The following is a 104,197-nucleotide window of genomic DNA, read 5'->3' on the forward strand; positions in this document are numbered from 1 at the left end:
GTCATGATCCCGGGATCCTGGGATCAAGTCCCACATCGGGCTCCCTGCTCAGTGGGGAGCCTGCTTCTCCCTCTCCCTCTGCCTGCCACTCTCCCTGCTTGTGCTCTCTCTGTCAAATAAATAAGTAAAATCTTAAAAAAAAAAAAAAAAAAAAAGAAGACTATGTAAGTCAGTCCAACAAATACTGGAAAATGTTTTGATGATACCTATTTTCTCTGAACACATTGCATCTCCTATACCAGAAATTTCACCCCGAAGTGTATATGCAACAAAGATTCTTACATAAGTCACCAAAAACCATGCACTAGAATTTTCATGGCAGTGCTATTTGTAATAGCCCCCAGCTGGAAGTAATCCAAAAGCCTGTCAACAGTAAAATGAAAAAACAAACTGTGATATGTTTACACAGTAGACAACCATACAGCGCTAAAAAAGATGAATCACTCACATACCTTTTCTCAGGAGGCTACCAGACAATGTGGCTCTAATGAAGGGAGTAAACCAAGATAAAGATATGGCTCCAAGAAAACAAGGATCCAAAGCAATGGACAGATGAAAGGATTCTCCAGAAAAATGTTGACGAGACATCCCGGAGCAAGGGCCGGTCGGCAGACATGGAGAGCCCCCTGCCCTGACTGGAGCCCACTGGGATAGTCCAGGAGGTAGTGCTACACAGAGGACGGACTGAATACCTCATATATCTGAACTTATTGAGAAAAGAATTTCAAAACTGAGGGAAAGTTTAGGGTTTGCTGTGACCTGAATATGTGTGTTCCCCCCCCCCCCGCACCCCGAGTTTGAAATTTCCTTGTTGAAATCCTAACTCCCAAAGGTGATGGTATCATTAGGCTCGGGCTTTGGAAGTGATTAGGTTATGAAGGTGGAACCCTCACGAATGGGATTAGTGCCTTTATGAGAGACCCCACAGAGCTTCCCAGCTTCTTCACCATGAGAGGATGCGATGAGAAGTCTACAGTCCAGAAGGGGGCCCCACCAGGCTGGTGCTCCGGTCTCGGACTTCCAGTCTCCAGAACTATGAGAAATACGTATCTGTGGTTTATAAGCTGCCCAGTCTGTGGTATTTTGTGATAGCAGCCTAAATGCACTGAGACCGGGTTGAACTAGTAAGAAGCTCTACACAGAGAAGATTGAGCAAATGGGGGGGTAAGTAATTATTAAATCTAGGTAGGGTAGGGAAATAGAGATGAGGCAGGGAGATATGATATACAGAAAAGAGGGAATATTTAAGTATACCACGTGGCTAGCGTTTACATAGTCATAACAAGGAAGTACTGGATATTTAAGTACTTTTTTATTTTTATTTTTTTTAAAGATTTTATTTATTTATTTGAGAGAGAGAGAATGAGAGACAGAGCGCATGAGAGGGGCGAGGGTCAGAGGGAGAAGCAGACTCCCTGCCAAGCAGGGAGCCCGATGCGGGACTCCATCCAGGGACTCCAGGATCATGACCTGAGCCGAAGGCAGTCGCTCAACCAACTGAGCCACCCAGGCGCCCTAAGTACTTTTTTAAAAAGGATTTTATTTATTTGAGAGAGAGAGCGCGCACACAAGAGAGCACAGGCAGGGGGAGGGGCAGAGGGAGAAGCAGGCTCCTCGCTGAGCAGCGAGCCCGATGCAGGGCTCAATCTCAGGACCCTGGGATCATGACCTGAGCTGAAGGCAGATGCTTAGCCAACTGAGCTACCCAGGTGTCCCTTAAGTACTTTTATAATATAACTCTATTTGGAGTCAAGGGGATGAGAAGTATGCTTATTGCCAAGAGCAGTGTATATGGGGTTTGTGTGTGTGTGTGTGTGTGTGTGTGTGTGTGTGTAAGAGAGAGGATAGACAAACTGACAGACTTACCAAATCCATATTAATTCCTCATCACCCATAGCGTGAAATCAGTAGATAGTGTCTAAAATGGGAAATTCAAGAAGAGGTGTTATATGCACATTAGAGACTTGGAGCTCAGTATCAAAAGAATGAGCAAAAATAGTTCAAAGCTCTGGGAAATGGGAAATGGAAGCAGTATATGAGTGGGGTGACAGGTTGGGAGGTAGGCAGAGCAGGGGTTGAAAAAAAAATTTTTAATTTGAATTCATTTAGCCAACATATATGCCTCATTAGTTTCAGATGTAGAGTTCAATAATTCATAAGTTGCATATAACACCCAGTGCTCATCACATCACGCGCCCTCCTTAATGCCCATCACCCGATTAGCCCATCCCCCCACCCACCTCCCCTGAAAAAAATTTAATTTAACTTTAAAAATAAACCTTATGGAATCATTTGACTCTTTATACCATGTATATATCATTTTTGGTAAAAAACAAAACAAAACGTGTGGTCAACTGTGTTGAATGCCCCCTTACGCACACAGAAAACAGAAAAGAAGTGATTTTTTGGCAACATGGGTTCATTGATGACCCCTGGAAAGAACAATTTAATTTTACTGCGGAAGTTAAGGACAGATCTGAGTGCCTGTCTGGCTCAGTCAGTGAGCATGTGGCTCCTGATCTCAGGGTTGTGAGTTTGAGCCCCACGCTGGGGGTAGAGGTTACTTAAAAATAAAATCTTTTAGGGGCGCCTGGGTGGCTCAGTCGTTAAGCGTCTGCCTTCAGCTCAGGTCATGATCCCAGGATCCGGGGATGGAGCCCCACATCGGGTTCCCTGCTCAGCAGGAAGCCTGCTTCTCCCTCTCCCACTTCCCCTGCTTGTATTTCCTCTCTCACTGTGTCTCTCTATCAAATAAATAAATAAAATCTTAAAAAAAATAAAATAAAATAAGAAAATAAAATCTTTTAAACCGTAGGTAAAGATAAACACTGAAAATACTTAGCCAACATTACTTTTCCGAAGAATGGCACATATTCTCATTAAGGATGTTATTTTTATTTTTATGGGTTTTCTCTCATCTCACTTACGTGCAGAACCTAGAGGAATTACCCACATAAACTACCCACATACTTTTAGTTTGTTATTAATTACAGGTTATCCATTGCCTTTCTCTCTAAAGTCATTTGGTTGTAGAAAACTTCAAAGGATAAATCATGTGTAACCTTCACGTCTTCCCGCCCACCCCGTGCTCACCATGATGCTTTCCTTGCACCTGAGGGCTTCTCCCAGGTGAACTAGTTATGAGTCATTCTTTGCTTTCCGGGATGGGTTCCACTATTGGCCTGTGGAAGTTATGAAGCCACCGGTCTAGGTGAAGGCTGAATAATTAAGATACACAGTTACGGTTTCCCGCCCTCTTCTCTGCACCAACCCCTTCTTACCTTCCAACCAAGTTAGAATTCCACTGGAGAAGAGGAGAGAAGGAGGGGAGAGACCACACAGGAAGAAGTGGGTGGAAAAAGGCCTCGGTGTTCAGTCTGAGCAAGGAGGGCCAGTGTCTTGGCAGGTCGGCTCCTAGAGGCCCTCCAGGCTCCAGCCAAGTGAGGATGCTTCACTGCTCTGCTGCGTGGTTCACAGGGCACCATCTAAATGCAATCTCCACCTCTGGAAATTCCATCCAGAGCCCTGGACTCTGGGGATGGTGGAGAGGGAGGGCCAGTCCTGAAGGTAACTTTGTCCATCTGCACGCCGGGGAGTAAAACACTTACCTTTTTGTAGGGTGACTACATTAATGTCAATAGTTTTATTCTTTTATTCAGCATTTTTTCAGTGAGTTTGCAAATGAAACCCATTATTTTTCTCTGCTTTTAGAAAAATGACATATTTCCAGAATATCAACACCAACGTTCGCCAAAAATATTTCGTACTCTTCTCTTTACGGCATTACACGTTGGATAAGGTCGTGAATGGAAGGAGGCCAAATGTGATTTAAAATACATACAATTCCAAGGAATGATGAAGTATGAAGTAATTTATTTTGAACTAATAAACTAGTTTCAGCTGAAGTATTTGTAAGATTTTTTTTAAAATGACCCAAATACTGTTTTTGAAAAACCTGGAAATGCGCATACTTATAAAGAACTTGGCAAACTCCACGTGCTCGGCTAGACAGATATGAAGACCTGGCAGTTCCAAGCACCGTAATCTTGCTCTGACACTCTGCTTGTGTAAAAATGATTTCTGAGGTTTTAAGTACTTACCTAAGCTAACCGTAGATAAAAGGGGCAACAATCTTGTGTTGAAAAATCCTGTAAGGTTTCCTAAATATTGCTAACACTGACTTTCATTTTAATCTTTTTTCTAACCCTTGGAGAGACTAAAAAGTGAATTCTCATTTTACATTTCAAAGAGTTGGGCTTTATGATGATAAAAGTCGCCATTTCCCTGACAGTCTGAAAGATGGGTCTCTAAGCTTCATCCAAACGCTAGTACATTTTCCTAAGACTCCATTGTTTCAGAACTGAAAGAGTAAAGATATTTCTAAATTAAACCTACATTTTATCTGGAACCAAAAAATGCCTATCATCCTTAGGCCGTTTCCACATTTGCATAGCGAAGCATAATGGCTAAAACATTAGGGAATCAGGCACCCTCTCCGGCATTTTAAAAGATGCTAAATCACTTTTTTAGAGGAAGATACGAAATGTGACTGAATGCATGAGATTGTCTTGCATCTGGAAACACAGATTTAGTAATAATGGATGGACTCTTCCTTCTGTTGCTGGAACATACCCCTGAGGGCATTTGAGTGTCCCAAGAGTACAGCAGTTGCCTTCAGCAAAGCAAAAGCAGGGTTTAGAAACAACTCATGAGAGCATGATTTAGGGATTGTGGGCAGCAGTTATATCAATTTCCACCCATTTTGAGGTTTCCACCAAAAAAAAGAAGAAGAAGAAGAAGAAGAAGAAGAAGCCGGCATGCTCTTGGTCTGCATTAATAGCAGAGCATAGTGGACAGTTGCTCCCTACTTCAGAAACGTGACATTTAATTCTGGATGTTGTGTTTTGGAAGAACAAGAGACAACTGCCAACTCCTCGTGCAGAGAGATCAGGAGCATGAAGTGCCTGGACCCGAGTCACACAAGGAACAGTGAAACAAATTAACCTGAGCGTGGTTAGCTTTGAAAAATGTTATCTCCCTTATGTTGGCTGCCTTCACGTTTTTGAAAGGTGTTTTGTGGGAGATTGATTAGACCTAGCCCATATTGCCTCCGGGTGTAGAACCCAGACCAAAGAATGAATGTTACAGGGAGACGGATTTTGGCAAAATTTTCAAAAGACCATTTTTATTAATGTTTTCCAAACACGGGAGGAGGTGCTTCAAAAAATACTGAATTGCAGTCTTGAGATCTGTCGAAATAGGCCGGACAACTCTTGGCAAGGAGATTCAAATATTGGGGGAGGTTGCTAATGAGGCCATCTTTAAAGCCAATGCCAGTGCCCAATATAAGATTTCAGAACTTGGAGCAACAGTGCAGATGTTCTGTTCTCTTCAAGACGTAACTGCGGTATCCCGTGTGATAATTTGCAGCGCAATGTTTCCTCTGTGCACATCCTCAGATGATCCCACACCCCCTCACCTGATGTGACTAGGACTCTCTCAAGGTGCTTCTTCATTCCAAGGAGTGGTCCTCGTTCGTGTCTCACCACTGGAGCCAAAAATCAGAGGCGCAACCTCCACCCTTCTCACTCCTGCCTTAGGGACATCCACGTCTAAAGACGTGGCTCTAGATTAGAAGGAACTTCCATACTGTTATTGCTGCAGCCAGAAGGAGGGAGTCTGGGATCCAGATGAAACCGGGAAAATCAAAGCAGTTCTCGACTCACATCTGTTGCTGTCACGTGGCTTTGCTCATCCTGTCCAAGGCTCCGAGGCTGAAACTGTATCACTAACACAGACCCATCGCTCACTCTGGGCAGTTCTGCAAGACGTTTCAAAGAGCCATGAAGAGCAGTACCTGTCCTGGTCAGTCACAGGGCCTGGACTCCCAGTGGGACAACCTTTCAGACTCAGTCACGCAGCCAGCCCCCCAGGATGCAGGCTAAGCTCTTGTCTATTGTCCCCAGAGCTTACCCTCTATGCAGTACACTGGGTAGCCAGGAGAGAGAGAGAGAGTTCGGAAATGTGGGAAGACTTGATGCATCCCCATGAAGTTCGGCCAGTAAAAAGGACAAGGATTTCCATAACATATTACCAAACCAAGTTAGGAGAATGGGAGCCACTTTGACCCAAATAACTAGTTTTTAAGTGTCCTCTAGATTTCCTAGCCAACTGGGATATTGCCACTTAGTGGTTAGGGGGGTGGGGGCTTCTGGTTCCTGTCTGCCTGGATTCACATCCCAGTCATGACTTCTTGAAGCCTCTGCTCCTCATCTTCCTATTCAGGATCATAGGAGCATCTGTCTCATTGGGCAGTTGTGCAAATTAAATCAAGTGATCCACATGATTAAAAGATTTTAGAAAATAATGAGCATTCAGTAAATTCTGGCTATAAGCCGGATGCCTCTCACCAAGGTCCAGGGTGCTAAAAACCCTAAGATTCCCGGTGCAATGGGAAACACCTGCACAGAGGGCTTTATGCTAAAATCACATAATAAGTTAGTATAAGTTAGTATAAATCCAGTGATTTAGGGGCTAGTTTTCCATAGCATCTAGTTATCTCCTTTTTCTTTCTTTTTTTTAAGATTTTACTTTTTTATTTGAGAGAGAGAGAAATCACAAGGAAGGGGGAAGGAGCAGAGGAAGAGGGAGAAGCAGGCTTCCCGCTGAGCAGGGAGCCCGATGCGGGGCTCGATCCCAGGACCCTGGGATCATGACCTGAGCTGAAGGCAGACGCTTAACCAACTGAGCCACCCAGGTGCCCCTCCTTTTTCTTTATAAATATCTTTAGGATTCTTTTTTTTTTTTTTCTCGTACTTCAGTGTATCTGTCCTCAGAAGCATTAAGCCTCCTTTTTTTTTTTCCAACCTACTCCTTTCGACTGGCCCAGTACCTTCTCTCTTATGACTGAGAGGCACATGAAGGTATGAGGAAGTTAAGGAGAGACAGAAAGGAGGAAAGGGAGGAGGAAGAGGAAAAAGAACTGGAGGGGTCAGAGGGCGAAGGTGGAGGAGAAGAAAGTAGAAAGGAGGGAAAGAGGAGTGAGGAGGGGAAGAAGAAAAAGAAAGCAGTTTCCTACTTAAAAAAGAGACTGCTTGTCATCTGTCGTGGCCAGGTGCAAATTTTCTGCCTTCACACACAAGTCTTTGTTCCCAGCCCTGATTATTTTCTTAGGCTGAATCCCCAGAAGTAAACTGCTGAGAGAGTGAATGAACACGTTAAGCTTTTTCGGACATATTATCAAGTTCCCCTGCCGCAACTCCTTTGGCCTGGCTTCTGGAAATCTCTCCTTGACTGACTGGATTTAGGCATTCTACTGGCCACTCAGCTCGCCTTGCCCACACTTGTGTTTGCAAGGTTTGGGTGGTATAAAAGTTGTTCCCTGCCACCCACTACTTAAACTTGAAAAAAATCTAGAGACTTCTACGGTGGATGATCATAGAGATCACATTTGCTTATTGCTGGCGTGCAGGGGTTTCTGGTGTTTCACCATTAAATATAATGTTGGCATTTGGCTTAAGGTAGACACTCTTAAAATCAGGTCAAGAAAATATTCATCTTGCACTAGTCAAAATTCTTGGTTTCAAGGTTCTTTCCCATCAGAAACAGAATCTGGATGACTTACTGGAAGAAAATTTCACAAGGCTATTTGATCACTCATGGACTCTCTGGGAAGACTGAAGATCCAAACTCAACCTATAAAAACAAGAAAGGCTGGGAATCATGAAATTGGGGATTCCCTTGAAGTTTGGGAGTTTTGCTTATTCCTTGAATATCCTATGGGAAGTGTCCATTAATAAATATCAGGCTTGCAAATCAAATCACCTGAAATCATCTAGTTTAAGGACGCATCTGATATTTGCACTTGATCTTAGCCAAAAGGCCGAGAAGCGATGACGCATCTGATATTTGAGTCTTTGATGCAACATTCTTACCAAGTGGTGACCCATCATCTCTGCAAATGCCAGTCATGGTCTTGCCAAGTTTCTTTGACTTCCTGTAGCATTTACCCATTGTTTCTCTTTTTATCCCTTAGGTCATCAGAAAAAATCTAATACATTCTGTTTCCTCTGCCTACAATGCTTTTTTACTGCTTTTAGGAGATGCAATCTTACTGATCTTTTAAAAGTAAATTCAAATTTTATCTCTTATAAAAGATAAAAAGCTGGGAAGCTTGATTGCAGCCAAAATCGTTCCCCAAAACTAGTTAGGTTTAGATGCCTCTGCCACCCCTTTGCAGATTCTACCATCTCTGCTGTCCCCAGAGGAAGTTCTAACTCACCCCTGCTTCTTTGCATTACCCACTCCTGACTCAGAGTCCTGGGTGAGGGTCTCTGGTTGATCAGGTTTGGTTGGTGTTTGTCCTGTGGATCCCAGGGTCAGGAAAACAAGTGACTGGCTTTTTAAGTGGTTCCCCTTATCCCACCAAGATTCACGAAACTCCATACCCCATAATAGGATGCTGACGCCGGATAGTCAAAAACAGAAATGTCAAAGTCTGCTACCCATCTATTCTGACTTTACTAAACTATTTTACCGGGAGTCAATAATGATTAGCCTTCCAGCATTTGAAATGACCATATGATTTTTTGCTTCAGACCTATTGCTGCAGTAACTATATTTGTAGATTTAGTTGAATCATCTTCCCATTCTTGGAATAAAAGCCACTTGGTTTTGACATTGTATTCTTTGAATGTACAGCTGGATTCTATTTGCTACTATTTTATTTAGGGTTTTCGTGGTTGGTTAATTCATCGGTGACATAGGTGTGCATGATCCTTTTTAGGGTTTGATACTGATATTTTGATTCCATTATAAAATACTTTGGATGATTTCCCTCTCTATTTCTTGGAGCAGTTTAAACACTTGCAAACACTTCTATATTGTATATTATGTACTTCTAAGTGTAAGGTAGTGTATGTATGCAGTGTAGTGTATTTATGTATATTAATTAACTCATTTGATCTCTGCAACAACCGTATGAAGTTAGTACCATTATTTTCCATTTTACACAAGAAAAAATTGGCAAAGTGGTTAAGTAACTTGCCCAAGGCCACAGTGTTAATCAGCATCAGAATGATATGTTCCTGAACATTAGAAAACTTACCTGTGAAATATATCCAGGAATGGTATTTATTTGGATAAGATGCTCTTTGACAATTAAAAAATAAAATCCCAGAACAGTGGTTCTCAAAGTATGGTCTTCCGACCAGCAGCAGCAGCATCACTTGGAAAAAGACCTAGTGAATCAGAAACTCTGGGGTGGGTCCCAACGATCTGTGTTTTAGATGTTTCTGATGCTAGCTGAAGTTGAAGAACCACGAAGCCAGAAATATAACCATATTAGTCAAACATGCAATGGAACACTGCTGAACCAAGAGGTAAGGGCAGATTCAAAGTTTAGGACTGGAATCTTCAAGAATGTCTTTTGATGTTGTTTGCATAGCTCATCTTCCTTTGGGGAACTGGCTCTCCCCTACAGCAATGCAATTGTGTGATTTTTGGTGGGGTTGCTCAACCAGGACTCTGCTCCGTGGGCACAGAACATTCCAGACATTCCTAATATCCTATTTATCTGGTTTTGGTAGGCAAAGGCATGCAACCCAAGTCAGGCCAACGAAAATCCCTTCTGGGCTTTACGTTTAGAGCTATTTTGCTTTTTGCATTATGGAGGGGAGGGCAGATGATAACTGGGGGATATTGTCTGATGATTTCCCTGTCATGTGGAGAAGGTCCACCTGCATAGAAAAGAATAGCTTCAGAACAGTGGGAAAAAAAAAAAGTTGAGAGAGAAACCTGACAAGCTTATCTGAGACCCTGGATGTGTCATCCTGAAACCAGCCCTACCCTGCATTTACCAGTTACAGAAGCCAATAAACTCTCATACGCTCGGGCTACTTTGAGTTGGGTTTCTGTCACTTGCAACAAACGGAAAGCTTGCTGGCACTAGAAGTTAGGAAGTAGAGAGAGAGTGTTAACCTATTTCATCATGGCAATATGTTAACTTTCAAATCGACTAGGCTTTTGACAACACCAAAGGGCTTACCGAAATTATACTTTTGTACTCCTTCGTACCTTACGCATTGTATAGCCGGTTGAAGTAATTTGGCCTTTTTACGCTGTTGGCCCATAGACTTGCATTTTGTTTGAACCCAAACCATTGCTTCCGTCTGTCCCCAAACATCTATGACACTTTTGTTCCCCCCACAGTGGGTAGCTGCCACAGAAAATATCAATTCTAACCTGCAGACTCCTTTGGGAGTTTGCTCACTTGGGAAAAAACTCAAAAGGGCAAACCTTGGCGGCTCTCTTTCCTCTGTTTGGCTTAACCGTAAGGGAAACCCTAACACATAGGAAGCACTCAAGAAATATTTGTTGAGGGCGCCTGGGTGGCTCAGTCGGTTAAGCGACTGCCTTCGGCTCAGGTCATGATCCTGGAGTCCCGGGATCGAGTCCCGCATCGGGCTCCCTGCTCGGCGGGGAGCCTGCTTCTCCCTCTGACCCTCCCCCCTCTCATGTACTCTCTCTCATTCTCGCTCTCTCAAATGAATAAATAAATCTTAAAAAAAAAAAAAAGAAGGATATGTTTTAGGGGCGCCTGGGTGGCTCAGTTGGTTAAGCGACTGCCTTCGGCTCAGGTCATGATCCCGGAGTCCCGGGATCGAGTCCCGCATCGGGCTCCCTGCTCGGCGGGGAGCCCGCTTCTCCCTCTGACCCTCCTCCCTCTCATGCTCTCTGTCTCCCATTCTCTCTCTCTCAAATAAATAAATAAAATCTTTAAAAAATAAATAAATAAAAATAAAATAAAATAAAATAAAAGTCCTGGGTGCCTGGGTGGCTCAGTTGGTTAAGCGACTGCCTTCGGCTCAGGTCATGATCCCGGAGTCCCGGGATCGAGTCCCGCATCGGGCTCCCGGCTCGGCGGGGAGCCTGCTTCTCCCTCTGACCCTATCCCCTCTCATGCTGTTTCTCTCTCTCTCTCTCTCAAAGAAATAAATAAATAAAATCTTTAAAAAAAAAAAAAAGAAATATTTGTTGAATACATGAAATGAAACCCAGGAGCAAATTTTATTAAAATAGTAACTTCTAGAAAATCGAGGATTTTATTTCAGCAGCTCAATTCAGCCTCCATGCATCAACGTGGGGAATGTATTCACTTTGGCAAATCTTAAGTATTTTTGCACTCGGGGCCGAGTGCAATTACGGTAACGGAGGCTGGATCACGGAGCATTTAAGCCTTAGGCCCACACAACCAGGGCACCTGCGCCTCATGGCCCTGGGCCTGTGGGCTTTGTCAGGTGGTAGGTGAGCTGAGAGCCTTCAGCCAGGCTACTTATCTCTGACCCAACCTTACCTCCTCAGCTGTCCAAGTGGATTACTGTATTGTCTTGGCTCCTAGCCAAAGCTGGCTTAGATGTGTATTTCTGAAATGTTTATGGCCAGTGAGATTCCTGCCTGAGTTGTGCTCAGCAGGTTATTCTGCTGAGATATCCCTAATGGGATGTAAATTCCAATGAAAAATAACCTCAGGGAGACCTGTTCATTCCAGTTGGAGTACTGGAAGAATCCCTGCAAACATTGTTGTTGTTTTCTTTGTGATTCTGGCTTTTTTTTTTTTTTTTAATTGGCCTTGTTAAGAAGAAAACAATTAGGTCTCCCGGTAGATCATTTTTATTTTTTTTTTCCAAAAGCAAATTTGTTTAACCTCCAAACGTAAGTATCCTTTGGCTACCCGAGTCCAAAAAGTATATACTTTAAAGAATGAACTCGATGGTTTTTTAATTTTTTTTTATCATTTTAAAAAAGATTTTATTTATTTATTTGAGAGAGAGAGAGCACAAGCAGGAGGGGCAGCAGAGGGAGAGGGAGAAACAGGCTTCTCACTGAACGGGGAGCCCGACGTGGGGCTCGATCCCAGGACCCCAGGATCATGGGCAGAAGGCAGACACCCAACCGACTGAGCCACCTAGGTGCCCCCAGAATGAATTCTTTGGAAAAAAATCCATAGAATTGCAAATTTCATATATTCCAGCTATAGTTCACTAATCCTTTCTGGGTATTCTCGACATTCATAGAACAGAAAAATACGTCTCATGTTTAAAATCAATAGTCTAGGGGCGCCTGGGTGGCTCAGATGGTTAAGCATCTGCCTTTGGCTCAGGTCGTGATCCCAGGGTCCGGGGATGGAGCCCCGCATCGGGCTCCTGGCTCAGTGGAGAGCCTGCTTCTGCCTCTCCCCCTACTCATGCTCTCTCTCTGTATCTCTCTGTCTCAAATGAATACAATCTTCAAAAAAAAAAAGAGTCTGTTTTAAAAAAAAATCAATAGTCTATTTTTTAAAAGATTTATTTGAGAGAGAGCATGTGAGTGGGGGGAGGGGCAGAGGGAGAGAGAGAAGGGCACAATCCCCACCGAACGTGGAATCTGATGAGGGGCTGGATCTCACAACCTTGAGATCTTGACCTGAGCTGAAATCAAGAGTCCAGTGCTTAACTGACTGAGCCACCCAGGCTCCCCTTTGTTTGAGTTTTGAAAGGACACAATTCCACCTCCCTTGAGTGGTTGAGAAATAAACAGAATCACATTGTTTAATACGGAAATATACAAGTTCCATTTTGCCAAAACAAAGTGTCTGACACATACCTGGGAGGTTTTGGCATGCCCTAAAGATGCGGTATCTCTTGTCATTATACATTTACCAAATGATTGTGGGTTTTGATTAATGCAGCAGACACTCCCATTTGGGCATGGAAAGCTTTGAGAATGTAAACTAAAAAAATTAAAACAGCACCTTCTCTTAGTATTTTATACGGGTATGGACTTTTACAAAATAGAAGTCAGTTCCTTTAAAAAGCCAAGTCACATAATACCAAGGATGATGATGATGAAAAAAGTTCAAAGATGTTTAAGAGCAAAAAAATATATACTTTAAATACAAACATCCCAATATCCTTACTTCTTTACTCCTGTAAACCAGCTGTCAAGCAAAGTTCAAGAGTTTAAAACCACATAAACAGTATTTTCCAAAACTTGCTGACCCAATTAGCTCTCCCAAGTAGTTGAATCTAATTTGGGGGGTGGGGGATTGTCAGAGCCACCTGGGTCCCTCTGCTCAATCATATCCTATGTTTTGTGACATTGACCTAAACCCTCGTTTAAACTTTCTTGTTCCTTCCATGCGCTCCATTCTGGAAGAGTCCAAAGCATCCAGCCTGATGAAGCAACATTCTATTAATAAAATGTAAAGCTCAACTTTAGGCAATAACTAAAACCTCCGAAATTGCTGTTCTTCTGCTCTCTTGGACGTTCTTTATTCTTATCTTCTCTGGCTCTGCACCTTCTCCTATTATCTGCCTCGGGACACTTGCACACTCTGATCATTCATTTTGGACACACCTCCCTGGTTGATGCTCTCTAGGAGAGATTGGATCTGTGCACTCTCTCTGAGGATGAAAGATGCTCCAGTCCCCATCCTGACCCCAGGAACCCGCAGAACCAGAAAGCCAACCACTCCCGGTCAGCAGGCCAGCCCTGCCCAGCTCTTTCGGGGGCTCCACCTCTGCTCTTAGTCATGTCTAATTAACCTTTTCAGGCTTTCCATGAGTGACAGACTCCGATCCTCCCCTTTAAAAAGTAAGGCTGAGGCGCCTGGATGGCGTAGTCAGTTAAGAGTCTGACTCTTGGTTTTGGCTCAGGTGTAATCTCGGGGTTGTGATCTCAGGGTCTTGGGATTGAGCCCCATGTGGGGCTCTGCGCTCATGGTGGATTCTGCTTGGGTTTCTCCCTCTCCCTCTGTCCCCCCCCCCACACCATGTGTGTGCGTGGGTCTCTCTCTCTCAAATAAATAAATCTTAAAAACAAAAACAAGGCCAAAGAATCACTGTATTTAACGCAAAAAATAACAATTTAAATATAGATTTCTTTAAAATACTTTTTACTGTGTCAAAAAGAGCTAAACGCTATTCCAAAAGGTGTTTAGTGTATGTTGATGACACTAACGTAAAAAAATTTTAATCTCTGAATTTCTTCAGATTTTTTTTATTCACCAGGCTCTTATAGAGCACCAAATGGCAAAAGGGACTCTCTGTCCTGTGCACACACATCTCCATTATGCCTCTCCCCCAATTTTTTAACATGATATGACCCTAGAAGTTATGTCATCAAAAGCAAACCATTTTAGCAAGAGAAAAGGTAGTTTTCTGCTTGGGGAGGCATCTGCAAGCCAAGGAGAGAGGTCTCAGAAGAAACCAAACTTGCCAACACCTTGATTTTGGCCTCCTAGTCTCCAACACTATGAGAAAATAAATTTCTGTTGGTTAAGCCACTGGATCTCTGGTATTTTGCTATGGCAACAGTTGCAAGCTAATACAGTATGTGTTCCAGCAGTTTCACTCCTAGTCATGTCGCCAAGAGAATTAAAAGCATATGACCACACAAAAAATTTGTAAATAAATGTTCACAACAACATTATTCATAATCATCCAAACCCCAAATATCCATCAAATGATGAATAGATAAAATGTGGCATATCCATACAGTGAAATATTATTCAGTAATTAAACAGAATGAATTACTGATAAATGTTACAACACAGGGGAATCTTAAAAATATTAGGCTAAATGAAAGCAGCCAGACACAAAAGGCTACCTATTACATGATTCCATTTATTTTTTATTTTTTTAATTAAAAAAAATTTTTTTTTTTTTATTAGAGGGAGAGACAGAGAGAGGGAGGCAGATGGAAAGGAAAGAGAATCTTAAGCAGGTTCCATGCCCAGCCTGGAGCCAGACCTGGGGCTCAATCTCATGACCCTGAGATCCTGACCTGAGCTAAAACCAAGAGTGGGATGCTCAAGTGACTGAGTGACCCAGGTGTCCCTATATAATTCCATTTAAATGCAATGTCCAGAATAGGCACATTTATAGTGACAGAAAGTCATTGCCAAGGGGCACCTGGATGGCTCAGTCGGTTAAGCATCTGACTCTTGATTTTGACTAAGATGATGATCTCAGGGTCTTGAGATCAAGCCTTGTGTTGGTCTCTGCACTGGCTGTGGAGCCTGCTTAAGATTGTCTCTCTTCCTCTCCTTCTGCCTCTCCCCTGCCACACATGTACTCTCTCTCTAAAATTAAAAAAAAAAAAAAGCCCTTGCCAAAGATTGGAGATAGGAGGGAATGGTGGCTGATGAGTAGGTTTCTTTCTTTTTTTTTTTTTAAAGATTTTATTTATTTATTTGAGAGAGAGAGAGAATGAGAGAGAGCACATGAGAGGGGGGAGGGTCAGAGGGAGAAGCAGACTCCCTGCTGAGCAGGGAGCCCGATGCGGGACTCGATGCCGGGACTCCAGGATCATGACCTGAGCCGAAGGCAGTCGCTTAACCAACTGAGCCACCCAGGCGCCCGAGTAGGTTTCTTTTAGGGGGGATGAAAATGTTTTGGAATTAGTGGTGATGGTTGCATAACTAAAAACCACTGAATTGTACATTTAAAAAGACAATTTTATAGTATGTAAGTTATACTCAGTAAGAAATCCAATCTGTCCCATCTTACTATAAATATTATTTATTATTCATCCAATATGTCACCTAGAGAGGAGGTAAATAGCCAATGGTCAAACACATGGTCAGACAAATTTGGGTTTGTATTTTAGCATCAGGAGGCTCAAATTATTATTTTTTTTTCCCACTATTTATGTTGGTATAAAATCAGAATTACAAGTAAGTTTCAGCAATAGCACACAGAATTCCCAAATATATTTCACCCAGATTTCACAAATGTTAACATTTTTATCACATTTGTTTAATCCCTTTTTCTTTGCATTTGTGTATGTACTAGTATAACATAATACATAATATAGATAAAAATATAACATAATATGGATATACACACACTTTCTAAATTTTTTGAGAATAAGTTGCAGATATGATGCCCCTTTATTCTTTTTTTTTTTTTTAAAGATTTTATTCATTTGAGACACAGATACAGAAAGAGAGAGAGAGCATGAGCAGGGGGAGAGGCAGAGGGAGAGGGAGAAGCAGACTCCCCGCCGAGCAGGGAGCCTGACGCGGGCCTCGATCCCAGGACCCCGGGATCATGACCCGAGCTGAAGGCAGACACCCAACCATCTGAGCCACCCAGGTGCCCTGATGCCCCTTTATTCTTAAGTACTCCAGTGTCTACTTCCTAAAAATAAGAGCATTCCTTTACATAACCACAAAATCAGGAAATTGTCATTGATACAATACTACTATTTAACCTGCAGATCTTATTCAGATCTTTCCAGTTATCTGCATAATGTCCTTTATAGCAAGAGAAGATCCTAGAACAAATGCTACATTCAGTTTTCTGTCTCTTTAGTCTCAGTCGGTGGGGAACAGTTCCTCTGTCTTTTTGGTTTCCTTATGGTTAAAGTGAGATTAGGCATTTTTGGCAGAAATTCCACAGAATTCTCAGTGCATTATATCAAGAAGCACTTTATATCAATTCGTTATTTATCTGGTGACTTTGGCTTTGACCCTTGGATGAGGAGGTCTACCCATTTCCTCCCTAGGAGGGTAACTATTTTTCTCTTGGTAGTTAAGAACACTGTGGGGAGCTGCATGTCAAAAGCCGCCTCATCTGCCCGGTGATGGTAAGGGTGCCAAGGGACTGTTCCCGCCAGTGCCAGCTCACCTTCTCATCTACCGTGCCCCAGGCTTTGCCTGAGCTCTCTGCCCGGCTGGTGGGTCTGCCGCACTTGCCCCATCCTCTGGATCCAGTTCCTTCCTAGTCCTGATCACTAGGGACACTTTCTGGGCTGTGTTGTGATTTGCCCTTTAGTAAATGCTTACCTAATGGTCAGTAGACTGCATACTTCTTGGGGGCAAGATTGGGTTTCATTCACAGTTGTGTCTTGGAAGGTGGTAAATTGTGGGTTTTTTCAATGAATAAGTTCTGGGTAAGGAGACACCCAGTGAAAATGATTTGCTTGGGGTTTCATGTTTTGTCCCTTCCCTGGGCCTTTAGACTTAACTCATATGGAAAAAAGCCCTTTTGAAAGATAAAGATGTAAATCCCTCTTGCTTCAAAATCAAACAGTTTGCTTTGGGAAGAGACCTGGGTGACCACATATTCCAATCTTGGTAATTTATAAAAGAAATTGTAAAGATTCCCCGAGATGAACCCGAGCTGGGACCAAAATTCAGGTCCCTGTCCAGGATTTCTTCACAGGGCTAAATTACCTTTAGTCTTGGTCCAGTGCTTATATACACAAAGTAGCGTGGACAAATTTCATGACCTTGGCAAATTAAAGTGGCAAAGTAAGTTTGCTCCATTCTTTTTTTTTTTAAATCGAGGTAAAATTCATGTAACATAAAATTAACTGTTAACCATTTTAAAGTGTACAATTCAATGGCATTTGTTGCATTAGATTTTTATTTCTTCCTTCCTTGTTAAAAAAATGTTTTAATCTCACATGTGATGTTCCACTAGACCCTTGTTCCACTTAAACTCCAGATAAAGTTATTTTCAGAGGCAGGATGGGCGAAAGTTTGAGCAAAGAAGGGATGAAATCAGTCCTTCTCCCCAACCCCCACTTCCTACCCCATATACTCCAGCAAGGGAGATGCTTAGTTAACCTTTTAGTGGACACTTATAAAGAAAATAAATAAGTCTCTCCTTCAAGTGCACTATTTTATTTATTATAGGTTTTTGTTGTCTTTTTATTTTCCCTCTTATGCTTTGGGTACAAAAAAACAAACAAACAAAAAAAAATGGGGGGGGGAAGGCCTAGCTGCTTTGATGACAACATTGGTTTGACTCATCATCCAACTGAAAAGAGTGGGGTGGTGACTATTTAGGAACCCCTGAGGAGGTGGGAGTGGTGGCTTTGTCTCTTTGTCTCTCACCCAGTCTTTACAGCCCAAATGGGCTCCACCTCTCACATGAGTCTTTCCCCCAATTTCCAGCCCACTGTGGTTCCCCCACTCTGGAGCTTGCTTTTGGGGCTACTCATCTGCTTCCAAGAGCAAAGCCCTGAGTTTTTTGAGTGGTCTTTCGATATATCTTGCTCAGTCTCTACAATTTGACTGAAGACTCTTTATATTTGAAATCTCTTTGTATTTACTGCTTTGCTTTAATTGGATAAATATGTATTAAGATATAACTGAAGTTCTTTGTCTGCGCATGCAATTTGTCAGACTTGTGTGGCACCTAAAGTTTAAATCCACATGGCTCTTACTCTCTCTGAGAACTAAATTCGAATAGGAAAGATAAATAAGATATGCTTATTTGACAAAGGTTTTTGGAGCTTGCATGATGGTAGGTGCTGAGGATGCAAAGATGAATTGGACAAGGTTTTGGCACTCAGGGACTTACGGTGTCGTGAGAATTGTTACTGTGGGCTCACATGAACACTCATTCACTGAATTCCACCGAGAGACCCCTAGGAAATGTTTTAAATTCTCATTTAGATCAGGGGAAGTTGGTCTTATAAGACATCCTTAGGAAAAGGTAAGCCTATGAATTCTTTTTTTCTTTTTTTTTTTAATTTATTTTTGAGAGAGAGAGAGAGAGAGAGCACAAGCAGGGGGAGAGGCAGAGGGAGAAGCAGGCTTCCCGCTGAGCAGGGAGCCAATTCGGACTCAATCCCAGGACCCTGGGATCATGACCTGAGCCAAAGGCAGATGCTTAACCAACTGAGCCACCCAGGCGCCCCCTATGAATTCTTTTAATATCTTCTCTTGTAAATAATTCCTTGAAGGATAAAGAACACTAATTAATTGGTGGGAGGGGGTAAGAATCAATAAAAGGATGTTCTAGTTTGGTACAGATTGGAACTCCAACCAAGTCAACACATTTAATCTTCCCCAACACTGCCCCCGGTTTTAGGCCATTTCTTTTGGGGCACAGAAAAGATCAGACACGGGACACCTGGGTGGCTCAGGTGGTTAAGCGACTGCCTTCGGCTCAGGTCATGATCCTGGAGTCCCGGGATCGAGTCCCGCATCGGGCTCCCTGCTCAGCGGGGGGTCTGCTTCTCCCTCTGACCCTCCCCCCTCTCATGCTCTCTCTATCTCATTCTCTCTCAAATAAGTAAATAAAATCTTAAAAAAAAAAAAAAAGAAAAGATCAGACACATTCTACCTGTGCCCTGGATGGAGATTTTCAGGTACAGCTAGATATTGCTGTTTCCAGAAGAAAAGGAGGGGCAAAACCTTCAATTCATTTTCATGAGAGAGATCGTGAAGAAAACACTGCAGGTGCTTACTAGGATTTTAGTTTAATGGGAAACACACCCTGAGTGTTAGACAAAAACAAGATTGCTGCTTTCATCTGAACTTAAGAAGCTGGAGAGTCTCTGGGTATAATGACGCTGCCCTTCCTCACACTAGACAATATGCACCTGTTAAGTTCTTCCAGCGGTAACTGGGTCTGTGAGACAACATCAGCCAGCCCAGTGAAGGTGATACAACAGGATACCGCATACTCTCTGGCTTCTACTGCAGTCTGCATGTGTTGCTGAGAGTTCTGCTCCATTTCCTGCTGTCTACATTTTTTTGAAATCTCACTACCATCTAATGACTTAGGACTTTTACATCCTGAGTAGGTCAGCATGAGCATTTGTATCTGGTGCTCAACTGGAGAGAAGTCTCTCATTTGGTTATGAGAAACTGAATGGTAACTTTTAGGGACAGTTCACAGTCTCCTGTGTGATGTTGGGATTCTGAAAGGAAGTCGAACAGACATTCTTTTTTTTTTTTTTCAGCCATTCTTTACTCAAAAAAAAAAAAAAGTTTAGTGTTTAAGTTAACAGGCCCCACATTTTCCTGCAAATTCCTTAAATCATTTTCTAACAGACAGCTTTAACTTACCTTCAAATTCCAAGCACATCAGTTGTGGCTATTTAGAGTTCTTGTACTCCAGCAAGGACACAATTAGCCAGAACATTGACCCTGTGATCTTCAGTTAACCAGAAACCATAAATTCCATGTTAGCACTGAAGTAACATCCTATTAGACATGTGTATCCTTTTATGTTAAATTGAGTTTCCTCTGGTTACAGGTGACAAAAAAAAGGGGGGGGAGAAAAAGAATAAAAAGAAGATGTATATATATAGAGAGAGTTTAAGCCAAAAACCAAGGGGTTGAGGCACTGTGGGAGAACTTTGGAGCATCTCCTCGGTACAGGGAAGAGAGGCCCCAGGCCTTGAGAGGGCAGAAGCAGGGCGTCTCTGTTGACCTCGCTGAGCATGAACACATTCAGAGACTTTCTCCATAAAGTGCTTGCTGCCTCAAACATTTCTAGATCAAAATGTCTGCTTCCTCGGAGAGAGACACTGACTGTTCTTTGCTCAGGGCTCAGCTCTGGACCAGTCAGTCTTGATGATAGGGTAGAACCAGACAAAAGAAGCAAGACTTAGAAGAATCAAGAATCCACTCTTGTGGGCTCCGTGGAAGCTCTCAGAGAGAAGGGGCAGTTCACTGCCATCCACACGCCGACTTTAATACTATAACCACATATTACGGTTTAAAGGCAAACTTTGGTTATTTTCCATTGTAGAGTGATGAATGCATTAAATGATACATCCTTTCCTAATATTTTATTTTTGTGACTTTTTTTTTTTTTTTGCATTAAATGAGGACTGGTGCGGTAATAAGAGGCAGAGGTGTGACCAGTGGAAAATCCAGGATGAATCTGGCATCTCGGTATGCAATGGGAGATAGGTGAGAGGCAAAAAACTGGCAGTTATTATGAACATACAGTCAAGGACAAATCTCTTATTTAGTTAGCTTTTTAAGTAGAATTTAACTTTTGGGGCACCTGGGCAGCTTAACTGACTGACTCTTTGTTTTGGCTCAGATTGTGATCTCAGGGTCATGGGATCGAGGCCTGTGTTGGGCTCCGTGCTCAGCGGGGAGTTTGCTTGAGATTCTCTCTCTCCCTCCCCTCCCCCCGCTTGCACATGCCCTCTCTCTCTTTCTAAAATAAAAATAAAGAAAGAAAATCTTAAATAGAATTTAACTTTTAAAAAAGGTCCAAAAATATATCATTATTGTGATGGGTCACAGGTGTTAATTGGCTTCTAGTCTTAAATATGTGTATAAACACAGGCACAGATTTGTTTGATATCATCATACTTCATCCCATCCAAACGTTATGCTCTACAGTCTTTCTAAATATGTAGATGGAAAACCATAATTAACTATGTCTAAGTTATGTACATGTAATTATAACTGTTGGAGTCACTATTTTGATAGTCTGTCTTTATTTGAAGTCCCATTTCTTTGTCTCCTACTAATGTCCTAAGTCTCTTCCCCATGATATATTGGAGCTCCTACAGCTAATGCAAGACCCAAGCTGGAAAGATGGTGGAAATGCTTTTCTGGAAGTCCATAGGACAACTCAGTATGCCCGTGGTTACCCCAGAGTGGACAAACACCCCATTACCAGGAAGGGGCTTATGTCAGTCCCTCCCTGTCCTCAGCTCACGGTGTTGTCGGAAAACTACGAAATGCAGACCAAGCATGCACAGATCAGTTTTCTGCCTGGTTAATATATTATGTTCATCTCTAGAGAAGCATATGAGCAAATGTTTCTTCCTCTTCCAGAACTTGATATATATGGAAATCCTGAAAATTCTCATTCTAGACTGCAGGAAACATTGACATTTCCTATGAATCAATGAAGATGTCATCTCTTGAATTATTTATCTCCTTATCATCCCATAAGCTGTTTTTTTTTTTTTTTAACAGTTCTCTAAAAAATAAACTCTTGGGGATATTTTCCTTCTTTTCATTATTCAGGAATGGAAAGGATGCCTATTTTACTCCCTCTGTCAACCTCAGCCCACAGACTGTGAAAACACATTAGTCACTCAATTTACACTTCTGAAGGAAAACAAAACAGCAAAAAAAACCCCACAACACAAAAAAACAAACCCTAACAAAGCAAGCTCTATGGTTCTCAGATCATCAGATGTTTCCAAATAAAGTTTATCAGTTTGCATCTCAACTGCCACACTGAAATTCTTAAAAACCCAAGGTAACAAAGCAAAAGAAACGGACTTCTGCTCCCATTGGAATCCTGGTGACGTTCCTGGGGGCAGCCTGGGCGTGCAGCCCTTAGCTCAGCTCTTCTGAGTTCCCCCAAGGAAGCAAGGCTAGTATCTTGTGCAGCCTTTCTTTCTGCCCCTTGTTCTTGAAATACTTTCCGGGAAAGCATAGAAGGAGATCATGGTTTGCAGTCAAGCCGTCCCGGATTCCACTTACTCCTCAGACCCTCGGTTGTGAGGCCTTGACCAGTTCTGTCCTCATTTGCTTCTTCCTTAAGTGGAAAGAAGCAGTATTTGCTCCCAGGACTGTGGCAGAATGGTCAGCAATAAGCTACTGTTCCTGGTGGAAGAGAGATTACAAAAGGGACACCCTGCGAAATTGACCGGTACTCTCCCTGGTTCCACACACACCTGAGACTTGAGTCGTTTTTTCAGAGGATAGTAGCCATGGGGAGGGGGTCCTACTCCGGCATTCCTTCTCTGTGTTGTGACACGGAGAAATGCCTTGGGATGTGAGCTTACATTCTGCCTCTGGGAGGCTGGAGGACCTGAGGCTGCCAGAATCCAGGGCCTGCTTTCCTTATCTTTTCACCCTGATGTGCTGTACAAATATTCTCATCTCCATGCCAAGTGTGAGGGTGGTTGTCGGCTTGTCGGAAAACTTATCCACAGCGTTTAGACTAGTGTAGGCAGCAGTCCGGGGAGCAGTGGCTGGTACTTCTTCACGATAAATGTCTGTATCTCCTATGATCTAACAGATCCTTCCCAGGTCCACCACTGGGTGGGTGCCAGACACGGTGTCCACCATGAAGTCCTGCGTAATAGACTAGATGTAGACACAGCAAGACCTTGCTCAGGGAATAAAGGAAGAAAGTGAATGAGATCTACAACATGATATCACTTATACAAGTGTATCAGTGTATACAAAATGTTTACATTTTATAATTACACAGTAGACCAAATAATATACATTAAATATTCAAAATGGTTGCCTGTGGGAACTGGAAATAAGAGTGGAGAATGGAAGTTACAAGGAATGGATGAATGGGTAGATAGATAAATGAATGAAAACAAACGAATGAATGGATGAATGAGTGAATGAATGAATGAGCTGGGGATATGCTACAGAGGAATTGGGGTTATGATTGACTTAGCCCAGGGGCGCCTGGGTGGTTCAGTCGATTAAGCATCCGATTCTTGATTTCGGCTCAGATCATGATCTCGGGATCGTGAGATTGAGCCCCACGGACGGCTCTGCACTCAGCACAGAGTCTGCTTGGGGTTCTCCCTCCCTCTCTCTCTTGCCCTTCCCCCCACTCAGGCATGCACGGACTCTCTCTCTCTCAGATAAATAAATGAAATCTTTTAAAAAAATGATTCACTTAGCCCGTTGCTTCTGTATTCCTAAATGAAAAATAATTATCATTTTTTTCTGTGTGTGACTTTTAAAAAATTGGGAGGCAACTGTTCCGGGCAATGCAAACATTTCCTTGGAAGCCACCGAAAGTGGGAACGAATAGCAATTTAACAAAAGTTAAATGTCAAACCAGGAGAGAAAAAATATGTATGTAGCCTGTTTTTCCCATAATAATTATAGAAGGCTGATTTTTGTAAAGAGAGACCATTACTTTGAATTAAGATGTTAAAATCACTAGGTGTATTACATTAATAGTTTTAAAGAAATGCGTTCTTCCATATTGTAAGAAGATCACTGGGTGATCTAGGAGGTCTAAACTTGTAGTTTCCACATGGATTCGTGAGAATGGTAGGGGTTAGTAGGGAGGATATTTTCCCTTAGCCAGTTCTGTTTTGCTTGCCTTACCCCTGCCAACAATGAGAGCCTGTTAGACCCTTCTGATTTCCATCCCCTATTCTCTTCCTGGTCAAAAATATCCGAGAATGGTGTCTACAGTCATTCTGATAACAGTTTGGCTTGTCTTGAAGGTGGCTCTCCAGCGGGGCACTAGGAACCTTGAGGGCTAGGTGGGATTCCGACATGTGCTAACAAGTGGAAAGGACATTGCAGGTGGAGGGAGCAGCATGACTGACGGCCTGGGGATAGAAATGTGTGGGACAAATTCAGGCACCTGTCTAGAAATGAAGAGACCGTACCCTGCCCAGCTGCGGGCTTGACCAGGCTCCCAGGACAGCTCAGATCCTGAGGCTGCTGGTGATGGAGTGCGGGGAGGGCGCTGTCTTACATGGGGAGGGCCCGGAGCCCGCAGCTTCTCATTGAAATCGCATAGATTAAAACAAAAAGCCCATTATAGCCAAGCACGGTTTTCATTTTCACTAGATAATTCTTAACTTCCTTCTGGCAGGGCTGCCAATTTCTAGGTGAGGGTGTCCATCTCTGCCAGGTTCTTCTTACTTGTTCCCTTCTGTTTCTTTTCAATGATGAACCTCTGATGGATTTCAAAACCGGGGGGTGTTTCTGTTTCTATTGTCCCTGATATACCTGTCTAATGTGCTATGAAAGGAAGTGGCTAGTTATCCATTAGACAAGAGGAACAATTTCTCGGTTCCCAAAAGGTTGTATTGTTTAGCACCAAGTGCCAAATTCTTAAAAGCAAAAATCCTAAATGCTTTGAAAAATTTGTAACAGTTTTGTTGAAATATCAGTCACATACAATTCACCCATCCAAAGTGTATACACTTCCAAAGGGTTTTGGTATATTACATTCTTAATATTTTTTTTTTTAAAGATTTTATTCATTTATTTGACAGAGAGAGACACAGCGAGAGAGGGAACACAAGCAGGGGGAGTGGGAGAGGGAGAAGCAGACTCCCTGCGGAGCAGGGAGCCCGATGCAGGGCTCGATCTCAGGATCCTGAGATCATGACCTGAGCCGAAGGCAGACGCTTAATGACTGAGCCACCCAGGCGCCCCAACATTCTTAATATTTTTTAATTGTGATAAAATATATATAAAAAACCTTGGCATTTTCCCCCATTTTTATTAAAATTCAAGTTAGTTAACATACACTGTAATATTAGTTTCAGGTGTAGAATTTAGTGATTCAACACTTACATATAACACCAGTGCTCATCACAAGTGCCCTCCTTACTACCCATCACCTATTTAACCCTTGCCCCCACCTACCTCCCCTCTGGTAACCATCAGCTTGTTCTCTACAGTTAAGTATCTGTTTCTTGGTTTGCCTCTCCCCCCCGCCATATTCATTTATTTTGTTTCTTAAATTCTACATAGGAGTGGGATGTCTGGGGGCCTCAGTCGGTTAAATGTCCAACTCTTGATCTCAGCTCAGGTCTTGACCTCAGCTCAGGTCTTGATTTCAGGGTCGTAAGTTCAAGCCCCTCACTGGGCTCCATGTTGGGCATGGAGCCTACTTAAAAAAAAAAATTCCACATATGAGTGAAATAATATGCTATTTGTCTTTCTCTGACTGACTTATTTTGCTTAGCATAATACTCTCTAGCTCCATCTACATCATTGCAAATGGCAAGATTTCATTCTTATGGCTGAGTAATATTCCATTGTGTATACATGTGTATACACACACACACACACACACACACATACCATATCTTCTTTATTCATTCATCAGTCATGGACATTTGGGCTCTTTCCATAATTTGGCTATTGTTGATAATGCTGCTATAAATATCGGGGTGCATGCGTCCTTTGGAATCAATCTTTTCGTATCCTCTGTTAGGTAAATACCTAGTAGTGCAATTGCTAGATCATAGGATAGTTCTATTTTTAACTTTTTGAGGAACTGCCATGCTGACAAACCTTGGCATTTTATGTGTACAATTCAGTGCTGTTAGTTACTTTCATGATGTTGTGCAATCATCACCACAATCTATTACCAACTCTTTCATCACCCCCAAACATGACGCTGAGAATGTGGTTATGCTATAATTAGGCCTAGATGGAGAGAGTTTTGTTTATAAAAGAGGGTGTTTAACATCATCATCCTCTGCCCATGGATCCCCATTGCAGGTAATCTGCCAACCCCCTGCTGCCTATCTACACCTGGGCTGGGGGCAGCATCCTGGGGGGTCAGTCCCTACCTGCAGGCTGCTTTCTGCTTTGCTCATCTCCACGCCTGAAGGTTGGACAGCTGGAGAGTTTCTTTCTCTTCTGGAGATCACAGGGGTGGAGGAAACGTCACCAGGCACAAGGGCCAGAGGCCTTAAGATACAAGCCCTGCATTTTGCACCCGAGTTGGGGCAACCATTCCCTCCATCTCTGTCCCCCCGTTCCTATTCCCAACTCCCCCACTTACCCATTTTCATGTGTTTAATGTACTTTATTTTGTTTTATCTATTTTGTCTTACATAATTGTGAGATGCATCAGTTAATTTGTACTCCTGCCATTTTAACTATATAAGTCATCTTTACCTGGACCCAGATAAAAGGATAGGGTTTCCCTTCCTTGTTTCTAGATTATCACTGAAACTGGCCTTTTCCCCATATATCCCCCTGGATACACCTCTCTGACTTACCTTAAGGAAAAATACACACATGGCTTTTTACTAATGCTCTTCCCTTCAACTACATGTCTTCTGTGAGCAGTATGTAGTTTATAAGAGAAACTGTATTCCCTGGTTCCTCTCTTTTTAATTCTAAGTCACTTTTCCAGAGGCTCTGTATCCCTTAGGGTTCCTGGTTGCAAGTACAGAGGCCGATTCTGACTTACGTAGAAAAGGAAGGGACTGACGACTACCAGGTAGCTCACAGGATCATGGGACGGCTAGAGCCCTAGATCAAAAGAAGCTACCTGCCGAGGGTCCCAGAACGTCTCTGGGACGGTCATTGTTGCTGCCAAGGAAGGGAAGATTCTGTAGCTGCCACCCCCACCAACACTGCATCTAGGCTGGTGCTCTGTCCCAGCTGCCTTTGGAAACTGGATGTAGCTACAGGAACAAATCTGCTACTCTTCCATGGCTTTGAGTCGAGTTCTGGGGCTGGTGCCTCTGCTTGGCCAAACTTGGCCTACAAAAGAAATGGCTGGTTGGTTGGCTTTTTTGGCATCTAGAGCAGGAGGCAGACCCTGTCTCTTTGCTAAGACTCCTAGGGTGAGGAATTCCCCAAACGGAGGAAGACAGTTCAGAGGATGAGCAGCCAAAAAAGTCACAAGTGTCCCCTATAGGTAGGAAGCATCTGGAGTTCTGTACGGGTCTGAGTCATAGCTTAATTTTATCTACTTCGGGAGAATTCTCTAAACCAAAGTTTGTTGGTCTCCCTTTCCTCCGGTTAGGAAAATGAAAAGATACACTTGGGTAATTTCTTTCAGCAAGTTTGTTTAGTAAGGCAAAAATTTTGACATCGAAACCTCACGGTATTTTTTTTTTTCAAATTTACACTGCTGTGTTTGAAATACAGTTCTGGAGCAAGTCTTTTTCATAGTAAGCTTAACTGAAGCTTATCTCCAATATTCTAATCATCTTCTTATTCTGAGCCAGTGTTCACAGTTTTATAATTTTCAGTTTGTTTTCTACCGCCTTTCATCCTTTAAGCGGGCACTGTTAGATTTTCTTTAAAAAAGTATATTGCTTATATTACTATAAGGTAGGAAGAAAGAAAAAATAAGTCAGAGCAAGAACAAAATACAGAAAAAAGTACTGTTGTATTTGTAACCAAATCCAAGTAACCTAGTAACAAAGATTTTTGTTAGTGAAACATCAGTTTATCCACATTGCATTATTTTTCAGGTACATAGGAAAATCATAATTCTTGTCTGTTAATAGCTGGTCTATATTTGTTTACTAGTTAGAAGTTTCACTCTTTTTATTCCATGAAGTCTCAAAATCTTAATCTGCTTCACTGATGTCCTATTTTTCTGACATCTTTAGTAAGTGACGACATCTGAGTTGTCATTGCTGCCTCGTATCAAAGGTACTTCTCACCATTTCCTGTGGCTTTATGCTGAAATGTACTATATTTACTTAATGATCTTATATCCCACTGCTGTCCCCAAAACCCCAGTCAAAGTGGTGGCAGAGACTCAGTGCAGGAACTAGGTGCTTGCCTATCCTTAGACAATTGTCAATTACAAAACAAATTGGATTCCAGACCTAACGATTTTCCTGGGCAGAGATGTTTCCAGTAAGATAACAGGCACCAGTGACAGAGAGCATTGCTGGTGGGAGGGGAGGGGAAGTGATTTGTGCAATTTCCTTCAAAATTTTAGAAATTCGTGGTCCAGGCTGCTGCTGAAGCCTGTTCTTATCTCCTGCTAGGAGAGGCAAAGGATTCTGACCTCCCCAAGCCATAGGATGCAGAAAGAAGCTGGTGCAGTAGAGGAAAGGGAGGCCAGCCAGATGGTGGAGGCATGGAGAGCGGGGAGGAGTTAAGGGTGAGGGTTGGGGTGCTAATTAGCTTTTCTTGTCTCACCAGCCGTCTATGGCAAGCAGATGGCTACACCCTTAATACTACCCTTTTCCTGGCCAGCAGGCAGTAGTGGTTGATCCTGTGGTCATGCAGAGAGTGTGCATTTTTTTTTTCCCCTCTTCAAAACGTGGAAGTGGTAGAGGGACACAAAAAGCCAAAATCTAGGTTTAAGCATTATATGATCTAAGAAAAATAGATCTTATCTCCTTCTATCTTTTGCAAGATGCCCATTACTAGGTGCCAATTGATGTTCTGATAACATTAGCTGAAAAACATGTATTCTTTCTGTTATAAAAATCAATCCAAACCAATCAAACTATGCCTGAATATCTAAACAATAATCAATAAAATGATGAAAGCCGGCTAAGAAGTCTAAACTCAACAGAAATAGCATGTTGTGTTTGGGGAGAGGTTGGCTTAGAGATAATTATAAAAAGATTCAGGAGCGCACATGTCAGAGGGCCTAACATTGGCTTTTCCTTACATAGTCTGTCACTTTCTGTGGGGTGGGAACTGTGTCTTGATTACTTCGTAATTTCTCTAGAGCTGGCCATACTGGTACTCACTGAAAGTTTGTGAAATGGAATCAAATTCTAGTAAGTCGATCGCTACACGTACTATGCAATATTTGTATAGATATTGACGCTCTACCAAGATAAACATTAGTGAGCATGACAAAGTAAAACAGTTAACATTTTGAAAATGCAGTAAGAGGCACCGATTTTTCTCAGTACTGGTATAATGTTCTAATATGCTAAGCAGAATAGAAGCTTTTAAAATTGGGAAGTAAAAATTCTAATATCTCTTTTTGTAGAGGAAAGGAATAAGTACTTACTTAGCCCTGAATAGGTACCACATACACTGTGTGTACGTTAATGTTTTCAATCCTATCAACATCCCTGTGAGGCAGTTCTTCCTCTGGTTTTTACAAATGAGGAAATGGAGCTTCACAGATGTTAAGTAACTTGCTAGGGGTCACACAGCGTGTGACTATGCAAGGTTCACACTTGGATATTCCTGATTCTAAAGCTTGTACTGTCCTTCCTTTATGCTACCTGAACCCTAACATATCTCCATTGGTTTCCCCAAATATTCTCAGTTTTCTTTGTCTAGCGATCGGTCAAATCAGCCTCTGAAGCGTTCTCGGTGTTCTTTCTCTTTGCCTGTCCCAATGGCAGAAAGAGATCGGGCATCCAGCTCTTCGACTGCTTAATCTCCTAACTCAAATCATTTGGGCAGTTTAAGAGACAAATGGGAGGAGAGATAGTGTATTTCTGGTGATCCAGAACAGAGCACTAATTCTGATCCTAACATGCAATTCTGTAACTCCCTTCCACCGAATTTCCAAGCTTTCACATTCACTTATGCTTGCTAATACATGATACATGTATCTTATTGTTGTATGTGATATGTATCCTATTGGCTGAACATCTTTTAGATGTCCCAGCATATCTGATGTTAACCAGATTCCATTTGGGGTGGATGATATATCTATGGTTTGCTTTCTCATTGCTTTAGCATGCACATTCAATTTTTAAAATATGCATTTTTTTAAAAAATATGCATTTTTAAACAAGTGGTTCATTTCCTGAAATTTCTTCATCAACAATCGTGACCAAATTTGGAAGAAGCATGTGAGATGACATAGTAAACCTGAAACTGAAATAGGCTATTTGTATTTAAGGAGGAAAACCTTTCCATTATATCTTATTATTTATGACTCTTAGTACTATTTTATCAATAATAGGGACTAAAATAAATGTTACAGATCACATTCTTACTTTCAGACAAGAATAATAAAAAAATAAGTTTTCCAAATGGAATTCTTACAAAGTCTTTAAATCATTGTTTTGAGACATTTTAAGTGTATCTCTTGACTCATGACTACCAGAGTCCTTTGCTCAAAGGAAGTATGCAGAAGTATCGCTTAGATAAGGCAGACTCATGAAAAATGAGAGATTGGTGAAGGCCAGGGTACTTAGATCATCCCTTGTTGTATATTGCTCTACTCAAATAAGGGGGCCCATGAACAGAAAAGTAACTGTATTTCATCATCTGCAGTGTCTCCCAAGGACATTATCTGCCTTATAGAGTCTTATGATTTGGTTGAAATGACAGACCCAAAAGCAATATGCTAGGTTCCAAATGACTGCTCTAGATGGTAATGCCATAGGAGTTCATAGGAGGAATGACATTTTAAATATTTGGGGGTGAAGCCCACATTTTGGATCCCTTTTACTTTTGAAAAGAAGAACTGGGCTCACTCCTGTGACTTCCCTATGACAATTGAGACCTCTTTTCTCCATTGCTCACTGTGAGTTCAGCCCAATTTAAATCTCTTTCAGGAAGTATATAGTAAATGACAAAAAACTCAGAGGTTGAGCTTAGAGAAATGAAACCAGTTTCTTTTAAATGACAAAGGGTTTCTGAAAACCTCGTGAAGGAGGGGATTCAAGTCACCGCAGGGTGATTTTTCCAAGGGGATGTCACCGCGGAACTTTTCTGCAGTCACGGCTGACATGGTGGGCTGTCTGACCCAGTTACTTCTGGTAGGTAATTGTATACTCGCTTATATGGTTCTGGCTGTAACTCAAGAGCCCCAGCGAGACCAAGGGCAGGAGCCGTGTGCTCTACTTCCTGTCTGTTCTCCACGGCCGTGTCTCCTAACGTTGTCATCCCGTGAGCTCCTGTGATAAACACAAAATTCTCATCTGCCCCCTCAAATCGAAAAAAGCCCCTTAGAGGCAGGAGGATTTCTGTCTTCCCCCACCACAGCCAGTTTAAAAAAAAAACAATTATTTTCAAACAAAGCCTGTTTGGCTGAGAAAATTTAGTCAAAGATTTAAAATAGGTATTATTGAAATGACAGGTACTTTTTTGGCTTTTTAAATATAAAATATAAAATTATAATATTAAATATCCTTTATAAGTCTCCCTTCTCCTCATCCCCCTCTTAAAAAGTACTTTTTCACTCTTACTGAATTAAACTTACAGTGTGCCTTCAGTTGTTTAGAAAGCTTTGTTATTAAAAGAATTCAGGTTCCTGGATTACTAGAGATCAGTATTTGTATGTGATCAATAGAATGATCAGTGTCCAAATATGTAATCTTACAAAGTAAAATGAATATAATAGTGAAAAGCAGAATTTCATAGGTAGAAACTGCTTTTTTAGATTTCTTTCTTTTTTCTTTATGAAGTTCTCAGTTTTGTAGTATTCATATTCCCACATATTCCAATCTTTCCAAGACCAAAATGGGAAAGTATTAGAGTCCACAGAATATTTAGAACTCAAGCAACAAGTAAAGTGGAAACTTGGCTATTTACAAAAAATTTACAAAGTACATCTCAGGAGTTTTACAATCTAATCTGTAAGAGACCAGAATATGTTTCTTTTTACTGTGGTAAAATTTACATATAATGAAATGCACATGTTAAGTGTATAATCTAGTGAGCTCTGATAATTTTGTCCATATACCCATGAGCTTATCATTCCAGAAAGTTCTTTAATGCCCCCTTCCAATCAATTCTCCCCCCCTTGGACATCCACTGTTCTGATTTCTTTTACAAAGATTATACTTATTTGTTCTTGAATTTCATGTAAATGAATCATATAAAATGTACTTTTTCTATTGCTCAATATAATGTTCATGAGATTTATCCACATTGTTGAAGTTATCTGTAACTCATTCTTTTTAATTGCTGAGTGGTACTTATACCATGATTTATTTGTCTATTCTCTTGATGGGCATTTGGATTGTTTCCAGTTTGGGCTATTATAAATAATGCTAGTATAAACTTCTGCAAGTCTTTCAGTAGCCATGTGCTTTCATTTGTCTTGGGAGCAGAATTGCTGGCCTGCAGGGTAGGTGCATTTTTAACTTTATAAGGAACAGTTTCTGAAGTGGTTGTACTCTCATAAGCAATATAGGAGAGTTTTAGTTGCTCCTTTACTCAACATATATGCAAATCAGAGAGGTCTCTAATTACTTTTCTATGTCTTGTCTTTCAGAGACTTTAACAGAATACTTTTGGTAGCATTAAATCCCAGGTGTGCCTACTCAACATTCATTAATACATATACTTTATACAAAATATAGAGTCATCTAGTTCTATCGCTGAAAAATTGGGTGTGTAAAGCTAATTTTTTGGTAAATCAGATCACTTCCTGAAGTAAGTCTTCCCCTACTTTGATGTCTAGTTTAAATTCTCTTTTTCCACAACATCCTCTCATGCTGCCCTGGACTGTGGGGATTTATTTATTCTCCAGATTTGAGCAGCCCCAGTGATTTGAACTTGTCATCAACGTCACTCCTTTGGACCTACATCATTCATAGCTTGATTGATTCACCTACTTATTCTGTGTATATATTTCATTTCTTTTTTTTTTCAAGATTTTATTTATTAATTTGAGAGAGAGAGAGCATGTGCGGGGGAATGGGCAGAGGGAGAGGGAGAAGCAGACTCCCCACTGAGCAGGGAGCCCCACGTGGGGCTGGATCCCAGGACTCTGGGATCATGACCTGAGCTGAAGGCAGACACTTAACCGACTGAGACAACCAGGCACCCCTACATATTTCATTTTTACACACACAATACCTTTATTGAGGGAACGAATCACATTTCACACTTAAAGAAATATTTCTTTCATAGGCTACAGTGTAATGCCTTGCATACAGGAGTTACTCAACAAAATTTCCTGCTTAATTGGTTTTCTACCTTAGGTTTGCCTTAGGCAAGGCATCAACGCAGTTTAAGTAATTTACTTGTTTTAATTGTATGACAATTTCCTTAATTCTCCATTTTTCTTGACCACCGGAAGCTGGGCCTAAAGTTAATTGTTGATGAAAATCTGCCTCCTTTACCACCTTACTAATTCCTAGTTTAAAGCACCCTCTCCACAGCGTGGTCTGAAATAAAAAGCACACCATAGGAGATTAGGGAGTCCGTCTGGGGTTTCCCTCTAATTCTCCCTGGGGCCTGTGGTTTGCCATTTACAGGTCTGCACAAAGTACCGATTCATCTTCCAGTCCCTGGAGGCTGAAATTCTTCCAAGCCCAGCTCAGAGATCATCTGTTTCCAAGTGGGGTCTTCCTTCTCTGGTACAGAGGCCTGTCTGGTCCTTGATGCACCTGCACCTCTTTGTTCACACCTCCTTTTTAGTACCTGGCACTTTGAGGCAGAATTTATTTATGTTTGCCCGTCCTCAATTGGACTGTTGGGCTCCTCAGAGCAGGGATCATGTACCTCCGTCACCCGCGCTCTGCATGTAGTAAATCCTCCACAAATGTTCGATGAATAAATGCACGGATTCATGAGTAGATGAATATGATTTTTTAGGTATCTTAAACCTTTAAGAAGTTATATTTTAACTTTATGTATGTATGTATATATGTATGTAAGTAAGCTCTATGCCCAATGTGGGGCTTGAATGTATAAACTCAAGATCATGAGTTGCATGCTCTACTCGCTGAGCCAGCCAGGCACCCCTGTATTTTAACATTTTAAATTTTTTTATTTTTTATTTTTTATTTTTTTAAAGGATTTTATTTTAGAGCTGGGGGAGGAGCAGATGGACAAGGAAGCTCCATGCTGAGCACAGAGCTGGACACAGGGCTCCATCCCACGACCCTGAGATCACGACCTGAGCTGAAACCAAGAATTGGCTGCTCAACCAACTGAGCCACCCAGGCTTTCAAAAATATGCAAATCTCTGGAGAATTTTAGGCAAGAAAGGGACTGCTTAGGTTAATTCTCTCACTCTCTTTTCATGAGGTAGACACATACTGTTTTTGTTTGTCCAGCATCTGTTCATCACTTATCACTTTTTGGGATGCATTCCTCATTCTTTTTTTTTTTTTTTTTTAAAGATTTTTTATTTATTTATTTGAGAGAGAGAGAATGAGAGAGAGAGCACATGAGAGGGGGGAGGGTCAGAGGGAGAAGCAGACTCCCTGCCAAGCAGGGAGCCCGATGCGGGACTCGATCCAGGGACTCCGGGATCATGACCTGAGCCGAAGGCAGACGCTTAACCGACTGAGCCACCCAGGCACCCTGCATTCCTCATTCTTTATGGAACCCATCCCATGTGGTTTAGTGATAATAGCCTTGACTCCCAATCTCCCTGCCCCCTGCTTATCAACGTGCTGGATTTTGGCCTCGGCCTGGCCAAGGAGGACATAGTAATTGGTTCAGGGCTGAGCACACGACCAGAACAAGCAATCAAATCAGTTTTCCTGAGATTTGTTCCATTGTGAGCTACTAGGAGAACTTAGGCTTGCGGTGCCCAGAAGCCAGCTTTTCTAACTTGCGGAGAAGAGCTTGTGTTGGAAAAAAAGTTACTGGTGGAGAAAAGCAGTGTAAAGAGATGTAGGGGACTATTTGATGATGGGGATTTCAATCTCTTAGGGGCCTGGACCAGTTTAGATTTATCTTTCAATCACGTTCAAGTTTAATACCCCTCAGATTTTTCATCCTTCCAGTCCTACCTGAGATTGAGTCTAAGTCCAGGGAGATTTTTTTTTTTAAGTGTCTAATTCCTTTTTTTTTTTTTAAGATTTTATTTATTTATTTGACAGAGAGAGAGAGAGCACAAGCAGGGGTAGTAGCAGGCAGAGGGAGGGGGAGAAGCAGGCTCCCCACCGAGCAAGAAGCCCGATGCAGGGCTTGATCCCAGCACCCCAGGATCATGACCTGAGCTAAAAGCAGACGTTTAACCCAATGAGCCACCCAGGCGCCCTAGTCCAGGGAGATTCTTAACAGCTGTAGGGAGAGCCATCTGCTTTTTGGTTTTGCTCAGTCTCTACTCTGTACTGGCCTTTTCTAGATGTGGTTCTCATGGTTCCTGAGCTCGTTGGCCTCTGTCACTTCTGTCCACGGTGCTTCTGCTGAATTGTGTACGGCTCCACCATGCCTTGGGTGGGCCTATTCACCCAGGTCAGTCTGTATCGTCCCTCTCCCACTGATTCATTTCAATCTGTTGGCTTTTTTTTTTTTTTAACCTCTTCTACATCTTATGGACATAGGGAAGGTATCTTAGGATTCTCCAAAGAAACAGATTCAACAGGATATGTATATATAGACAAAGAAATTTAAGGAATTGGTTGATGTGAATAGGGAGGTGAGCAAGTCTAAAATCTGCAGGCTAGGTTGGCAGTCTGGAGACCCAGGAAAAGCCACTGTTGCAGTTCAAGGCTGAAGGCTGTCTGCAGTTAGAATTTCATCTTCCTTGGGGTAGGTCAGTCTTTTGTTCTTTTCAGGCCTTCAACGGATTGGACCAGGCCCACCCACATTACGGAGGGCAATCTGCTTTACTCAAAGCCCACTGATCTAAATATTAATTTCATGCAAAACACCCTCACAGAAACATCCAGATAATGTGTGCCCACATATCTGGGCACTGTCACCCAGCTCAGTTCAACACACAAAATTAACCATCACAGAAGGTTAGACTATTCGACATTTCTTTTATTGCTCCTATACCCCTTGCTGCCATTTTTTTTTTTGAGGCTGCTACCATGGTTCTAGAGAAGGCTGCTCTTGGATTCTGCTCTGCCGCAGCAAGAAGGAAGAACAGGGAACTTTGTTGTGAGGCACAAACCACCTCTATTCTTGGATCTTCAACTCCTACCCTCAGCTCAGCCCAGGGGTGGGACAAGAGACGGTGACTCCCACAAACTCTCCTTCCTTCCCCAGTCAGGAGGCTCTTATTGGAGAAGAGATGGTAGGGATGTGAAAATGGAATGGAGGGAACTCGTTCAGCCAGACCACCTTTCTTTTCAAATCTATTCCTCTACCTATATCAAAGCTATTAAACTTAAAAACTGAGAATGGTGTGATTGTCTTTAGTCCTGGTTTTACAATGCCATCCTGAGAAGAATGGTACCCCAAAATTGTGGTAATGAAGAACATGTGGACATCTGGTTGAAAATTCATTCTTTTATTTTAGTACATCAATTATGGGAGTATCATATTTTCCTTTTTCATCTGCTTTCTTGAACTCAGCTGTAGGGTCAGGAAACAAAGATATTTTAGGTGAGAAAAGTCTCACCTCTGTAGTTTAAATTTAAATGAATACACTTAAATGTTATTGGGTAGGGATAAAACCATCCATCAAAGACTAAAGATTTGATCATGAAAAAGGAAAGCCCTTAACTTTTGAGTAGGGTCAGTTCCAATCAGAGTAGAAACAGCTGAATTATGTATAAATAAACCTTACACTTTGACTTCAGTCTTTTTTATTTTTACCACTCTAAAGGTAAAGATGCATAATATAGGGGGAAGGGGCATACCTTTGTAGGATTAACAAAAAAACTGTTAAAAACCAGATGCATAAATACTAATTTAAGAAATGCTTTAAAGACAACCTAGAGGGGAGGTAGGTAGGGGGATGGGTTATCCCAGTGATGGGTATTAAGGAGGGCACGTATTGCATGGAGCACTGGGTGTTATACACAAACAATGAATCATGGAACACTACATAAAAAAAAAAGAGAACCTGTATAAGTAAAGCAGCATTATGACCATAATTTGGCATAAAATAAAACTGAAATGCAAGAATGCAAATTGGTTTCTCTTTTCAACTAAATCCTAAGTTATCACTAAGACGGAATCACTGGGTTAAAAGAACTCTGCCAATTCTACTTTTGCCAAATATCCAAATCTCAACAAGCAATTTGGAAAATGACTTTGAGCAGTATGTAAATTTCATGCAGCTTTGCTAAGAGAACAATGCTTTTGAAGATGATAAAGACAGCTTTAAAACTCTTTGGCTCTTTTTAAAACACAAAAATAAAAATCAGAGTTTGAAGGGATGCTGGATAGTCACTCAAACTTTTTTTTTTTTTTTTTAAAGATTTTATTTATTTATTTGAGAGAGAGAATGAGATAGAGAGCATGAGAGGGAGGAGGGTCAGAGGGAGAAGCAGACTCCCCGCTGAGCAGGGAGCCCGATGCGGGACTCGATCCCGGGACTCCAGGATCATGACCTGAGCTGAAGGCAGTCGCTTAACCAACTGAGCCACCCAGGCACCCCACTCAAACTTTTGAAACATGATTTATTGTTATGCTTTAATGAGAACTGGAAACAGTATTAACTTTGCAAAGTGTATTAAATAGAAACAATGTGGCCTAGTAAAAGACCATGTATTGATTTATTTCTTCTTGCATTTATTCAGCGATCTATTCAGTGATCGTATATATCGAGGAGATACCATTTAGCAATATTTTTCGTTTTGTACTTCAGCCCTTGCTAGCCCATTTGTTTGCACTGCATGCTCCGCTCTCTGCCACCTGTCTCTCTCCCTGTACAAATTGGGTTACTGTGAGCTTTCGCTATCTCCTTCCATTCTTCCTGCCTCCCCACCCCCCATCCTAGTTGGGGCGCCTTCTGTCCAGGTATGATAGGTATCTTGTATTTTGCTGTCTCAGATCCAAATGATATACAGAAAGTAGGGCAAATGTCCAATAAGTTGTCTCTATGTCATGAGGTAGCTCTGTGCCGTGGGAAGAGTGTTGAAGAGGGAAACAATGTCATGGCAAGTTGAGGCTTGGTGGGTGTATATATATATATATATATATATATATATATAGGCCATATATACATGGCCTAACCAATAATCAGAACATGTGCCCTGACAAGAAAGGGACAGTTTATTTATTTCATTTTTTAAAGATCTATTTATTTGACAGAGAGAGATACAGTAAGAGAGAGCACAAGCAGAGGGAGTGGCAGGTAGAGGGAGAAGCAGGCTTCCCGCCGAGCAGGGAGCCTGATAAGGGGCTTGATCCCAGGACTCTTGGATCATGACCTGAGCCAAAGGCAGATGCTTAACTACTGAGCCACCCAGGCGCCCCGAAATGGACAGTTTGAAGGAAAAACAGGGCAGCATATTTGAAATCATGATTGCCCTTGTAAATGAAGCAGCACTGTTCCCAAACTTACATAGTTACCTCTCTTCTAATTAATTGGGGAAAACATTGGCAGTGATGGGATCACAGGATTTATATAAATGAAGAGGGCTGGACAAACTTATTATGAAAGAACAGGTTTGGAAAATACTCCAGGTACAGGGTTAGGCATGAGAACAGCCAAGAGAATAAGGGAAGTGTATGTTTAGTCAAGTACCTGACCCAATGTTTGCATGATTTCTTAGTTCTATGGCTAAGAGATTTTCCATTTTTCCCCCATTTTTTAAAATTGCTTTTGATTGGAGACATAGAATTACTACTAGGAAGAATTACTAGGGGGTGCCTGGGTGGCTCAGTCAGTTAAGTGTCTTCTTTGGGGTTAGGTCATGATCTCGGGGTCCTGGGATTGAGCCCTGCATCTGGCTCCCTGCTCAGCGAGGAGTCTGCTTCTCCCTCTCCCTCTGCCCACCACTTGTGTGCTCTCTCGCAAATAAATAAAATCTTAAAAAAAAAAAAAAAAAGAATTACTAGCCATCCCATATTATATGTCTAAAATTTAATCTTTACAAACCCCCTGCAAGGTAGGAATCATCCCCATTTTCCTATGAGGAAACCAAGGAATAACTTCCATAGTTACACAGCTAGCAATAGCAAATCCTTAACTGTCTGACTCCAGTGTCTTTGTTGTTTCAGATGAGAGGACATAACCTGAGTCTCCTAAACACAATCGGAAATTGAGGGATTCTATCAAGAGAAAGCTTCATGGGCTTGAGAGTAACAGAGATCATGCCTGAAATCACTTCACATCCAGTTTGGACACTTCAAAGGTGGAAAGAAAATACTTAAAAATATTTTTTAAAAGGCTGAGGCAAAGGGGAGATGGCGTGAAAACCAAACCATCCAGGTAGTGGAAAGGGCCTCCAGGAGGTGGGCTTACGTTCCAGGGCTAGATTCTACCACCTTGGATCAGCGCTCACATTCCTTAGTAATTTGGATTTTCACCAGTAATTTGGATTTTCAAGACCTTCTTAAGTTATTAAAACTGAGTATTTACTTTTAAACTAACACCAACTTCAAGATACAAGCCTTTCAAGTCTTTCTCAGCGAGGTATTTTAGGTAACAGGCCAGAAAGGAGAACCACTAATGAGATCATCTTCGCTCAGGGTGCCCAGAAATCCCTCCAGGGTGATATGCAGCCTGGTGCCCTTCACTAATTCTTATGTACACGACTTGATTAATATTTAAAGAACATCCTGGTCTTCATTTCTACCATTATTAAGGTAGCTAACCTGTCATTACTCTACAGATGGGTTCCCACTAGATTATGAGGTGGCCTTCTAGGTTATAGTTAAGGGCGAGGCTCTGGAGTTGACTGAAACTGTCTGGGTTCAAACGTCGTCCTGTCCCTCCCGGGCAGCCTTAAGGAAATTCGTCTATTAAATGGGCGAATTTTCAAAGGGAAATAATACAGTTCCCCCACCACAGAGCGGCCGCGTGGACGGATAAGCCACGAAAAGCCCGGTGCAGGGCACAGTAAATTCCAGGAAACGTTAGCCTGAAAGTGAAAACTCTTCAAAGCGATTAATGGACATTCTACTAGAATTACTTGTCAGTTACATTTTGGGGGATCATTTTTTTTTAAAGCAAGAAGTCATTTCTCCTTAAATTTGCACACGTTTAGATTTTGATGCACTGGATTTTAGTGAAGCAAGACAATTTGGCAGCTTGTGCGGGTTCCTTCACACGTTAATGTCACTTGTGACCCCAAGTCAGGGTTTCTGGTCTTTCTGCAGGCTCGGTCGCTTCAAGACACGCACGCATACGTCAATTTGACAGCGAGGAGGTGCTGGGATACACCGTTTTCCCTCCGAGAGAAAAATAAAGGCTTGCATTTGGCACCGGCACGCGGTGGGTTTTGAACCCCGAACACCAGAGCCCATGACGTAACTCCACAGCGCCCGGGCCTCCAGGCCCTTTTCCGAGCCCCGTCCGCCCGGGCGGGGATAAGGTTACAACGTCCGCGGTCGTCCCGGCCTCTAGGAGCTTTGCGTGTGGCTGTTAAGGCCGTTTATGTTTGAATTTCCCTGAACCGCTGGGTGTGGGCGGCGGCGCGGACCCGCCCCGGAAAACCTCGGGGCTCCTTCCCGCCACTCGCAGGCCCGGCCCCTCCGGGGGTCCTCGCGGGGTGGCGGGAAGGCCCGGCCGCCGCTGGGCCCTGGGCCGCCGGGCGATCAGTCCCCGGCGCCCCACTCCGCCGCCCTCAGCGTTTCCCCAGCCACGCCCAGCCCCGCGCGCCAGGCTGACGGTTGCCCGAGGCCCCGATTTTGAATTTACAGGCCCGGCCCCCGAGCCCCGGAGCGCGCCGCCGGCTCTCCATTGGCCGGCGACGGTCACGTGGAGGTGCCGGCGCGCGCCGGCCATGTTGGAGAGTGCGGCGCCACTGCCCGCGCCACCTCCGCCCCCCGCCGCCCTGCTCCCTCCCCCTCGCCCCCCCCCCCCCAGTCGCTCCGCGCCGCCTGAGAGGAAACAAAGTGCTGCGGGCGGGAGACTCGGCGGCGGCGGCGGCGCGCGGACCTTGCTCGGCCTTCCCGGTCACCCTCGCCCCGAATCTTCCCGAGAGTGTGTGTGAGTGTGTGTGCATATTTTCTTACAAAGGGCAGTTTACGATTGATTGGCAGTCTTCCCCCTTTGCCCTTTGTGCTGTAACCCGGCTCCCGCCGACCCAGGTGCTTCTCCCTTCCCACGCCGGCTTCTCCGCGGGCGCGGGTCGTCGGTTTGTGCCTTCGGTCCCCCGCTTCGCCCTCTGCAGCCCCCTCCGTGTCCCGTGCTGCCCGCGGCCTCCCAGCTCTGCTCAGCCCGCCAGTCGCCCCGCCGCCCGCCATGGCGACCGCGACCCCCGTGCCGCCGCGGTCGGGCAGCCGCGCCAGCGCCCCCGCTACGCCGCTGAGCCCCACGCGGCTGTCGCGGCTGCAGGAGAAGGAGGAGCTGCGCGAGCTCAACGACCGGCTGGCCGTGTACATCGACAAGGTGCGCAGCCTGGAGACGGAGAACAGCGCGCTGCAGCTGCAGGTGACGGAGCGTGAGGAGGTGCGCGGCCGCGAGCTCACCGGCCTCAAGGCGCTGTACGAGACCGAGCTGGCCGACGCGCGACGCGCACTCGACGACACGGCCCGCGAGCGCGCCAAGCTGCAGATCGAGCTGGGCAAGTTCAAAGCCGAGCACGACCAGCTGGTCCTCAAGTGAGTGCCCGCCTGGCGGCCGCGTTAGCTCACATAAAAGGCGGGGGACTCAAGCTAGGGGGGCAGGAGAGCCGGGCCAGGTGCCCACGCCCTTCGGAAGGAGAATCAGGTGTTTCTTAGCGGGGACAGGGGTCGCGGAGGGGGCTCGAATTGTAGCGACGGTGCGACCGGGATGCACATTTCCGTCTCCCGGCTACCGAGCAGGACAGAGCGAAGCGCGCACCTGAGGCCGCCAAGGAGGAGCGGCCGGCTTCGGGCCTCGCACCCCGAGATTTAGAAGGGTTCTCCGGCGGGCCCCAGGTGCGGGGTGGTGGCGTCTGGGCGCGCGCTCGAGTGCGCGCTCCGGTTTCCGGCCGGACGGGAGACAAAGCGGCTGGTGGGTTTGCGGTGCAGGGATAGCCGGCCAGGGAAGATGGGCTGCCCTCCTCAAGAATGAATGAGCTCTGCGCGGGCGGAGAGAGGAAGGGGAGGGACCTGCCTCCCGCTTCCCGGTCTCCCGGGGGTGGGTCCCGCTTTGGCGCGCTCAATCTGGGCCCTGTGACATTTTGCAATCGTTCTACGCCTGTCTTGGGCGGGGAGGGAGGGGCGGGGTCTGAACTGCGCGCCTCTGCCCGCCTAGGGCAAGTTGGGTGTTTAAGCTCTTTAAAAGCTTTCTTCGGGGAAGGGTGTCCTTTCTTTCTGCAAAGTCAGGCGCAGGTTCCCTTGGGTGCTTTTGTGGACCTGACGACGAAAGCTGGGTTTTTGCATGTCATGGCCACCGTTCTCTGATCCGCGGACTTCCTACCCCCCCAGCAGCAGTCTCCTCCCCGAGCTTGTGCACCCCTTTAATGTAGTCACTTGGGTCTTTCTGGTACTGGCGAGACCTTTTCAGCCCCCGCGTCTGTCATTGTAATTAACGACCGGCCAGGGCAGGGGAAAGGGTTGTTGCAGTGTGAAGTGTTGTGGAGAGGTTGAGTTTGTAATTATTACACCTAAGGGGGTCTGAGCTTTCAGTCCGGAGCATGAGGATAAACTTGCAAGGCTTTGCTGAGCCTACCTTGACTTTCCGATGAGCAAAATGGCATAATTATAATCAGTACGCAACTAGTGTTGATGTCATGCTTTAGATATTTGTTAAATTTGCTTCCGGAACTCATGGTCTCCATCCTGCATTGTCCGTTGAAATTTCTGGATATGTTTGACTCTTGACTTTGACTCTTCCCATTAATGTCTTTCTGTCTGTATCTATGTGAATGCCCCTGTCTCAATCTCTATGATTTTGTATGTGTGCATCTTTACTTCCCCACCTTATTAGTATTTCAAAAATGGTTCATAAAAAGTAAGTGCACTTGATAAAAAAATAATTGTAGATTGGCTTATAGTGAAAGACGGGTGACATTCTGCTTTTTCCAGGAGGCAATTGTGTTTAGCTCTCTTTGTTTTTATTTATTTGGGTGTTTAGTTTCATAACTCAGTAATAAGCTTATTTTTCTATTTCTTGGATTTACCAACCTTTGGAGTCATCTTTTGAAGTGGGTCATTTCACTCACTCCACTGTCCATTTTTTTTTGTACTGTCCAATTTTTGTATTTTTTTGTCACTGAATTTTTTCATATCCTAGATGCCATTGCATGTAATGACTTGCCATTACTGTATGTACTACTAAGAAAAAAAACATTAGAACCACCTGTGTAGGATCCATTCTGTTGGACTCATTTCTGTTTCAGAGATGTTAAATGTGACAGGTTAAGTACCTGTTATGTGCCAGTCACTGTTTTATGTGCAGAGATTACAGAGATTTTTAAATAAATTTAAATAAATTACTGATCTTATGTTGCTGAGTACAGCTGGGCGATACCCAGCAAATGGATAAAGGTCCTGTTTCATCTAATCTGAAGCATTTTGGGGCTGATGCTTTTATAATCTTTTCAAAAGTTAACTGAGTGTTTTTCACACCATAACAAGACTGCCACCTGGCTGACGGTAGTTATAAAATGGTATGTTTGGAGGGGGAGGGGGAAATGGAGGAAGGAGTCAAAGCATACACACAGTACAAGATAAATAAGTACGAGATATGTAATGTATAACACACTGTCTATAGGTCATCATGCCATACAATATATAGGAAAGTTAAGAGGCTAAATCCTAATGGTTCTCATCACAAGGAGAATTTTTTCCCCTTTTTTCTTCTTTTTGTATCTACATGAGAAGATGGATGTTAGTTGAACCTATTGTGTTAATCATTTCTTGGTATATTTTAATCAGACCATCATGCTGTATGCCTTAAACTTACACAGTGATGTGTGTCTATTTGTCAATTAAAGTGGAAAAAATGCTATGTATGGGTTGTAAGATGCATGCTAGTTTCAGCAAGATAAAAAGTGAAGAATATGTGTATTAGAATCGATAAAATAATGTTTGTGGTATAATATTAGGTAATAACAGGTATTAGAGGAATAAAAATAAAGCATGGTGGGGCGCCTGGATGGCGCAGTTAAGTGTCTGACCCTTGGTTTTGTCTCGCATGATCTGGTAGTGAGATCTAGTCCTGCTCTGTGAAGAGTCTGCTTGGGACTCTCCTTCTCCCTCTGCTCCTCCCCTTCACATGTGCAGGTGAGCTCTCTCTCTAAAATAAATAAATCTTTTAAAAAAAAAATAAAGGAGGGTGAAGGGATGGTTTGGTTAAGGAAGGCCTGTTTAGGGATTGAAAATTGAAAATAATATCCCCTGAGATATCCTTTAGTGTGCTGGGATTAAAAAAAATTTTTTTAATCTGTATGTATATTCCTTTTGTCCGCATCAGATGCATTTTCTTTTCAAACATGCCATCAGTTGCTCAAAATATTCCACGTTTTACTTCGTTTGAGGTTTCAACCCTGATATTAAAAAAAAATGTTTTTTAAATATTTTATTTATGTATTTGAGAGAGAGAGCTTATGCATGAGGGGGAGGTAGGAGAGGGGAGGGGCAGAGGGACAAGCAGACTTCCCACTGAGTGTGAAGCTTGGGATCAGGACCTGAGCCGAAGTCAAACGCTTAACTGACTGAGCCACCCCGGTGCCCCAATCCTGATTTTTTGGGTACAGTTTTGTCCCTAAAATGGCCTTTTCATTTGTTGACTAAAGAAGACTTTTTATTTTATTTTTTATATTTATTTATTTTTATTCTTATGTTAATCCCCATACATTACATCATTAGTTTTAGATGAAGTGTTCCATGATTCATTGTTTGTGCATAACACCCAGTGCTCCATGCAGAATGTGCCCTCCTCAATACCCACCACCAGGCTAACCCATCCCCCCACCCCCCTCCCCTCTAGAACCCTCAATTTGTTTTTCAGAGTCCATCGTCTCTCATGGTTCGTCTACCCCTCCGATTTCCCCCGCTTCATTCTTCCCCTCCCGCTACCTTCTTCTTCTTTTTTTTTCTTAACATATATTGCATTATTTGTTTCAGAGGTACAGATCTGTGATTCAACAGTCTCACACAATTCACAGCGCTCACCATAGCACATACCCTCCCCAGTGTCTATCACCCAGTCACCCCATCCCTCCCACCCCACTCCCCACTCCAGCAACCTTCAGTTTGTTTCCTGCAATTAAGAATTCCTCATATCAGTGAGATCATATGATACATGTCTTTCTCTGTTTGACTTATTTCACTCAACATAATACCCTCCAGTTCCATCCACGTTGTTGCAAATGGCAAGATCTCATTCCTTTTGATGTCTGCATAATATTCCATTGTATATATATATATATATATATATATATATGTATATATATATATATATACACCACATCTTCTTTATCCATTCATCTGTCGATGGACATAAAGAAGACTTTTTAAAGATATGTAATTGTAATATATTTTACATAACTATTCTTTTTTCCCCTGAGCCTTTCTGCACTTAAGACATGCTGTGCAGCTGACATCCTAGGAATCAACCCGATTTAGACCCAGTTTCCCCCTAGATCACATATTTTCCTTTCCTTGGTGTCTTCCCTCATTTTGTTGGAGAGCATCTTAAGTAACTTAGAAAAATTGGCAGGATGTAAACTCTGAGTCCTGTGTGTCTGAAAGTAACTGTTTTGTCTCATGATTGATTGATAGTTGGGTTAGGTATAGAATACTGGTTCAGCATTTTTTCCTCAGAACTTGGGAATTATCATATTGCTTCATTGTCTTCTAGCATCCAGTGTTGTAATCTCTGTCTGATGCCAGTCACAGTTTTTTTTTTTTTAAGATTTTATTTATTTATTTGACAGAGAGAGATAGTGGGAGCAGGAACACAAGCAGGGGGAGTGGGAGAGGGAGAAGCAAGCTCTCTGTTGAGCAGGGAGCCCAGTGTGGGGCTTGATCCCAGGACCCTGGGATCATGACCTGAGCTGAAGTCAGACGCTTAACAACTGAGCCACCCAGGCGCCCCACAGTTACTTTCTTTTGGTAATTGCTTTTGCCTTTCCTCTGTGTAAGCTCTGGAATTTTCTTTTATCCCGATTTTCTGAAATTGCATGGTGGTGAGCCTAGGAATGGATATTTCCATTATGCATTCTTACTGTTGCCAATAGTTTCTTTTTATTTAAAGCCTTAATCTTTATTTAGCTCTGGGAAACTTACTTTATTCCATACTTTCTGTGCTTTGTTTACTTTGTTCTCTGGTGGAGATGTTGAACACTTCTGTGTCATGATTTTTTTTCCCATTCTCAGAAATTATTTTGACTCTTCTGTAGCTCAGTAGTGATGTTGTAAAGGCTGAAGTCATACTTTTAATTCCAAGAAATCTTTTTGTACAGGTATTTCTCTTTCATTCACTCTGTTTCTGTTTTAAGGATGCATTATTTTCTTTATTCTGTCTGAGGATAATATTTAGGATTTTCTTTTTTTTAAATTCTTTTCTGTTTACTGGATTATCTCTTTTTCCCTCCCTGGTCACTTGTTCCTTTTGTTTGGTTTGGTTTTTTTTGCAAGTGATTTTTGTCATGTGCATGATCCTTGATTGTCACCATTTATAAATGAATGGGTGAGCATCACTGCTTTAGTTGTTCAGGTAGCTCCTTCCCTGCCTTTTCTGATGCAAGGACAAATTAGGACCTCTATGTATGAATGGGCTGTGCCCTTGACTAACTTGTTGGAAAGCCTGTAGTTAGGGTAAGATAAGCTGAGGAGGATCAGGTGCAAAGCTGTTCCATGAGTTAATGGCCCCATTTTGAGTCTCCCGCACTTTTCCCTGTAGTCCTTCTATGCATGTTTTGTGATATGTACTTTTATATACTCTTCATCTTCTAGAAATTTTTTGGAATGTCTGCTGATGATCCCTTCCCAGTTCACTTTGATGCTCTAGGTTTATTTCATGTGGCATACTTAACTGCCTTTTTATTAGGGTATAGTGGGGCGGCTAATGCCTATATGTAGAAATCTTGCAAATCGTTTAATTTTGACCAATAATTGAAGTATAATTTGTAAGATGAAAAGGAAGAAATTTTTTGTCTGTTTGGGTCCATTTAACTCTTTTGTTTGATAATTATTTTCTGTTCTTAGTTTTTTATTTAGAGTCTTTGTAATTAGTGTATCATGTAGGTGGGTTAAGAAAATTATACATTCCAGGAGCGCCTGGGTGGCTCATTCCCTTAAGTGTCTGCCTTTGGCTCAGGTCATGATCTCAGGCTCCTGGGATTGAGCACCACCTAGGGCTCCCTGCTCAGTGGGGAGTCTGCTTGTCCCTTTTTCTGTGCACCCCCTTCATGCTCTCTCTCTCTTGTTTTTTCTCTCTCAAATAAATAAAATCTTAAAAAAAAATACAGATTCTAAAATTACTTGGTCCCTTTTTGGTTCCTCAGCACACACCGTACCTCAAAGACAGAAGAATTCGTGGAGACGTTTGGTCCTGCTGGAGAGAATTTGACAATAGCTTCCATACACTTGGTCTATCACAGAAAAACATCTCAGATCTAAGATATAGCTACTCTGATTCAGTCCAAACCTGTTTATACTGATTGGAAACTTTTTTGGGCAACAATTTCTAAGAATGATGATGAGTGCTATCAGTCAACACTTTAAACAAAAAGGGAAGATTGACTTTCACTATTAACTAATTATACAGGGAAGCTAGATAAAAGAGAATTAAATTTGTTGGTAGGTAGTTCAGTAACTAATTTTGTGGGTACAATTTTTTTTTTCGGTGTTACAGGTTCCCAGTTTTTTGTGTAAAATCCTTAAGGCCAGGTGTGTTCTGAAAGTAAAAACACTTTGAATTTTAAAGAAGGTAATGTGCATGTACTATATAGGATATCCCCAGTGGGGTCTGGGGGGTAGCACTCCATTGTGAAACAGGTATTTCTGCAAGGAAAGATTTTTTTTTTTTTTTTAAAGATTTTATTTATTTATTTGAGAGAGAGAGAATGAGAGACAGAGAGCACGAGAGGGAAGGGGATCAGAGGGAGAAGCAGACCACCCGCTGAGCAGGGAGCCCGATGCGGGACTCGATCCCGGGACTCCAGGATCCTGACCTGAGCTGAAGGCAGTCGCTTAACCAACTGAGCCACCCAGGCGCCCTCTGCAAGGAAAGATATTAATAGTTATAGTAAGTGGAGAAAGATGACTAAAAATAGCCTCATGTCCATTTAGGTCAGGTTTTATCAGCAAATGAATTAATGAAAATTTTAGGTTTTAGAAACTCTGGAAGTGCATATAGGAGAATATGGATTTGTGTTTTTATTTTATTTTTTTTTTAAAGATATTATTTATTTATATATTTTAGAGGGAGAGCACATGAGTGGGAGTGGTGGGAGGGGCAGACTGGGAGGGAGGGAGAGAGCTTGATCCCATGACCCCGAGATCGTGATCTCGGCCAAAAACAAAAGCTGGACACTCAACTGATTGGCCACCCAGGTGTCCCTGGATTTGTGTTTTTAAACTGATTGCTTTTTATTAAGTTCACTGGATTCATCAAGTTCTAGAAGTTGTCTTTTATTCCTCATTTGTTTTGTGGTAGATTTTAAAGCTTGAAAAGGTGCAAAATTAACTCTAAAGTTTCTCTTTTGGAGAGTTACGAATTAATTAGGAAAGTGGTGATAGGGGCTTACTGGTATATAACATAATGGATGCTGTAGGGTTGTTTAAGATGCTGAGCCAGTTTTACTGTCCATTTAAAAAAACTAAAAAGAATGTCTCATGAAATAGTTTCATGTTTTATAGGTATTAGGCCTCAAAGCCACTGTTTTCAAATTAATCTTTGAGATAATGTACAAAATCTAATGATTTAAAGCATAATTTCTTGCCTTTTCAAAACAAATGGTGCTTCTTTTTAAATATAATTAAATGAAAATAAAAGTTTATTTTTTGTCCAAAGAGTATAATGTTGACTGTGTTTCTTCATGGTATATATACACCTGAAGATTTGTTGACTTTCTGTCTCCAGTCCCAAGCACCATTGCTTTGAGGAAGATGGATTTGCGGTTGAGGGATTAAACCTATTTGTATATTTCTTTGGGCAAAATAACATTCTTTTGATTTTGCTCTGTTATTACATTTGGATTTGCATGTTTTCATTTAAAAGTGCATACTGGTACTTACTTGCTGCTAACAAATATATTTGGGACGCTGTCAGTCACAATAGCATGAGATTGGGTAGTATCAAGCAGGAGTACTACATGAAGTTGCAGCTTATTTTTTGTGACTTGGGGCAGGTACTTTAATTCTTTGAGTCTGCATTTCCTCGTCTGTATAATTAGGATTAGGAGTGAGTAGTAGTTTTCAGAGTCTCAGGAAGAATTAAGAAACTTAAACCATTTTTTAGCCTGTTATTTACTTGTGTCATAATGATGAATTTTTACCCAGCAGTATTTGTATAAAATATTGCTAATATTTTAGCAAGGAATATTGCTAAAATTGTAGCCATTTTAAAGAGTACTGAAATGTAAATATAAAATAATTTTTCCTATTACTTTCCTAGTGGGGAGGGAGGGGCATTGGAATTTACTATATATTTGGACTTAGTGCATGTATATACTTCCTTTGTTGGCTTTCTACATATTTTAGTCACTGATGGAATTAAATTTAGGAAATGTCATAGGGTAAACAACTCTGTAGGCTTGTTTTAACATTCTTGTTCAGTTTTCAAACCTAAAATACTAAATGCTAATCTGCTTTAGGGAATTTTTCTTTGTACATAGGATGATTAGTTGGAAAACAGAAACCTTCATGTTTTACTTGTCTTTTGTTCATGTCCTTATTTTGCTCTGGTAGAAACAAGTTGACAGTAACACCTGGCCTTAATACAAGAGCTATAAACCTGCATGCTAAAGTTAGTTTTCAGGGGAATAAATGGAAGGATGAAACCCCTAGAATTGGTGTTAAAGTCTAGGAAGCAAATCCTAAGTAATTAAACTGTCATAACACTTCCTTCCTGTGCTTTCAAAGGATGTTTGGTAGAGCAAGATACCTGTTGGAGTTGTTGGAATTTAATCCCTAGGTTTAATCCCTTCAACTAGATAATCTTTTAGTGTACCCAGATTTAAGAAAGTAAACATGGAATAAAAGATAAAGCGTTATAAAAATATGCTGCTGAATCTTTTTTTTTCCCTCTGCACAGTCTGTTAATATTTGTTCTTTAATTTGTCCAGATGACATTACCTCTGGTATGTCTGAGTTAGAGATCTTTAGAATTTTATATCATAAGTGTAGGTCTGTTTTCATTCACAAATAGTGAGATTGAGGCTGAGGCGTCAAGTGAGTGATGGGAGCCTAACTGAAGTTCCCAGTTATTACTGGGATCTAAGGAAGCTTCCTAATCAGGGTTTTTAACTTCTTTTTTTCACTGTACTTCTGTGGGAAGGGGATTGTGTGTTGGCTGTTATATTTGGGGAAATTAAAAAAAAATGAGCCTTTTTATTATACAAAAATTATGTTTTATGGAAAATTAGAAAAGACAGGTTTGCACCAAGAGGAAAATTAAAATCACCCTTAGTTCCGTAAAAAAGCTCTGAAGTTTTCCTGTTAATACCCATATTATTAACAAAAAATGTTTTTTTTAACAAAATCATTCTTGATAAATACTGATATGTAACCTTTTTTCATGCAGCACTATTTTGTGAATATCTTTACATGTCAGTAAATGTACTGTACTATCATTTAACACATTTTAAAGATATATTGGTAACTTTATTGGTCACTTAGCTTACAGTGATCAAGGATGTATGCTTCACAGTGACTATATATCTACCCAATTTCTCAGAGGCCATTAGAGCACCACGATTATCCTCTTCTCTCTTGCTGACAGTATAACAGGTTTTTTCTTTTGGTTAACTTAATGGTTAAATGTTAACTAGTTTACTGGTTAAATGTTAACCACTGGGTAAAGTAATTACCATTTTGCCAATTCTTGATGCCATCAGCAGCAGATGAGGGTCCATTTCCTGTTTAGAGGAATTTAATTTTAATTTTGGAAATTTTTTCTAGTTCTTGATTTTTTTTAAAGAGAGGGGTGGGGTGGGAGAAAGAGAGAGAATCCCAAGCAGGTTCCACACCTAGCACAGAGACTGACATGGGGCTTGATCTCAGGACCCGGAGATTATGACTTGAGCCGAAATCGAGAGACGTACCCTTAACCAACAGCCACCCAGATGCCCCAAGTTCTTGATCATTTTTATATCATAATGCTAATGTTGTTGGCATAAAGGGGTCAAACAATCAAAACTCACGTTATAATCTTAGGTTTTTGCTGATATTTTTGGTGTAGGCCTAGATGATAAATACTGTTTTCCTTAGCTAATCTGTTTACTTGGTTCTTTTACATTTTAACTGTTTGCCTTCACTGTATTTGGATTTATTGAACACAGAATTAGAACCCTTTTGCTGCTAGAAGAGGTCTTGGATCGTGCAATCTAACCAACTCATTTTGTGGATACAGAAATTGAGACCTACGGAGATTAAAGTACTTGTGCAAGATACAGGACAGAAAGTGCTAACATTGACTTCGTGCTTACCGTGTTCGCCAGGCACGATGCTAGATGCTTCATGGACACTGTCTTTTAAGCCTTATGATAACCTGTTTGATGAGTGAGGAAACTTGAGGTTCAGAGAACTTAGCAGATAAATGGTAGAGCTAAAATAAGTCCTAGCTCTGTCTTCTAGCATTGCCAGAGAGTTTATACATGGATCATTTCAATTTTTTTTTAAAGTAAGCTCTGTGCTCAACATGGGCCTTGAACTCATGACCTGGAGATCGAGAGTCACGTGCTGCACCAACTGAGCCAGCCAGGTGCCCCCCTGTGCCATTTCATGTAATCCCTACATCAGTGCTGTTCTATGGGTTTACCAACCTGAAGCAGGCTCACCACGCACTATCATTGCATTGGGACTTGAACCCTTACATGGGACAGTTGATTTTCAGGTCTGTTTGGTTATTTTTGCAAATGGTACTGGATGTGCATTCTTCTCAGTGATAGTTCATAGTCCCCAGGAGGTAATTTTGGATTTGTCAGTAGAGTGCAGAAATGGAAACAGCTGTTTGAAATACTAATGGACAGCTTCACTTGCTAATAAGGAAAGGGTGAAGATGAATTACTGAAGATGAATTTACCTTTTCTTAAAAAGCTACTTTCTTCCTTTACTCTCTGCCTTAATAGTAATTTTAAGAGGAATTAAAAGCTCTAAGTCTTTAATATTCATGAAAGAACTGTTTTTTTAAATTTAAATTTAAAAAAGTTTTTTTTTTGAGAAATGTTCTTTTCATTTTTTATTCAGCACACATTTGTGGAATGGTACTATATGCCAGGCCTTGACCCAGATGCTGGGAATAGATGGGACACTCAGTCCTTGTTATCAAGTTGCTTACAGTCTTGTGGGCAAGGCAGAAAACAAAGACTGTGCTATTGTGATAATGTAAATGCAGGATGTTAGTACAGTGTAATAAGTGTTATGATGGTAGGTATCCACATGGTGCTGTGGAGGAAAAGACTACCACTTAAGGCAAACTGGGAGCCTTTTGAAGTTTTGAAAGATATCCCAAGGGGACTGGGGAGGCATTGAAGTCTGAGCTAAGTGTTGGGAGCTAAGTAAGTACGAGTTGGCTGGAAAACATTAGGAGAGGGTGTTTTCCTGAATGGCAAGTCGTTTCATCTAATTAGAGCAATATATATGTATGTAGGTGGTAGAGGACAGTTGAATTTTAAGAAATGAGGAGCTTCAAGAAAAAAGTAACATGAATGGATGAATGGTCTGGCCATTCTGTGGAGGAAACAAAGAATAGAGGTAAAACGTCCATAAGGACACTTGGCAAGTTATGAGGTGGCTCCTGAATTCAGGCAGGCAGTGGGAAAGGACAGAAAGTGCATTTAAGAGATGCTAAGCCTGGGAGATTGGGGAGAAGAGTCTAGGCTGACTCTGCTTCTCTGCTTGGGTGCCTGGGGAAAGTGTTGCTCTTAGAGCTTGATGGATAAGGAACTGGTTTAGAGGACCTACTCAGGGTTAGTGGTGAATTAGTGTTGCTTGTTGGACTTCTAGGTGGAGATCTTAGCTGGCAATCTAGAGTACTTTCCTGGAGCTCTGAGAAGAGACTTTGATTGGAGGTACAGTTTTAGGAGCATGGGTGATATTTGCGGATAAAGACAAAAGAGAAGGGGGCAAAGACATGGAAAACATCTACATGGGAGGACTAGGTAGAGAGAGGAAAAACCCACAGTGGAGATGGTAAGTAATAGAGAAGTAGAACAAGGTTGAGTCATAGGACAAGGAGATTTCTGAAGGAATGCTAGTGTAGTTTTGGTATGATAAGGCCTAAAAGTATCTATTAACTTTGGTGGCTGGAAGGTTATTGTTGATTGTGAGGAGTGCCTAATGCTAGTAAAGGGAGGTAGGATCAAAGGAAGTGGGATAATTAAGGAAGGAGTGGGAAGAAAGAGATTGTGAGATTACTTGTACAAGAATGTTGGCTCTGAAGAGGAGACATTCTTAGAGGTTTATTCAAAGTAGATTCTCAGTTGAACTTTATATCATAAAATATTGGGTAGGGGACCAGAGCACTTATCCGTCTGATAATGCACTTCACCTCTTTTGCTTAAAACATTTTAGTAGCTTCTAGGATAAAGACTGAAACCCTCAGTATTACCCAATTGCAGGGTGACCATGTTAAGTTAGTATCCAAATAGGGATACTTATGTGTGAAAGAGGAAGCCATAAATTATGCTGGGACAACTGTCATGAATGGAAATTGTCCTGGGCAAACTGGGACATAGTGGTCATCCTACCTCAAAGTTCTTCCCTGCATGAGCTGGCTCCTTTCTGATTCCAGCTTCATCTCTCACTATACTTGGTCTTGCTCTCTCCCCTCACTGTGAAGTCCTTTATTCAACCCTGTTTACCATGCTCCCTCTTTTTTTTTTTTTTTTTTTAAAGATTTTATTTATTTATTTGAGAGAGAGAGAATGAGAGAGAACACATGAGGGGGGGAGGGTCAGAGGGAGAAGCAGGCTCCCCGCCGAGCAGGGAGCCCGATGCGGGACTCGATCCCGGGACTCCAGGATCATGACCTGAGCCGAAGGCAGTCGCTCAACCAACTGAGCCACCCAGGCGCCCCTACCATGCTCCCTCTTAATAGCAACTTCGCAAAAGCGCTTTCCTTTGTTTGGACTTCTCTCATCCTTGGGTTAATTTCTCATCTCTCAGATGTCCACTGTACCCATTTTTTAGGGAAGTCTTCCCTGACTATCAGATGTTTTTAATATGAGCCTTGAAAAACAAACTAACCAACCTAGGACTACCCAGCAGTGTTTATGTGTGTACATAATTTAAGGACTCTTATCAGTTCTCCCAAGGCTTCTCATGAGAAAAGGTTACCTTCATTTATTTTCACTGCTCGTTTGGTATTTATTTCTGTATCTAAATGACATTATTGACTTTGTGCTATGGAAGATGGGGAATTGAGTTCTTCATTCTATTATCCATAATATATTTTCTTCCTGTTATCCTCCTAGTACATTACATTTTAGTTTAGATTGGTTTAGATCAGTTTTTGGTTTTTTTAAAGTATTCATTCAGTGTGTTGCTACAAATCCTTCTTTAACACCAGTTAGCTCAAATGTGGCTTTTAAATACAGAAATGATATTATCGTAATTGCAGGTTGTACTGATTTATATATGACTTTATCTAGTAAAGGGGAACCAGAATATCAGGAGTAGAGTTCAGAGGTAAAGAAAGCCTTCAGTTCCACTTTCAACTCTATTTTGTTATTTTATTTTATTTTAAAGATTTTTTTATTTTTTCATTTGAGAGAGGGAGGGCACGAGTGAGAGGATGGGGGGGTGGGGAGGGGCAGAGGCAGAGGGAGAAGCAGACTCCCCACTGAGCAGGGAGCCTATGTGGGGCTTGATCCCAGGACCCTGGGATCATGACCTGAGCCGAAGGCAGACGCTTAACGGACTGAGCCACCCAGGGGCCCCTTACTATTTTTTATTTTTTAATTGAAGTACACTTGACGTGCAATCTTACATTAGTTTCAGGTGTATGACATAGTGATTTCACAGCTCTGTACATAATGCTGTGTTCACTGCAAGTGTAGCTACCATCTGTTACCGTATAACTCTATTTTAATACCATTGTACACTCTGTTACAATACCAGTGCTGTATTCCCTATACTGTACCTTTCATCTCTGACTCATTCATTGCGTGACCGGAAGCCTGTATCCCCTTTCCCCTCAGCCATTTTGTCCATCCCCCCCCCCCATGCCCCACCCCTCTGGCAACCTTCAGTTTGTTCTCCATATTTATGGGTCTGTTTCTGCTTTTCAACTTTATTTTAAGAAAATCAAAAGTGAGTGCCTGCTCCTGGGGTTCCCTCTCCCAGAGAGGTGCATTCCCTTTGCTTTTCTAGTTGGGGGTCTGTTCAGAGCTCTCCGTCTGTCTGTTGTCTCAGTTCCTGCAAGCCAGCATGCCTGCTCCTGTGCACTTATAAGCATCTCTCGAGGTAGTTGTAGCCACACTACACTCCTTACCAGGGTTGTCCAAGTCATCTCCTGAGGTACTCATTATTAATTATTTATGTTATTGCTGGTGTTGTGGCTAGAAAACTGCATAGGTTTTGAGAGGGTTGTTCCAACTTTATTTTCCCATTTGATCTGTTACTCTAGTGTCTGCAGATGTTAAGAGTTTTCAGGAACACATATATTTATTGTGTTAACGGCAGCCATGCCTGTGTGTGCTATGAACATAATCTCCAACAGAACTCATTAGAGTTCTGTCCTTCGTTTTTCTTCCCTGTACCCAGTCTTTTGATTACCTATGAAGATAGCATTTTTTCCCCCACTTAGTTTTGTCTAATTTATATAGAAAGACTTGATACTGTAAAAATATCAAGTCATTTAGAATCACTTTTTGTTTTGTTTTGTTTTTAATTTTATGTTACTGAAGAAATAGCATTCAGAGCCTTGTGCGCTTCTCTAGGCTAGTTGTGTTGCCTAAACATTGACAGTTTGAATATAGAATTCTAAGTTGTAAAGGATATTTCCTAAGAATTTTGAAAGCATGCTTTATAGTTTTCTAGCTTTTATTGTTGCTAAGAAGTACTAATGAGTGAAAAATTAGAAAGCTTGTAGCATCTTTTTTTTTTTTTTTTTGGTCCAATTCTGAAATTTTCTTTTTCTTTTTTTTTTTAAGATTTATTTATTTGGGCACCTGGGTGGCTCAGTTGGTTAAGTGTCTGCCTTCGGCTAAGGTCATGATCTCAGGGTCCTGGGATCAAGTCCCCCTGTTAGGCTCCCCGCTCAGTGGGGAGTCTGCTTCTCCCTCTCCCTGTGCCCCTCCCCCCTGCTCGTACTCTCTCTCAAATAAATAAAACCTGTATTTACTTATTTATTTGAGAGAGAGAGAGAGCATGCACAAGCAGGGGGGAGGGGCATAGGGAGAGGGAGAGAGAATCTCAAGCAGACTCGGCGCCCAGTGTGGAGCTGGATGCAGGGCTCAATCTCATGACTCCGAGATCATGACCTGTGCAGAAACCAAGAATTGGACACTTAACTGACTTCACCACCCAGGTGCCCCCAGTTCGGAAATTTCTTAAGGATGTTTCTTGGTGTGGATCTCTTTTTCTTCCATTTTGCTGGTCACATGGTGGTAGTTTTCAGTCTGGAAATTCATGTCCATCAGTCCTTGGAAACTTTAAAAAATTATTTTATTCATGATTTTCTCCTATTTTACTACTGTCTGAGACTCTTGTTATTTAGATGTTGGACTTCTTTTTTTTTTTTTTTTTTAGGTGTTGGACTTCTTAAATTGATTCTTTAGCATTCTTATTTTAAAAATTTTTCTCTCCTGGATGTTCTCAATTTTATCTTCCAGTTTTTGCTGCCCTGTTAAAAATTTTTCATAGCTTCTTTGTACTCTCTTGATGTTTCTTTATACTGTCTTGATCTTGTTTAAATTTCATGTATGCAGTACTTCCTCTTATCTTTTCAGAAGTCTTTATTTCCTTCCCAGTTCCTTTGTGCTCCAAGTTAATTTCTTTTTCTATGTATTTAGGTCTTTGCATGTGTCAGTGCAGGGTGCGGTTGCTACAGACACCTGCCTCATGACACCCAGCAAACTGGAGAATGGACACTGGACCCCTCCTTTGGAGAAAGTTCAGACCACGGAAATGTCACATAGCAGTGTCCCTTAGGAGTATAGGTGCAAAAATTCCCCAAACGAAATAGTAGCAAACCAAACCTACCACCTTGTAAAAGGACTACATTCCATCACCAAGCGGGTTATATCTTGGGAATACAGGGTTGGTTCAGTCTGTGAGAGTCAGTACTGCAATAAGCCGTATTAATAGAATGAAGGGCAACAACCATCTCAATAGATGCATAAAAAACATATGACAAAGTGTACTGTTCTTTCATGATAAAAATATTCAAATGAGGGATTAAAGGAAGCTTCTTAACCTGATGAAGAGTATCTATAAAAAATTTATGGCTAATATCATACTTAATGGTAAAGACTGGCTGCTTTCTTCCTAATATCAGGAGCAAGACAAGGATGCCCAGTCACACCGCTTAGCATTCAACATTGTACTGGAGGTTCTAGCCGAGGCAGTTAGGCAAGAAAAAGAAATAAAAGGGGGCGCCTGGGTGGCTTAGTCGTTGGGCGTCTGCCTTCGGCTCAGGTCATGATCCTGGGGTCCTGGGATCAAGTCCCACATCGGGCTCCTTGCTCAGCGGGGAGCCTGCTTCTCCCTCTGCTGCTCCCTGCCGCTCTGCCTACTTGTGATTCCTCTCTCTCTGTGTCAAATAAATAAATAAAATCTTTAAAAAAAAAAAGAAAGAAAAAGAAATAAAAGGCATCCAGACTAGGAAAGAAGTGGTAAAACTATCTCTGCAGATGCCATGATTTCATAGGAAATCCTCAGGAATCTAAAAAAAAACAAAAACAAAACTTCTTCGATATCACTTACAGATGCATTAGAGTACCTAATTTTTCTCCAAAATCCTACCTGCAAGAAATTCTGGAAAATGTCATTTTTAGCTTTCCAGTTTAGGAAAGCAGAACTGGGAGGGTGGAATGGACGTTGGGTGAGTTAATCCACAGTGAGAGTTTTTCTCAAATGTTTGATGACTGTTGGATGTACCTTTATGTTCAGGAATGGCTATCAGAATCTGATGGAAAGCTATGTGCATGAGTGGGGCTTCTTGACCAAGCTTCACTGTGGGTGCAATGGCAGGATCATTTCATTGCGAACCCCCACTGTCAGTGTTTTTGTCTTTATGCGGTTTAGCTGCGCAGCTTACTGTAAGCTCAGGGAGGTTGAGAGGAGATATCAGCATCTGTACAAGTCCTCCGAGTTCCCCTGTTTTTGGGTGTGTCATGTAACTGCCAGGTCTGAGATTCTGCTTACTTTCCTTAGAGAGTAAACCTTTCATCTTTTGCCGTGGTGGATGAGGGTCTTTTGGCCCAGGAGCATGGTATGGAGTAGTTGTCTGCTTCTTAATAGATTTTCAGCTAGTTCTACTTAGGAGTTACCAAGGTATCTCTTGTTATCAACAGTATCTGTAGTATAAAGTAGGTTACTTCTCAGGTATCCCTGTGTCTGGCTTAGGATTCAGCACTCTTGTGTTGGCCAAGCTCATTTTCACTCATTCATCCATGTTCAGCTTCCACAGTTTTGTTATTTCCTCTTTACTTTTTTCATTATGGATTTGTGCCTTTGCTGTTTTAGTTGGGTTTCTAGAAGGGGTAAAAATGGAGTTGTGTTTAATGTGACATTTTTATCCAGAAGTTATATCACGTACTCTTGCAGCACTCTGTACTTTCTTCTCTTTCCTAGCACTCATTGAGAAAGTTGCTGACAAATTTAATGTGTTGATTAAGATAATTCTTTATGATTAATTTCCTTATGAGAGTGGAATCTCTTTGTGGGTGGGGTTAGTGTCTGACTTTGTTTACTTTTGTATCAGTACATTTTTCTAGCATTCTCTAGGCTCTGCTAAGATAATTATTGACTTAGTAATTACCATTTTTGTAGGAGGCTATTTTCCTATGAGATTGGGTTGCATGAAACCCATGGAGGAGCAGTAAAATAACTAATCATACTATTAATTTCTAACTCATTATTCTGGTTTAATTTTCTTCGAAGTATTGATTACCTCTTCCATATATTAGTTTGTTTATTGTGTGCCTCTACCCACCAGAAAGGACACCCAGCATTCAAAATTAACATGCCTTTTATTATCTAGCCATGGTCCAGACTTAAAAAAAAAAAAATAAACTTTCAATTTTGTTCACTGCTGGTTTCCAAGCCCTCAGATCAATGTTCTGGCACAGAGTTGTGGTTATCGGTTGTTTTTTTCCCCTAATAAGTCATTTTTTATTAGGATTTAAGCTCTAAGCGTGCCCTGTAAGCAAGCACAGAAGTAACTATATATGCGAATCTCTTTTGTTCAAATAAATGGTTCTGTGGTCCATTTTAAGTCTTACTATATTTTTCCTCATTATAATCTGATTTCAGTTAGTGTTTGCCTGATTCTGATTAGGTTGTTGCTAATTTGTTGACTGCTCAGTTTTTTGAATGAGTAGCAGAATTTTTTACCACCAGAAATACCCATTGCAGCTTTTGAGTTTGTGCAAAAGCATCTTAGTCTTTTTACTAGTGCCAGAGGAGACCCTTGTTAGTAGAAATTGTGATCATAGGACTTTCTAGAAATTTTGTGTGTTATATTTATCTTAATTGCAGGGAAATTCATTAAATTTCCTCAGTAAAAATATTGTGGATCACATTCCTTTTTCCTTTGAAAGGGAAGATAACTTTGGGGACAGAATTGAAGCTGGTGAATGAATGTTGGAGCAGATGCATATGTAATATGCATTTTGCGTCCATTATTATGAAATAGTTTAGTTTTAAGACAGAAGGTTTGTGTTTGGGCTTAATAATAATCCTTACCTTAAATTCAAAGTGAAGTTTATTTTTTTTTTTTTTAAAGTCTGGACCATGGCTAGATAATAAAAGGCATGTTAATTTTGAATGCTGGGTGTGAAAAGAGCCTCAGAAGCTGGATTGATAGTCACTGGAATAATTGCTGTAGTGTTGAGTGGTGTTGAGCTGCCACCAGACAGCTGTTCAGAAGAACCTCACGGGACCTTGAAGCACAGAGCTCAAACAGCTGGGTCTGATCGGCTGGGCTCTCCACATAGAGTGGGTCTCTGCAGAGGGATTTAAAAATCCCTTGTTTTGTGGTTATGATTAGAAATAACAGTTTCATGTAGAGTGATTTCTGTTATGTTATCTGATTGCAGGTGAAGAACTAAATGGCTTTTCCCTTTCACCGCCTGTAATTTATTTGTTTTTTCTAAATAAGAAGGGTCCTGAAATGGAATGTTAGTGCTGAGTTAAGAAAGGCAGCTAGACAAAGAAAGGGTGTTGTTGGCATGGGGTTCTTGTGTTCCTTTTTCATTTTTCTTTATCATCTCCTTTCCATCTAGGATATTATAATATGTGCATTAGGGAAAAGTCTCAATCTGTATTTCTTGAGAGTCTGTTCTTTTATAAGATGAACCTGACAATGTGTAATAGCTTCTAACAATTGCTAGGAAGTGATCTAAACAAGCAGAGGGTTGCATAGTATTTTGCTATAGAATATTACGAGTGGAATTTAAAACTGACTTGAGAGTGGTTTGTTTTTGGTTTCCTTAAGCTGTTCTTTTGCCTAACATGTTAAAGCAATAATAAAAAACCCCACATACTTGTATTTCTATTTTTGATCTCTAGAAACACGAATATTCCTTTGTCTAGTTTATTTTTTTTCAAATTTACAGCTTTTAAAAAAATTCTATATTCTTAAGTCTATCAGTATTATAACTTGGATGGATTTCTCTAAGAACACACCTTTCCAACAGATTTTAGCAGGCATTTATTGAACTCTTGTCTGCTCTTTGATATATGCAGTATAATAATTGGTAAATTTCATGGAAATGACATTTAATATCCAGAAATGACTTTTATATACCTTTTTCTTAGAAGGTCATTATTAGACCAACTAATAGGTCATCTATAATTTAGGTCTTTTATTTTGAATTGCTTATTATAACTCTTCGTACTTCTATTTCTGTAATATTTCAATCAAGGAACAAGGACAAAATTACTTGAGAAAATACTGAAAATTATGGCAGTTGTGAAAGAAGGAAACCAAACCCAAGCATGTGATAGATAGTTCCTGTCCTGAAAATGAACACAGATGCTTTGTAGGTGATACAGAGAAGCTGAGCTCCAGGATTTCTTCTGTAGTTATGCTACTGGCCAATCTAGACAGTTCATTCAGCTGAGCATTTGTGATATAAACTGACCTGTGTGACCAACGAAATGTTAACAGAAGGGCAGTAATTTGCCATTACTTAAGTAAACTATTGTGTAATAAGTTTCAGATTATGTTCCAAGTATGTGTCCCTCTAAGTTTACTTTTTGATTTCTGTTCCATACTAGTTACTTGTTCCCTGTTTAAGTGGCTCATCTGTTTTTTCAAGTGTTTCTACAATAACAATATACTTACTAATTCTTTTTTAAGTAGTTACTTAAATCATATGCTTACTAGGTCTTGAGTGGTTTTCTCTGTGTTATGTATATGTAGTATGACTTTATTTAAAATGTGCTCTAGGGGTGCCTGCTGCTCAGGTCTTGATCCTGGGGTTGTGGTATCAGCCTGGTATCGTGCTCCCTGCTCAGCGGGCAGCCTGCTTCTCCCTCTGTCTTTGCCACTCTCTCGCTTTCTCTCAAATAAATAAATAATAAAATCTTAATAAAATAAAATATGCTCTACATTTATTACCTAGTAATGTGATGTGTTTCCCCTAAGAGCTACATTGAGCATTCATTTTCTAGTGATTCTATAATCGAGTACATTTTGAATCTCCCATTTCTTTATTGGTGGAGCTTTTCGGCATTGGGTACACTTAGGCAAATGAAGGATACTCAAGGAATAGGAGACTTGTCCAAATGGAAGGGGTAGTGCAGACATCTAAGCAAGTTCCAGCACTGAGTTCCAGAGCCAGGTAGTTCAGTGCAGAACCCGGTAGTTCAGTGCAGAACCCAGGGTTGAAATTATAATCCTTAAGACATATCAAGGTCAAAGAGGTGGTAGGCTGGAACACCAAGATGATGAAAGCAGTGAAGTACAGTGGTGTTGCTGGTTGTAGGGGGTGGTCAGGAGTAATTCAAAGAGTGGCAGTTAAGCAGTTGTATTTAGGTTAGCCCTGTAGGCCTCTGGAGGTTCTAGGTATGGGTCCCAAAGGTTAATGGTACTAGGTTCTTTTGGGAAAGTACATCCATGTTCTATCCTCCAAGCTATGGCTGTTACTCTTGAGTCACTACTATAGAATGTTAACAGAAATGTAAGTATATCCTCTCAGGCTGATTATTTTTTTAATGGTCAGATATTTGGGGGCGCCTGGGTGGCTCAGTCGTTAAGTGTCTGCCTTCGGCTCAGGTCATGATCCCGGGGTCCTGGGATTCAGCCCCCCATCTGGCTTCTTGCTCGTTGGGGAGCCTGCTTCTCCCTCTCCCACTCCCCCTGCTTGTGTTCCCTCTCTCGCTGTGTCTCTCTCTGTCAAATAAAGAAATAAAATCTTTATAAAAAATATAATGGTCAGATATTTGATTAGATCTGGTTACTTGTTATGACTGGTGAAATTCAAGTTTTCTTGAAATGAAAGCTAAGTATTTTTATTAAGGGAGGCAATTCTCGATTAGAATGGAGTGTCAGTTACATTTTATAAAAGTTTTCTTGGCCGCATTTGGAGTTTCGGTTCTTCTGTAAGCATCTACTGTAAATGGGTATGTTTTCTGACTTAAATTCAGCAGTGTGAATATTTCTAGCGTTAGATTCACATGGTGAATAAAAATGAAAACACAGGTAGGTCTCTTTATCTGGAGGTGTGGGAATAGCTTAGGGTAGGTAGGTCAGCAACACTGAGCAAATCCAGTTAAGAAATATTGTCCAAGGAAAATGCCACCAACCCCTTAAGCGATAGTTTCTGATAACTTTGGATTCCTAACTTGCGCCTTCTTCCAGGGCATTGTCAAATGTGACTCTGTGCTTAGATGGTGGCTGCAGCCAATTAATGTGTTGTGTATGTTTTAGGATGTCATTTCTGCAGGTGTCTGTACTTTGACCAAGTGCTGAAATTAGATCAAGACTTCCTGTGTCATATGTAATGAATGAACAATAATAATACAGTTAGAAAACTATGACAAGATTATGTAACTTTCTGCATGGCCCCCAGGTGTCCTTGGTTTTGGCAACTTATGTGCCATATAAAACTCATTGATTCATAGCTTATCAGATGGAGACTTGCATGTAGTCTTAATTTTTTTATGGTAGTTGGTAAGGTGATAAGGAGGGCATCTAGGTATGTGAATTTTAGAGATTATAGAAGTATCACAGTTATTTTTTTTTCCTCTAGAAAAAAACATATTTTATATAGCATAAAAAAGTGGAGTAACTTTCTGGGGAGTGTATGGGGGAATTTCTTTTAAGAATTTCCAAAATAGGGCACCTGGGTGGCCTAAGCCGGTTAAGCGTCTGCCTTTGGCTCAGGTCATAATCCCAGGGCAGGGAGTCTGCTTCTCCCTCTGCCTGCCGCTCCCCCTGCTTGTGCTCTCTCTCTGACAAGTAAATAAATAAAATCTTAAAAAAACAAACAAAAAAACAATTTCCAAAATAGTCATTATCTACAGGTTGTCTGTGTGGAAGATCGAGGATAATAATACTTGGTCCTTGCCCTGAAACAGTTCTGTCACTTGAGGTAGCTCAGTACATCCACAAATGTGGGTTTGTATGAAAAGTGTAAGAGAAGTATGTGCAAGGTGCAGAGGTAGTAATTTAACTCTCTTCCTCTTCCTTTCCCTCTTGAGCCAGGGCAGATAAAGTTAGCAATTTTAAGCACCTTTTCAACTTCTGATTTATATCTGCCTACTTTGTTTGCTGTGTGATGTGAAAGAGCTCTAAGAAAGAATTTATAATAGAATAATTTATATTTTTATAGATTAACAGTTGCATAAGCAGCTAAGAACTTGACATCAAGTTTCAACTGGTACCATTGGGTGGCTCAAGGTACCACAAATTAATAGCATATCCTACTCTCATCCCCTTTACTCCATCACTTCTTAGTCTTTTTTTTTTTTTTTTTTTTTTTTAAGAAGGCTCCATGACCACTGTGGGGCTTAAACCCATTACCCTGATATCAAGAGTCTGATGCTCTACCGACTAAGCCAGCCAGGCACCCCCACCACTCCTTGGTCTTATTTGGTCTTGATTGTTGTTGTTGAAGAAATAACCGTGTTCTAGTTATGTAGGTGCACCCTCTTAATTTTGGCTTCTTGTATTTCCTCTACTCTTCCAGATGTTGCACGGTATCTTTTGCTTGCATTGTAACATTCTGAATTTTGAAATGTGCATGTTTTATTATCCATTAAATCAGTGATACCAAATAGAATATGCAGTAGCCTCTAAAATTGATGTGGTTTTTAAAATTCTGTATCCTTCCTGGTGGGCTGTTTGGTTTCTGGGAAGCACAGGTTGACCTTCTTGCCAGGAGGTACCACATTTGGAAGCACCACATTATGATCTGAGATTTAAATATTGGATAGTGGTGTAGTAGAATTTTTTTTTTTAAAGGTTTTATTTATTTATTTGACAGAGAGAGACACAGCGAGAGAGGGAACACAAGCAGGGGGAGTGGGAGAGGGAGAAGCAGGCTTCCCGCGGAGCAGGGAGCCCGATGCGGGGCTCGATCCCAGGACTCTGGGATCATGACCTGAGCTGAAGGCGGACACTTGATGACTGAGCCACCCAGGTGCCCCTAGTAGAATTTTTTGTATTTAACTTTTGTTAAGTAATTTTAAGCCAGTAGCTTTTGTGAATATTGTGTAATACTCTGTGAAATATGATTTTGTTTTAAATCATATGTTTTATGACATGTATTCCTGCCCAGCTCTGCTCATTTATGTAGTGGGACAAAATTATTCCTCACAAGCATTGATTCTGTTTTAATGAGTTCCCAGCTTTAGAAGCCAGCCCTTGTATGAACTGGACATTTTTGTTATAAATTAATGACTCTATGGGATTGCTTTTTTTTTTTTTTAACAGTTCATTTCTCCCCACCTCCTAAACCATCGCCAGTGAAAGGATGCCATCTTGTGGTTTTGAAAAATACGGGATTTAAGAAAAAAAATTACTGATAGGACTGCTGAGATTTTATGTATATTATATAGTTGTTTTATGATGCCAAAACGAGTAAGAGATGAATACTAGTAATTCTTCTCTTTAAATTATATGTGCTTATCCTTTGGACAGTATTTTTCTTCATTTTATTTGGATAGTAAAAGATTATTTTGAAAATTTCTGTTAACTGAGAGTTCCTCTTCTAGCACATTCTCAGTCATCAGTTGTAGAAATGCTCTTCTACAATAGCAGTTTTAATTAAGAATTGTTAGAATTTTGGTATTAAGGCTCTCCCAGTGCCACTAATTAATGATAACAGTTGTTTGGAATGAAAAAAATACTGTCCTTTAAACAGTTATTTGTTTAAAGAATTATTTGACAAAATATATCCAAAGGAAACTTCATTCTATAATACAGAACTACATTTAATAATAAGTGATATTTTATTTTTCTGTTTGTTTATTTAAAGATTTATTTATTTGAGAGAGCTCGCTCGCATGTACGAGTTGGGTGAGGGGCAGAGGGAGAGAGAAAGAATTTCCAGCAGACTCCCTGCTAAGTGCAGAGCTCGCCACAGGGCTCCATCTCACAACCCTGAGATCATGACCTGAGCCGAAATCAAGAGTCGGATGCTTAACTGACTGAGTCACCCAGAGGCCCCCAAAAGTGGTATTTTAGAAGACAAAGAAACCTCAATTCACACCTCATTTTTGTAGTTAATAGTATAAACTGAAATGATTTTTCCTCAAGATATTAGGAAAGCCCTTATTTGTAAGTTGGAGAAATCTTAAAATAACTTCTTATGTAAGAAATAGAATGTATTTTGCAAGGTTGGGATCAGTGAGTTCTTATGTAATATTAGGGGAGCTTATATAAAATAAAACTGAAACAGACTCAAATACAGAGAACAAATATGGTTGCCAGAGGGGTTCTGGTTGAGTACAGTAGGTGAAGGGGATTAAGAGGTACAAACTTCCGGTTATAGATAAGTCATGGGGATATAAAGTACAGCACAGGGAATATGCTCAATAATATTGTAACACCTTTGTAGGGTGACAGATGCTAACTGTATTTAACATGGTAATAACCATTTTGTAAATGTATATAAATGTCAGATTGCTAGGTTGTACACTGAAAACTAATATAATACTGTATGTGAACAGTAATTCTACATGATAGAACTCTATATTCTATACAAAGAAGAATACTAAATTCTTCAAGAATTTCTACATGATACATCAAGTCATAAAATTGCTTTTTAAAATAACTTCATTTTCATTTATTTAATCTCATTTTGTATCTTGATTTATGTCTTCTGTACATCTTGGTTTATAATATTAATTGTATTTTAAAATAATAAATTTCCATTTCTTCAAAAACATTTCTTACTGAAACATGTAGTGAGTGTCTCTTTATAGAACCGAGAAGGGCTTATGTTCTTACTCAGAGACGACCAGAATTCTGGAACATTGGCCCAGTAGACGTCTTTGATCTAGATTCATTAGTAATCAGGAAAGGGAAATCATTGAAGGATAAGGTTGTTATCCACCAAAACTCTATAGATTTAATGCTCCCAAATTGCTCCTCTAATTTTAGTAGATTATGGCAGCTTTTATTTAAACAGCATCTTCTTTTGTTTCTCCTTCGGCAGGGAAGGAGAAGGCTTCAACTCAGGGGTATAATTTGATGTCTTGCACTTTTTCAAATGTCTCACAGTTATGCTAAGAAAGAATCAGATCTTAATGGGGCCCAGATGAAGCTTCGGGAATATGAAGCCGCACTGAATTCTAAAGATGCAGCTCTGGCCACTGCCCTTGGTGACAAAAAAAGTTTAGAGGGAGATTTGGAGGATCTGAAGGATCAGATTGCCCAGGTAAGGCAAACTCTGGTATTGAGCCGTGTTGGGAGGTTAATTGCCCCATCTAACTGGGTCGATTGATTGGATTTTTGAATTAATTGTAAAAATATTTTTTATTTAAAAAAAATTTTTAAAATTTTTTATAGCTTCCCTGAAGGATAGTCTTGAGGCAGTAACATGCAAAGCATCTTCACCTCTCAGTCATTTTATCTGGGTCATGCAGATCTTACTGCTGCTCTTCCTTTCTCTTGTGTTTACGCTCATTCTGTCTTCCTCTCAAAACCTATTTCTTTACTGTACCAAAATGTAAGAAAAGAAAAAGTCATACCATTGCTCTACATACAGGAAAAAATGAAAGTGGTAGCTAAAATCCTTGGTGGGTCTTTATTCATTACCTGTTGCCATTTACCAGATCTGAGAGGTGTTTTTGTATGGCACTCTTGGTGGGACCAGCATTTGGACACACAGTTCTGTGATAGAGATTGTAATAAGAGACTCATACACTGATAAAAGAAACAAGATAAAAGATACCGAAATTTTAATTCTTGATTTGATTCAGTCCATAGGTGTCTCTTAAATTCATTACTAAATAACTGCTATGTGATTTTTATCAATTCTTTCTCCGCATATTAGTTGGAAGCCTCCTTAGCTGCTGCCAAAAAACAGTTAGCAGACGAAACTTTACTTAAAGTGGATTTAGAGAATCGCTGTCAGAGCCTTACTGAGGACCTGGAGTTCCGTAAAAACATGTATGAGGAGGTAACTATATAATTTTACTTTTTTAAGGAGTGGAGGGATCCTAAGTGCTTTGTTATAACTATGTATGTAAAAAATGGGAGAAATTTTATAGGTAAGTTATTCAAGGTACTGCTGCTAAAAGGTTGTATACAGAACTCAGGCTCTTAAACAGATATGATTTCACTTTATCTAATTTGTAAGGGCTTGGTCATAGCAGTTAATTACTCTCAACCTGCTTGAGCATTTGTATTAGTTGTCTATTGCTGCCTAATAAATTACTCTAAAATTTACCAACTTAAAACCACAAATCTTTATTATCTCACAATTTCTTAAGGTCGGGAATCTGAGAGCTGCCTAACTGCATGGATATGTTTTAAGGTCTCTCATGAGGTTGCAGTCAGTCTTTCAACCTGGACTGGGGGAACTGCCTCTGAGCTCATTCACAGGTTGTTGGTATGAAGAATCAGTTCATCGTAGGCTTCTCCATGGGGCTGCTCATGGTACGGTTTTCCCGAAAAATGAGTGATGAGAGAGAGAGAACACAAGACAGAAGCTTCATTACCTTCTCTAACCTTTCTAACCCCAGAAGGGATGTACTGGCACTCTCTGTCACACAGACCAGCCATGATGCACTGTGGGAGGGGATTCTACAAGGGCGTGGCTGTCAGGAGGCAGCCATCATTGGGGGCCACCTTGAAGGCAGGCTGCCCACAGCATTTCTGGTTACATGTGTATATTTTAAAATATCATTCACATGCCTTAGCCTCTGTGGTCAAGCCTTGGCAGGTAGCAACTGTTGCCAAAAAACAAGTAATAAAATTGAAGAAAGGGGGATGTATATTTTCTCAAGATTGAAGAGGATTGGAATTAACCCAGGGTATGGAACCTGCAGTTAAATACTTAATGATTTTAGAAGTAATATAATTTTGAAAACAGCAACTAACAATGATTTAAAAAATGGGGAATTATTATAGAACTTAAAATTTTTTTTGTTAATTGGAGAAAAAATAATAAAATAGAAATTTGACTATTTTTATAACTACATGCTATTAAAACATGTAGGTATTGGGGCATAGTGCACTCACTGGACAAACAGACTTTGGACAACTCTCGAGTCATTTATTTAAAAACGAAATAACCAATACCTGCTCTTTTCTCTTGGAGGAGTGGTGATGATCAAAGTGGAATATTTTGTGCAGAAGTTCCTTGAAGTGTAGTGAATGCTATCACATAATTGTTAACTACAGTTTTGCTTTATAAATGGAGACATTTTTATATTAAGTTGACTTACATTTTTGTTTTGTTTTGATAAAATTGCCTGTGATATATCATTACTTAGTTTTTATGCTATGTGTGGACTCCTGTATCTTTAAACCAAGTGTAGGGTATTTTTTTGTTTGCAAGTCACTGATTATATATAAAGTAATAAAAATGGCACCAGCAAAAAGTAATTGAATATTTTTAGGTTGCGTAGCATCTTTGAATATTTTGGTGTTTGCCTTTTTGAGAATGAACTTAAAATATTCCTCTTTTTTTTTTTTTAACATAGAGGATATGATTCTCTTCAATAAATATACTTCAGTTCCTTAATATGAACAGTTAAGGGGGTGAGAAAGAGGAAGAAGAAAAACAGGAAGAGGAGGAAAAGAGGTAGACAAAGGGCAAAATCATTACTAGGTGCTCAGTATTTATTGAAATAAACCTTTTATTTGCATGATTTACATGTCATTTGCTTCATTAAATATCTGTGAGCCCTGGGAGGTTAGTAACAGAACTGGAATTTGAACCCTGGTTTTTGGATTCTGTCAAGTGCATTTTCCTCTGCAATGAGCAGTTAAAAGGAAGATGAGGAATGCGTAGGGAGCCATATGCAGGAAGAAGATGCAGAAACAAACGTCAGTGGGTTATATCCCCCTCTTGTGGGCTCTTTAATTATTGCCATTAAAGACATGTATTTTCAGAGCTAGAAGCTGGAATGGAAATTTTACTCTTGGACTTGTGTTCCTAGCCATTTTAGTTTGGGTAGTTTCTTAAAACATAAATTGAAGGATTATGCCTACTATTTCTGTTCTTTAATAGTGAATGGTCTTATGTACTTAAGAGAGTAGAGTAATATTGGTAATAAGTTTTCATATCAATTGATATTGATACCTTAGCACCAGCTGTTAAAATACTGCACATAAATTAGCTTGCCTTGCCTTTTGCATCTTAGTATGTTTAAGAAAATAGTTTTATTAAGCATAAATCTTCTAGTTAGTTGTCCTGAGTGGCAAGTTTAACTTTTCATGGGCATTTTTTTCCAGAGACATCCTTGGGATCATCGTTACACCAGTTTAGAAAAACGACGACTGTTCAGTGTACATAGTTATCCATGATTTCATGGTACTTCTATGAGGCTTCCAGGCCTTGTCTTGTCTTGAGAGAAATACGTAGCTATGCCGCTGATAAGAAACAAAAATCTTAGGGCTTTAGGTGCTACCCCCACTTCTGTCCTTGGTTCCATCTCAGAAACCTTCTCATTTGAAAACAAAGGCAAAAATTGGTCTGTTCACATACCTGCTCTGGGACAGACCCGGGGAGGTGAGTTAGAACACTTCACATGGCCCCGATGTCATGCAGACTTGTACCAGGGCAGCCACGGTAGGTAACTTGGTTTTCTGTTATTTGTCCCCACAGGAGATCAATGAGACCAGAAGGAAGCATGAAACCCGCTTGGTAGAGGTGGATTCTGGACGTCAGATTGAGTATGAGTACAAGCTGGCTCAGGCCCTGCATGAGATGCGAGAACAGCACGATGCCCAAGTGAAGCTGTACAAGGAGGAGCTAGAACAGACTTACCATGCCAAAGTGAGCGGTCTCCCTGAGCGCCGGGAACGCTTACTGCGCTCACCCGCAAGCATGTGACTCGATGTCCGCTTGCTTCCAGTTTTCTTTAATGAGTCCCCCTAGAGTCTCTGAAAATAGAAAATGGACTTAAAAAAATTTTTTTTCTGTAAAGTAAATGTTACTAGAAATTATTCAAAGAAAGTAGGGTTATTTCACTCTTATCAGAGGTAAGGGTTTCCTTTTTTGTCTGATTGATCGCTTGTGTCATGTCATAGTAGTTAAACCCAAGCCTCTGAAAACACTTTTCTTCCCATGGCACATTGTAGTCACGCTGTCCTGCACATCCAGTTAACGGTGAGTGCCAGACCGTGCCTCATCTGACTTCCGTGGTGTCATTGTACAAAGCTTGTGAGCGCCACACTTTAGGCTTTTTTGAACAGAGGCCAAGTGGGAAGTCTCTGTTATTTCTTCCTCTGCCACTGTTATTCACTTAAAAAATATTCTAGAGACTTCCCATGTGTGTACATGCAGATCATGCAAAAATCTAACACCGAGTATAGGCTTTCCTAGTAAACGATTTTATCCTAGTGTATTAAATGTGGCATGATTTGATTAAAAAGAGTTTATCAGTGGAAGACTTAGAAAAATTAAGGTCAGGGCGCCTGGGTGGCTCAGTCGTTAAGCGTCTGCCTTCGGCTCAGGTCATGATCCCAGGGTCCTGGGATTGAGTCCCACATCGGGCTCTCCCTGCTCAGTGGGAAGCCTGCTTCTCCCTCTCCCACTCCCCCTGCTTGTGTTCCTGTTCTCACTGTGTCTCTCTCTGTCAAATAAATAAATAAAATCTTTAAAAAAAAAAAAAAAAAGAAAAATTAAGGTCATAGAGGTGTTGAAAATAATTTCTACTGAATGGCCCCAGACTATTGATATTGTGTTTAATCTTAACATTTTATGAATTAATTGGCTAGTGAAAGGGAGGGATCTTTGAAACCCTACCCTAAATTGTCTAGCACTTACTCAGTGCTAGGCATTGTGCTGGGCAGTGAAGGAGCTAAAGTCTAAGGGAGGATTGGTCAGTCATGTAGACTGTGGCCCCACAGAGAGCCAACAAATGCGCCTTGGACACACACAGAACGGAATGTTAGGGGCATTTGGAGAAATAGGATGTTTCTATCTAAGGGGCTATTCTTTGCTTCTGGAAAGAAGTGTTTCTATCTGGTGGGACATAATCTAAAATCTAACAGTACTTTCTGTTTTGGGTTTTATCTTCTATAATTAGATTTGTTGGATTAGAGATATGTGATGTTTATTTTCCTACAGACGTCACCCACAATTAAGTTGCTGCTACCCATTCTCCTTAGTTGCAGAATTATCTGACACATTAGAGATAATGGGTGCAGTATTTAAGTAATCAACTTTGGAGAAAGACCCAGGTGTAGTACCATTGTTAAGCTCATGTATTGGGAATTGAGCCTCAAGTCAAAGACTTTAAAGAGAATCTGAACCACGTCAGCAAACTTCATGATGCTTTTCCTGTTTCATCAGCCAGTTACCAGCAGGGCTTAGGTTTGAGATGAAATGCCTTGAAAGAATCACACTTCCTTTTTCATTTGTTTGAAGTCACTAGATACGACTGACTATTGGTTTGTTTCTTCTTTTAGCTGGAGAACGCCAGGCTGTCATCAGAGATGAATACTTCTACTGTCAACAGTGCCCGGGAAGAACTGATGGAAAGTCGTATGAGAATTGAGAGCCTTTCATCTCAGCTTTCGAATCTGCAGAAGGAGGTAAGTAAGCATCTTCCTCTAGGAAGAGTCTAAGTTGCACGTGAAGGCCACCTTCCTCACTGTTGTCTCCCTGCTTTGCTCTGCTGATGTCACTTTTCAGAGAGCACAGTATTTTCCTGCACTCTGGTTGCCCGGTGTTTTCCCGATGTTTTCAGTTGGCGTTGTATAAACGTTCTTTGAGCGCAACTGTTATTCCTAAATTAATAGATTACCCAGAGCTCAGGAGGTTTCCCTCGGGAAGTAACATGCTGGCTTATTTCTGGGGCTTACCCCTGGACCCAGATTTCCTGACCCATCTTGCAGGCTCATCTGCACATGGCGCTGTTCCTGACGTACTCCTTTTTCATCACATTTGGAAACCATAATAAGAAAAACATGCAAAAATTCTTTGTGAGTGGTAAATGCTTTGCTATTCTAGACAAATTCTCTTAGTGTTTGAACTCCTTACTAATCATAGGGTCATGGGAAGGTAGCATTGATTGCATATTAAGAATTTAGTAACTACTTCGGTCATCGGTACACCCGAGTGACAAATGATTGCATCGCTGGATGTGCCGACCGAGTGCCTGTGAGTATTTGATGGTGCAGTCTAGGTGCAGCTTTGGCAGGTGTGGACGCTGCTTGATACCGGTTTCAGTCTAATGGTAGTGTTGATGTGGACACAAAGTACATAGACACCACCTGAGTACTGAGAAGGCTTTCCTAATCTGCTGCTCAGCTTAATTACTTGGGAAGAATCTCCAGCTTCCTTTTCCCTTCAGGGAGATTTTTGTTGTTCTAAATTTTCTGTGTAGGAATAAACTTTACTGTTGGATCCTATTGGCTAGTATTTTGTTGAGAATTTTTGCATCCATTTCATCAGGGATATTGGTCTGTAATTCTCCTTTTTGATAGGGTCTTTGTCTGATTTTGGGATCAAGGTAATGCTGGCTTCATAAAATGAGTTTGGAAGTTTTCCTTCCATTTCTATTTTTTGGAACAGTTTCAGAAGAATAGGTATTAATTCTTCTTGAAATGTATGGTAGAATTCCCCTGGGAAGCGATCTGGCCCTGGGCTCTTTGTTTTTTGGGAGATTTTTGATTACTACCTCAATTTCCTTAGTGGTTATGGATCTGTCCATGTTTTCTATTTCTTCCTGGTTCAGTTTTGGTAGTTGATACATCTCTAGGAATGCATCCATTTCTTACAGGTTATCTAATTTGCTGGCATAGAGTTGCTCATAATATGTTCTTATAATTGTTTGTATTTCTTTGGTGTTGGTTGTGATCTCTCCTCTTTCATTCATGATTTTATTTTATTTTATTTATTTATTTATTTTTTAAAGATTTTATTTATTTATTTGACAGAGAGAGACACAGCGAGAGAGGGAACACAAGCAGGGGGAGCGGGAGAGGGAGAAGCGGGAGAGGGAGAAGCAGGCTTCCCACTGAGCAGGGAGCCCGATGCGGGGCTCGATCCCAGGACCCTGGGATCATGACCTGAGCCGAAGGCAGACGCTTAACCGACTGAGCCACCCAGGCACCCCCATGATTTTATTTATTTGGGTCATTTCTCTTTTCTTTTTGAATGAGCACTGGGTGTTATACGCAAACAATGAATCATGGAACACTACATCAAAAACTAATGATGTAATGTATGGTGATTAACATAACATAATAAAATAAAATTAGAAAAAAAAAAGAATAAACTTTATTTATTTATTTTTTTTAAAGATTTTATTTATTTATTTGACAGAGAGAGAGAGCGAGAGAGGTAACACAAGCGGGGGAGTGGGAGAGGGAGAAGCAGGCCTCCCGCAGGGCAGAGAGCCCGATGCGGTGCTCGATCCCAGGACCCTGGGATCATGACCTGAGCCGAAGGCAGATGCTTAACCCACTGAGCCACCCAGGTGCCCCTAAACTTTACTTCATTCTTGATTAAGCTCTTCTTTTTGATTTTTCTTTTTCTTTTATTTTTAGTAAAATGTTTTTCTGATTATAAAACTGAAGACATTGTAGGAATTTAGAAAATAAGGCAGACAGTGAAGTCCATAAAATAGGGTAATGTAAACAAAATTAAAATAGAAGCTTTTACATTGCCTACCACGTGTACTTTATTATTTGTAACATAATTTAAAAGATTATTTTACACATATTTTGTCCTGATAGTATTTTGAAGTTTTCATGTAGCACTAGAGCTAGAAGGGACCTTTTGAGTTCACTCACTCAGACACAGACCTAGGTGAGTATAATTACTTGCCGAGAAGCTGCAAGTTGATAGATGGGTTTCTCTCTTAGTTGCCAGTTTTTCCCTTTACCCCTCACTCTTCAAAGAATCTTTTTTCCATTGCACCTTTCTAAAAAATAGGCCCCTGTGTTCTTACTCTGAGTTGACCTTTACTATTCTCCATTTAATAAATCATACTCTAGTTATGTCCTTTCCTTCAATTTCCCATGTCCCTACTTTTTTTTTTTTTTTTCTTTCTTGGCTGCTGCATATTCTCCTTGATGATGCTAGCTATAGAGGTTTTACAGATTGGGGCGGGGGTGCGGTCTGAGACTTGCCTGTAGTTAGATAGTGAGAGGCTGGGAAACTTGGTAGCCACGTTTCCTGACTCAGGTTCAGGGCTGTTTCCCTGTTGGCTTGTAGGTTCTCTTCCCATCCTTGCAAGTTTTTTTGGTTAACTTCTGGTTAGTGGTATTTAAGCGATGTTAGGCAGGGCCTTGGGGGTTTCCAGGAGCTAAGACCTTACGAAATAGGAGAAGCACCTTCTTCAGCCAGAATAGTTTTAAATTTCTCTATCTTTGGGGAGCTGGGGGGAGGGGGAGGGGATGTCCTTTCCTCTATTCATTACTGATATCAGATTTTATGATAAATAATATATCTTGAGGAGTATCTTCATTAGTTGATAAACTTTAGCCTCTTAGATCATGAGAAAGGAAAAAGCCACCCCTCTCTATTATCCCATTGTATATCTTAATAGCATTTGGTGTTGGGTCATACCAGTTTCATCGTGCTGCCTCTTAGGACATATAGTTTCCTTTTGGTTATGTGACTCACGTTAGTGAAGTGCTTCTTAAACTTTATTTAAAATAGACATAACCTTGGGGCACCTGGCTGGCTCAGTTGGTAGAGCGTGTGACTCTTGATCTCAGGGTTGGAAGTTCGAGCCCCATGTTGGGTATAGAGTTTACTTTAAAATAAAAAAATCTTAAATAAATAAAAAATTAAAAAAATAAAATTGGCATAGTCTTTAAAATGCTGACTCCAGAAAACATTTTTTAATAATATAGAGATGGTAGCAGTATAATGTTTTGGAGTTAGGAGTTTCATATATTGCTTATAGCATTTCTGTTATTTCGGTCTGGATTTCTGACTGGCCAAATTAATTGGTTGGTCACAGGTCTGTTTGGCTTGCGGAAGACTCTTCATAGGCACTTTGAAAGCGCCTCTAAGTTTTGTTTTTCTAACACCCAAACTGGAAACTTCTGTCGTAGCTAGACCATAATAACCTAGTACAATTATGTTACTTACCTTAAAATAAGAAAACCAGGACTGTCAAGTCAGTTATAAGATACTTGAGAGTGAGAGGTGGGATCTTACAGATAACTAGTTAGACCTCTTCATTTTTCAGGTGTGCCACTGGCTTAGTGAGGTTAGAGTCTGCCCAGAGTCTCAGAGGTACTTGTTGGCAGACTCGGGAAGAAGGGTCTAGGTCTGTCTCTCACGTCCTCTTCTTTGTATTTTCGCTACATAACAGGTGTATTGAATTGTACTGAAAGTACAATTCGGATATTTCTAAATGAGTTACAGTAACTTTAAAACTTTTTTTATACCTAAATTTTGTTTTTCGCCACTTACAGAACTCTGTAACATCAGAGGTAGACAGACGTTTTGGGGTCTACAAATCTAGGCTCAGATGTTACCTCTGAATCTTGAGTACTTCATGCCTTTCATCAGCTCTCCTTTAGATTCCACCTTGTTGCTCCTCCTGTCTACCTCCCGCATCAGAAATACAGTGAAGAGGTTGATTGAAGGAGAGGCATTTGAACTTAAATTTTAGTAGAAGCCTGTGAGAAAAAAAAATGGATTTCTTAGTTTATAGCATGGTTTTTGCAAATGCAGTTTAAGTGTAAGTTCTCGAGGCAGGAATTATATTTAGGATCACTCTTAAGTTGAATGCCTGCTTCCGATACAGAGTGTCAGATGCTACTCTGTTTTTAATTGAGTGATTATTTTTAAAGATTTATTTATTTATTTATTTGGCAGAGAGAGAGACAGCGAGAGAGGTTCCGGAACCCAAGCAGGGGGAGTGGGAGAGGCAGAAGCAGGCTCCTGGCCGAGCAGGGAGCCCGATGCGGGGCTCGATCCCAGGACCCCGGGATCATGACCTGAGCCGAAGGCAGACGCTTAACGACCGAGCCACCCAGGCGCCCCTGAATGATTATTTTTAAATAACCTTTTTACTTTGACATAATTCTAGATTTACAGAAACATGAGAAAGATAGTACGGCAGGTCCCCTCTGTCCCTCCTGTGGTTTCCCCCCATTTTAACCATCTTACGTTCTGGTGTATTTGTCAACACGAAGACACTATTTTTGGTACATTACTATTAACTAGACTCTAGACTATTGGGATTTTACCACATGTTCAGTTGCTCTTGTTTTTCTTTTCCAGGGTGCCACATGTCTTCTCTAGTCTCCCCGGTCTGTGACCGTTTCTCAGGCTTTCCTTGTTTTTTTATGACCTTGGGAGCCTTGAGAACTGGCCACTTATCTGTGTATTGTCCCTCCATCTGGGTTTGTCGGGTGCTTTTCCCATGAGACTGGGGTTATGGGTTTTAACTAAGTGCCCTTCTTGACACATTGTATCAGGGATCACATGACACCCAAGGACATCACTGGTGATACTCACCTTCATCACTGGTGAAGGTAGTGTTTGCCAGGTTTTTCCATTGTCAGATCACCCTTTCTCTCTTTCCGTACTCTGTTCTTGGAAAGCAGGTCACTGTGTCCACCTCACTCTTGAGGGTTGAGGACAGGAAGTAAGCTCCACATCCTGCAGGGAGTATCTACATTTATTAAGTGGAATTCTCTGAAAGATTTGTCTCTTCTTTCTTACTTATTTATATTTTATTTGTCCATTTGTTTATATTAGTATGGACTCATGGATATTTATTTTATACTTTGGGTTATAATTCAATACTGCCTTCCTTTATTGGCTTAGGTGGCTCTGTCGGAATGCCTATTATGTCCCCCCTTTTTTGAGCACTTCTTTATTTATAGGACTATAAGATGCTCCAGGCTCATCCTCTGTTTTCCCTGCTACAGCCTTGGAGTCAGCCATTTCTCCACGGAGCCCTGGTTCTCTTTACTGGAGAGTGGTCCGTAGCATGTAAGGTCCGGACGCCCAGTGCCTCGCTGGTGCTGGGGTGTCATTGCTTCTAGGCCCTCTTGTGGTGGAGCTAGGTAATACATGTGGGTATGCCAAACCGTGTTTACACACTCTCTGTAATTGTATCTCTGTCCACTTGTATTTATATTAAACTAAACCCATCGCTTCTTGGCCTTTTGGCTAAGATCAAGTGTAGTATATTAAACTAAACCCACATTCATACAGATGTTTCTGACTAACCCCATACCACCCCATACACAGGGTTCATTTTTGGCTTGCTTGCTTGCTGATCTGTCACTTTTCTCTTTGAGAGTGAAAAACCTGTTTTCTACCATCCTGTTTACTTGTTTATCCCCGGTATAGATGTAAAGCACTTTCAAAATTTTAAAGCCATACCCCTGTGAGAAATACGTGGACTAACTAGAGTGTAGTGTCTCCGCACAGTGCAGATTCTCCTTTTGATATTTAGTCTTCCAGGTTTAATTTTTGCATTGTACATGCCCTTTCTCTCCTGCTCTGATGCTGCTACTTGTGATTCTAAGGGCCTGAGCTATCCGTCAGTCTTTTTGAGTTGATTACCTTTGTCATTTTCTGAGGCTACTGAGATGAATTCAGTCTTGGGAGAAACACGGAAGAATAATTACCTAGCGAGACACAAGGTTTCTCAGATGAACTTTCTGGCGCAGGTTGTGCGATTTCTCGTTTTTAAAATACCAAATACAAAGTTTCTAATTTACAGTGATATCTTCCTGTAAACATAGAACACTGTGTTGTATATAGTCTCTGCAAGCTGACTGAGCATGAGCGCACAGCATTCTACAGGGGACACTGTGCCTGAGTTACTGGAACCCGTTCCTGTGCTTTCTGAAGAGGCCCAGCGTTCTCCACAACATCCTTTCACCTGCCCTTAGGTTTCTTTAGTCGGCGTGTTTCATTTTTAGTTAATTTCTACTTTTGAGTGAAATGGCTTGTAGGGGGCTAGACTTGACTGTTAACTAAAACTATAGCTTTTAAAATTTTGTTTTATTTGGCCAAATACAGAAAAATTATATGTACATTTATGACACTTGCATTTGATAAATTTATCTCTTTCTAAAGTCTTTTCATAAGCCAAAACTTTCCTGAAGTTGTATTTTGTATTGGAGAAATTTTGGTTTTTAACTTCTTAAAATCTAAGTCTCTTTTGCGTTCTAAAGTTAGAGATTCCTTCAGGTTCTGTTTGTTTTCCCGTCCAGGAAATGGTTTAAAAATAGCTGCTTTGTGTTAGTGTTGGAATGTTCCTAGAAAGTAAATGTGTTCCCTTGACTCTGAAGTCTAGAGCATGTTTGGAGAGGATTCAGGAGCTGGAGGACTTGCTTGCTAAAGAAAGAGACAACTCTCGGCGCATGCTGTCTGACAAAGAGCGGGAGATGGCGGAAATAAGGGATCAGATGCAGCAACAGCTGAACGATTATGAACAACTTCTCGATGTAAAGTTAGCCCTGGACATGGAAATCAGTGCGTACAGGAAGCTCCTAGAGGGTGAAGAGGAGAGGTAAGCGCCTCAGGTGTCCCTCTACCTCACAGTCTGCTTCTTGCCCCCACCCTTTTTATTTAAGGAGTAATAACTAGGATTGGGCCTTTGCAAAAATTTTAACATTTAAGGCAATTTCAGGCAATTTAAGGCAAAATAAAGTATTTTCTCTGTTATTTTTTAACATCTAGGTGTAGAGGTAAATAGATACGGATCATATTTCTACCAAAACAACAAAAAATATTGTTTAAGGAATCTTATTAACATTATTTTAAATGCTGGACTGTTGTAAGATATGGAGTATTTTTCTTGAGCTTTTGATTATTTAATATTTTGTAAAATACTTGGTTTTCTGAAAGAGACGTTATAGTCACTTTTCAAATCTGGTTAGTGTATAAATCCTTTGACACCTGTTCTTAGAAAAAGTTTCTAAGGGAAAGTGTCTGATTTAGAATGAGAAGCCATTCAGTTTCATTGTTACATACATTGTGATTGTAGTTTTATGAAAAGAAAACACAGGTATGAAAAAATTAGGAAAAGTATACTAAACATAACAGTGGTTGTGCTAGGTGGTGGTAGGTGGGTTGGTTCCTGCCCCCGTGTTTTCCACAATTCCTGCATAGTGATTATATTCTGTTCCTAGGGAAAACATTCAAATTAATTACTTTTTTAAAGAATAGTGTGATGCACATGCTAGCACAAATAAGCTTATCTTAGTTAAGAAGTATATCGGCCTCGTCCAGCAGATCTTCAGTAATGTTTTGCTTTAGAAATGCACGTGCAGGAAAAGAAACGCATGTGCAGGATATTAATGTCCTTTTTTCTGAAGTAGGAAGGGCATAAGTGTCTTATAAATGGAATGTTTGTTTTTCCCATGTAGATTGAAACTCTCTCCAAGCCCTTCTTCTCGTGTGACAGTATCCCGAGCGTCCTCGAGTCGGAGCGTGCGCACAACTAGAGGAAAGCGGAAGAGAGTCGATGTGGAAGAGTCAGAGGCGAGCAGTAGCGTTAGCATTTCCCACTCGGCCTCAGCCACCGGGAACGTCTGCATTGAAGAGATAGATGTTGATGGGAAATTTATCCGCCTGAAGAACACTTCCGAACAGGTGAGAAACAGACCCCCCTTTTCTCCAGGAAGGCTTTGCTGACTGGTAGATGATTTCGCAATTGCCTTAATGCCTCAGACTTTATTTGGATTCGTAGTCTTCACAAGAATGAAGGAAATTATATTCGTGAAGTAAAGTATACCTTAAAATAGGAGGCAGAGGAGATGGTACGCTTAGTGGTTTAAAGGTTTTCTTCCTTAATGTTTCTTTACAGAGCCAGAGCTTTCTTCCACACTTGGTCATTCTTGCACAGTGGCCTTCCTAAGGATGAGTTACTATCAGTGCCCGCCCTAGCCAGACTTGTGGGAAAGTTGGAGTTGTGACTGTAAATGGGAGGAACTCTTCCACAGCTGTTAACCTCGGCAAAGGAAGGGAATGCGAGCCCAGACTCAGATATGTGCAGGGGATATTTTTCTCTCTGAATAAATGAGTGAATACTAATGATTTAATTTGTGTGAAGAATAGTATGGAGCCCTATCTTGAAATTATTTGTTTAAAAGTAAACAAAATATTCATAGGGCATTCTGAGGTTTCGAGCTGGGGTCTTTGAGAGTTCAGTAGTGAAGGTCCTCCCTGGCTAGGCATCATGGAGCTGGAGGTCGTGGAGGGGGGTGTGAGATGGTGCTGGAAGGCAGGTCTGGGGGTTCGTGGAGGTGCAGTGGGATGGATGTCACTTTCTGAAGCATGTGTTCAGGATTTGTCACATGTTGTTTGTGAAAAGCGTTCCTTTTCTCTTCTGTCTTGTGTATGGATGAGTAAATAATTTGGATGGGCAAAGGAAAGCTAGCAGTTCACGTACTAAAGAGAATAGGCTCCAAGCCCTCTTAGTCACGACTTTAAAAGCCGAAGAACAACAGTAGCCTCTGCTGCTCCATTGTTGTAGTTTGGCTGTTTTCAAAAGGCATGACAGCCCTGTGCTGAGTTATTCTAAAGCTGGCTTTCAGCCTGGTTTATTCTTGTCTTTGAGTTAGAGGTGGGTATAGATTAGTGCAGCTAGTTGCTTTAAGTACCCTGCACCTTTCCTCAGGTGCCCGGCAGCCCTTGGCAGGTTGGGGACCAGAAGTGATAGCCATCACTTGGGACTGGTCATTGCATCACTGACCCTTTTTCAGCCCCTTATGCTTTGAGGTAAGGGAGTTAAGTGTGGGCAGAAGTGGGATAGGTGCAGAAGAAAAGGGTTATATTTTCTTCCATCGGTTTTTAAGCTTATTTGCCTGTATTTTTTTTAAGATTTATTTATTTGAGAGAGAGCAAGAAAGAGAGACAGCACGAGCAGGGTGAGGGGCAGGGGGAGAAGCAGGCTCTCCACTGAGCAGGGAGCCCAAAGCAGGGCTCGATCCCGAGACTCCATGCTGGGACTCCAGGATCATGACCTGAGCTGAAGGCAGACGCTTAACCAACTGAGCCACCCAGGCACCCTTTTGTGTCTGTGTTTTTAAAGCTTAAAGTAATCAAATATTAGATGTTTATAATTGTGATTATGACTGCTAGATTGTATTGTAAATATCATAGACCCACCCAATCTAGCAGTGAATATGGACACTTAGTTTGGTTTACATCCCTTTTCGTCCAGTTTTGTCTTTTTTAAAATTAAGTACCTTAATATTAACACTGCAGCATTGTTGAAGATACTGTTTTGCTAAATGACAAAACCATGTTTTCTTTTTATGGTAGGAAAATAGGAATCCGGGAAAGATAGCCACAGAGCTGTCTTAGCTTAACCGCCTGTGTAAATTCATTTGATTAGCCATCACTTTCTGTATACTCGATGTGACCTTGTTTTACTCTGTTTATGAATAGGATCAGCCAATGGGAGGCTGGGAAATGATCAGAAAAATTGGAGACACATCAGTCAGCTACAAATATACCTCAAGATATGTGCTGAAGGCAGGCCAGACTGTTACAGTAAGTGAATTTAATCATCATTTAATTTAACTTCGCTGTCTTAACAAACAGCTAAAGTGATTCAAGAAAATTTTTGGCTTAAAGAGAAGCATTTTAGAAATGGGCATTAAAACATCTTTAACATGATTAGGGAATTACAAGTGCTATTAAAGATTTTAAAAATTCTGTCTTATTGAGAGCGGTAATTGACTATTAAAAGTGAAAGTATTGACCTTTGAATTCTTTTTATTTTGTCTACTCCAGTAGATATAAAACAGCTGTCTCTTGACTGATAATTGTAGCCCAGTCTGATTCAGGAGATACTGCTTGGCATAAAGAGCTATTAGGAGGATAATCTATTAATGCTAAGGTATGCCTTAACACAACAGTCGTCAGCCTTGGGTGACCCTCAGCATCATCTGGGTAGTGTTTTGTTGTCCAGGTCCCACCTCACCCTTAGTCACCATCTCTGGTGTTAGATTAGGGACTTAATGTTTTGAATGAAAATTATTAAGTGATAGGTCCTGATGTAATGAATCACTTTTTAAAACATAGAGAGGGTAACATGGTTTTTACATAGTGTTTAAGTTTCTAGATTTAAAAAGAGATGGGCTTTGTGGCACTCTGACTCTATTTTGAGTTCTAAATGGTTCACTGTTGCTGTGTTCTGAAATGCCACGTCTTTAATAGTCACTAAATATCATAGCATACTTTTTAGAGAAGTAGCTTCATTGAGCAAATACAAAATTCCTTTACTTTTACTTAGTAAATAGATTTTGCAAACAATGTGTTGACTTCGATATAGATGTGAAAGAAGTCCACATTTTTATTCCTGAAGGATATAGAAGTGACGGTCTCTTTTTATCAGTTCCTTTTAAAAAATGTTAAACACATATTTTAAAGTTTATGATTGATACACATCTTATTTTGTTTAAGATCAAAGGCTCAAACTGGTTAGGACTTCTCTGTTAAATAGTGTGTCATAGAGCTTGATACCACATTGTGAAAACATCAGATGCTAATTTTGTAATGGTAAAAAATGGGAACAAATGTCCTAACCACGCTGTTCTTTCTTCTCTTTAGTAATTATTACGGTGAGAGAAAATTGTTCAGTCCTATTATGTGTCTTATGGAAGCTGCATAATGTGGTGGAAAGAATCTGACATTTTAATTCAGAAGTTTTAGATTTGAGTGTGCTCTCTCTCTCTCTCTGAAGTAATGTGAAACCATTATGCCAATCATCTGCTTTTTCCACTAGATATAGTTCCTCAGGGACCAAATAGATATATATACTATAGGTCTAGTGGAGAACTCAATTACCATGTGAAATGTAATCCTTTTTTTTTTTTTTTTTTTTTTTTAGTAGCTAACATTAAATGTGATAAGCTCTTTGGAACATGGTAGTGATAAGTAATCTTACTATAAAATTGTACCAGGCAATAGCAAAGATCAGTTTAAAACTCTAGAACACAGATAAGAGAAATATATGTATATATTTTAAATTTTCTTGTAGGGGCGCCTGGGTGGCTCAGTCGTTGGGCGTCTGCCTTCGGCTCGGGTCATGATCCCAGGGTCTTGGGATGGAGCCCCGCATTGCCTCCCACTCCGCCTGCTTGTGTTCCCTCTGTCACTGTCTCTCTCTGTCAAATAAATAAATAAAATCTTTAAAAAAAATAAAATAAAATTTTCTTGTAGCTGCATTAAAGAGAAGTAAAAAGAAAGGTATGAAATTAACTTTAGTACTATATCTTATTTAATGCAATGTATCCAAAATACTATTCTTTCAACATGTGATCATTATAAAAAATTATTTGTCAGATATTTTACCTTTTTTTTTTCGGACTAAGTGTTCAGACTTAAAGCTATGCTCGCAGTACCATCTCACTTTTGGTTAGCCGTATTTCAGATGCTCAGAGGCCACGTATGGCTAGCATATTGAATAGGCTAACTCTGGAACATAATAGTTTTAGATTAAATTACCCAGTAAGGTTACCGACATTTTATGATTATTATTAACACTAAACCAATTCTATGATTCCATATGAACCATGGTGAAAAAGTGTTGCTTGAAATTAGGAAAACACTAACATTCCACATGACCTAACAGCCTGGATCCAGTTGCTTTTTGTTTTATCCCAGTAAACGCTCCCTGTCCCTTTCTAGTTGTAATGCTATTTCTAGTCTTCCTGTTGCCATCATGTGGCCATTTATATTGTGAAATAATTTATGGGGTGTAAAACTTTTCTATTTTCATATGGTCTTTTAGAAACCTCAAGACTGGTGGTAGTATCCTATACATGAGGACACCGAGGTTGGTAGAGCTGGAGTGATTTGTCCAGGGTTCACACCTAGGTTTTCTTTTTTTTTTTTTTAAAGATTTTATTTATTTATTTGAGACAGAGAGAATGAGAGAGAGCACATGAGAGGGGTTAGGGTCAGAGGGAGAAGCAGACTCCCCGCCGAGCAGGGAGCCCGATGCGGGACTCGATCCCGGGACTCCAGGATCATGACCTGAGCCGAAGGCAGACGCTCAACGACTGAGCCACCCAGGCGCCCCACACCTAGGTTTTCTGACTCACATTTTCTCCACTCTGCCAGTACTCTTTTGCCAATAAAATGCATTAAAAATATAGCAGAATTTCCTTGCTTATGAGAAGGGAAAAGTAATTATTTGTTGGCCTGTTTCAGTAGTAGTCCTGTTTATCATTAATTAATGGGTTATTTGTTCATTCCCTGCATGCGTTCTGGAGTTCAGTCTCAGACGCTCCTGGGGTATTGTAACACTGCCCCTTGTTGGAGACGTACCAGTTTCTATAAGAATGTTCTAGATGGGCTGTCTGCTGCAGATTTTTTGAGAGGAATTAGTAGGATCGCCTCACTGACTGCTGTTGGCCGCTGGAAGATACCTTTGGAAGAGCGGCCCATAAAAGCCCTAACAGGGTGCTGACAGGGAGAGCTAATCCTTGCTCAGTGAGCCAGCCCTGCTGTGCGGCTAATCCCCTGTTCTTCACAGCAATCCCGTTTCTGCCCCATTTCATGGATAATGAGAATAAGGCCACTTGCACATGTTCAGCTGACATGTCGAGGGGCTAGGAGGTGAATGTAGATAATGTCACCTCAGATCCCTAGGCGTTAGCATTCCCATTTATCGGATGGGGAAGCTGAGGCCTCAGTAGGTTCTCCTGGACACACAGCTAGTTCGTACAGCAGGTCTGAAGCTGGGACACAGTTCTGAGACTTAGAATCAGGGGTTCAAGTCTCTTCGTTATGTTGCCATCACTGGGATATGGGAGGGCTGGGTTCTGGGTGAACTGATGTCCTTTCTTTTTTCTAGATCTGGGCTGCAAATGCTGGTGTTACAGCCAGTCCTCCCACTGACCTCATCTGGAAGAACCAGAACTCATGGGGCACCGGTGAAGATGTGAAGGTTATACTGAAAAATTCTCAGGGAGAGGTAAGGCCGTTTCGTCAGGATCACTCCAGTGTCTGTTGCACTCGAAATTCCCTTGTGCAAGTGTGACTTCTTTTCACAAGTCACATTGAAATGTGAAGTGACTGATGGCTTACACCAGACCAAGGTTGCTGAGTAAATCAAAGTGAAGCTGACTTCACGTTTTAGGAGTGAAATGGGAGGGTATCGTGGAGCCCTGAACGTGAGCACAGGCTCTGCTTTCTGCCTCCCCTGCCCGCTGGCTTTGTCACTTCTGGCAAGTTCCTTCGCCTCTCTTAGCCTTCTCATTTTAAAATGGGGGATAATAATAAGACAGGTCACAGAGCTGTGATAATACTAATGTAATGAGTATAATATAAGTGAGATGCCCATTGGGAAACGCTTGGACTGTATCTATCTGGCCTCTGGTAACTATGTTATTAGCTGTTAGCTATGGTCCTAGCTCTCAGAATGTTTGTGAAACTCTTGAGTTTGAAGACTTTGGAGTGTACATCTGCTTGATGGTTTTGCTTTCAACCTGTCAGCCCTAGATTCTCATCGAAGAAGCTTCCCTGCCCTCACGTCACGTAAAGACCACCTGTGCCCTTCGCACACGCGCACACCAGCCCACCCCACCCCCCGCCCCCCAGAAACGGGGCTCTGTGAAGGGGGCAGTGGATGCAGGCCAACTTGCAGCTGCCCCTTCAGGTTTCCTTCTCTGCTCCCGTGGCGCCAACTGCAGACCTCTTACCCTGTCGTCTGGTGCTTGGCCCATTGGCCTCTTTCACTAGAGTCCTAAGCACATCAAGGGCAAGGATCTATTCTGATTTTCGCTGGCACATAATAGGCATTCAGTGAGAATTTCCCTGGCTGAAAAAATGTTAAAAATTAAACACAGACCGTCCCTTAAGTTCAGAGAAATAAAGTAACTGACAGGATTTGCCATGGGGTCCGAGGTGTCTGTGTTCCCAGTCCTCTGCCTGGCGGCCTTCCCATCCGTCCCTCACTGGACGCATCTGCTGGTCCTTGGACTGCTCTTCATTCGGAGTCCTTGTCCACCGGGGAGGAGTTCCCTTGATCTGAGGCCGAGCCAGGAAGGGAAGCGGCCTGTGATTCTTCCACCGTAGACCTCGGCACAGTTGTGTGAGACTAGGGGGTGGCTCTGGGGAATTCACCCCCAATACCCGACCTGGCTCTCAGGGGAGGGGCGTCGTTGACACATGCCGTCAGTCACTCGCGGGCTTCAAGCTGTTGGGTCTTCCTCCGCTCTCCCTGCGGAAGCCCTTGCTTGTTTCTTGTGTTGGGCGCATTGGGGTCCTTCCCCATCGCTGCTGCCCCCTGCACTGACCGCGGCTCTGGTGCTGGACGCCCCCCGACGTCGGCATTGGCGGGACACGGGGCTCCGGGCACGGCCTGTGATGAGGGGCCGTGCAGACGCAGCAGGCTTTTGTGCGCCCTGGGATCAGTCCTCATCTCGCCCTTTGTTTCTCTGTGAAAACGTATGCAGGTTACGAGAGATCTTGTAGGAGGGGTTTGCAATGTAGCAGGTTGAAAAGCCCCCAAAACATCTTAGATGGAGTGGCCTGTGAACAAGCAGATACCACGAACGGGATGGAGCTTGAGATGGTGTTACACTGATGTCTCCTCAGAGCCGACTAAAGCTCAGGTTTCCCTTCATAATGTAAACCCTTGAATATTAGATTATTTGGTTGGTTGGTTTGGCTGTTGTTTTTTTTTTTAAGATTTTATTTATTTTTTATTTGAGAGAGAGCGAATGAGAGAGAGGGAGTACATGAGAGGGGGGAGGGTCAGAGGGAGAAGCAGACTCCCTGCCAAGCAGGGAGCCTGATGCGGGACTTGATCCCGGGACTCCAGGATCATGACCTGAGCTGAAGGCAGTCGCTTAACCAACTGAGCCACCCAGGCGCCCGGTTTGGCTGTTGTTTTTAACCAACTTCTGTCTTCTGCTTGCTGGGCTCTATTAAGTGACTTCGGTCAGAAATGAGGAAAGTATCAGGAATACGGTTTTTATGTCTGTGGTTGTCAGACAAGTCACATTTGGTATTTAGTCCTTTAATTCTGAAACCATGTTTCTGAGTAGGTCCCAGGCCATATTTGCAACAATCCAGAATCACCACCATAAAGACCATTGTTCTGTAAGATTGTAGATAATTGGCTTAAGTCAGTTTCATTTTTTACGTGTATTTTCCTCTTGCTGAGGCATTGAAAATGTCAGAAAATGCACTTAAGCTGTCTATAATGGGAATATATGGGCTCACACAACCAAAAATCCAGAGATAGTGGACTTGATCCAGTGGCTCACCCAGTGTCCCCAAGGTTCTTCTGTGTGTCTGTTTTCTGAGTGTCTTCCTTGGTTGCTGCAGGATGGGTGCCGGATGCTCCTGGAGGTGCATCGTTCGAGGTTGGCTTTTTGTGGGCAAGAGCCTGGTTCCCTGTGAGTTTCCCATCCTGGACTTTGCTCGTATGTACCAGCTTGGGTCACAGGCTCACCTCTAAACCAGTCCCTGGGAGGGTTTAGAGGACAGAGTTAGCTTGAGCTGCCTTCTCCCCTCCAACAGCTGGATCCTACTCTGCTCCTGTGACTCATGTGTCCCATCTCCATGGGAGAGAGGGGGACCCAGCTAAAACTGGGGGCTTTGACAAATGAGGATGGGGATAGTGGACGACTAAAAACAGCAAATGTTGACTGGCTAAAATAGAATGTTTTTCTTTTTTTTTTTTTTAAGATTTTATTTATTTATTTGCCAGAAAGAGAGAGAGGGCGAGTGTGAGCACAAGCAGGGGGAGTGGCAGGCAGAGGGAGAAGCAGATTGATGTCCTGCTGAGCAGAGAGCCTGACGCGGGGCTCGATCCCAGGACCCTCAGGTCATGACCCGAGCCGAAGGCAGACGCCTAACCGACTGAGCCACCCAGGCACCCCTAGAATGTTTTTCTGTGCGGGAAATAAGAAAGCAGTCTCTCTGTACCTTCTGAAATATAGTCATAAATGAAACTTTTGTATATGTGAATGACTACTTAGGTGTACAGAGATATCATAGTTTAATGGTCGGCTCCTCCACCCACAAAAACCGCTCTGATCTGTAGGTAACAATTTGCTAATTTCTGTGGCGTAGGTATCCCGCACTCCCCCCGTGGGGACTTCAGGCTGTCAGCATGTCGTGACTGAGCAGAGTTGGAAGAGGTGAACTCATCAGCTGGTGCTGGCTGGCCTCTGTGTCCTCCTGAATCCTGTCCCTTTATGTGCGCAAGGCCTTAACAGGGACCCACAGATAATACATTTTGTAGACAGATCATTTATGTGGGTCTTTTAGGGCACTTGATAGGGCTGGATATCTTGCTGCGAGGAATTTTTTTGATAAAGACATTTACCTACTAGCACCTTGACTAATAACAATTTCCTGGGCCTCAAACTCCCAACAGTTTTTGGTTCTAAATTGGTTTTATGATTTTTCTATCCATTTTTAGACATTATTTAGCGTACTTGTTTTTCTCTACAGGCTTTCTGCATTAGATTAATTGGTTTCTAAGTGTCATCAAATGAAAAGTGCTTAACAACATGCTTATGTTAAAAGTAGTTAAATTGAATTAATTTCTGATTAACTTTGTTGGGCAAATTGCTTTTTCTGAGTTTTGCATTTGAGGACAACGTTCTTAAGTCAACGTTCTTAAGTCACATGCTTTAAGAACCCGCATTTCCAGATGAGGTGTATACACTTGTCACCAGCTGCCCGAGCTGGAATGTAAGATTCTCTAGTAGGTTTTCTTTGACTTTTCTTGCCTCATTTTAGGATGAATTATGGAAAGCTGGGTACTCTGAGATCTTTATGAGAATTCCTTTTTCTGTTTTGTGTGCCGCCATCCCCCAATCGATCTCTTACTTCGAAGCATTATAATTGAACTAAGGATTCACATGCTTTTTTGTCAGTGTGGGTTTGGTCACAGCAGGCTGATATTTGGGAAATGGCTGTTTGTGTGTGCAACCACTGACTGAGCTTCCAGAGTTGAAGTTTCTGGCTAATGGAAACTCTCAGAATGGTCCATCTTCTTTGGCCATGCAACAGTAATCAAAATTCCCCAGAAAATGCTAGTGTACACCTTGCTTCTTCCTTTGTAAAATATATCCTTGGACATGTTTTAAAATGGAGCTCTCATTTGTACGACACGGTGTTTTTGGTTTTCTTTCTCTGCTATTTTAAACTAGCTGGTTGTGTGTTAGATTCCAGATAAGCTTTTACTGACGTCATTTTAGCATCTTCGTTGGTGGAGTTCTCTTTCTTGAGTGACCCTGGGATTTGGTACAGAATAAGGTAGCAGCTCTGTGGCACTCTGCAGGATGCGCTCATTTACTTGCTGCCAGCTCATCAGGTCAGCCTTCTGCTCACACAGAGACTCTTCTGCTGCATTGTGTAAGTCCAGGAGCGTCATCTGCATGTGAGCCTTTCAGCAGGGAATGGAACTGGTTACGTTCTCTCGTGCCTCCAGTGAGTGACGGGACTGTTTGCTGCGTGGAATACACGGGAGCTGCTTCACTAGTGTGTTGCTAGCAGGGAGTGCTCATCTGTCTTGATTCCATTTCCCAAGAGGAACCAGTCGCTGAGGGTGGACTGTTGTCACCATGGTCCCCAAGATCACAGCACTTGGCCTTCACCTTCATTTTATTCAGCATTTATTTAGTGCCTTCTTTCTGCTAGGAGCCAGGATCTTGAAGCTGAATTCATGCTGAGTGTTATAAAGAATCCAGTGTGCTATATGGTTCAGAGAGTTCTCAGGAGCAGAATGGGATCAAAAGCCGGGGAAACGTCGCAGCAGGTGTTTCATGCAGGACACCAGTAGTTCCCCTGCCGGGAATATTGAAAATCTAAGAGCTGCTACCAGTTATGCAAAATTTCCTGCTCAGTAGCTACAGCTATCGATGAGCCACTTTTTTCTTTTTAAAAAAATAATCCCTAATGTAGGAAAGATGCGGTTTCTAAAAGCTAAGCAAAGAAAAGTTCCCTCTCCCCGACTGCCTTTGTGATTTTTAAGTGTAGTTTTAACTTGAGATCGAGCCACTCTTGTTTTAGGAGGTTGCTCAGAGAAGTACAGTCTTTAAAACCACCATCCCCGAAGAGGAGGAGGATGAGGAAGACGCGCCTGAAGTGCTGGCAGAGGAAGAACTTTTCCACCAGCAGGTATTACTCTAATATTTTTAAGTTTCATTGACAGAATTATATAAAAAACAAAATCAATAGTGAATTTGGTTTTTTCCCCCTGTTACTTGATGAACCACGTAAGTGATTGGCCAGGTGGGTTTGGTTCGTTTTTCCTGAGGGGATATTCAAGATAGCGCGGTAGAATACTGGAAGAAAACGTTAGCCCTTCTTTTAAAACATTTGTTTTCTTATGTCACATTTCAGTTTTGTTTTATAATGTACCTAGGACTTGTACATCTCTTATAAATAAGTATATATGGGCTGGAATGCATGCTTAAAATTATTGAAGAGTTCTGTGATAGAGAAGTTTAGATCACTAAATTAGAGTATCTGCATATAAACTTTAAAAACCAGAGTAATGTTCAACTGCAGTGGGAAACAAAATTCTTGCTATATTAGGTTCCTAATCATCTAATTACAAGATAGATTTTAGCTGATGCTTGGGCTTTTGAGAGCCCTTGAAATAAACTCCAAATTTGATTTTAATTAATTAAATTGGAATTATTAATAAGTAATAAGCCTTCAGTTTATGTTCTCAAACTGTTTGAGTCAGATGGTTAATCAGAATTCCTACTCTTATCCTTCTAAGACTTTGTCTGTGTGTCTGCACATTTATAAATCTCTTCGTTTTGCTTCATTGGCCCCAGTCCTACTCCCCAAAACGTTCTCGTATGTGGTTGGCCGCCAGGGTTGAGAGCCACCTGAAGTGGGTTGTATGAGGTAGAATGAATTTTTGGATACTTCCTGATACATTTTGGAGGACTATTTAAGAACAGATACTTTAGGCTTAGCTTGAACAAGAAAACAAGGACAAGATCCATTTCCTGCCCTTACTGGGAAGCATCATAATGCCCGAAAGTAAAGTAACAGTGTAAGAGATACCTCAGGGTGCGGGACAAGTGGCTCAGAGTAGGGGCTGGAGTGGGCAGATGCTGGAGAGCTAAGGCCGCCAGAAGAGCTGACAGGATCTCTGGGAAGTATGCTTGTCCAGTGTTTGGAAGGACTGGCAGTTGCTTGGGTAGCAGGAGACAGCCCGTGGTGTTCTGCGGGTGTTCGACTTACCTTTTGGCTGCCTTAACACACACCCCGAGGCTTAGTGCCTTCGAACAAGTATTTCTCACTTGCCGTGAGCGGTGGTCTGGCTGCGCTCAGCTGGGCACTTAGCTCTTGCTCCACGTGATGGAGAGTGAAATTAATGATGCGGTTGCCCCCAGCTGCGATTGTGGCTGGGGCTGGAAGGTTCTCCTTGTTTCTCTCCATGTTCCTTTATCTTTCAGTAGTTTAGCCCAAGCTTAATTACAACATGGCGGCTGGCTTCCAGGAGGGTGAAGGAGAGCGCCAGATCTCTTAAAGGCTAGGCCCATATTCTCTTAGCCAAAGTGAGTCTTGAGGCCATCTCCAGTCCTAGTGAGGGTAAGCAGTCGTCAGCTCTTGATGGGAGGAGAGGCAGAGAATCTGTGGTGATCTTCCATTCACCGCAGGGGATGTGTCAGGACTTATGCGCCAAGCATATCTGTCCAGTTGTATTGGAGGGTGTGTGTCAGACATCCAGGGAATGGGGAGCTCGGGGGTAAGTGTGCAGTCGGGATGCCTGGGCAGATAGCTTCTGCACACTGGAGCCAAGGAGGCGCCGACGCCGAATCCGCAGTTGACTCCAGCAGGGAGACTGCAAAGACACGGAGGGACTGTGTGAATGGAGGTTCATAAGGACGTAGTGACAGAACTTGAGCGGGGCGAGAAGGAAACGAAGTCAGATGTGTGACGCTTTTAGCTTTTGTTGAGCAGAGTAGGTAATGATTTCAAGGTTTGAAAGAGGGAGGACAAAAGGGTAGATATTTTGACTTTGCATTAGAGAAAGGGTCCAGTGGCCTTTCGAATTGATTAGAAGGTTTTTTTTGTGACCTTCAACAAGCCAGTTTCAGTCCAGTCCGGTGGTCGGTAGGTCTCAAGTCAGACCGTGAGGCTTTAAGGAATTAGTGGTAAAAGAGAAGAACGGAGGGAGCCATTTTGACCTCACATTTGAGGATGAAGCCAGAACACGTGCTTTGGGATGCGTAAGCGGAGGACGCAGCCAGCTGGAGTCCCTGATGTGGTTCAGAATGGAACCCGCTGACCTCCTGTTTCCCAAGTTATAAAAGGAGGTTATTTATTGAACAGCCACTTTCAACTTCAGCTGCATATTATAATTACTTAGGGAGCTTTAAAATTACATGTAAATAGATACCACTTCCCCATTTAAATGAGAAATTCTCATTTAGTTGATCTAGGGACCTAGATCAGATTTTTTTTTTAAGCTCCTCCGGATCTGAATATGCAGCTGGGGTTCAGTGTCGCTGTTCTGGAATTTGTTGGAAGCAGTCTGTAAGAGAAGGTTACAAAGGGTAAGTGGGAATGATAAGGGTTCATTTGAAGTCAGGTAATACGGATTTGTCCTGTCTCTGCCTTAGTTGAAAGTACTGTCATCTACTTTCATAGCACCGATTTTTCTTTCTACTTTTCCTCATCAGGGAACCACAAGAGCATCCAATAGAAGCTGTGCAATTATGTAAACTTCTCAAGTCAACGGTCTTCCTCAAAATAAAGAAGTATGGTAATCCTTACCAACATGCAGTGCAGAGCCTTCTCAGAAGCACAGAATATTTTTGTATTTCCTTTATGTGAATTTTTAAGCTGCGAATCTGATGGCCTTAATTTCCTTTTTTGACACTGAAAGTTTTGTAAAAGAAACCATATCCATACACTTTGTTGCAAGATGTGAATTATTGACACTGAACTAACTGTGTACTGTTTGGAAAGGGTTCCTCAAATTTTTTGACATTTTTTTGTATGTGTGTTTTTTTAAGTTCTTACGAGAAGGGGACGGGAGGGTAAATAAACCACTGTGTGTCTGGGCATAATCTGAAGATTGCTCCATCTGTATTAGCAATCTGCTCTTGATTACTCTCTGCTATATATAATGGTGCTGTGAGGGGGGTCATTTTTCAATATATCAAACTTTTGTACTGAATTTTTTTGTAATAAACAATCAAGGCTTCAAAAATTTTTTTTAATAGAAAAGAGAAATTTTGTAAGAAGGCAATATTAACCTAATCATCATGTAAGCACTCTTGGATGAAGGATTCCACAAAACTTTGTTTTATGGTTACTTCTTCTCTTAGATTCTGAATTCATGCGGGGATGGGGGGGGTGGGGAGGGAAGGGTTTCTCTTAAAACGCATTAGCTGTGTTTTTAAAGATAGTGTAACTTGCTTTAATTTCCTATGTTACATTAACAAATAAACGCTGTTTTAATATTAATCTGCTGTCTTTTTTAACTTTAAAAGCCCGATTTTGGGGGGAGAAAAATACTGTTTTAGTTTTGCTTTTCGTAAAAATAATTTGGCTTCTTGTTTAAGCTAGTTGTTTCTTTAAGCTTTGGTAATGAGGGAGATAAATAGAGAAATACACTGTCCTGGTGTCTTCCCCCCCTTTTCAGTACTGTTGTCATTAATAATGGTAGTAACAATAATAAAAGCAGTGATAATAGCTAATGTTTTGGAGCCAGGCATTGTGCTCAGTGCTTTATATTTTTGAGCTTATTAACAATAAGACCTTTCAAAATCTCTTTAAATAGGAAAGCCAAATGGGAACAGGGACAGTGGCAGAGGACACTGAGGAAGACATTCCTCTTAAAGGAAGAAGATGGAGATAATACCTAGAATCTAGTTTTACTGTCTTGTAAAGTAGAGAAGAGATCCTGAGTAACAGGTACCTTCTAGAGGTTGAAGGTGTGAGGGCTCTGACCTAGGTAGGTGTGTGCTGTGGGGCGGTGGGGTTATGTATGGCAGTAATTAGGGTGTCATTTGTTAGGGGTTTAGGGCATTTTTGTCTTGTGATTGCTTTAGCCCAAGTGTGTTCATCTTGTAGAAAGTGGGAATGTCTGGACCATCCCTAGAACGGACAGATGATCAATTTCGGAAGCCAACCCAGAGTCAGTGTTTGGCTTTCCCTTAAAATATTCCTGCAGGAAGCGGCGTAAAGACTGCCAGCTTTCTCCTGAAAATAACCCCCAAAGTCTCAGAATTGCTGTGCTCTGCAGATTTACTGCAGACTCTGGTGCCATCCCAGACACAAGATAAATGCCGGGGAAGATATTCTGTCTGGTGAAGCAGATAAAATGATAACTTCTCAACCCAAATTTATCTTCAGAATGAGAATAGCACTGCAGCGTATGGCCAGACTCGGCTTTGAACCGTTTTGCCACAAGATGGGGTTCTTGCCATCAGAATACACTCGGGGTACTTTATCGCTGGGTAAATTAGGTTCTGGAATTGGACGCTTGCAGGCGGTAGGCATTAGGAAGCGTTGGCAGCTGTACTCGGGAAGAGTGGTGCACACTCTGTAGCCACCCAGATGGCCAGCTAGTGAGGGAGGGCGAAAACCCAGGACCGTTAGCACGAGGTGTGGCGTCTCTGCACGTGTAGCAGGCCGGAGGTTGTTGGGTTTACTCAGTCTGACCAAGTTTAGACTAAATTGAGGTTCTCGGAAAGCGAGCAGTACTTGCACCTGCGTCCCCCGCCCCCGCCCCAACATGAGAGGCGGAGGGTCAGAGCCCCTGTTGCCTCCTGCATCCTCACTGTGTCGCCACATCCATGGAGCTTACGGGTACATTTCTGGATTATTCAACTATTTTACAAGCACGGAATTTCCTCTTATGTTATCTTTGGTGTTCTGGTTTCACCACTATTTAGACAGGGATTTCTTTCTTTTTTTTTTTTAAGTAGGCTCCGTGCACAGCATAGAGCCTACTGTGGGGCTTGAACTCAGGACCCTGCGATTAAGACCTGAGCTGAGATCAAGAGTCAGGTGCTTAACCGACTGAGCCGCCCAGACGCCCCTAGACGTAGGACTTTTTTTTCTAATTCCTCTTGTGTGTAGGTCTAGATATCTATGTTCTTCATTAAGAAAATTTGGGGTGTTCTTAATTTGTTGAATATTATCTCTTTCCTGTTTGCTGTTCTTCCCTTTGGTGATTTCTTTTAGATTTATATTGAACCTACTCTCTTTCCTATCGTTTAGATTTCTCTGTGTTGTATTCTCAGGAACTTCTTTGTGTTTATCTCACTAATCTTGTTCTCAGTCTCAATTTTTTTTTTTTTTTTCATCCTTCTCATTGAGTTTGTAATTTCGTTGACTATACTTTTCATTTCTGGAATTATCTTTGATTCTTTTTCAAATTTGTCCTTATTTTCAACTCTTCTTTTGTTTTTCTTCCTTTTAAAGAGTCATTTTAATCACACTTGTTTTATGGTTTCTCATCTATGTTCCTGAATCTTTGTGGAGATCCTGATTTTCCTGTTAGCTGCAGAAAAAGCGATGGTTTGCTCTTTCATGGGGTTTTTAGGATTGCGAACTTTTCTTCAGCAAGGGTGGTTTATTTTGTGAGTGGTTTGTGTACCTACCGTACAGAGTAATTCGGGAGTTTCCTGTGCCAACTCCCCAGTGATTATAGTGGATTGGACGATGTTGCTGTTCTCTCATCTTGTGGTGGTGAAAAATGCTCTCGGCTGCTGGTGCATGGGTCTCCTTGCTTTCTCACAGGTCACTTGCACCTGCTGCCCCCAGTCCCCATCAGAAGTTTGCCTTCGCTCTGCATCGGCGGGCTTGCCGTAGTAGGAGGTGTGGGGGACGGTGCTGAGCCTTTTGCAGCCGGCTCCCTTCTGCGTCCTGCCGGTGCATGGAGATTGTGCCGTGTTTCCTACCCCGACCTCCACCCCCCACTCTGAATTCTTGCTTCTTTATGGCACCTGCGCAATTTTTGTTCCTATTTTAAGCTTGGCTCTATATTACAACAAAGATTTAGTTACAGTTTATCAGTTTTGCAGCGAAAGAAGGTTCCTCCTTGCCGGCTTATTTCCGCATCACACATCAGTACAAACATAGACACACTTGCATATGTGTACATGTATGTATTTTAAGAGAGATCATTATTCTAAATCATGTTCCTTTTGGTTTCAGTTTCTCACCCACCATCCCTTTCACGAAATCTTAAATTACAAAGAAAGTTCTTTGAATGCCCTTTCTTTTCCTGGCCAAATCACATGTTAAAAACAAAATGGGAAATTAAAAAAGGGTCTTTAAATAACCTGCTTGTGAATCACTGGCTTCTAAACAAAACGCAGATCTTTTTAGTTCTGTTGTGTGAAGGAGCAGCATGGATGTGAATTCTAGGAGGTACCACCAGAGGAGAATGTCTTAAGCCTCTGAAGCCGGGTTCTGGTATTTCCATGATAGTTACCTGGGAAAACCCAGAATTCTGAGATTGGGAAGACTCCTTCCGTCTCCTGCCAGAAAGAAAAAGGCACAGAAGGACGCGATATTTAATATTCTGTGTTTCTGCCATTTGCCTGTCTCATGAGTGAGACACTCAGAACCACAAAAAGGAAGATATTTAGGCAAAATACATGTACAACTCGCAGAAGTTGTATTTCAAGGTGTTGCTGGGAGAGCTTCTCGAGAACATGCAATTGGGGAGAATCCGTAATCAGTGGGGAGCAGTACGGGGGGTGGACGAGGCTTTGCTGTTCCGGAGCGGCAGGCAGAGCGAGGGCGGAGGACGCTCACAGAGGCTGACCAGAGGCCGGTGTGCCCTGGAGGCCGGCCCCACACTGAGAGCACGAAATCCCCGCCCGCCCTCCCTCCCTCCTACTATTCTGTATTTTCCTTCACTTTTAATGGCACAGTAAATCCTGCCTTTTGCTGACTTTTCTCCAGAGGCACAAATGCACCTCTCAGTGTAAGCAGACAGCCTGTTCAGTAGGTTAATTACAACGATAAAGCACATACTCGCCAGACTTATACGTGAGTGCTTCCTCCACCAATCTGAATTGGAATTCTCTGCTCGGATGCCGGCCAAGCTTGCTCTTAGAGAAACGCAGCTCTTTTTTTTTTTTTTTTTTAAGATTTTATTTATTTATTTGACAAAGACACAGCAAGAGAGGGAACACAAGCAGGGGGAGTGGGAGAGGGAGAAGCAGGCTTCCTGCCGAGCAGGGAGCCTGATGCAGGGCTCCATCCCAGGATCCTGGGACCATGACCTGAGCCGAAGGCAGACGCTTAACGACTGAGCTATCCAGGCGCCCCGAGAAACGCAGCTCTTGTTCGTTTCGATAGCTTTCATCCCTCCTTTGGCTGTGTATTGCTTCCAATGGGCCCTGTTCGGTGGGTCCTACAGATTTCTTTGCAGTTTTTAATGCCATTTTCTTAATCATTGGTGTTGATTTCTTTGATTTAGAATAAGAAAATCCTCACTTGCCTTTTAAGCCTTCCTTCATGGGGTGCTGAGCCCACAGTGTGGGTACCCTCATCCTCTCGGCCCCCACAGCCTCCTCCAGGCTTCTGGATTTCCCCAAACGTCCTACGTGGGGGGCACAACCCCCCACAGAATTGTACTAGCATGAGATACCTTCACTGGTATATATTTTTTTCCCCTCAGTGTTTGTGACAATCTGGATAATTCTTTTCAAATGGCCTAGTTTGTTGAATGCGCTGGAGTGTTTCTGTGACTGCCTTCCATACAGGCCTGTGTGCTATGACTTAACTTTCGCTCCCACAGTTAGCTGGAGTGTCCACTGTGTCCCCAGAGGGATGCGGGTGACCTGTGCTCAGTAGGTCCCACCTGGCAGAAGGTGGCTGTCTAGCCTAGGGGCTGAGAGCGGTCTTCAGAGGACGTGTTCATTGTCTCGTTTCCCCAACTCTGAGTCCCAGAACCCTTGTCTTCTTTTTCCCTTCTTTTCCCCCTTGCTCTACATTTGAGCCAGGGAGATTCCCGGCTCACTCCACCCTTCACCAAATGCTACTTTTTGAGTTAGCCTCTGACGGCTGGAACATTCTCTTCCAAAGCCTGGGATTGTGACATGACCCAGCCTTCCCGCACCGCGTGCAGCCAGCTTAGGCCGCCTTCCAGTCAATGTCAAGACGGAACTGAACCCAGGCTGTCTGTGGGGCCAAAATTTTCCTATGATTCATTTTCCCAGTTGCCAGTTTCTTTTACGCTCTTGTCCTGCTGAGAGAAAAACTGGACAAGTGAACCTTAGAAAAAACGAGCTGAAAACGATCCATGCGTTGAGAGCCTGTTGCATCACCATTATCAGTCCCCGCCACAAAGGCAACCAGGGGCCTGGCCTGCACTCAGGGCTGCAGCTGGGGGTCCCCAGAACAGTGCTCCTGTGTACAAATCTGGGAGGGGGTCCTTTTGTGCAGAAGGAAGGCGTTGGGCACAGAGGGGGATGTTTGGGTGCCTCACGGTGGCCTCAGGCTGGAAGTTGCTGCCAGAGCCTGCAGCAGGGCCCCTGGCTGGGGGAAGCCTGGGGAACTTGGGGGGCCCGGGTAAGAGAGAGCGGCAGGCACGGGGTTCTGGAAATGCAGTGCTGCCCCTCAAAGGTTACCTTACTTAAAGTTCGTGGGACCGCACCGGGTAAGTGGTACCCTTGTGTTGCGGAGGGGCTAACTGGCCCAGAGGTCAGGTCGTTCATTCCCTGGGGAATTCGGTTTTGCCCCTGCGCAGCCTGAAATACAAGAGGAGAGATCCAGCTGTTTTCAGGGGAACTCAGTCTGTTCACCCAGGTCTGTATCTGACGGCTCTGCCTATTTTGTCCCTGGCGGCTGTCAGAAAATAACTTACAGAACTAGTTTACAAATGAAAACGGTGTGATTCATTGTCCAAAATGAATGGGAACAATTCCAACTGTCAGGTAATCCCCAAATCCCTATTTCCAATCTGTTGTTTTGAATGATCCGCAAACGAACGGCAGGTGTAATGCGTACTATTTGCACGGTGCCATTTATTTTTTTATTTTATTTTAATTTTATTTTATTATGTTACGTTAGTCACCATATAATACATCATTAGTTTTTGATGTAGTGATCCACGATCCATTGTTTGTGCATAACACCCAGTGCTCCATGCAGAACGTGCCCTCTTTAATACCCATCACCAGGCTAACACATCCCCCCATCCCCCTCCCCTCTAGAACCCTCAGTTTGTTTCTCAGAGTCCATAGTCTCTCATGGTTCATCTCTCCAATTTCCCTCCCTTCAGTTTTCCCTTCCTTCTCCTAATGTCCTCCATGCTATTCCTTATGTTCCACAAATAAGTGAAACCATAAGATAATTGACTTTCTCTTCTTGACTTATTTCACTTAGCATAATCACCTCCAGTCCCATCCACGTTGATGTAAAAGTTGGGTATTCATCCTTTCTGATGGCTGAGTAATATTCCATTGTATATATGGACCACATCTTCTTTATCCATTCATCTGTTGAAGGGCATCTGGGCTCTTTCCACAGTTTGGCTATTGCAGACATTGCTGCTATGAACATCAGGGTGCATATGGCCCTTCTTTTCACAGTGCCGTTTAGAAAACGCTTCCATGCAGATGAGCTGACTTGTGCAGATGAGCTGACTTAGTGAGGAACCCACTTCCTCCCCGCTCGGGCGCCAGGGCCCTTCCCGGAGCTGGCTGCGCCACAGGACGCATTTTTCCTGATGTCAGGGAGGTTAATGAAGTGTTGGGATGTCAAAGTCTCCCCTGGGGGAGAGTCACCACTAGGTAAGCTAAACAGAGGTGGTGGAGACTCAGCAAGTAGTGGAAAGCAGGCTGGGCCTCAGGGAAGCAACCTGTTCACAGCGTATCTGGGGACAGGGGAAAGTGTTCCGGGGCGGGTCAAGTAGCCCCACTTTTCCTCTTGGGCGGTGGGGGCAGGCTCTGAATAACAGGAATGATGATTGGAACTGGTGATTGAGCTCTGATAAGAAAGGAGGTTAAAAAAATTTTTTTTTTTTTTTTTTTAAGAGAATTAACCATTCTGTGAAACATGCCAAGTGTAGTTCTGGGCCATGTTCCAAGTTTGTACTTCCCCACATGGGGCGGGGGGGGGGGGCAGACAGGCTGGGAAGAGAGGAGGAAGCATTGCTGTCACCTTGGATCTAGCTTTGTGAGCGGGAACCCCTGGAGAGAGCAGCGTTCGGGGACCACGAGTGTGGTCCTGAGAAAGCTGATGTTCCTGCTTCTCTGTTTCCCAATCTGCACCCCGAGACTCAAAGTCCCATTACAGGGTGTTGATGGGAGAATTAAATTAGATCGTGTAGGCAGATCACACCAAGTTAGTAGGTCTAAATAAATAAATAATAATTTAAAACTAATGATTACTTCAGAATTTTTTTTTTGAAGATTCACTTACTTGAGAGAGAGAGAGCAGGGAGGAGGGGAAGAGGGAGAGAGCATCTCAAGCAGACTCCCTGCTGAGCATGGATTCCCCATGCGGGGCTCGATCGCACGACCCTGAGATCATGACCTGAGCTGAAACCAAGAGTCGGATGCTCAATCGACGGGGCCACCCAGGCGCCCCCAGAATTTATGACTCGGGGTATTGGGAAGGAGGGTGAGATTTTCTTTACGAAACAGCAGGGCCATCCGTGGTTCTTAGTGTTGGAAATCCACACGTGAGAACAGCGCTGGTCAGAGTTAACATTTCTCCCCGTCAGCTCAGTAGTTAAGTGAGGAAAGCCATTGAGAATGCTGGATGCACCAGAGTTTACTCATTTCGTGAATAAATACTAATTTCACCAGACGTTTCTTGAGCGCTTACTGGGTGCTGTGCTGTGTCTAGGCCCTGGGAAGACCGTGTTGGGTAATCTTGTCCTGACGCCGATGGAGCTCACAGCTCCGCGCGGGCATCAACCAAATACTCACACAGGTACATGAACCCACAGCTGTGGGACGGAATCACACAGCAGGCCCGGGGCCACTGGTCTCCTGTGGGGAAATGGCCATTGGGAAAGTGTGTCTAGTTGGAAGCTGTGTTCCAAAGACAAGCTCTCACTCTGGGAGAACTCAGCTGCACAGACCTTCACGATCATGATGGGCGTGATTTTCACTGTGTTCAAATTCTTTCACTTCCTCATGGGATTATTGGAGCTTATTTGGAAACCGTGGCCAGCACCTCTCACAGGATTAGCCAAGGGGACCTCAGGTGGTACCGAAGGGCCATGTCGCTCTAGCCCTGGGTCAGTCCGATCGCCAGCCCAGGGCTCCCCTGGGCAGGTGGAGGCAGAACGGTGAAGAGTGATCACATCCCCAGGCGGGTTATCGGCACCAGCAGCGGCCCGCAGCCCGACCCGTTTGCCTGGTCTCCCTGATGGTCTTGGACCTGAAATTTACAGGCACCCGATTCGTTCCAGATCATTTGCGTGTCCCGACTTGCGGCTTGCCTCCCCAGCGCGGAGGTGCTGCCTCCCTGTCAGGTCCCTCCCTGTTTCCCCGGGGGAGCTCTGTCGGTACCTGTGACAGGCTGGCCTCCTCCGCGCCTCTGCCCCTGCTGCTCCAAACCAAAGATGACGGTGACAGTCACGGTGCCCCACGTGCTCAGCGCTCCAACGGGACAGGGTGAGGATTTTTGGAACACGTCTGGCAATCACTTCCAAGTTTTCCGTCGAGACCCAGACACTGAGAAAATCCGAGCCAGTTGGCTGACGCCCTCCCGTGGTGCTCTCCCAGTGCCCGGGGCGTGTGCGCTGCGTGGACACGGACGCGGAATGCCCACGGACGCGGAATGCCCACCTGCTGTGCTTCATTCCCCGCCCCCCCCCGGGGTGGGGCTGGGATGGCAAGGTCTCGCCAGTCCTTGAGATTGGCTGTGGTTGAGTGCAGGTTTCTATTAAATAAAGGACAGTTTGAGCCTTCAGCTGGGGAAGGGGATTGAAGCCTTTGGCGGACCAATGCGGAGTGTGGACCCCACCCCCACCCCGCCTAGCCGTCCCCTCCCCTCAGCACCCAGGGGCCAGAAGTAACTGTGCATCTTTGGCCATTCTACGCCAAGATGCTGGGGGGGGGGGGCGGTGGGGGTGGGAAGCACTGAATTATGAAATAAAGCGAGGCAGTTGGGGCGGTGTTGGGGCGCTCTTGTCCTTGGCACACTCATCCTAAGTTACAGTAATGAGAGCAGACCTCATGTACGGGGGAGGGGCGGTGGGGGAGGGCTGCAGGGCACCCTCATCTTCTTGAGCAGTTTGTTGTCCGGGCTTGGCAGGCGACAGCTGACCCCATGCGAACGGCGTTGGGTGCTTTCTGCCGGAAGACAAGTGAATAATGTTCCCTGATGCTGTTTCTGTCGGGGAAGCGAGGAGCCTGACGGGATTCCAGAAGGCTCTGTGTGAAGGGGCCGGCTCGGTTCCAAAAAGCGCCGGGTGGAGCAGGAAATGTGCACATGTGTGCGACGTATTCATTGACTTGTTCCCGTGGCAGATTGTCCCTGTCTGGGGGCGCGTGAGCCCTCTTGTGCTCAGAAGAGCCACCAGGAGGTTGTGGAGACAGATGTATCCTCTCCTTATCTCTGCTCCCCTGACCCCGGTGGGGCACATGGCCACTTCTCCCCTGAATCCTCCCTGGGTCCACTGTGGATTCTCATACCTGCTGCCTCATTCTTTTTCCTCCGCAAGCAACCTTCTTCCAGGCACCTCTTCCTTGAGTGATGCTGACCCTAGCCACAGGGAGCTGTCTTTGGGAGTGTGGGAGAGGAGAGGGGCCGATGGGGTTTCAGAGGACTTCACCTTGATTTTGACCATGAAAGGAGCTGCTTTGTCCCAGATTCTTGAAATGCTGTGTGTGTGACAGGAATTTTTTAATGTGCTTGTGTGCACACGTGTGTGTATGTGGGCGCGTATTTTCTGGTTCAGAAGAACTTCTTAAATTGGTAAGTTGTCTGCTAAGAGAACTCGTTTTGGTCCTCTGTCTAGGTGTTCTTTTTTTTCTTTTTAAAAATATTTTATTTATTTGAGAGAGAGAGAAGAGAGAGAGAGAGAGAGAACATGAGTTGGGGGAGGGACAGAGGGAGAGGGAGAGAGATCCTCAAGCCGACTCCATGCCGAGTGTGGAGCCCCACTTGGGGGCTCGATCTCTTGACCCTGAGATCGTGACCCAAGCCAGAATCAAGAGCTGGAGGCTTCACCGACTGGCCACCCAGGCGCCCCTGTCTAGGTGGGTGTCCTTAATTCATTTTGGACCTTTGAGAGGTTTGATGCACAAAGCTTTCTCCTTTTGGCCTTTGGGTGGCAAGTGTCTGTTGTGCCCTGGGGCACAAGGCACATCCTCTTGGTCCCCTGTTGGGATGGACCACGGAGGATGTGCCCCCAGGGTGGCCCCTCCGCCGGCCGGCCAGGGGCTCTCGGCCGCACGCGAACCATCGGGAGGACCGTTGCTGGCCCGAGCCTGGGGAAGCCTGGCTTCCGCGTTCC

At 42.2% G+C, this 104,197-nt stretch overlaps 1 protein-coding gene and 1 pseudogene across 3 annotated transcripts; both read left to right on the plus strand.

Annotated features, from left to right (window-relative positions):
* The first annotated feature begins 35,931 nt into the window (after positions 1 to 35,931).
* Positions 35,932 to 94,101, plus strand: LMNB1 (lamin B1). Of its 3 annotated transcripts, none has more exons than XM_044916701.1 (11): positions 35,932 to 35,974; positions 66,915 to 67,071; positions 67,690 to 67,815; positions 70,471 to 70,641; positions 72,279 to 72,404; positions 79,092 to 79,312; positions 80,172 to 80,397; positions 82,198 to 82,302; positions 85,616 to 85,735; positions 90,796 to 90,903; positions 93,432 to 94,095. In XM_044916701.1, the coding sequence occupies exons 2-11, from the start codon at positions 66,952 to 66,954 to the stop codon at positions 93,471 to 93,473; spliced, it is 1,365 nt and encodes a 454-aa protein (XP_044772636.1). In that variant the 5' UTR covers positions 35,932 to 35,974; positions 66,915 to 66,951; the 3' UTR covers positions 93,474 to 94,095. The 3 variants fall into 3 exon arrangements, with proteins under 3 accessions (XP_044772636.1, XP_044772635.1, XP_021557442.1); XM_044916700.1 differs by lacking the exon at positions 35,932 to 35,974 and adding an exon at positions 40,804 to 41,536 and having other exon boundaries at positions 70,474 to 70,641; positions 93,432 to 94,101; XM_021701767.1 differs by lacking the exon at positions 35,932 to 35,974 and adding an exon at positions 40,804 to 41,536.
* Positions 77,939 to 78,023, plus strand: LOC123325472 (annotated as a pseudogene).
* Positions 94,102 to 104,197: the final 10,096 nt, after the last annotated feature.

Source organism: Neomonachus schauinslandi, chromosome 7, assembly GCF_002201575.2.
Source record: "Neomonachus schauinslandi chromosome 7, ASM220157v2, whole genome shotgun sequence".
Lineage (NCBI taxonomy): Eukaryota > Metazoa > Chordata > Mammalia > Carnivora > Phocidae > Neomonachus > Neomonachus schauinslandi.

Coding starts and splice junctions, on each gene's coding strand:
- LMNB1 (XM_021701767.1), top strand. CDS start 41,178: ATGGCGACCGCGACCCCCGTGCCGCCGCGGTCGGGCAGCCGCGCCAGC. Junction 70,642..72,278: donor AACAGACTTACCATGCCAAA/GTGAGCGGTCTC, acceptor TTCTTCTTTTAG/CTGGAGAACGCCAGGCTGTC. Junction 79,313..80,171: donor CTAGAGGGTGAAGAGGAGAG/GTAAGCGCCTCA, acceptor TTTCCCATGTAG/ATTGAAACTCTCTCCAAGCC.